Source organism: Lepidochelys kempii, chromosome 6 (assembly GCF_965140265.1).
Source record: "Lepidochelys kempii isolate rLepKem1 chromosome 6, rLepKem1.hap2, whole genome shotgun sequence".
NCBI classification, from domain to species: domain Eukaryota; kingdom Metazoa; phylum Chordata; order Testudines; family Cheloniidae; genus Lepidochelys; species Lepidochelys kempii.
This window is the reverse complement of record NC_133261.1, coordinates 14382655-14509300: the sequence shown is the minus strand read 5'-3', so window position 1 is coordinate 14509300 and position 126646 is coordinate 14382655. Positions and strand designations below refer to the sequence as shown.

The 126646-nt window shown below is 47.4% G+C and overlaps 2 protein-coding genes across 6 annotated transcripts; both read right to left on the bottom strand.

Moving 5' to 3' along the window:
* Positions 1-5249: 5249 nt before the first annotated feature.
* Positions 5250-89087, bottom strand: KDM2A (lysine demethylase 2A). 5 transcript variants are annotated; one of them, XM_073346824.1, is made up of 22 exons: positions 88952-89087; positions 88118-88145; positions 84759-84863; positions 51580-51718; positions 49647-49725; positions 48070-48116; positions 47451-47629; positions 45674-45780; positions 44388-44481; positions 40351-40504; positions 37397-37512; positions 36275-36401; positions 34686-35086; positions 16777-16860; positions 14626-14892; positions 14267-14398; positions 14071-14160; positions 11902-12611; positions 10582-10745; positions 9872-10030; positions 9301-9516; positions 5250-8136 (listed from the first exon to the last, which is right to left on the bottom strand). In XM_073346824.1, the coding sequence occupies exons 1-22, from the start codon at positions 88969-88971 to the stop codon at positions 7955-7957; spliced, it is 3600 nt and encodes a 1199-aa protein (XP_073202925.1). In that variant the 5' UTR covers positions 88972-89087; the 3' UTR covers positions 5250-7954. The 5 variants fall into 5 exon arrangements, with proteins under 5 accessions (XP_073202925.1, XP_073202926.1, XP_073202928.1 ...); XM_073346825.1 differs by lacking the exon at positions 88952-89087 and adding an exon at positions 88852-88870; XM_073346827.1 differs by lacking the exons at positions 36275-36401; positions 37397-37512 and having other exon boundaries at positions 88952-89086.
* Positions 89088-100920: 11833 nt separating this feature from the next.
* On the bottom strand, positions 100921-112086 carry RHOD (ras homolog family member D). Its single transcript, XM_073349057.1, is given in 6 exon segments — positions 100921-100995; positions 100997-101089; positions 101376-101510; positions 101977-102086; positions 108796-108883; positions 111985-112086. Coding segments are annotated over 6 exon segments (603 nt in total).
* Between the last annotated feature and the right edge of the window lie 14560 nt (positions 112087-126646).

The following is a 126646-nucleotide window of genomic DNA, read 5'->3' as shown; positions in this document are numbered from 1 at the left end:
GCTGGGCAGCACGTTGAATGACTTCATCTGCCTTTGTAGCCCTTCACTCTTTGTTCCGAAGCCAGTGCATGTTTCAGAGGGTCTCCAGGGCCCAGCTTCTTAAAAGGTATTTAGGCACTTACCGTATTCATTTCAGAGGAAGTTAGCAGCCTAAAACCCTTCAAAGATCTGGGCTTAAATGGCTCAGCTCCATTAAAGGCAAAGCAAAGCGCAAAGGAAAGAGCAGTGCATTCTGTGGATAGAAAGGCAGGTCATGATTCATCTCCTGCTGGGCCTGCCAAGACCCCATTGCTAGAATCGGGTTGATGGCCAAAGGTTTGAAGGTGACTTGGGGTGACCTATTTGAGACACTTTCAAGGGCCTGGGATTAATTTCAGATCCCTCTTCCCCCAGCTGAACACCCACAAATCAAGTTTCTTTAAAAGGGCACCCAGAAGAGTCACTTGGGGAAATCTCAGCCAGAAGGTAGGTGATAGGAGACTCCTGTGGCAGGCAGAGACCCCAGGAATGGGGGCAGGGGGAAAGGAACACCCGTCAGGAACTGGGTTGTGGGGCAAACTAGGGAAGGTAGAGGAGAAATTAAAGGCAGCCAGGGTGGGACAGCAGTGCAGGCTGCTAAGTTGACTTTGCAGGGCAGAGAAAGTGAAAGGAAAAACTTTCCCTCCCACCCTTCCCTGCTCTGCAGGTGGAGGGATCAAAAGGAGGAACCAGGGCAGAGCCTGGCAGTATGTGAAGCTGAGGAGGTTGCATGAGTGAAGGACACCAGGGGAGAAGCTCCAGCAGGGCACAGGCCACATGAAAGGGTGCAGGCAGCAAGACATGGCAGGGAGCAGGAACATGGCTTGGGTTTCTGAGCAGCGGAAAGCAGAAGCACGAGGGGCTGTGGCACAGGTGCAAGGGGATGGGGAAGAGCCCGCACTCCTCCAAAGGGACCACGTAGTAGGGGTGGGGAAATGGCATCCAAGAGAAAACTGGCATCCCCATAGGTGAGTCTCCTATGGCCTGAAATTGTGCTGCACAGTGTGCAATCAGGCCACTAGCAGAAGCCGGAAGCCCAGCAGGGGTGGCCTGTTCCTGTCTGAGCTCCTGGGTTTATCTCCTTCATTTGCTGTTAGCTAGGCAGAAAAAGTTCCCCCATTCATCAGTGAGTGGGGTTGCAACAGTTCTCAAAAGGGATCTACACACCAGCTCCTTTTCTCATTGCCAGGGTTACATTGCCATCACCTGTCCATTTTGGGAAAGACCAGCTCCCATGCAGGAAGCCCATCAGTTTCACTCTGATCAATTTCCTTATACCTATACCTTACCCATGGGGTGGAAAAAGGGTTACACCTCCATTGACAGAGTAAATGTCTCTGCAGGGAAAGGTCTGAGCAATGGCAGTTTCATGAAGTGGATCCATTTTTAGCTCAGAGGTGGCTAGTGCCCACTGAGTTGTTTACAGCTGTCTCCTCTCTTCAAATTCATGCACATCTTCCTAACTGTGTTTCTAGCAAGGTGTCCAGACAGGCAGAGAATCCTATTTCCCCACTGGTTTGCACAGGGCCAGGAAGGACAGCTCCATTTCTATCATTCAGATAGCTTCACAGGATTCCCAATAGGCCTTTTACTCCCCAGCTTCTATTCCCAGGTTGCAATCAGCAGTCGAATAGTCAACAAGAGTGTCTTTGCATTTAGCACACTTGATTCTAAGGAGGGTGATCCGGAGCCCGCGGCAGGGGAATATGAAGAGTCACCGTGACCAAGGCACAGACAACTTCCCCTGAAAAAGAATAAGGAACAAGACGCAGAGTTCAAGTTACTGAGAGAGCGAGAGTGCAGATGACCCCATGGATTGGCACTACATATTGCCCTAGCGGATGACGCTGACCAAAGGCAATGTTTTCAGAAGTGGCAAGTGACTCCGGACCCTATCTCCTTTTCCAAGGTGATTTAGGTACCTCATACTCTAAATCCCATTGACTTTCGAAAAGCATTCCTTTGTCACTTGCCATCGCTGGGCCTGCTTTCCCTCTCTCAGCTTTGCCTATTCTGACTGAGCTCTTTGGGGAGGGACTGTTGCAGTGTGTATCTGCAGCGCATCATGCAACAGGGCCCCTCCAGGCACTGCTGTCATACAGCCAGCCTGCGCTTGCCTTGGCATTCAGAACATGGAACTGGAAGCTTCCAAAGAGAAGATGCTACTGGCCAAGAGCTCCTTGGGACAGAAGCTGTCTGGAAAAGCATGTACAGCTAGATATTCACTATCTAGAACTCCAACGTTAAAACAGGTATTAAAAAGGGGGAGGGAGGAAGACTACTAAAACCATCCCCTGTACATTGGTACGAATGATGAGTTAGACTGTAGACTCTGGGGAAAGGACCATCTTTTTGTTGTGTTTGTACAGCACCTAGCGCCCTGAGTCCTGGTCCATGACTGGGGTTGTAAGACCTCAATAAATGATCATAATGTGAATGGGATGGGATGGGATGGGATGAAGTGGGTTCTAGCCCATGAAAGCTTATGCCCAAATAAATCTGTTAGTCTTTAAGGTGCCACCGGACTCCTTGTTGTTTTTGGGATGGGTTGGTGAATTCTCATTTTTCAATCCCTCATTGAAGGGGGCGGTGGAAATATAGGGAATCTAGGCCTGTAGCCATCACTAACATGTTTTGGTCCACTGTGCTGTTAGACAAGTCAGCCTTAACATACAGATGGGTGCAATGGACCGTGAGATTTCAAGCTAGTTTTCAAGTTAGCCCTGTATAAGCCCAGGCAAGAAAGATTAAGGCAAAAAAGCTTGTTTTTCAGGATGTCAGGAGCACAGGGAGACAAAGGGTTGGAAGGAAAGTTTGGACATGATCTTAGCCAGAAAGCTTGAATGAAACAGATGTTAAAGAGGATGGAAATAAATCTGTGACAAGCTCACGGAACCAAGTAGCAGCAGTCAGACACTGAATCAGAGTCACTTGTTTGCTTTTTATATGCAAACCCCAAAGTGATTGAATGAAAGGAGCAGATGGGAAAAGTTGGGTTTCAGTTGAGTGTAGGACACAGGAGTGGAAGGGCCACCCCAGGTCATCAATTCTGGTTCCCTGCAATCACAGGCAGCCCTGTTATATAATCCATAAATTGATCAAGCTCAATTTTAAAAATAAGTCAAGTTGTCCCCCCTCTTCCCAATCCCCGCTAGGAGGAGGCCATCCTGGAATCTCACTGCTCTGATGGTTACAAAGCTCCTAATTTCCAGCCTAACTTTGTTTATGGCCAGTTTATCCCTATTTGCTTTTGTGCCGTTAGCTTCAACAGCTCTTCTCCCTCACTGGTGTTTACAACCCCGATGTATTCAGAGAGAGAGCGATCAGATCCCACTCCCCCACCTTTGTTTTGTCGGGCGAAATAGCCAAGCTCTTCAGTCTCCTCTTGTAAGCCACACCCCTAATCATGCTAGCAGCACTGCTCTGCACCTGGCCCAGTTTGAATTCATTGGTCTTGAACCTGCATGACCACATCTGGGTGCAGTATTCCAGAGGCTTACCCCTGCCTCCTAAAGTGGTATTAATACTTCCCTCTTTCTACTGGAAATACCTCTCCAGATTCATCCTACAATCACATTTTCCTTTTTCACAGCCACATCATACAGTTGGCTCAGTCATTCCACGATCAGCTATACACCTAGGCCTTTCTCCTTCAGCCATTTCCAACGGAGAAGCCCTGAGTTTATAGCAATTTCATTAGTGTCTAAGTGCATGATCCTGAACTTTGTACTATTAAATTTCATCCCATTTCTATTGCTCCAGTCCTCAAGGTCATCCACTTCTTCCTGTACAACATTGCAGTCTTCTGTTGTATTGACAATGCCTCCCAACTGTGTCTCATCAGTATACCCCAACTTTTTGTTCCAAGGTCATTTGAAAGTCATTCCAAATACTTAGGTATTAACATGATTGTATGGCCACACAGTTAGGTCTGGTTTAAGTCCAGTCACAGATCTAAGGGCAGAAGGGACCACTGTTGTCATCTAGTCTGACCTCCTGTATAAGAGCCTAGAGAACTGCCCCAAAATTACTTGGTTTGAACTACAGCAGAGAAAAAACATCCAATCTTGAATTTAAAATGACCAGTCATGGAGAATCCAGCACGGCCCTTGGTAAATTGTTAATGGTTAATTATACTCACTGTTAAATTCAAGAGGCAGATGATGCTAAATTGGTGCAATACACCAGTTAGGAAAGGCAATGACAGTTGAGCAGTACATCATCAGTCAATAGCCCACCTCTCCAATGGAGATGGAGAAACGAGGGCAACAGTACCTCTGAATGATGCTCAGGGTGCAAGCCAAGAACTTAGATGGAGTTTGCAATACTTCATGGTAGCAGAGATCACTGCAGGATACGCAGAGGCACCATACCTGATTCCAGAATAACTTCTGCATGCAGAGCGATTAAGACCAGAATGTACCACCCGTATTATATAGTTTGACCTCCTGTATATCACAGGCTAAATAAATATCATCCAGCCCAACAACCAGAATTAAAGTATTACAGCCTTCAGAAAACTACACTATTATGCGCCACAGGCAGAGAACAGGATAGAAGCCCTAAATTACAAACACCTTGGGAACCCAATGCCCACAAAGAGCATGAATGGTGCAAGCAAAGTAGAGTGAAATTGAATTCTCTAGTTCCTTCCACTGAGCCTCTCAAAGCACTTCCCTGCTTCAATGGATGTTTATATATAGTGACTGCAGCTGGTCTGAAAAGCTTTTGCTTCTCTGCTAAAAACCCCATCAAGCAAGTTTCAGAAAGGCTTTTCTTCAGTAAAACCCAAAGCTACGAAGGAGCCTGGGAAAGGACACAGTGTACTGAGCCTCCCAACGGACTTACGGCATTAGAGGGGCCTACATGAGTCAAAAGATGACATCCAACAGAACATGCATAGCGGGTGCTTCATCTTTTACTTTACAAGAGCCTGAAGAGTTGCAGGATCTCTATACCATCGTTTTTTCCAACAGAAAATATTGGTCTGAAGACTGTCTAATCAGAGAACTAGCAAGAGTTTGACAAGGGAAACATCATTAACTGAAATAGGAAGAGCTAAATATGCACAATAAATTGCCTGGTAGGATTGTTATACTCTTCTGCTCACTGGAGGGGTCACACGATGATGGCAGTGAAACTAGGAAACTGAGTGGTACCATCAACTTGAGTTCACCTCCCTCTCTCGGGATGTCCAACTCCCACACAAAAAACATGCAGACCTGACAGTGTTTTCTTTAAACTTTTATTCCAAAAATCCACCCCCAAGAAACAAAATATTTCCCTTCAGAGGCTGGTATCTTCCCCTCCCTCCCCCACAAATGTCTCTCCTGTTCATGTGGTAATAGGTTATGAGCAAAGATTCTCTCTAAAACCAGTATTGGAGAATGCTTAGAAGAGAAAATAAAAACAAAAAAATTCCAACTAGCTCCCCCTCCCTTTGCCCCCAAATAATAACCCCCAACCCAAACAGCATAAGACTTGTTTTCTTTTACCCTTAATGCTTACATTTAATTTTAAAGCACGAATGTTGGAGATGGACTCTAAATTGCCAACAAAAAATATATATTTACAATATTTCTCTGGGGGAAAAAAAACAAAACACGAAAACACAACCAAAACCCTTTAAACCAATAGTGACTTTCTTCAGGGAGTTTTATTTAGGGAGCAGGGTTGTTTTTTTTTAAATCACTAAGTGATTTCATATATATATTTTTCTTTCTTCTTTCCTTTGTGGATTTTCATCCCTTGCCCTCCAAGGTGGTGGCCAGCTACAGGAACGAGTATCACACCTTTATTTTAATTTTTTAAGTCTCTGAAGCCACAGACTTAGTGGAAGGCTGTGTCTCAGAAGGCTGTGGGACAGCGAAGTTAAAAGACTGACCACTTCCTCCACCCAATCAGCTCGACTCCTCCTCCTGCCTACCATGGACACCCCGGCTCATTGGTCCGCTGTTGCTCAGCGCTGAATGCATATGTGACAGTAGCTAAGATGCTTTTGTTTTTCAAACTGAAAATGAAAAGCCGGCCCAAAAATCCTCGGGCCCAGAGCGTCCCCCAGGTCAGATGCATGTATATCTCCTGTGTATAGCTTCCCCTGCTTTTCTTAAAAAAAAAAAAAAAAAAAAAGTAGTTTGATTCTTCTGTTTTCCACAGGAGTAACCAAAAACAAAATGGCAGAAAGCTTCCACTCCTTGGTCAGTGATAAAGTGGGCTCCCCCACCCAAAACTCTTAATCCATTGTAGCAAAACTCCCATGTACCGAGGCACTGCGGAATTCATCACACTTGCCCGTTCCAGTCAGCAAGCAAGCAGGCTCACGATATGGAGGCGGAGGGGAGTGGAGGGGAGGGGAAGGGAAGGGGAAGCACAGGACCTGAGCCCTCCACTGTGGATTCAGTGGATCTAAACAAAAAAGACACCCCCCACCCCCAGCCAACACTGCAGCAGCAGAAGTCATTGGTGCCAGAGAATTTGGAGCCAGCAGGCTGTGGGGAGAGCTGGAGGGGTGACAGCTGCTTCTGCCTCCCTTATTGCTTTTGAAGCAGTGAGGGTGCATCTGGTCGATTCTCCTTTGAGGTTTCACAACCGCTCGTCCCTCCCCCTTTTCCCTGCTGCTTAGAGTTCCTTTTTCCCCTGTAAGGCTGGAGAGGGGCTGGGGGAACACGTGGCAGGCTGGTTTTGTGCTATCAGTATGCTTAGAAGGAGAGGATTTGGGAGGCAGGAAGAGAGCAGAGTGCAAACTGTGCATTAAACATCGACAAGCTCAGTCAGTCAGGGGAGCGTCCAGTCACTTTTGGGGAGGAGGGGAAATAAATGACCCAAAATAAGATTCCAACCTTTCTTTTTAAAGTGCAAAAAGCTCTCTGCTGCCCAAGAGAGAGGGTTCTTTGGACCGACCATTCATTGCAAAGGAAAAGTGGCAGCTAAAGGGGTAGGGGGACAGGGACTTTCATGCCCCCCTCCACATCTCCCAGGTCGAGAGCCGACAGCTACACGCTGGGTGACAAGATGGAGAAGGATCCTCTCCTCTTGGTCGCAGCATCCCAAGAGTGCTCAATGATACTAGCCTGTCCCAGGGGGTGGGGAGAGCATGTAGCCCACCCTGTGCAGAATCTAGAAACCCCTCTGGAAACCTTTTGAGTCCTCCCTGAGCTCTGATGGACCTGGCCTCTGCAGACACCCACCCCCAGCCCTTCCAGAAGGGCTGGACACTCATCCTCATGGGGGTGTGGATAGATGGTGCTCTGAGCAGGCTAGCGCTGCTCTGGAGTGGAAGCTTGGCTAGCCATGGGAGACACCTAGCCTTGAGAACCCATTGCCATGGGGCTCTTGCCCTCTACATACAAGCTGCAGGAGGCAAACCCCAGTCACCTTAGTGAGGCAAGGCCAAGAGGAGGAAAAGCTCAGGGGGCAGAGCTGTGGCATGTGTACCAAGTATGACAAGCCATAGGTTCAACAGCCACACGTGACGGTGCTACTGGAGAGACCAGGCACGCTCATTTCATACCATCCAGCTCCAATCTCTTTTCCAGGGGGAGGACACTCCCCTTGCCCATGCTGAGTAGGAAGTGAAATCTGTTTTGGGGTGCCAAGGCAGGGAGAAAAGAGGGGCACGTTTCCCTGCGTGGATACCTCTGCACAACCTCAGACTAACAGCAGCCAGGCTCCAGAACGAGCTCCCCTGGCCACAGCCCATTCCTCCTCAGCTATGGGTCAGCCTGGCAGGACCCCCTTCCCCTGCTGAAGTCCCAGGAAGAGGAGGAGGAGGAGACCCAGTGGAGTGGGGTTGGCCACTGCCCTGCCTGTGGAGGTGGGTGATGGAGGAGTGCATGATGTTGGCCTCACAGCAGGACAGGGCTGGGGAGGAGGAGCGCCTCTCCGAGAGGGATGGGGTGGGATCTTTCCTTCTCCTCAGTCTGCCTGGGGTTGGTCTCTAGCTGATTTTCTGGATCAGCTTCTCGTCAGACAGGCAGTAGAGGCTGCTGATGGACAGGTCTGAGATGAAATGCTCGCAGGCCTTGCGGGTAATCTGCTTGCAGCCTCGCAGGTCGATCAGGGTGAGGTTGGAGATGCGCCGCAGGTACAGCAGTGACTGGTCTGTCAGCTTATTGCAACCTGAGCAGAAGGAGGAAGGGGTTACAGCAGAGCACGCAGTACCCCACCATGCCACGCATAGCCCTGCACACCCCATAGGAAGCTGGGACAAGTTTGGCAGAAGGCTGGGGCAGCTAGCTGGGAACATGGGGTAGTTTAGAGGAATGGAAAAATACATTGAGGTTTATACTAACATCCCAGCCAGAGCAATATCTCCCAAATATCCCAGTCAGCACAGCAAGCCCCCCCCCCCCCCCCCCAAGCTAACATCTGCCCCTGCCCCATAGCCCCATGAATATCCAAAGCAGCACCCCCACGGGAATTTAATCTGATGACAAACTCCATCTAAGCATCCCCTAAATTTTAATCTTTTCCACCTGCCATGGACTGGGTCTCTATCATTCACCCTGCAACTTTCAAGAGGAAGATGGTGAGTTCTAGTAGCTAAGGGAACCCTTGGGTCTGGAATGTAGAGCTGGCTGGAAATTGTCAGACAATGTGTGTCAGAAAAGGCTGATTTCACAAAATCAAAATGTTCCATGGGGATGTGTTCACTTCATCCACTCTTACAGTGGAAGCCTGCCTGATTCCCAGCCATCTCGCCTGCTTCCCCCCCACCTGCTGGGTCAGCTGCCACAGAACTGGGAGCCTGGCACAGCCCTTGTAGCCCCAGCTCAAGCTGGGGGTCCTGGCTATATGCCAGGGAGCCTGGAAGCAGGGCTGACTGGCATCTGGGCAGCTCGGAGAGTCTCAGTTATGAAACAGTTTTGATCTCGCTCTCACGTGGAATGAAGATTTTCATCCGTCTGCGCGTTTCCCCACTCGCCATAAGGGCTATCGACTGAATGTGTTTAAAAGGAAAGTGTGTTGATTTCAGAGGACAACCCTGCAGCAGATGCTGAGGAACATCTGGGGCACTGAAGACACAAGCTCACCCCCTTCATTCGGCCTTGGGAGCAGATTCCTAGCTGCCAGGTATTGTCCAAGACCCACAGCTCACTCATCCCTCTGGAGAAGGGCTGTGCTAAAGGCCACAACTGAGCCAACATGGAAACTAACCCCCATCCCGCCACTGTACCCCAGCAGCATGGAACCCATCCAAAGCGAGGGTAAATGAAGGCAGAGCAGTGGCACTGTCTGGCACCACACAAGGTGCCAGTGGAAGGGTGCAGAGGTTGCAGGCACCTGCCATGTTGATCTCAGTGAGCGAGTTGCGTGTGGAAGACCCCACGGCCGTTAGGAGGTTGGCCGACTGGTCCGTAAGGTGGCTGCAGTGACTAAGGTCGAGTCGTGAGAGCAGGGGCATATGGCGGATGATGAGCCGGAGGGTGGCATCGGTGATGTCCAGACCAGCTAGCCGGAAGTCTGTCATGTTACGGAGTTTGCTGCGATTGTCTTGACCTGCCGAGGTGCGTGGGAAACAATCATGTCACGGCCACCCCTAGATGCATTGCCATCTGCTACATGCCAGCACCTCCCACTTCATCACCTGCACCAAGATGTGAACTTCTAATAAATAAGTGCAGCCCAATCACCCTGCAACACTACCTGGAGACCACAGCCCTCATCTCGCTCCCAGAAATACAGATCCCTGAGGAAATACCCCCATCCCATGGCAACCACAGCTCCCACCCCATTCCCTGAACACTGCCCCCTGGAGATTCTTCTTGGTAACTACAACCCCTGCCCACCTGAACACAAGCCTTCCTTGCGCAACCACATTGCCCACCCTTGTATGACCCAGGAACCAACATACTGGGTTTGTCTGTGGGAGGTGTGAGCAAGTCCCGGATCTGAGGGTCCTTGATTCCTACTGCCCACCGAAGATCGAGGGTCCTGAGAAGGGGGCAGCTGGAGGTACTGAGTGCACACACTGCAGACCAGGAACAGCCTGCTAAGATGAGGTCTTTCAGGCCTGCCGGGAAGAGGGGGAACCAGTGAGTCAAGAGAGCCCCCAACTCCAAGATACCCCTGTAGCTTCCTTTCTGATTGGAGACCAACAGGACACTTTGTCCACACCCGCGCCAACACATTCCAATGACTTCACCTCTTGCCCACCCCTGGGAGAGAGAAGGCCAGGATGGGATGTACACAGACACCGAATTCCTACTTCATTCTGGCAGAATAGGGATGGGGAGGTCTCCTCTTCAATGCCGGGGACTGGGGGACACAGGGAACTTACTGCTAGAGCCAGCTTCCCTGTGTGACTCAGGAAGATCCACAAGGACTCCTGGGAGTGGGTGGTACCATGAGATACCCTGAAGATACATGAACATGGCAACAATCCTAGATTACCTCTGACATCCACAAGGGGCACAGGGCTATGGCACCCACAGGCTGGCTGGCTATTCAGAGTGGTGGTGGGGCTACCAGACAAGGGGCAGTTCAGCGTGTGGGTTGTAATGCCAAGGGCAAAGCAAAAGAGAAAAGCCCCCTCACCCTACCCCAAGCACAAGGCCCACTGACCTGGCAGCCTGTTGACAAGCCAGGTGAGCTGTTTTTTGGAGATATTGGTCCAGCTAAGGTCGAGGCTGACCGGCTGCCTCTTGATGATGCCACTCAGGGCCTGGGGAGTGATGGACTTGCACCTGCTCAAGTCAATCTTTGTCCACAATCTCTTGTCACAGCACCTGATGCAGAGAGACATGCCGGTTGGACAGGAAGAGCCCATAGCCCCACCTGATACAGACTGCTGGATGCCAAGGGAATGAAGGAACTCCAGTGGTAACATGCTCCAAAGGACCCAGGGGCTTGCTGTGCTAATCAGACTTCTGCAGGCTCTTCAGCTCCAGTCTGTCTCTGGACACACTCCAGCTTGTGCTGGAGGAGACATTTCAGATGCCAGTCATGCAGCTCACACTCAGAACAGGGGTTAGGCTGCCCCGGGAACCAGCAGCAGGGCAGTTGGTTATCTCAGCACTGCTAGTTACAATAAGAACCGGGGAATGCCTGGAAGAGAGACCATGCTGGGCTAGCAGCTAACAGGGTCTTGCAGGCCTGTAGGATCTAGTGTGCTTGTGCCTTCATGGGCACTGAAGTCGCTGAGGGGTTAGGGAAATACGGGTCCCTGCTTCCCACCTCACTAGCTAGGAGGCTGCATGTTCTGCCTGAGTGGCCAGCTCTCCTCACACAAGCTACAGGTAACTCCATTGTCTTGATGAGAACCATCATGTAGCCTGAGGTGAGAGAAAAAGGCCCCTGGGTGGAACAGGTATCCATGATGTGCCCATCATGACTGGGGACTGGAGGGGGTAAGAAATACTCAGGACCCCATGGGAGATCACTGCAACAGTGCAGAGCTCAGAGACAGTCCCCAGCGCCTTCCACAGACAGTCAGTTTGTACAGCCTGGAGACAGTTCTGCAAAGCCACCAGGAGAGGGCTGGTGGACACAGGACACTGTCAACCACAGGAAAGGTAAGGAGAGTGCAGGACTGGTCACTGTGGGCACTAGCAAGGATGTGGGGGACTGGAACTCAGGAAATGCTCTCTGATGGAGGGACTGACCACGGCCCAATAGAGCCATTCAGAGAAGTGTATTTCTTGAAGGGAGAACAGGTATGGCACAAATAGCAGCATGGCAAACTTCCAGCACCAACATACCTCACCCAAGAGCCAGAGGGACACGGCACCTCTGCCAGGGGCCCAATACGCACCAGCTGTGATGGGGCTGCAACTAACCCTGAAACAACCCTCCCAGCTCTAGTCATCTCCTATTTGGTACTAATCAGCTGGCGGGGGTCCACTGCCTTTGATGAGGGCGGGGGTGGCACCATGCCCCACTTACCATTTGTACCAAGTCTTGCACACCCGCATACACTCGCAGAGCTCTCTGCGGCTGAGGTAGCGGAAGACGGACATCCACACCTCGCGCTGCATCCAGCTCTCCTCGCCGTCCTGCGCTCGGCCACCTCTGCCATTCAGCCGGGCCGCCCCGCCCTCCTCCATGCTTTCCTCTTCCTCCTCCTCATCTGCTGCCTCCTCCTCGTCTGCTGCCTCCTCCTCCCCAGCCCGCTGGGGCGTCCTGGCCGGGCAGTGGCGCACTACCACGCGGGGAGAGTGCCGCAGATTAGTGGAGGAGGCGGTGATGGCCTGCAGCTTGGGCACAATGGAAGTGCCGTGCAGATCTTTGGCGGGCCTCTGCAGTGTGACCGTGAGGTAGGAGCCATGCAGCTTGGCCTTCTCCACCTCTGACAGCTCCTTCTTGCCACTAGGGTTGTTCTCCTTCTCCCGCACCATAGTGCGCTCCGTGACCTGGAGCCGCAGCAGTTGCCGCCGCTTGAAGCGCTCATCCCGGCTCGCGCTGTGGTGGTCACTGGGACCAGCCCCCGGGGATGAGCGCGTCACCACACCCCGCGGTGATGCCGGGTCATGGATCAGCTGCAGCATGGAGGTGGGCGAGTGCGGTGGGGGTGTCAGGGGCTCCTCGCAGCTCCGCAGGGGTCGCAAGACTTTGGCCTGCACTGTGTCCTCGTCGCTCTCCTCCATCTTCCGCTTCTGCAAAGCGGCCAGAGAGGGGAGTTAACACCTCACCTATCAACAGTACAGGCCCAGACAGCACCCCCTGATGGCACAGCAGGCAAAACCCTACGGGAACACACCATCACTGTGCTGATACAGGGCCCCACTCACCTGGGCAAGACCACCTTTCTCTGGGCACTTTGAATAGTGGGGTCCGTGCCAGCAGTGCCCAGTATGTGGAGGAGGGACTAAGGAGAGCTTGCCCAACACTGTCCATATGGCAGGTCTGCTCTCCCAATACTGAGCTGTAGTAACCAGGGTAGGTAGTGCAGGGTGTTATAACATAAAGGGCAGAGGGGCTCAAGCCAACTGTCCAGGCTGCGGTCACCTTCTTTCCAGTAACCTCGCATCCAGGCCATGGCAAGTTCACCAGGCCTCACACACAACTGGTTTCCAGGGTGGGGCCAGTGGCCCCTTCACCATTTGCAAACCCACCTGGCACAGGGGACTCAGTCAAACTGTTGGGAGTCACACTGACAGGAGGGGCAGAGATTTGGAGGCTGTCTGGGAACAGCACCAGCTTTTAGGAGTTACATGATCAGCTCCTAAATCCACACCTGGCCATCTGAACAAGCATCCTGACTTTCAGGATGGCTAAGTACCCACTGAGATCCTTTTCCTAAGGGAGTGGTGGTGGAAGGATGAAGCCACAAGGCTTTGCAATGTCCTTGAGGCCAATGGGAAACTGCGCCCTTCCCACTGCTGAGCCCTGCACCCAGGCTGGCCACATTCATCTCCTCCCAAGTTGCAGGCCCACTCCCTGCAGGAGGGTCCCCCACCTTGCTTGCCTCTTCTGGGACACTGCTCTCTGAGGCAACAGGCACAGTCCTACGTATGAGCTGGTAACTGTAGTTCTGCTGCCTAGGCAGCGCTGCCAGCCTCCACTTGGCCAGCCGGCGCCGCACATAGTCTGCTCGCTGCTTGGTGGCAGGGTCTGGGCGCCAGTGCCCTTTGAGGAGTTGTTTCTTCTGCAGGATGCTGGAGTTTGCTTGTTGACAGGCTCTCTGTGAACGTCGTGGGGGGTGGACATGGAAGAGCTATGAAACAGCTCCACTGGAAGTTAGCAACATGCAGCTTCACCAGTGCCCACAAGCCACCTGGCCCCACCGAGGTGCCACAGCTCCACCAGTGCCCACCTGCCTGATGTGGCATTCACTGCCCTCAAGAGCATCAGTTCCTGTTGACCCAATGTGCCCATGCATATACGTGCACACATGCCTGGCTCCATGGCATGACGACCTCAACAGAACCTTCTCAATTCTTTCTGCAACTCAGCGTCCAGAGTGAGTAGCACCCCACAACCAGCTGGGCTCCCCCTTTCCCCACATACCTCCCCACCTGAGAAGAACCGAGTGAGGTGTACGTTTAGAGAGCAATCCAAGTGCTCCCATTCTCCCCACACTGGTGCTGTCCAGGCGAGTGGGTCTCCTCTTACCTGGCCCTTCTCCAACTCGTCACCCTGGTAGCACTTTGGACACTCCCAGCAATTGGGCAATTCATCATTCAGCAGCCCTTCCCCATCCATCTGTAGATGGGAGATATCAAGTGGTTAAGCACCATCCTTCAGCCACTCCCCTCCTTCCCCAAACACGAGTGTGGGCCCAGAACCCATGTCCCTGAGCCCACCTCACCTGCAGGCAGCCAGGGTGAACTATCTCGTTGCAGATGCAGCATTCCATGAGCTTTTTCTCAAAGTCCTGCGAATCCTCATTCTGATCCACCTCCCCGCAAAGCGCGCACGTAACCGAGTGAGGCAGCCTGGGCTACAAAGGAAGCCAAGAGTGAAACCAGGGAGACAGACACACCAGAGGAAGTGCCCTCAAGCTTGGGGGATGGCTAGTTAGTTCCAGGAGCTCCCTTGTGTTGACCCAAATTCTGCTCTGTCAAATTCAGATTTAGAGTGGAAGGCTCAAGCAAAATTCCCTGCCATCCTTGCCCACAAGTGGCCAGCCACGGCTCTCCCCCCAACGTAACTTGCCACAGAACTCACCGCTAAGCATTGCCGGAGGACGCAGGACTGCTTCATGCGACCAGGCCCCCCAAACTTCTTCATGTCCCTGCAGTAGTGGCACATGCCGCACTCGCCCTGCATGCAGGCCTTGCATTTACGGCACCGCACCCGCCTCCGTCGTGCTCCTGACACTATCGGAGACACTGTGGGCCTTACAGGTGCCGGGCGTGGGGCTGGCTTCATGGTGTGAGGCTTGGTGATGGGGATGGTGGGCAGGCGCACCTTCGGCCGGGCCTGGAGCTTTAGCTGGCAATAGACGCACAAAGGAGAGGTCAAAGATTGGGAGGTTCATGGCTCACAGCTTTCTGTCATATTCAAGCAGCAGGAGCATCTCAGCAAGCCCATGTCTCGCACCTTTCATTTGGATCTCAAAGGACGGCACAGACTCAGCCCAGTCAGCATTTTCCCCATTTTACAGAGCTGAGAACGAATGTATCCAAGGGAAGGCAGGATTAGATCCCTAGCCACTAGACTGCTACACCCCAGAGTCGGGTGCATACCATGAGCCAAGGAAGGGAAATGACTGTTTGCAGTGCTTATCTTCTTTCCCAACCCATGCCCCAACCTCTTCTTCCAGTCGAGTTAGAGCTGCAAATGGGCCCCTACATCTCACTATGACCTTAGACAGTGGCTCGCTTCCTTCCAGTCTTCCCCTGGTGAGACTTGCTTCCTCTGACCCAGGGCCAGTGGCTGGGAAAGTACACCAAATCTGAAACTGTTTATAACCAGCCCAGCTGCTAAGCACCTTTGCAACAGTCTTCTCACACAATTGCAGAAAATTCTCAAACTGCCAGGGCTTTATACCACTGGGAAGCTGGGATCCAAGCTCAGCCTGTTAGGGCTGGTCAGCAGTCTTTTGATTTAGCAAGACTTTTTGGTCCACGCCTGAATACTGACACGCTGCCTCTTGGAGCAGTACAATTCCCAAATTCTCCTGCTCATGGCGAGAGCAGCCAGAACAAGAGGAACAGACTGTCAACCCTCACAGAGCTATAGGGCATAAATTAATCCTCAGTTTTGGGGTAAGCTGCAGACCCACCTGGCCAAAAGGCCTCGGTGGGGGGCTTATTGTATCTCCCTTTCTCCAAGTCGAGAGGTAGGAAGGCAGAAAAACTACTTGGCCAACTGCCACCACAGTAATTTCTATCAGAGGGAGCCCATTATCCAGCATGCTCACTCCCTTTTGGGGAACAAATTCTGACTTATGGATGCACAGGCAATTTTTTTTTTTTTAAAGTATTTAGGTACCTAACTCCCATGTACCTTTTAAAATCTAGGCCTTACTGCTTATTCCTATATATTTGCCGAATAGGTTAGGCAGACATTTCAGCCTATGGGACCTTTCACTAAGTTTTTCCTGTGACTATTCACCACTAGTGGCAAGTGTTTGGACAAATAAATCACATGGCATCACTTCGGCTCCACGACTGGATGGCAAACTATGGATGGAACTGGTGGAGAGTGGTGACTCCCGTTTGCATGTGAATGACTGGTATTCAGACCAACACACTTAGATTCATGGATAGGATGTGAGGGCAGAGTCTGAGGCAGTCACTCTGGATCGCTAGCCAGTTGCCACCTCTGGGAAGCATTCCTTTGCAGGAAGGCAGGAGCATAGCAGGGACTGATCTCCATGAGAGCGGGGAAGCTGCCTGCTTCGCCCTGCTGTGGGCTTGTTAAGAGAGCAGACATTAGATAAAGGCCGTATCTGTGGGAGGACCACACTCTGCTCCAAGATAGCCACTTATGAAAAGTTCACTGGCTTAGAGGTGCTTGTCGGTGGGTGCCAACTCTTGTGCACAGAAGTGCACTTGGGCTTGTGTTTATCTTTCACTTCTGCACTTTGCATTTCACCTGAAGTGGGGAACATAACAGCACCACTTTCTTGAATCCTGCATCTCGCTGCCTTCTCCCATCCACATTCCTGCATTTAAGCAGCTCTGGGAAGGGCTGCTGGGAACATGACTCCCCTCCCCTATGGAGGGTCACTAGGCAGTTAGGTTCCAGGGCTCTGCTCTCCACTTCCACCACTGGAATCTCTCCTCAGAAGAAGCAATAGGGAGGTGAGAAGCCAGATGAAACCAAAACCGCCAGCAGTTGGCTGGGCCATGGTACAGCCCCGTCTCTTACCTTGTCTCTCTTGGGCCACTGGATGATAGGGACTCCTGTAAGTGCCAGTTTTGGGTCGCTGTTCGCGTGCTCTTCCAGCAGCAGCTATTGGAGAGTCAGGAAGAGAAAAGGAAGGAGACAAACAGCAGCACAGATACATAAGCAAGGGAACAAGAAACTGCTGCCAGCCTGGATCTGTCCAGATGCCAGGGAGAGAGCATTCCTTTCACATACTGCTGCAGTGGCTGGGGAAGAGTTGTCCTCCACTCCACCCCCAGCAGAGACACCTGTTCATCATTAGCAGAGCTGAGCTGAGCTACACAAGTGATAGTTATCTAGCCGTTTCAGCCCAGCAGTCCCTGGCAGACCATGCTGAGAGGAGTGTGCACTTGTGTGGGGACTAGTTCTTTTGTAGAGGAGCAGAAGCCCAGCCCCTTTTCCAGAGGAGCCGAGTTGCTTCCCTGTAATTTGAACGCTCTAAGCAGCAAACAGAGTGCAGGACAGCCAGCCCCTGCTCTGGTGTAGGAGGCAGTCATTCTCACAAGGAAACCACACAGCCCTGTGCTGGGTGCCAGGTAGCTAGAAGCGTCTTCTCATTCTGCCTTCCAGTTTGGATTTCACAGTAATGAACAGTTCCAAAAGGCGGCACGGCTTCGAGGCTTCTGGGAACGTTCCCAGGGCTGGCCCTCCTGCCTTTAACTCAAGGACATCCTACAGCCAGGTGTTAGCGACAAGCACCTGCATCCCCTGGAAGGCTCTTGGGCTACCAGTGCCAAGCCTGGCCTCTGCTCTCTACCCCACCCACCCACATTGCCGTTGCAGATGTGCTTTATTTACTTGGCTGTTGCTATGGCTACGTTTTCAGGAGCCTCCTGCTGGCACTCCCATGTGCCAGGCAAGTGCAGTGCTTCCTGCTGCCAGGAGGAAACAGGGCATGGGCTGGGCTCACATCCACCCCAGGGGATGCACGTCCCCCAAAGGGAGCCTCTGCTGGGGAAGGCTGCTTTCCAGTTACTCCCCGCCCTTCTAAGGCGGCTGTGGGCGCGGGCGGAAGTGGCTGCCTCCACTCCCAGAGCAGCATAGCATACTGTCCACAACCAGACTTTCCTCCCTCAGCCAGCCTTTACATGAGCACACACTGAAAGGAAAGGTCAGGGGCACTTAGACACACACACCTCAATGCCTATCAGAGCAGGGAGGGGAAAATGCACACCCCCCCTGCCCCAGGTACTCCAGGAGGTGGGTGGGCTGGCTGGCTGTTCAGGCAAGAACACCCTGCTCTGAGTGGGAGGGGGCACACCGTGATCCAACATCTAACCAAACAAGGCAGTATGGGGCAGGGAACCCTAAACGTGTCCCCTCTGTGCTCATCTCAGGACGGAGAACGCCAACTTCCAGCCTTGAAACACCCCGCCTCGAGGATCGCTAGCACAAGCGGAAAATACTCCCAGAGAGGGAACGGGCGACGGGATTTCCACCCCAGGACGCCCTCCCCCCAAAAAGGTGCAGGGACCCCACGTAAACAAGCCAACCCCAGTCAGAGAAGAGGGGAAAGCCCAAGCCCCAGCGGGGAGCTGTTTCGAGAGGGCAGATCTCATAGAAGGACGCCAATAGCATTGTTCTGCGGAAACGTGGACGGCAACCAAGTGCCCCCCCCCCCGGAGGTTCCCATCTAATCCCCCCAAGAAAGCTCTCCTCGCTGCCTGACCTTGCGTGCCACGTCCCTCTGGAGCTGCCGAGGCTGTGCGGAATGAAGTTTCCGAGCCCCTTTGTTTCGTTCCGTGCACTACGAGCTGCGGGGCTCTCCCTGGCTCCACTCCTTCCGATTTACAGTGTGTAAATCAGCAAACCCCCCGCTCTTCGGGAGACATGTTCCCAAGAGCCGCCCCCCGAACCCAGGCAGCTGCCCCAGCAGAAACTCGCTCCTTTCCAGACCCCGTCCGCAGCTTCCTGTGCCTGCAGACAATGCTGCTGCGTCACCCACATGCGGCTCCCAGCAATGCTTTGCAGCGGAAGATGGCAGAAGAGAAAGAGCCAGCGAGCGAGACAGCGCGCAGAGGACAGCTCCGTTCTGCTGCAGAGTCAGAGGAGGCTGGGACAAGCGGCTGGCGGCTCGCTGATTGGCAGACAGGGCTGCCCGAAGAGCCCCCCTCCCCTGTCCCCTCCCCTCACCACTGCAATCGGAGAACCCAGGGCCAGACCCCCGAGGGCTTCGGCAGTGTGGCTGACTTTAAAGAGCAACAGAAAAGCGTTAACCCCTTGTGTGCGCTGCGGCTGGCTTGCATTTGTCCTTGTCTTACACGCCCTGGCTAGCCCCTTCCCATTTTCTTAATCAGGCTGTTTTACGGGCTTCCTCTGAACGGACACCCAGGCCCTACACAGCATCTCATTGAGGGGCATGGGGGGACGATTATATTCCTATGAGAAAGGAGGTGGTCAGAGTCCATTGCAGACTACTGAACACAAACTGAGTCTGCAGGCATTGAACCTGGGAACCTGGGGATCTAAAACCATGAACCTCCACTACTTCAGCTAAGAGACCTCATCCGCTAACTTTTAGAGGCAGTTGCAGCCTCGAACCAATTTATATGTCCCCCTCTAGTGGCTACCTCAAAAAGCCATACTGGGTTTACCTGAGTTACACAAGGGGCTTGGCTACACGTACATTTTATAGCGCTCTAAGTTGCTGGCTCAGGGGTGTGAAAAATCCCCCCCCCGAGCGCAGCAAGTCTGAGTGTTTTAAAGCACAAGTGTAGACAGGCTCTGAGCTCATCCCCTCCTGGAGGTGGATTACCAGGAGCACTGGGAGAGCTCTCTCCCAGCGCTCGTGTGTGGTCACACTCGCACTTCGAAGTGCTGCTGTGGGAGCACTCCCGCGACAGCGCTTCGAAGTTTCCAGTGTAGCCATGCCCAAGATATCCCAGTGCACCCATCCCGTTCCCATCACTGGTGAATCTCAACATAATATATTGTGGGACAGCTTCAGTTAAAAATGGAGGATGTTATTAAAGTATGAAATATACAAGGAAAATGGTACTAATTAAGGTCTATTAAATTGTGTTATGCTGCCCCCAGTTTCATATATTATATACCACAGAACCTTCACTCTTGTAGAAGCTAGCAGGGAAAGCTTAAAGTCTGGCAGGTGAGCAGGGGACAGCTGAATTTTTTTTTGCACCCAAGAGGCATGAGGAGCAGTTTGAGAAGGATGTGGTAGGGATGCACAGATTAGCTGGATGTTTCTGCTAAAATAATCCAGTAGCTAACAAGGCTGTGGTTTGAACTGCCATCCATATGGGGCATCAGCATTAACACCATGGTGAACTGACCCTCTCAGGTCTACTGTTGCAGGCTGTCCACAGACTCAGGAAGACATCTCTGCACGGATAAAGGTTAGAAGCTTCGTATAATAAAAAGCTGAGATGCTAGATCACAATTCTCCAGAAGGCTGCAAATCATGGAGTACATTGGGTGTTTCACCAACCAATCACATGCACCTCCTGTGAAACATGCCCTGCATTCCTGTCCCTCAATGGGAAAGGTTACCTAATGAGACTGTATGAAGAAACGATTCTGACATATTCAATACATATGCCTTCTTACTCATCTTGTGCTGCAGGAAGCTACCGCCTCTCATCACACCCTGATATATCAAGGTTGAGAGTTTGGGTGGTTGTCTACTGCACTTTACAGGTGAATAGGGAAGGTTTAACCCTCCCTTTCACAGCAGGAGAGATGAGGAGTGGCTGCTTTTTCAGACCAAACACCTCTTTCAAGCTACAACCTTTGCAGATTTCATTGTAGGTTTCACTCTGCTCTGTGGCATGGGAACAACTTTCCATGTAGCCAGTGACCTCCCCTCTGCTGCAGAGGGTGCCTATTTTATGCTTCTGGGCAGTCTCCAGGACCGAGCAATGGCCAGCTCCCTCCAGCCATGGATCCTCTATGTCCTAAATTTTTCTCCAACCATGGCTATCCTTGCTCCAGTATGAAAAAGGGAGGATGTAATGACCAGAAGTCTAGTTTAGCAATTTTGAAAGATGTGGGCTTCAGCAACTGAAGTCCTCGCCACTTCTTGAACAGAGACAGGAGAGAGCAGCTCTAGACACTCAGAACCTAGAGGGAGAATAGTGAGGCAGGAACCTAAATGATCCTGATTTATTGCAGGGGGGAGAAGACTGGGGTACAGGAGAACTATCCTGCTTTGAATGAATGGTGACCACCCTTGCATGGCTGACAGATGGCTGACAGATGGAGTGGACTACAGGCCCCGCAGGCAAGGGGAGGCAGTAGCAGCCCATCATGCAATGAAGGAGGATTTAATTAGTGACTGCAGAGGTAACAGAAAATAGATTGGTGAAGAGACAGAGCAGTTCTGGGCAGCAGTCAGACTCTGCAATGAACGATTAGCTCAGCTACACACTAGCGGCAGCCAGACCAGAGAGGAGATCCTGGATATGGGAACTTCAGATTGTTCACCCTTCAGGGTAGGGAGTCTCTCTGTGTTTGTACTGCACCGAGCTTAATGGGGTTCCAATCCCAGTTGGGCCTCCGGGCACTACCAAAATATAAACATTTACTACTGCAATTACTAAGAGGTCCAGACTTGGGCTTATGAACCATCTAAGTCCAATGAGCAGGTAGTAGATCTAACAATTTCTCTGATGGCCCACTGAACAGCTACGCTACTAAGAAACCAGGTCCCCACTAAGACTTTGGGGAGCATTATATGTGGGAAGACGGAGGGACAAGGGTGATTGGAAAAAATGGGTGTGTGTGAAGTAGGTTTTAAGATCATAAAGCAGGTGGAGGGAGGGGAGGGAACCTCATTTATTATTGAGACCAGATGAGGCATAAACTAATGGCTGCCCTGTTAAAATCTCTCAATTGCCAGCTTAGGTTATGTACCTCAAGAGGAACCAGATATTAGCTATGCACCAGTAAGATGCCCAAGGCTTTGCATGATGGTCAGGAGGTAAGAGAGCTGCTGGATAAAGGGAGTTCTGAGAAGTTTGTTCTTTGCAAGAGATCTGGACCAAGCTACCATGCTCAGGTTGTATGTATGAGGACTGAGGGATCTATGCAGCTCCTGAAGTACACATCACTGTTTTATGATGCAAGTTAAAGTAGGAACACTCCCTTCCAATAGGGTATGAGGACAAGGTTTTCCAGTTCTCATAGGCCTTCTTAGTGAAACCATTACAGCTTGCATAGTGATTCAATCACAGGACAAGAAAGGAAAGACCTGGAATCACACCAGGAAAGACCTGGAATCACACCAAGAGGTTTGCTGAGGAGCCAGGAAAAGCTAATAAACAAAGCCTTGGAGAAAAGGGTAGAGCACAATGAGGCGAGGTTAAGAGAAAGATGAAGCTGGATGTGGTACAACCCTCTCAGTATTGATGTTCTACAGTCAGACCTCACTCTTCAGCCTCTATACTCCCAAGTGGTGCAGAAGTCAGGGGGATATCAGTGAAGGTATAAACTATGTCTCAGGATGGGACCACAGACAAGTATGTATCAGAGTGGCCCATAAAAGGAAGATGCCAGTAATCCCTAAAGCTTGTAGAGGAACGGTCCTAATGGTTTGACACAATTCCATAGGCAGGACCCCCTGCACCAACAAAAAGAAACCTAGGACAGGACAGCACTGAGATTTTATTGGCCTGATTTGTATCAACAAGTAGAGGAATGGATTCAAACCTGGCCTGAAATTCCAGAAAGTTGCCTTCACTAAGAAAAAAAGGTGATTACACATCTTGTGACATTTCCACTTGTAGGAGGTGCCACTTTCCTCACAAAATGAGGGAGGAAGCATGAGAGCGCAAGAGGAGAGGGTTCCTGCCTCATAGTTTGTACCTCATCCTGAGAAAGCAGGATGATCAGCAAGTGCCTATACACAAATGCAAGAAGCCTGGGAAACAAGCAGGGAGAACTGGAAGTCCTGGCACAGTCAAGGAATTATGATGTGGTTGGAATAACAGAGACTTGGTGGGATAACTCACATGATTGGAGTACTGTCATGGATGGATATAAATTGTTCAGGAAGAACAGGCAGGGCAGAAAAGGTGGGGGAGTTCCACCGTAAGTAAGAGTGCAGTATGACTGCTCAGAGCTCCGGTATGAAACTGCAGAAAAACCTGAGAGTCTCTGGATTAAAGTTTAGAAGTGTGAGCAACAAGGGTGATGACTGACTGGCTAAGCAGCAGGTCTTCAGAAAAGGACCTGGAGATTACAGTGGACTAGAATCTGGATATGAGTCAGCAGTGTGCCCTTGTTGTCAAGAAGCCATATGGCATATTGTGCTGTATAAGTAGGAGCATTGCCAACAGATCGAGGGAAGTGATTATTCCCATCTATTTGGCATTGGTGAGGCCACACCTGGAGTAGTGTGTCCAGTTTTGGTCCCCTCACTACAGAAGGGATGTGGGAAAAATTGGAGAGTCCAGCAGAAGGCAACAAAAATTATTAGGGGACTGGAACACATGACTTATGAGGAGAGGCTGAGGAAACTGGGATTGTTTAGTCTGCAGAAGAGAAGAATGAGGGGGGATTTGATAGCTGCTTTCAACTACCTGTGTCAAATATAAAGGGAAGGGTAAACACCTTTAAAATCCCTCCTGGCCAGAGGAAAAACCCTTTCACCCGTAAAAGGTTAAGAAGCTAGGATAACCTCACTGGCAGCTGACCAAAATGACCAATGAGGACACAAGGTACTTTCAAAGCTGGACGGGGGGGAGAAACAAAGGTTCTCCCTGTCTGTGTGATGTTTTTGCCAGGGACAGAACAGGAATGGAGTCTTAGAACTTAGTAAGTAATCTAGCTAGATATGTGTTAGATTCGGTTTTGTTTAAATGGCTGATAAGCTGTGCTGAATGGAATGTATATTCCTGTTTGTGTGTCTTTTTGTAACTTAAGGTTTTGCATAGAGGGATTTCTCTGTGTTTTGAATCTGATTATTCTGTAAGGTATTTACCATCCTGATTTTACAGAGGTGATTGTTTTACTTTTTCTTCAATTAAAATTCTTCTTCTAAGAACCTGATTGTTTTTTCATTGTTCTTAAGATCCAAGGATTTGGGTCTGTGTTCATCTATGCAAATTGGTGAGGATTTTTATCAAGCCTTCCCTAGGAAAGGGGGTGTAGGGTTTGGGGAGGATTTTTGGGGGAAAGAAGTTTCCAAGTGGGCTCTTTCCCTGTTATATATTTGTTAGACGCTAGGTGGTGGCAGCAATAAAGTCCAAGGGCAAAAGGTAAAATAGTTTGTACCTCGGGGAAGTTTTAACCTAAGCTGGTAAAAATAAGCTTGGGGGTTTTTCATGCAGGTCCCCACATCTGTACCCTAGAGTTCAGAGTGGGGAAGGAACCTTGGCAACCTGAAAGGGGGTTCCAAAGAGGATGGATCTAGACTGTTCTCAGTGGTACCAGATGACAGAACAAGGAGTAATTGTCTCAAGTTGCAGTGGGGGAGGTTTAGGTTGGATATTAGGAAAAAAAACTTTCACAAGGAGGGTGGTGAAGCACTGGAATGAGTTCCCTAGGGAGGTGATGGAATCTCCATCCTTAGAGGTTTTTAAGGCCCAGCTTGACAAAGCCTTGGCTGGGATGATTTAGTTGGTGCTGGTCCTGCTTTGAGCAGCGGGTTGGACTAGATGACCTCCTGAGGTCCCTTCCAACCCTGATATTCTATGATTCTATGAAATGCGTTCATTGGTTGACAGCCCTAGAGAAAGGTTTAAAAAGATGCAGTGGGAACCTGTAAATGCTACATAGGCAGTTTGGGATAGGTGACTGCTCATGTGCAAATACCTCAGGTATCTACAGCTTTTACTTTGTTCTATTCTGTCTGACAGATGTGAGGACTGCTACACATTCTTAAAGAAACCTGGGAACTGTAGCTAAGCCTGGAAAGTAAAGCAAGTCAAGACCTTCAGGTGAGAGACGGACTCTTCCAAATGAGCAAGCTGGCACAAGAACATTTTAAGGAAGCCCCCACTTCCAGCGTAATGAGGAAGCAAAACCTACTAATACCAGGACAAAAGGTTTTATTTATTAGTGTTGCAACCAGGGCTGGCCTTACCATGAAGCGAACTCAGGTGGCTGCCTCAGGTGCCAGACTGGGCGGGGGTAGGGGACGGGGGGCGGCTCCACTAGGACCCAGAGCGTAGAAAATTGTGTCTGCTGCTGGTGCATGTGTATTCTTTCTGCTCTAGATGCACAGAGATGGAGCACTGCTGTGCTGGAGGAAGGAGGGCACAAGAGACATAACAGGCAGGCAGGCGAAAAGGTGAGAGGGAACAGAAAGTAGCAGGAGCTGCAGGGAGAGAGAGGAGGAGGAGGAGCCTCTTATGTACCTCTCTAGCACCCCAAGGAGCCTGGACTGATTAACACCACCTTCTCAAGGACCTTCCGGTTTCACGCTGCTTCCCTGAACCCACTTAAGGAGAACAGGCAGTCAACTGAAGTAGTACGAGCCGGGTAGGCCCTTAAAACACTGATATCTTTCCTCACTCAGGCCCTGCTACCAGCTTGCTTTATTTGTTCCCTTCAATTGAGTGTTGAGAGCCACTATAGCTGGCACAGAACAGCAGTCATGAGTGAAAGAAGAAAACATCCCTCTGGGACAGCATTCGAAAAAAAAGCAAAAGGAAGCTTTTCTATCTAAGCAGGAAGGAGCTCTCCTGAGATACATAAACACAAATGTTCACGGTGAGCCTTCCGGCCCCAGTGAGGATGTGAGTAGTGAGGAGATGCCTGATCTTCCAGATAGAGTGCAGGTGACCTGGCAGCTATTGCAGCATCCATATCTCCATCTCAAGTGGATGCAACCATTCACATTCCTGAAGAAAAGCACATATCAGAGAAGAGTGTGGTGGAGGCGCAAGAAACAGCTGCTGCTGAGTTTAGCTCCTTAAGCCTAGATGATCCAGGACCGTGGACCCACTTGAGCAGTAGCCTGAGGGACTTCCTTGTACTGCATGGGCCACAGCAAGTGAGAAACTTCATGTTCCCCAAAGACAATGAAAATAGAAGTTTTTATCCCAACATATTACTGGCATGAAATCCCCAATGGTGACAAAGTGGAGGGGCCATGGCTTATGTACTCAAAACCCCAGAATGCTGCATACTGTTATTGTTACAAACTCTTCCAGTCTAATGTTCCAGCCACATTGGGTTCTACAGGAACACAGGATTGGAAAAATCTGGCTAGAAATCTGGCATGCCATGAGAAGGCAGCAAATCACCAGAGAGCATTCCATAGGTGGAAAGAGCTTGAGATGAGACTAAGGTTAAAGGCCACCACAGATGATCAGCATCAAGAGAAGATTGCATCAGCGTCTCTTTACTGGCAAAATGCTCTGAAAAGGCTCATTGCCATTGTGAGAATGCTTGCTATCAAAAACCTAACACTGTGTGGCACTTCAGTTCAGCTGTATGTGTCAAACAATGGAAACTTCCTTAAAATTGTGGAGCTGATGGCCGAGTTTGATGCTGTACTCCCGGAGCATCTAAGAAGAGTCACCACCCAAGAAATGTACACACACCACTACCTTGGAAAAACAATTCAAAATGAGACCATACAGTTACTGGCAACAAAAATCAAACAGAAGATTGTGGCAGATCTGAAGATGGCAAAATATTACTGTTATTCTGGACTGCATACCTGACATCAGCCATACGGAACAAATTACTTTAATGGTGCGTTTTGTAACAGAACCCAGTGAAAATGTCCCTGCAGTGGTGACTGTCAGAGAGCATTCTCTAGAATTTATAGACATTGATACTACAGGAGCTGGTATGACAAATGTGCTTCTTAAAAAGCTGGAAGATACGGGAATTGCGATAGCTGACATGAGAAGTCATGGCTACGATAATGGTGCCAACATGAGAGGAAAGAACATAGGAGTGCAGACGCAGATCCAAGAGTTAAACCCTTGAGCATTTTTTGTCCCATGCAGTTCTCATTCATTGAACTTGGTGGTCAGTGGGGCTTCTATTGAGGCTGCTGAATTTTTTAAATGTAATTCAAAGCATATATGTATTTTCCTCTGAATCAACTCATCGATGGCAAATTTTGAAGCAACATCTGGGAACATCCTCTCTGATACTGAAACCACTGAGTGCCACATGATGGGAAATGTTAGGATATAGATATTCAGGCCTGTCTGTAAAGGCCTATACTCTAAGAATTTAGGTGTATTCTTATCACTTAGATAGTTATAGAGGTACGAGAGAATCAAAATCACTGACTGTATAAGGCCTTTTCTCACTGTGACAGTCTGAGGCCCTTTTCTTAGGCTAAGGCCTTTGGCTAAGCAGCAGAGGCAGCCATAAGCTGGGAAGCAAGCGGTCACATCCTTACTTTCCCAACTAGTCACACTGAAATAAGGCAATCTGGAGCTGTTAGAAAGGTGATCTGATCTATCAACTCCAGAGAAAGGGAAGCGCCTAGAAAATGTAAAAGGAAACTTCATTTGATAGCATCCTGTCTCACAAGAACTCACTAATCAATAGCTGGGATGTGAAATCCTCACTTCTGTATTGTTTTGTCATTATAGTTCCCACTTTCCTATTGCTTATTTGCATGGTCTCTGTCTGGTTCTGTGATTGTTTCTATCTGCTGTATAATTAATTTTGCTGGGTGTAAACTAATTAAGGTGATGGGGATATAATTGGCTAAATAATCATGTTACAATATGTGAGGATTGATTAGTTAAATTTCAGTAAAATGATTGGTTAAGGTATAGCTAAGCAGAACTCAAGTTTTACTATACAGTCTGCAGTCAATCAGGAAGAGTGTGTGTGGGGGGGAATGGGAACAGGGAATGGGGTTAGGGAAATTGGAATCATGTTTTGCTAAGGGGGGGGGAAATGGGAACAGGGACACAGCTAAGGCTCTGTGGTGTCAGAGCTAGGAAGGTGGACACTAAGGAAGGAAACTAGAATCATGCTTGCTGGAAGTTCACCCCAAAGAACATCCAATTGTTTGCACCTTTGGACTTTGGGTATTGTTGCTCTCTCTTCATGTGAGAAGGACCAGGGAAGTAAGTGGGTGAAGGAATAAGCCCCTAACAGGAAAGTCGAGTGGAGGCAATAAAGCCTATCAAACACCAAATTGGGAAGGTAGATGATGCCATAGTTGCCATTATGGAGGCTAATGCTATGACAGGAACTGTTTGTGGGAGAACAGTGGCAGAGGGAAATGGAATCACCAGAAACATACATAACTTCAAATTTCTGTGTGGCTTCGTGTTGTGGCACGACATACTGTTTGAAATAAATGTCATAAGCAAGAGACTCCAAGGTGTTGACCTTGATATATCTGGAGCAATGGAACAACTGGACAAAGCAAAGTCATATCTACAGTCTTACCGGTCAGATGAGGGATTTCAAAACATTCTGAAGAGTGCACAGAAGTTGGCAGAGGAACTTCACACTGAAGCTATTTTCCCCACCCATTCAAGAATACAGGAGTCACCGAAGAAGACTACATTTTGATTATGAGGTATGGGATAATCCTATAAGAGACCCCAAACAACAATTCAAAGTTGAATTCTTTAACCAGGTGCTAGATTGTGCAATACAGTCAGTTGAAGAACGTTTCATGTAGCTCAAGGAACACAGCAGTATATTTGGGATGTTGTATGATATTTCAAAACTCCTCACTATACCTGAAGACGACCTACACCAGCAATGCAGGGCACTAGAGACCGTGTTGACACATGAGGACATGTGCGATATTGATGCGAGTGATTTGGGTGATGAACTGAAAGCCCTTTCAAGATACATTTCAGCAGGATCAACTCCAAAGAATATTCTGAAATATATGTGCACAAATAAGATGAACACCCTCTTTCTAAATGCTTTTGTTGCTCTGCGCATACTTCTAACACTTCCTGTAACAATTGCCAGTGGAGAACACAGCTTCTCCAAGCTGAAGTTAATAAAAACACATCTACGCTCCACAATGACACAGGAGAGGCTGGTCGGCCTTGCAACCATCTCAATAGAGCATGAGCTGGCCCAGACTATGGACCTTCAGGAAGCAGTTCAATCTTTACAACCAAGGCGGAACGGAAAGCACCACTTTGATTATTCAAACAGATAAAAATGCCAGTGTTTACTATGCAGACAAGAAAAGTTAACTTTCAAACGCCTGAAAGCAAATGTAAGCATTACTTAAAATTTTTGAACAAGGCATTTTAAGTTATTAGTTCTCCTTTATTGGGGTAGGTAGCAGAGCAGTACCATGAGAGGAGTAGAACAGGAAGAAGGCAGAATTGAGACCTTTCAAAGTTTTGGCCCAAGCGATGGGACATGGGGGCATCATTTGAGCTCCCCGCCTCAGGTGCCAAAATGTTGTGGGCTGCCCCTAGTTGCAACAGAGTAAGTTACTTGCAGGGTGGGAAGAACAATATGCAAGTTTGAAGAAAGCAAGGCTGTTATCAGGCAGCTATCCCAGGCAAATGCCAAGTGTGGTGAGAACAGATCTTAACTTTTTGTGAGCAGAGCAATGAGCCAGACAAGGGTGGAGGATGGAGAAGATGTAAGATCTAGACAGGCTAGGGTTACACCAGGAAGAACCTCATTTGAAACACATCTCATAGAACAAAGAACTGCAAGGGAAGACTAAGCACTACTAGCAGAAAGACCAGTCAGAACAACATATCACCACTGTAAGACTCCACTCAGATAAAGCAATAGTATCACTGTATTTCTGAAAAGATGGCTGCAGTTCTGCAGGAAGAAATACAAACCATGCTGAATATGGGAGTTACTGAACCAACCAATAGCGAACAGGTAAGACTCACAGTACTGGTACCAGAGAAATGGGAAGGTATTCAGGGGTATTCAGGCCCCTTAATGAATGAGGGAGGCAACCTAGTGACAGAGGATGTGGAAAAAGCTAATGTACACAATGCTTTTTTTGCCTCTGTCTTCACTAACAAGGTCAGCTCCCAGACTGCTGCGCTGGGCATCACAACATGGGGAATAGATGGTCAGCCCTCTGTGGAGAAAGAGGTGGTTAGGGACTATTTAGAAAAGCTGGACGTGCACAAGTCCATGGGGCCGGACGAGTTGCATCTGAGAGTGCTAAAGGAAATGGCGGCTGTGATTGCAGAGCTATTGGCCATTATCTTTGAAAACTCGTGGCGAACGGGGGAAGTCCCGGACGACTGGAAAAAGGCTAATGTAGTGCCAATCTTTAAAAAAGGGAAGGAGGATCCTGGGAACTACAAGCCAGTCAGCCTCACCTCAGTCCCCGGAAAAATCATGGAGCAGGTCCTCAAAGAATCAATCCTGAAGCACTTACATGAGAGGAAAGTGATCAGGAACAGTCAGCATGGATTCACCAAGGGAAGGTCATGCCTGACTAATCTAATCGCCTTCTATGATGAGATTACTGGTTCTGTGGATGAAGGGAAAGCAGTGGATGTATTGTATCTTGACTTTAGCAAAGCTTTTGACACGGTCTCCCACAGTATTCTTGTCAGCAAGTTAAAGTAGTATGGGCTGGATGAATGCACTATAAGGTGGGTAGAAAGTTGGCTAGATTGTCAGGCTCAATGGGTAGTGATCAATGGCTCCATGTCTAGTTGGCAGCCGGTGTCAAGTGGAGTTCCCCAGGGGTCCGTCCTGGGGCCGGTTTTGTTCAATATCTTCATAAATGATCTGGAGGATGGTGTGGATTGCACTCTCAGCAAATTTGCGGATGATACTAAACTGGGAGGAATGGTAGATACGCTGGAGGGCAGGGATAGGATACAGAGGGACCTAGACAAATTGGAGGATTTTTTAAAGTTTTTAAGGTCAGGCTTGACAAAGCCCTGGCTGGGATGATTTAATTGGGGATGGGTCCTGCTTTTGAGCAAGGGGTTGGACTAGATGACCTCCTGAGGTCCCTTCCAACCCTGATATTCTATGATTCTATCATGGAGGAAAAAACAGCTCAGATGAATATTGTTAAATCAAAATAACAAACTAATAAACTTTAAAGTCAGCTTTCCCTTAGATGCACTTAAAATCTACAAGGTAAATCATCTTTTAATCTTAAACGAGTAAATTTTTACCAAAAGCTTGAGACGTGAATAAAGTTAAAGGGACCATTTTTAACAAATTATAATTAAATCTTTTGATCAATTTGGTAGAATCCTCAACATTAAATCTTCACTCTCAGATTATGTGCTGAGAACTTGGACGAGATACGCTCCATTCTTTATGGAAAACAAAGCGGTTTTACCTTATGTAGCAAAATTGAACCAAACCTTAACTTTGGAGCTGCTGTCAATGCCTCCATAATTCAATACATGGCATAAAGGATGAATGAGACTTGGATAACTGTGTTTAATATGCAAATATTGGAATCATAGAATCATAGAATATCAGGGTTGGAAGGGACCTCAGGAGGTCATCTAGTCCAACCCCCTGCTCAAAAGCAGGGCCCATCCCCAATTAAATCATCCCAGCCAGGGCTTTGTCAAGCCTGACCTTAAAAACTTCTAGGGAAGGAGATTCCACCACCTCCCTAGGCAACGCATTCCAGTGTTTCACCACCCTCCTAGTGAAAAAGTTTTTCCTAATATCCAACCTAAACCTCCCCCACTGCAACTTGAGACCATTACTCCTTGTCCTGTCCTCTTCTGCCACTGAGAATAGTCTAGAACCATCCTCTCTGGAACCACCTCTCAGGTAGTTGAAAGCAGCTATCAAATCCCCCCTCATTCTTCTCTTCCGCAGATTAAACAATCCCAGTTCCCTCAGCCTCTCCTCATAAGTCATGTGTTCCAGTCCCCTAATCATTTTTGTTGCCCTCCGCTGGACTCTTTCCAATTTATCCACATCCTTCTTGTAGTGTGGGGCCCAAAACTGGACACAGTACTCCAGATGAGGCCTCACCAATGTTGAACAGAGGGGGACGATCACGTCCCTCGATCTGCTCGCTATGCCCCTACTTATACATCCCAAAATGCCATTGGCCTTCTTGGCAACAAGGGCACACTGCTGACTCATATCCAGCTTCTCGTCCACTATCACCCCTAGGTCCTTTTCCGCAGAACTGCTGCCTAGCCATTCGGTCCCTAGTCTGTAGCTGTGCATTGGGTTCTTCCATCCTAAGTGGAGGACCCTGCACTTATCCTTATTGAACCTCATCAGATTTCTTTTGGCCCAATCCTCCAATTTGTCTAGGTCCCTCTGTATCCTATCCCTGCCCTCCAGAGTATCTACCACTCCTCCCAGTTTAGTATCATCCGCAAATTTGCTGAGGGTGCAATCCACACCATCCTCCAGATCATTTATGAAGATATTGAACAAAACCGGCCCCAGGACCGACCCCTGGGGCACTCCACTTGACACCGGCTGCCAACTAGACATGGAGCCATTGATCACTACCCGTTGAGCCCGACAATCTAGCCAACTTTCTACCCACCTTATAGTGCATTCATCCAGCCCATACTACTTTAACTTGCTGACAAGAATACTGTGGGAGACCGTGTCAAAAGCTTTGCTAAAGTCAAGATACAATACATCCACTGCTTTCCCTTCATCCACAGAACCAGTAATCTCATCATAGAAGGCGATTAGATTAGTCAGGCATGACCTTCCCTTGGTGAATCCATGCTGACTGTTCCTGATCACTTTCCTCTCATGTAAGTGCTTCAGGATTGATTCTTTGAGGACCTGCTCCATGATTTTTCCGGGGACTGAGGTGAGGCTGACTGGCCTGTAGTTCCCAGGATCCTCCTTCTTCCCTTTTTTAAAAATTGGCACTACATTAGCCTTTTTCCAGTCATCCGGGACTTCCCCCGTTCGCCACAAGTTTTCAAAGATAATGGCCAATGGCTCTGCAATCACAGCCGCCAATTCCTTTAGCACTCTCGGATGCAACTCGTCCGGCCCCATGGACTTGTGCACGTCCAGCTTTTCTAAATAGTCCCTAACCACCTCTTTCTCCACAGAGGGCTGGCCATCTATTCCCCGTGTTGTGATGCCCAGCACAGCAGTCTGGGAGCTGACCTTGTTAGTAAAGACAGAGGCAAAAAAAGCATGATGTTTGTTGATTAATATTTTTGATGACAAGTAGTTGCTCCAGAATCAAAGCTTTCATTTGAACAAGTTTCTAACCCTCGTGGCTGTGGAGAAAAAGTCTTGAAATGATGGAGTGAGTTTATATGCGCATTTCAAAGAGGTTCTTTCACAAGAGGTAGGAACTCTGTGGAACTTCACAATTGGTTCAGGAGTTCTATTGAATGTTCTGGCCAGTCAATACTCCTTTTCACCTGCAGTCCTTTCTGTTGATCTGCAAGGCATGATTGACCAGGTTGTTTTGTGGATTTAAAAACCTAGAAAAGTGGCCAAGAAGTTCCTATATTCCTTCTGGAGCGTCCATTAACTGACATTTAGAATGTGCCTGGTATGCCATGTAATTCACAAGATGCAACATCAACTGGTGCAATCTGTGATAGGATCTAAAGGCAGCACTCCTGATATTCAGATGGTAAGGATACACAGCAAATCCCTTATTCAGGTCAAGAGTGCAGACACACTGCTTTCACAATTCTTATATCACACAACACTATACTATGTATCGGTTAAGGTTGCTACAACATAAATGACAAAGCCACAAAAGCAAAATAAAGTTAAACCATCCAACGGTACACTCTTCTATGCAGACACCTCTCCACTAGCTAACTACCATAAACCACAGCCTTGGCTCACCTCCCCAAACTGGAAGGACCATGTTTTTTCTAAATTTAGTACAGAAGGAATGGGTGGGAATCATACTTGTGCTGATGGTGGGAGTATGGGCAAAGCTTGGCTAGAAGGCTGACAGTGCTACCTGTGGAGAGGTAAGGCTAAGTTTGTGTCTCTATCTGCTTCAGAAGGGACAGAGAGCATAACATAGGAGTGGACAATGAGGAAGGGTGGGACAGAAACCCAGCCTTCTAACCTTCGTTTTAGGATTCAAAGCTGATATTTTCAGAAAAGGGTGGGCTGGAATTCCCTTCTTCTTTCAGTAATGCAAGGGTAAGAGACCTGGCTCATGGTGACCATCTTCATAGGCCTACCTATTGCACAGCATGGTGGGATACAGGGTGAAAAGGAGAAACATGCATATAATAACCCACCTAGCGAAACCTGCAAGAGATCATATATCCTGGGCAAACAACCAAACAAAAATACAACCAAGTCCATCTGTAATGGGCAGTGAGGAACGGAGGAGATTGTTCTGATGACCACTAAGGAGGATTAAGGCTAGTATGGAGAATACATTGTGCCATGAACAATCTTGCAGTGTCACCTGAAAATGAACCAAATGGGTCCTAAGATGATTTTCAGAACTCGTGTCCATGACGGCACCAGAAAATACTGCCTTGGTATTAGTTAGTTAGTCTATGCTAACTATGTTAGTTAGTCATAGTTAGTCACACTGGCATCTCTACACCCCTAAAGGAATCAAAATTAGGTTGGGTTCAGTTTTCCCCTTTGGGCCTAGATCCCCTCTAAACATCATTTGGTAGATTGAATACCTGCATTTTATCTTTGAAATATGAGTAAAAACCATCAGTCCCCATTGGAAAAGGGGGGCACCAAGTTAGAGGTAGCACATTTAGAACTAAATGAGCCTTTGGGGGATATAGCACACTTTTGGGGCACCTCTCCCAGAAAGTCACCAAGACGGAGTGGACTCAGTAATGGAAGATGTAGTTTTATAACCATTGATAAGTATGTGCCAGCTTAGATCACGTAGCCAGACCTCATGGTTTCAGGCACAAGCTCATCAGCTGCAGGAGGAATTCCTCCCTGAGCCTCTCTTGCACTGCCCCCAGCAAGCCAGGAGCATCCTGGCATTCCTTGCTTTTGTATACGGACAATGGCAGGCAGGGATATGGGACTCTGTGAAGCAGAGGTTCTCAGCTTCTACATACCTTAACGTCAGCAATGAGGGCGTCCTCATCCTCTATGCCCGTGGGGACACATTTCTTGTGCAGAGGCAGCGACTCCAGCTTGTCCACCAGGCAGCGTAGACCTTCCAGTTCAAACTGGGTCAGATGCACCTTCCTGTACTTGAAAGGACTGCTGCCATGGGGATCCCAGGCCTGACCATTGTGGGAGCCCCGGCTGGAGTCAGAGGAGTCCATAGACAGAGTTCTCTTGAGGCCTGGCAGGCTCCTGCAGCCTCTGCTTAGATCATCATAGTCTAGGTTGGCACCGTTAGCTACAGGGCTTGTGAGAATTGATCGTCTGGTGACTGGGCGCCTGGGGTCCCTCCCTGCTGCATCGTCCTCTTCATCCATGTTCCCCGGCTCCAAGCAGCTCAACTCCATATCTGCCATGAGGGTGAGGGGAAAGATTAGAGAGAGAGAGAGAGAGAATGAGAGGAGCAGAATAGCAGGCCTGCCAAGCGGACTGCTTACAGGAGATTGAGGGTTTTCAGGCTAATCATCTGAAGGAGACAGGAAGGCATCTCCCTCAACCACCAGAGAGAACGGCATGTAAAGCCAGGAAAACAAGCAGCTGGACAGAGCAAGACACTGAATGGATACACCAGTGGGGCTGATCTAGAGTGACCACTGTGCAGGAGTGACAGAAGAGTAGCCTGATTTCCAATGAGTGCCAAATGTAAAGCACCCCTCCCCACCAAGGCTGAGAGAGGAGAAGGGCTGTGGATGCTGCTGCTCCTATAGCTGTCCCATTAACACCACCTCTGTTCATTATTTCACCACACTCCACTGCTGGGGGAAGCTGATCAAATGGATATGGAGCCACACTGTAGAAGAACAGGAGTTTGAGAGCAGCAGGCTGCCCTGAACTGACCATCTTAAGCTACTAAAGAAAATGTTCTGAAATTTGCAGGGGAAAGAGGAGTCACAGGGCTTTGCCTTTGCTGGAGCCCTTTGGGTAGAAGTTCTAGCCCTGGAAATGCTACAGGTGTGATGAGAGGGCATCCTGCAAATGATTTTCGGATCCCTTTTGAGAGCAAGGTCTCATACATCACCCTCTATTGGATTCCTGGCTCCTGCTATGTTGCAAGAGGCCCCTGCAACCCTCAATATAAAAACCCACAGACACAGCAACTTAATCTAGCACACGAGGTTCTAGGCCACAGGAAACATTTTCCCCATCATCAGCTGGAGCCGGCCCATGAACATAGCAGCAGGGACTGCATCGCCCCTTCGCCATTCACTAGAGGCTGCACATCACTAACTGGGCATGTACAGGGGGACAACTTGGGCTAGATTATCTGCAGCCCTTTCGAGCAGAGATGGCTAGCCTAGCACTTCATGGGGGTAAAGGAAAGCTCCAGGACAAACTGCAGCTTTTGACTCATTGATCCTGTTTGCCCTCTCCCTGCGGATTCCCTTAAACATGACTAACAGGAAAGACAGGAAGTGTGAAATTTAAGGAAGTGAACCTCCTGAATGCCCCCCTGCCCTGCTGTATTGGCAGTGAGGGAACTGGAAGAAACTCCTTCAGTATGACAAGGAGGAGATGGGGGCCAAGCAGTTGCTCTTACCCATGCTGAGCGATTCCTTCTGGAAGTCCTTGGTCAGGTGGGAGTGACTGGTGATGCAGTAAACATAGCGTTCCAGCACATACCAACACATCTCATAGTAGAAGGGGTAGCGAAACTTATTTGGGACCTGTCATGGGGTGAAAGAGGCAAGACAGAGCCAAGGGAAGAGATCAGCTACACTCAAAAGGAAAGCACAGTGACAACACTCCAAGCATAGCTATCTTGGTCCCAGAGTGAGCCTCTTGTGAGGGTTGGGAATTGCAGGTACATGGAACAGCATATACAGGGAGTGCTTTCAGCATCCTGACATTTTATCTCACTGCAGGAAACTGCCCACAGGCAGTGCAGGCATACCTCACTCCCAGGCCATTAACATTTTATTCTTGTTTAGGGTCACAGATCTGTGCTACATTTAACATCAAACAAATCCTCCCCCATTGTTGCAGAGATAGTAGCAAGACAAGCACGCTACACAACACCTTAGCTGCGAGTACCACACTTTGACCTCAAGCTAAAATCTAACGTGTTCTGAAGGATGCTTAAGAGAAGGGAAGGCTATTGCCAATAAGAGTCTGCGTAGTGCTTTTGCAGCTTCATGTTAGGAGCTGTGTGCTACACTTGGCAAGTCCTGAACTCAGTTCACAGCAGTTAACTGGTGGGGATGCATCAGCCTGCAGATCCAAGCACTCTCACTCAAGGTCACAAGAGGCCTTTGGCCACAATAACCCTCTCTGCTGGTCAAAACTTAGCATAAGACTCCAAAGCAGCAGAGGAAGGAAAATGAAAATGCAGAAGCACCACATTTGGGCGACTCCAGTGACAAGTAATCTTCCTTTTCCTACAAAGGAGGGCTTGGAGAGCCCCACTCAGATTCACTGTACCCAATTCCCTTCTCCCCCTGGTTCTCCCCAACCTGGAGCTGGATTAGAACCAGTGCCCTAGAAGTTAATACCCCATATCCCATCCTCCCCCAGCCCCAAACCAGCCAGTCTTCCCATTTTCTTAGACACAGTAAGCTGGAGACAGATCCTTTTGGAAGCTCGGTAGCCTGTATTTGTTCCCTTGTGCTGAGGGAGGGTCTCTGATTCAGAGGTCGCCTTCAGGCCCTCCTATGTTCCTTACCCTTGTGCGGTCTTCAATGTTGTAGATCCGTAGCTGCATGGGGATGTTGAAGCTGTGCAGGAAATTGCCCCCGAAAACCAAAGTGTCAGTGGGAGTATACACAGCATGGATCCAACCTGTCAGAGTAAGACAGTAAGCGATGATCCCAAGTTGCAGTGGGGGAGGTCTAACTTGGATATTAGGAAAAACTATTTCACTAGGAGGGTGGTGAAGCACTGGAATGGATTACCAAGGGGAGTGGTGAAGTTTTTAAGGCCCATCTTGACAAAGCCCTGGCTGGGATGATTTAGTTGGGGTTGTTCCTGCTTTGAGCAGGGGGTTGGATTAGATGACCTCCCATGGTCTCTTCCAATCCTAATCTTCTATGATTCTATGAACTGGAGAGTTCATAGACTAGCTCTGTCTAACAAATGCATGGTTGAAGCATCCTCACAGACCACATTAATTTAAAATACCCCTCCAACTCTGAATCCAGCTGGCTGATCCCAGCCCCTGGAAGGATGTGGACAGTGTGTGCCTTGCAGTGCTAATCCCAATCTTAGCTGCTCCAGCCACTCCCACTCATGTATGTCTGAAAATTCTCATCTGTCACTCACTCCCTTACCTCCAGCAGCACCTTCTCTCCCTTTTCTACTTCTTCCTTTGTATGTTAGTCACATTAAACTCTTTGGGGCAGAGCCTGTCTGTATCTGCGTGGAACCTAGCACACTTGTGGTCTCAAAGAAATAGCAGGCAGTCTACCTCACCCATCCAGAAATTGAAGTGTTTCTGATCACACTAGATTCTCCAGTAGGATGTGATCTTGGTCATGGGTTCCCTCGGCTTGGATAGCTCAATAGCTGCCTTTAACCAATTTGTTCCAGTGAAAGTTTGCAATTCTCTGTTTTGTATGCAAGCCAGCTATAATAGACCCTAAGTCAAACAGGTCAGTGCCCTGAGAAAAAGAAGAGATGGAGTATGCACTGTTTACTAAACCAGAAGGTCTAGAATGCACAGATATGCTCGGTAGCGACACCTTCCAAACAGTGGTCTAATTCCTGATCCTCCCATTCTTTCCAAAGGTGCATGTAATTCTCTCTCTTTCATACCATTAGTACTCTTCACTCTCACAGCTCTCTCTCCTTGCTGAAGCCTTCCCACAACCAGCAGGGAGGAATTTACTTCCTTCAAAGCTACAGCAGCCATGGTTCAGGGAAGTATCTACCTCCAGCCCCACTGATACCATCTCCTTCTTTCCCCCTACCTTCCTATCATCCAATCTCTTAGAAAAGCCACCTCTGCAACATTTGTCCCTAACACCCCATACTCCTACCACACTTTTATTCAGCTCTTTTATTCAGGTATCTTTCCGATCTGTTCTCTGCTTTAAAAACCTCTCTCACTTGCTACTTATTTGTAATCTTTGCTTTCACTGAAGAGATGTTAGCTTTCCTCATCTCTCCAACCACCTCTTACAAACCATGCCTGTGGCAAATTTCAGCAACAAATTTCACTGCAACAAGAGCCCTCTGAGGCAACTTAGATGCTAGGCATTATGAGCACAGTTGAAAAATCCTGACATGGTATTCTCCATTCCTTGCCCAAGGAAGAAGCTGCATATGGTAATTTATATGCTTTTATTAGTGAAGGCAGGCTAGTGTGTGCGTAGCATTTGGGACAGAATAGTGGCCTGCAGATCCTGTAGCAGTTCCATAGCCTTGGACCAGCTCGAGAAAGCTCTCTTGCTCAAACAAGCTTTGATTTCCAGTAGACCATTCCATTTGCCAGCACAGCCCAGTTGACTGTTAATTTTCAAGACATACCCGACTCAAATCATTAAGAGTCTTAAAGAGAAGTGTTCAGATCTATAGATTTCCACAAGGATCAACTCATCTTTCTGCTTTGTCTACCTTTTCTCTCTGAGTTCTCATCTTCACCTTCTCTAACACTTACTTGGATCGTACTCAGCAGTATGTTTAAGAACTCTTGACACCTTTCTATTTACCCTCTGCATGCCTTGGCAAAGTCAGCCTGAAGCTTTGATTCAGCTCCCTTTAGCTGAAGGTCCCAACGTCTCAAAGGACAGAAGGGTTTCTCTTGGACAGATGGACCAACCTCAAAAGCCACTTCTCATTTACCTTCTCATCTGTTTGGAGCTCCCAAATGCTTCCACAGTTCCTTGCCCTTGAACCATCCTTGGCTATGAACTCCCTTTTGCCACATGTTTGTTCTACAAGTCACTATACAGTTAGCCCTCAAAGTCTCAAGATTCTCTGACCTTCACTCCTGCAACTCCCATCTTGATGCTTCCAGCTCTCCAGATTCCAGCATCTGCCAGATGCTGCTGCCACCTTCTCACACACAAAGCAGTGCAGTCACATTACTCATTTCCTAAATACATGCACTCTCCTCCCCCCACCTTTTGTTACAGGACACAGGTCAAAACTGTCCTTATTTTAGGAATGTCCACGGAGTTATTATAACCAACCACACACCCTCTCCTCTACTACCCTACCTTGCTTCCTCGATCAGGACAAGCTTCCATTTTGCACCTCCAATAGTTCCCACCAAGCACCTTCTCTTCAACTTCTGCCGTCTGAAAGAGCCTCTTTGTCCAGCTCATTTCAAATATTCAGCTGAACACATCTTTCTCCTCTGCCTCTTAATTACTGACCCCTGCTTTGTTATTTAGATTTAGTATCTATTTAACTTGGTGATCCATTATGGGAGTTTGTATGAAAGATGCTAGAGAGAACAGAAGCGTATCATATTTTCCTCTCTCACAGAGGCTTGCTATCCAGGAAATTCAGGGAGAAATCATCCTGCTCTGAACTGCCCGAATTTTATGGGCGTGTCCCCCAGAGATTCTTTCCCCCACTGCCTCAGACTTCCTGACTCCTAGCACAGAACATATTCCTTTCAAAGACAAGGACAAACGCACACTTCCAGGGTTCTCCCCCCCCAGCCCCTTATACCTGAGGGGATGACGAACGTGTAGCCCTGCTTGAGCTCAATTCGTTGACAGTCTGACACTTTGTCACCAAGAAAGATGTCCCCCTGTTTCCCTGACAGCAGCCAATTCTCGTAGAGCTCCAGGTTCTGGGGCGTTGGTGGGATCAGCCAGAAGATCTGCAAGGTTCATTGGGTAGAGATCCTTCAACAGTTGTCGACAAAACCCTCTTCACTCCTTTTCTATTATTCCTTTCAAGCATCATACATCCAGCTCTTTCCACCCACAATAGGATCCATAAAGGATGGCTCTAACAGAACCATCAATAGATATTCTGTTAGAAATACCAGCAACTAACAAGAGAGACTTAATGTCAGAATGACATACTGAGTACTGCAATCATCCAGGGTATGTGGAAATTTATCACCTTACAGGCAAACCAAAGAGACAAGAAATACAAAACCCACTGGAAATTCTAGATCCTTAAACACACACGATATATAGCAACGTTTTCAGACGTGCAGTTCTACTATTGAAAATGTCTAAGATTATTCTCTTATTAGCCTCTGTGTACCCTACAGTATGGAAATACAGTAACTCCTCACTTAACATTGTAGTTATATTCCTGAAAAATGCTACTTTATGCGAAACTATGTTAAGCGAATCCAATTTCCCCCTAAGAATTAATGTAAATGGGGGGGAGTCGTTAGGTTCCAGGGAAATTTTTCCAAAATGGCTCCGATTTTTGTGCACCTCTAACACAGAGCAAGCTGAAAGTTGTGTACCTTTCAGTGGCAGACGGATGCCTTAGCTGCCTTGGGTGTTAGAAGATCTTCCCCTTCCTGTACATGTCAAACTCCATAAAGTGTTGTGCATAATTAAAATAGTGTTTACAAAAAGCTATCACAAATCTTTGGCATCCATGACACCGAGGCCTAGCCTACACTAGAAAGGATTAAAAATTCCCAGAAGAGACCGCTTATACCAGCAAAAAAAAGGTGAGCAAACTACAGCCCACGGCCTGGAGCGGTTTTAAGCTGGCCCGCAAGCCGCACCACATGGCTTAGCCCTACTCCGGTGCTCCGGCTGGGGTGCAGAGTCGGGGGCTGCACCATGAGGCTCCTGGAAGCCACAGAATGGTCCCACTCTGGCTCCTAAGTGCTCCAATGGCCCCCTCCAGTGCTCCAATGGGAGCTGCAGGGGCGGTGCTGCAGATGGAGCAGCATGCCTTTGCATAGGAGCTGTAGAAGGGACATGCCACTGCTTCTGAGAGCCGCTTGAGGTAAGCGCTGCTCTGAGCCTGCACCCCTGAGACTCTCCCCACGCCACAACCCCCGCCCCAGCCCTGACCCCCCTCTCATACTCCAAACCCCTCAATCCCACTCCAGAGCACCCTCCTGCACCCAAAACCTCTCATCCCCAGCCCCACCCCAGAGCCCACACCACCAGCCGGAACCTGTACCCCTTCCTGCACCCCTGCCCCAGCCCTGATCCCCCTCCCGCCATCCGAACCCCTCAATCCCAGCCCAGAGCACCCTCCTACACCCCAAACTCATCCCCAGCCCCACCCCAGAGCCCTCACCCCCTCCTGCACCCCAACCCCAATTTTGTGAACATTCATGGCCCGCCATACAATTTCTATTCCCTGATGTGGCCCTCAGGCCAAGAAGTTCGCCCACCCTTGGCCTATGCCAAATTCCCTGAATGTAGTAAGCTATACTGGCAAAAGAACATCATTCTTGCGGGACTGTTGTAAGCAAGACACAAGGAACAATTCTTCTACTCTACTCTGCACTGGTAAGGCCTCAACTGGAACAGAACGTCCAGTTCTGGGTGCCACATTTCAGGAAAGATGGATAAATTAGAGTAATTCCCAAAGAGAGCAACAAAAACTATTAAAGATCTAGTAATCATGAGGAAAGATTGAAAAACCTGGGTTTAGTCAGTCTGGTGAAGAGAAGATGAAGGAGGGACCATCATAACAGTTTTCAAGTATATAAAACTTTGTTACAAGGAGGAGGGTGAAAAATTGTTCTCATTAACCTCAGAGAATGGGCTTAAATTGCAGCAAGGGAGGTTTAGGTTTCACATTAGGAAATACTTCCTGTCAGGATAGTTAAGCACTGGACAAAATTGCCTAGGAATCTTCTGGAAGCTCCGTCACTGGAGGTTTTTAAGAACAGGTTTGACAAACAGCTGTCTAGTTATTATTTAGTCCTGCCTTGAGTGCAGAATCATTGACTAGATGACCTATCAAGGTCCCTTCCAGTCCTTACACTTTTGTTATTTCATGTTTTAAGTCCTAGTGTAGACAGGACAACATGGTATTTAACGTATCAGGCAGGGTACTGGGCCAGATGGATCCTGGGTCTGCCCCAGTGTGACAATTCCTACATGAACCCACAAGGATTCAGCACAAGAAGCTAACACATGTTAAGGGTTAAGGCCAGGCCTGAATCAAGCCAAAGTACAGTTTCAGGACAAAAAAAAAAACAAAAACAAAAAAACCCCCACACATTTAAAAACACTTTTTTATGCAAGATGAGTAGGCAAGGAGATCTATCATGCTAGGAAGATGTAGCAAATCTGTGGCTGCTTACAACACATTATGCAAGAGACTCCAGGAGCTGGGGGGATCCAGCTCTCTTTCAGGTGTATCTGATTTCATCAGAAGATATCTTAAGTTTCGGGTTTCAGACCTACAATTCCTCTAGAGACTGGTGTTTATGTGGTCAGAGCTCTGTACATTTTACCAAAGACCCCTGGTCTATACTCCATCACAGAGGATCGGATGAGACACAATGATGTTTGTACATGGAAGAATCCCCTGAATAATCCAGGTGGTTTTATATGCAGGAGTCCATGTGATGCCTATATGGTCTTTCAGATATCAATAGCCCAGGAAGGCTTTTCAACATTGAGTTTATGCATATAAAATGTTATGCACTGAAGTTTGTTTATGCTTTACACTATACCTTGAAGATTATGCTTGGGTAGTTTCATTATTATTGTGTTGCCTTGTACCTTTAAGTGTTACAAAAAGGTAACATTCTCGTTAATAAAGACAGTACAATAGAACCTCAGAGTTACGAACGCCATAGTTACGAACTGACGAGTCAGCCATACATCTCATTTGGAATCGAAAGTATGCAATCAGGCAGCAGCAGAGACAAGAAAAAGCAAATATAGCATTGTGTTAAATGTAAACTACTAAAAAAATAAAGGGAAAGTAAAACATTTTTTTGACAAGGTAAGGAAACTGTGCTTGTTTTATTTAAATTAAGATGGTTAAAAGCAACATTCTTCTTTTGCATAGTAAAGTTTCAAAGCTGTATTAAGTCAATGTTCAGTTGTAAACTTTTGAAGAAACGATCATAACGTTTTGTACAGAGTTGCAAACATTTCAGAGTTACGATAACCTTCATTCCCAAGGTGTTTGTAACTTCTGAGGTTCTACTGTAATACAGAATCAACAAATATGAACTACACAGAAGTCTAAACCAGTGGAAAGTCACATTAGGCTTTCAAAGACATCCCACAACCTTAACTGTAAATCATGAGAAGTCTATTATACGAAGTTGAGCGACTTAATGCTAACCAATCAGAGATGAGCCACAGAAATTTGCATCCAAATCCATCCAAGGCTTGATGAAGTTTGACAGAGTTGGGTTCAGTTATAAGAAATGAACTAAAGCTGAGAAGCTCAGAGTTGGATACTAGTTCAAGGGTTTCATATTCAAACCCATCACCACCCATCCTGAGCTCTGATCCTTACACTTTTAACCCATGTGTTACTTTAAGGGTACCTGTTTGCAATTTAAGATCTTTAGTCAGCTGCAGGTTTGAAAGCACTCCAGCTAGTCTTTAGGAACCCCAGATAGTCTCTTCTGCTGGTCCCCGAACGTCGATCGTTATGTCACACCCAGCCTGGAACAGCATCCCAGTTTAGAGATCAGATCTCCCCTGAAGCACATGGCTTTGTAAGTTTAGCTCTACCCTGGTTGCTTTTTAAAGACCAACATAAAACATCTTTAGCAGTCCCCACAGGGGCTGCTCTCATACCTTTCCCCCTCGGTGGATGTGGTACCAAACAGAGGTGCCGCCAAAGTCCACGTGGAAATCTGTGTAGCAGCCCTTAACACTCATCAGACAGTACCTAGCCGGAGACAGGAAGAAGAGATGAGCAGGATGGAAGTGAGTAGCACATACCTCTGTTTTAAAGCGGCCACTTGTGAAACCCCAACAGCTGTAGCATACTCAAGGGACAAGATACGGGTGGGTGGACACAGGGACAAATAGTAGCGTTAGGCTCCAGGGAAATGCAGACAGAGCAGCAGTTGAGGCTAAATCAGGGGTCGGCAAACTTTTTGGCTGAAGGGTCACATCGGGGTTGCGAAACTGTATGGGGGGCTGGGTAGGGAAGGCTGGGCCCCCCAAACAGCCTGCCCCCTACCTGCCCCCTCCCCAGAACCCCTAATCCATCCACCCGCCCCCACAGCTCCTTGTCCCCTGACTACCCCCTCCCGGGACCCCTGCCCCTAACTGCCCCCTGGGACCCCACCCCCTGTCCAACCCACCCTGCTCCCCGTCCTTTGACCACCCCACCTCATCCAACCACTCCTTGTCCCCCGACTGCCGCCTGGAACCCCCTGCCCCTTATCCAACCCCCCCTTACCATGCCGCTCAGAGCGGCAGGAACAGTGCTCAGCAGGAGCGGTGGGCCAGAATGCTGGCAGCACAGCGAGCTGAGGCTGCGGTGGGGGGACACAGCAGGGGAGGGGCCAGGGTCTAGCCTCCACAACTGGGAGCTCAAGGGCCAGGCAGGACGGGCCCATGGGCCGGAGTTTGCCCACCTCTGGGATAAATCCTACAGTGATTCCTACCATTGCCAGCAATCTGTTGACTTAATTTACATCAAGAAATGAAATACACAGGAGGAGCTTTAGCCCAGGCAGGAGAAGGAAGAGCTTCCCTCCTCATCTTCCTAAAAGCTCTGGGATTCTAAAAGATCACTGAAGTCTGTCATTGCCTAGTCTTGCTTGCTATGGCAGGACAGTAAATACTTGGCAACTTGTCCAATTCAACATGCTGTATTAGAATGACAAGCCATGCAAGTTTTACCAAATGCAACAAAAAGAGGAACTTGTGCAACTGCCCAAAGGCTGGAGGAGTTAACAGCTCTGCTATTCTAATGGTATATGCAAACAGTACCTGGGGACACAGACTCCCGCATCTCTCCTCAATACCAGGCTGCCTGCCACATTCAGTTTTCCTTGAATGATTGCCTCACCCCCTAGATTCACCAGAAGGAGAAGGAGCTAGGTACATGTGCTTCTGAGGTCTCTTACTTTTGCACCTTGGGATACTGCATCTCCAGAATGGCATTTGTAGACTCTGTTTGACTCTCCTTCAGGTGTCTTGGCCACATGTTGTCGACCCAGTCGATCAAATCCACCTGCAACCAGAGAGGAATTAGGCCCAAGCCTCGGTAAGATGGTCCCTGGCTATCTTCACATGCTTGAGTATTTCTAGGAGGTCCTGTGGCCAATCTGACATCTGCAATGGCCAGGTAACAAACACAGGGCTACTGAAGTAGAAATACTATCTATGGCTGTAGCGAGACTGCCTCCCAGGTATGATCACAGTCACAAGGATGAACAGGTGTCACAGTTCCTAGCCACTTTGCTGCACTGCTACTTCAGGCTTGGGACTGGAATCCAGGATTTCATGCATTTCACAACTCTGCAGAATCCAGTGTGTAGATCACCCTTGCCACAGAACTGTGCTCTGAAATCTAACTTATTTAAACAAACTGCAGTAATTCTTATGGTTGCGTAGGAAACCTTCCAAATGTGAATGAAGGGTACATAATACAGCAGTGTCCGAGTCTGCAGAGAACCTGACAATAGCTGAGGTATGAACCACTCCGCATTTATCTCAATGGGACCTTGTTCTTAGGTTTAAGAGTTAATTTAGTTGTCAAAATTCACTACTCCATCATATTAATAACATCCTGCTTGTGTGCTTCTCTCACATTCCCAACTGTTTTTCCACACCTTCTCAAGACACCCCCACCCCCAACACCTTTACCCAAGCTGCAGAAATCTCCAGCTCCCCTGCTCCCCACTGCAACCTCTACATAGCAATGTGCATTTGTAACACAAGATTCTGAAGCACATGGAAGGTTTAAGAACAGCATAAATAATCTGAACACGGGGGATGCTGCCCTGTCTGGGTTATTTTCATATGTCATGCAACAAAAGTATTACTTTGCAGCTTTGCTGGTATTCCCACCTTCCATTTGGCTGCTTGTGCTTTCACTAACAATGGGATTGAGGCTTCCCCCAAGATGCAGGAAGGGGTTCTACCAAACTTCATAGCAATTCAGTGCACACAACTGAACGCGGAAGCAGGCACTGGTTGGAAAACAGCCACAGTCTTGTCAGGCAGTGGAACCAGCTTAACAGGATGAGGTTGGGAGTCAGTGACCCAGTCCATGGACTAAAACTTGGACTAGCCCAAATTTACCCTTTATTCAGACTTGGATGTGTTCTATCGTGTATCTGTACTTGAACCCCTTCCAGCAGAGCAGGTTACTCCGCTGTCTAGTTAACTGTCCTCATTCATCAGAATGCAGCCGATGAAGAGAACTATAGCTCACAAAAGGTTTTGTTCAAATAAATTTGTTAGTCTCTAAGGGGCCACAAGTACTCCTTTTCTTTTTGTCCTCATTAGGAACAGCTTACATTTCTCTCACCTGCAGGCCATCACTCCTCACTGTGGCTTTGTCCCCGACCTGCCTCATTAAATAATTCTGCCTCCACAATGACTGTCTTGAGGATTTAAATAGGATTACTGTGGCCTCCTCTGACAGACCAGCCTACCCATTCCTTTCTGCACTTCTCACCAGTTTAGCAAGGTCTGCAATGGCGCAGGCACTCAAAACTTATATATTGCTCCAGCTGCTCTCTGGGGTTGGAGAAGCAGCAGCAACCCTGTCTGACCCCATAAGTATTATAGGGAGGCCTCTGGCTGCTCTCTTCTTCAGTACGGAGGGGCCAGGCTCAGTGCTCTACCTTTACCAAGATGAAAGAAAAAGGGGGAGAAGACGATAACTTTACTGACCGTAGCAGGTCTCTGCACCAGGTTCTCCAGCCTTGTGTGACTGAACTCCAAGCTGATGACATTATACAATTTCTCCCGCTCCTCCTCTGGGGTCTCATAGTAGCGTGCCCACTGTGCCATGGACATCTCAATGTCCCTTTGCGTGTTCACATCCATGACATCCACCATCCGCCGGCTCCCTGCCAGAGCAAAACAGACATCACTGCTGTGCACAAGGTCCCACTAAGGACAGACAAGCCAGGGCACAAGAGGACAACCCCTTTCTGAGGGATGAACTTGTTAGCCCCACCCATCTATGTGTAAGGCCAATCCCTCTCCTGCAGGAGTGTACCTAGGCCCTTGTCCTCATCCACGCCAGGACAACCAGAAGCTGTTTAGAGTTTTCTGAACAAAGCCCATGGCTCAGCTACTCTGGTCACAGACTAGATTCCTTCTCAGGCAGTAAAAATCCTTGATTATTTGGACTGGAGGGGCTGTTAGAGCTCAGCTACCAATGTGCTAAGGGAGCCATAAAGTTGTAGCTCATGGATTCAACAGCCTGAACTACTCCCCCCACCCCTTCTGAAAGTCACCACGGACAGTTACGACCATGACACAAGGCAGCAGGAGAGACACTTACCTACATACAGTCGCACGTCATTCACACTGAAGTCAGGATCTGGCATCCTGCAAGACAGACACTTAACTAAAACAAACTAGGGTCTCTGCCACAGGCCCCTCCCCCTCCTGTAGCCCTTGGCTTCATATAGGCATCTCAAAGGCTCCATCCCTCCACAACTGCCCTCCGCTCCCCGAAAGAACGCTACATGCTTCCCCCTCCCTCTTTGAGGGCAGCCAAGAGAGACATGATAGCAGCACACAAACCAATGTGTGCAAACAGACTCTTCTGCAAACAAATCCACTCAGGTGCCTCAACAGGCAAATGCTGGGCACAACTGTCACAAGGGGAGTAGTGGTAGCTTAGGAATAGGAGAAATTGTCACCAGCAAGTACATGCTTTGTATAGCGGCTCTAGGAAACGGTCAGCCTATCCTTGAGAATCACTGGGCATGTTTACACTATGGACACTATAGCCGCACAGCTCCACCTATGCCACCATCACATAGATGCTTCCTATAGCAACCCAAGGGGTTTTCCAGGCAATGTACGTAATCTGTCTCCCAGAGAGGCAGCAGCTAGATTGACAGAAGAATTTTGCCATTAACCTAGGGGTTAGGTTGGCTTAACTACAGTGCTTAGAGGTGTGATTTTTTTCACACCCCTGAGCAACGTAACTAGGTCAAACTGCAGCAGCCGGAACCCTGGGCCCTTTAAAGCATCGCCAGAGCCCTGCCGCCACTACCCCAGGGGCTCCGGCAGAGGGACTTGGGCAGCGCTTTAAAGGGCCCAGGGCAGAGCCCCTGGGGTAGCGGCAGCAGGGCTCCAGCAGTGATTTAAAGGGCCAGGAGCTCCAGCCGCTGCAGGGAGCCCCAGGCCTTTTAAAGCGCCAGCCTGGGGAAGCCAGTCTGGTATGGCGTACCGGCTTACTTTCACCTCTGGGTAATTCCCTCCACCCAAGTCAGGAAAGAGCCATGCCCAAGGAACCTACCAGACCTCGGAGCAGGGCATTTGACCCCCACTAAGGGAGAGCGAAACCCAAGACCTATAGTGTGCTTGTTATCATATCCTGAATGGTCCTAAGCTATTGACTGGCCTCTCCCTTTAGCAAGCCAGGCAGGCAAGAGCATCTTCACTCCACTGATTAAGCCATTCTTGTAACTCTCGCCCAACTCATACTCTCTCAGACAGGGCTCATAAGCCAAGCAACTGTCTTCATTCTGTGCTGATACAGTGCCTCGCACAACGTAGTCTGGCCCACGACTGGGGATCCTAGACGCTGCATGATACAAATAAAACCACCACCCCAGATGGGCACCCAGTTAAAATGGGCACATATGTCAAAAGCACGGTAAAAACAAGTTGGACACCGCACTGGGGCAGCTACCAGAATCTGCTTTCCCACAGTTGGACATGTGGGGGACAGTGGGACTAGATTCTGAACTGGGCACTTTTAGGAGAGCATCCACAGACACAACTTAGGATAGAAAGACCACCCTCAGATGGAAAGGCCCTGTCAGACTGCTAGGTTATTTCTCTAGTACGGTCAGTAGCCAGCTAGGCTAGAGTCACCCATCCTTCCCTATCCTCAACACTTACTTTATTCCAAGCCCATCGGAGTTCTTGAAAATCAGAGGGTCTCTCAGGCCACCCCGCTGGATGTACTCAACATTGAAGTCTGTCATGAGGTGAGAGAGAAGAGGGGATGTATTAAGGGGAGGTTGCCAGCCACAGAGATACTGGGGATATTAACCACAGAAGGGGCAGGTAGCATGAGGAGTGGAAAGAAGAACTGGGTTTAGCCACCCTCTCCTACAGAATTTAATCTCCAGGCACTATCCTAATCAGCTGTAGGCAGCCTGCCATAAGCACAAGCCAGACAGGCACAAGCAGGGCAGGGCATGTGGGGTCCTATAGCTGAGTCAGACAAACAGGAAAATAGAGTTTATCGTTTTCCAAACAAACTCAGTCAAGCAAAAGAGGCCTTAAAGAAACCAGTTAGACTTCTTCCCCCTGAGGGCTCTGCATCTAGAGCCTAGCTCACATGAGCTGAGTGAGCATCAGGGATCCTAGTTTTCCATGATTAACAACCCACCAAAACTCTGATAAAAAACACACAAAAGTCCACGTTCTTCCATGATTAAAATGAAATGCTGAACTTAGTTTCCTTAACCACAATATATTTAGGTATCAGTTGAACACAAGCTTTTAGTGATATATTTAAAATTTTTAAGCTGACAGCCCAAGTCCCGCCCATTCTCCTGATTATCTGAATTTGATTATCCGATCTGGCCCCGGTCCCAGTTAGACCGGATAATTGGAGTTCCACTATATATGTTTTTATTTTTTCACAAAATGTAAAAACTAAAGATTCTCTGTAAAAATGCAAATCCAACATTTTCCCACGGCAAACCGATTTCTAGGATCCCCGGTGATCCTAAGGCTAAGATTTTGTCTCGGTGATTTTTAGTAAAACTCACGGACAGGTCAGGGGCAATAAACAAAAATTTGTGGAAGCCATGACCTGTCTGTGACTTTTGCTGCTGCAGCTCCATGGTTTCCCCTGCCACTGGGTGGCTGGGAGCTGTGGGGTTCTCTCCCTACCTCCCCGCAAGACTGTCCCCAGTCACTGGAATCCTGAGGAGGCTGTCACCCGTCACTGGAACCCTGCAGGGGGACCCTGAAGAGGCTGTTGCCAGATCCCTACCAGGGCCCCACTGGCTGCCAGCTCCCAGGGCTGAAGCAGAAAATGTCACAGAGGTCTCTGGAAGTCATGGTTTGCAACTTCGTGACCTCTGTGACAATAACGTAGCCTTAATTATTGGTGTCACTTGCAAGCTTATATTTGCCCCTCTAACTCTCCCTTTACCCCACCCCACCCGGGTATGCAAAATTAGGGACCTGGCTCTACTCTTACTCAGTATGTTTCAGGTGGAGGTTTGCTAGGGAGCAGCTTCAAAAAGCCATTCTTAGGACTGGACTCCCATCTGCTGGCTCATTAGCCAGAGAGCTGTGTGGGGTAGAGCTGAGACTTCACTTAGCATGTTCCACTCCATGCCACTTAACAGTAGCTACAGGAGGACTTTTTTGTGGAGGTAGGGCCAAAAAGCCATATTTACTCTGATGCATGTGCTAGGAAAGCAGAGCAGCTCAGAGAGGAGAAAGAATCAAAACAGCAAGGGGAAAAGGGGTGAAGGGAGCAACTGGAAAATAAAAATAGAGGCAAATCTCTGGATTTAAATACCAGTAGTTGGGTCACCACTGATCCAACTGGCAGCTAAAGAACTCAGCAGTGAGTTTTGTCCTCTAAGGCCTTGAGCACACCGGGGGGAAGGGGGTGGGAGGGAGGAAGAGCTCCTCTCCTTCCAGAGATTATATATATGCCCTACTAGAGAAGAGGTTCTCCCTCGCACAGGAGTGAGGACTGTGGAGGACACACAATGACAGTTTGTTCACAGGGACACTTTTCCCCAGTGTTTCTCTCTAGGAACTTTGCAGTAGTATGGGTGTGGGCAGCAGAGGGGGCACAGACCTTTGCCTTCCATAAAGAGGACGAAGTTGGCATTGAATTTGTTGGTGGAGAGTTTCTCCTCCAGGTCAAATGTCCTCTTTCCTTCAATTTCATCATCCGAGATGCCATCATCTTCATAGCGCCGCCTCATTGTGCCACGCTGTGGAGAGAACGAATAGGAGGATGAGAATAGCTGTAGACAGTGCCAAGCACCCAGCTGACTTCCGTTTCCAACTGTCACAATACCCCCAAATTAGACACCTTGAAGATACTTTCCAGATTCATAAAAAAAAAAATCTAGCCTGTGTTTTCAGAGGGCCTCACGTCACCAGACTGGTATTACACTGGAAATGAGCACCCCACCCTCCCAGAAAGGGGCAACAGCTATGTTAGCATGTCAACATGTCATTCCGGTATTATTCTGGGATATCTACCACTGGCTAACTGGTGCACACATTTATTACCCAGTTCCTTTTGCTCAGGGAAAATAATCAGCTATTGTGGTCAGTTCCCTGGATGCAGGCCATGCAACAGCAAGAACAGCTAAGCAACCTCTGCCCCTACTACCAGAAAGCATGCAGCTGTAACTCCATATTTGTTCCCCCCGCTGCCTATAAACTCCCGCACTTTAGGCAAGATGGGGGACAGATGGGATTAGAATCTTCACTGGCCTCAAGTGTTGACCACACCTCAACTCACAAGGAAGGGATGGGACAGTGGTTCATGTGCAGTGAGGCTAGTGCCCCCCAATTTTCACCAAGAACATTAGCTGGGCTTTACAACTCATCAATATTTTGTCTTGAGATGGGAAACAGAATTTTGTCTTTTGTACATTTAGATTCCAGCACGCCTACCACGTTATTGATTAAAACGTGCCTGCATTCTGTATGCCTAGTGTAATCTTCGGCCTTGTTGGCACAAAAAAGTAGTAACAGACAGGGAATAGGGGAGACCAGTATAAAGATGCTTCTGAGACCACAGTGCTCTGCAAGCAGGTTTACAGCACTTGGAGCAAAGGAAGTGGGATAGGTGGCAGGTGTTGAGGCTCATCCACGGGCCCTCTCTACAGGTTCAGATCTGACTCTCCACCCCAGCCAAGTGAGCTGGGAAATGAGGGAGTAAAAGCAGTAACTTGCATGGGAAGAGCAAATCCCAGAGACACAAATACCCCAGCAGGAGGCACTACCACCTCTGGACATAGAGATGATAATCAGAATAACTAGCTTAGATCCTGGACTCAATTTGCCATTTGATTTGACCTCTTTCCCCATCCTTCACACTCTCTCTGCTGCCAGCTTCACTCTCCCCAGATCCCATGATGCATTATAAAGCCAGATCATAAACACAAAACCAGAACATTTAAAGAAGCTACAACTAACTTGCCAACCATCACCCTGATCACTGTAGGTTGTATCTTTCATCCTTGTCGCCCTTCAGTCTTGTCTATTTAGACAATGCTCTTTGGTACAAGGGGAATCTTAAGGCTATATCCACAGGAGAAAGTTGCACTGGTTTAGCTTAAGGTGCACTTCTTAAACCAATTTAGCTAAAATGATGCAAAAGGATGTGGTTTAAGAGTGGATTACAGTAAAAGCTTTGTTATCCAGCATGTTGGGGGAATGGGTGGTGCAGTAACTCAAAAATTCCAGTTAACTAAAAGGGAGTGAGTTTGGGTGCGGGAGGAGACTCAGGGCTGGGGCGCAGGAGGGGGTGTGGGACACGGGCTCTGGGAGGGAGTTTGGGTGCGGGAGGGGTTTCAGGGTGCCAGATCCAAGTGGCACTCCCCTCAGGCAGCTCCCTGAAAGCAGTGACTTATCTCTGCTGCTCCTAAGGGGAGGCGCAGCCAGGCAGCTCTGCACACTGCCTCCACCCACAAGCGTCACCCCCACAACTCCCATTGGTCGCGGTTCCCTGCCAATGGGAGCTGTGGAGCCAGTGCTCAGGGCAGGGCAGGAGCAGCACAAAGAGTCCCTGTGGCCGCTCCTCTGCCTAGGAGCGGCAGGGACATGTCACTTCCACACAGCCATGCAGATTTTTAATGGCCCGGTCGGCGGTGCTGACCAAAGCTGCCAGGGTCCCTTTTCGACCAGTCATTCTGGTCACAAACTGGACACCTGGCAACCCTACTGAAGATCAGAAATGAACTGCCAGATAACACTTTTACTGTATTTTGACTACCTCAACTTGCAAGTAATTTACAAGTTTGATCTAACAACATCTTCAAAAATCACTGGATTAATGTATAAAGTATTTTCTACCATCCGGCCAGAGAAATTTACCCACTGATAACACCTCATTAACTGAGCTTCGCTTTCATGAAAGCCAACACATTAGTTTGAACAATAAGGTTGTAGCCACCTTATCAGCAAGACATGCAACAACATGCAAATTATGAATGATGGTTTTAAAAATTACCTAGCTAAATATTCTACAACAACTTTTTTTTGTTCTCAAACTTGTTTACATAGTTTGTAGATGGTTAAGCGTTCAACTCCAGTGAAAGGTAACATCAGTCTTAGAAGCCACATTTCAAGAACAGATTGCAAATATGAATAGTATTCTTAATTCAACAAGTTGTTTGTTTTTTTTAATAAAATACAGTAAGATAAAGCCAGTTTACATTTAAGGCCATCTTAGGACAAATTAAGACTTTAGGAAGTCTATTTTTATTATATAGTTAGCGGTGTACAAACATGGCCAAATTAGGGTCTCAATACTAACAGTTATAAATGAAGATTTCATATTGAATAATCTTAATGTGGCAGTTTCAGAGCCATATTTTGCACACTAGCCACTGGGAATAGCACTTATTATTAGCCCCAGTAAGAATACTCTCAGTAGTTCTGCTATTGTTTTTAATAATAATACACCTAGATGTATTTGTAGGACAAGACCAATAGGCTAAATTCCCAAACTCATTGTTGGATTCTTGATCACCTGAAATCTTTAAAAGGCCGGGTATCTTTCTAAGAGATATGCTATACTTCAAACAGAAGCTATGAGCTTAATGCAGATGTTACTGGGTGAGCATCTAAGGCCTATGTTATACAGATCAGACTAGACGATCATAATTGCCCCTTCCGGCCTTAAAGGTTTTTTTTTTGGTCATCCACACATGCCTAACAGTTAAACACAGCAATTAAGAGTCCTATTCTATGCAACTTTGGTCCAGGATTTTGAGCTGTAGTGGTATGACATCTGTGGTCTTAAGTTCAAGGCTTGGTAACCAGTAGCATTTCAGGAGGCAAGAAACATTAGTGCCCGTATGCTGATTCAGGAAAGGTTTGCTTCAAGCCTAAATCTTTTGACCACACTAGCAGCTAATGTACTTTAGGAAGTTGTGCACCAGTGCAGCTGTACCACAGCTGAAAAAACAGGTACAAAGCTCCTTAGTGAAGATAAGGCCAGAGCTACACTACTGCACAGCAAAGTGCTGTGCTTTTTGCGTAAGTCTTAAAATGTTTAGAAATGCAACTCCCCTGTAAGTGAGAAGCCCTGTGATCCCACCTCCCAGCTGCAGTAAGCCTCCCATCAGGAGGGAATGCTAGGATTTGACAGTAGTCAGAAGAAGCAATAGTGACTGGCTTACCACATTGTGTTCATTGCAAGATGCACACTTGCAGCGTGCCACCTCCTGCAAGATGGGAGTGAAAGAGACCAGCTCCTTTTAACCCCTTGGGATCTGGCTCTTGTCCCCTGGGAGGGTCAAAAAGAGGAAAGCCCCAGATCAAGAAGTGAAGCATTATCCTAGTCTGTAACCGTATCACTGGAAACAAGTTCTGAGACCATACACCCTCCCCACCTCCAATGCACATATGATACATCTCTACAATGGAAGTCTGGATCCTGCCACTGAATCAGGACTGGCACAGCATCTCATTTTCCCTGCTCCCCAAGGATTTCTTTTACAGTTCTGCCCCTACCCCCGGCCTTTGCATAAGCTAAGGGAGAGAATGATTTGCCAGGATTCTTACAAAATTGGGACTTTCCTGAAAAACCAGAATGTTAGTCACTCTACATAGCAGGGGTGAAGCAGGCCAAGGGAAGTATCTATAGTCTGGCAGCCCCACAGAACCAAAACTCAGTCCAGACACTGGAAGTTTCATTTCTGCTCACTTTCTAGGAAAGCTGCATAGCTGTAGATTTTAAGGATACTGACTGGGGCACACCCAGCCCAAAACAAAGTGAAAAAATTGAGACAGCTTTATTTGTCGGGCGACCACACTGGAGATCTGTAGTGCTATTTTAAAATAATCCCTAGGTTGAAGAGAAAGTGTGAGGGTGTTAAGGAAGCCTTTCAGTTATGTTTAAAGGTTCTTTGTGCCAACAAGCAAGTCAGTTAGGCTTGATGTTTTCCCCTTCTTTATGATATTAAAGAAAACCCAAAGGTTCTCTTCTGGTTGTTACATTAGAAATTGAGATCCTATCTATAGTAGGGAATTCTAGAAATAGCTCCCTGTGGCAGTCACAACAGTTCAGCTGCACTAGTGGAAACGGAGCAAACAATGCTTCAGCGGCTTCTGGTGATTTTACCACTGTGTTGGAATGAACCTGCGTGTGAGAAGGTTTAACTAAGGGTATTTTTGTGTTTGTGGTTTCTCCCTTAATAGACTACAGGGAAGCGGACTACACAAAAAGTACTGTCAAATGTCCTTTCAGAAAACAGCCTTCCCCCCAGCATTACTTTTTACCTACATGTAACACATACTGTCCACTATTTTTATAGTAACCTTATCTCTTTAAATACAAAGACTGAAGAGACTACCAGTCCCAGCGTGCAATCCTCTATCTGAACAGAAGATGAGCATGTCGAAGCATAACAGCATGCTAGGCTCGATAGTTTATGGGCAACAGCCACATATAGAACAGGAGGGTGGAGGCAAACTGCAGTGTCAGACTGTGGGCTGCATTGGGCTTGCACTCTGCCCAACTCCAGATACATCACTAGTCCCAGATTACTGAAATGCTCACTTCAAATGCTTTGGAAAGAGATCCCACTTTTCCGATGCAGTTTCTGGTACAAACTGACAAACATTAAAAAGGCACAGGGGCATCTGTGTTGGGAGAAACAGGATTCCTGCAAACTAGTCCCAACAGAAGGAAAATCTGGTTGCCATGCCAGAAACAAGAAGGGCGTTTCAGGGCTTCCAAGATGAAGCTATACAAAAGGTAGGTAATAAAATGGACTTGACCTGAGGCATATCAAGTCAGATCATGAGTATTTTGCCTCAAGAGGCAGAGACTGAAATTCAACTTTGGTTGCAAGTGACATGATTGGCTACATAAGTTTAGTTTCTGAAGCAGTCTGCAGCAACAAGCACAGCTATTCAAGATAACTAGCAACCTCTGCTCAAGGACGGCAAAGGATTGGAATAGCAGGGAGCGTTGCAGTACAACAGAAGAGCTGCATGTGAGTAAATAAATGGAAGTTACTTGTAACCAAGTTCTTTGAGATTTGTGGCCCCATCTGTACTCTATACGTGGGTATGCATGCGCATCACGTACCTGAGACCGAAAAAAACTAGCAAATAGCGTCTGTTGGTTCACACCTGTGCCCTGGATCTCCTCGTGCTCAGCACTGAGAGCACAATGGAAGGTGCAGACTGACCACCTCTCCAGGTCCTTCTCTATGGTGAATCCAGTGATGATCTGAAGCAGAGGGGAAGGAGGATGGGTAGCAGAATACACCACACCTCAAAGAACTTCCAGTTACAGGCACATAACCTCCATTTCTTCTTTGAGTGCTGGTCCCTCTAGTTATTCCATGTGTGGGTGGCTGGCAAGCAGTACTCAAAATAGGAGGAGGGGAGTGCAAGGATGCCAGCCATATAGATGTTTGTAACACTGCCATTCCAAAGGCTGCGTCAGGAGAAGAGGCTTGAACCAAAGTGCAATGCTTAGTGAAAGCATGGATGAAATTCAAGGTTGCTGCTGTACAAATGTCCAGCATAGACACTTCCTGAAGAGTTGCTACTGAGGTCGCCTGTGCTCTAGTGGGATTCTGCAGACTACGTCTAAGATTTCCGAAGTGGTCCACACCTCCATTCAAAATTTTTTTTAGGGGTCACAAATGAAAAGAGGTTGAAAACTACTGCTCTAGTGGAAAGGTCCATCACTTGGTCCAAGGGAGGGAGATGACCCAACTGATAGCAAAGGAACAGTCAGAAACCAACTTAGTCTCTGAGCAGATATCACTTGTCCCACTGCTCGCTCTCCCATAGCAACAAAAAAGCCAGATGATTTTCTAAACAGTTTTGTTCTCTGCAGGTAGAATGCGAATGCTCACCTGACGCCGAGAGAATGAAATCTCTTCTCCTTACTTGAGGCATGAGGCTTCAGGGAAGATACCAGTGAGTTGACTGGTTTATGTGGAACTCGGAAGTTACCTTCAAGATGAATTTCAGTTGGAGGCAAATGGATTCCTTCTCTTTATGTAATGCAGTGTATGTCGGGTCAGCCACGAGGGGATCCAGCTCACCCACCCTCCTGGCTGATGTAAATGGTGACCAAGAAGTGGACCTTCAGAGACAGGTGGGACATGGAGCACATGGGCAATGGTTTGAAAGTACGAGATCGAGGTTCCACTATAGCAGTGGTTTCACTACTTGTGGAAGGCAGTTACACTCTTCAGGAAGGGTCGGTCCTGGGGCCAGTTTTGTTCAATATCTTCATAAATGATCTGGAGGATGGTGTGGATTGCACTCTCAGCAAATTTGCGGATGATACTAAACTGGGAGGAGTGGTAGATACGCTGGAGGGGAGGGATAGGATACAGAAAGACAGACAAATTGGAGGATTGGGCCAAAAGAAATCTGATGAGGTTCAATAAGGATAAGTGCAGGGTCCTGCACTTGGGACGGAAGAACCCAATGCACAGCTACAGACTAGGGACCGAATGGCTAGGCAGCAGTTCTGCGGAAAAGGACCTAGGGGTGACAGTGGACAAGAAGCTGGATATGAGTCAGCAGTGTGCCCTTGTTGCCAAGAAGGCCAATGGCATTTTGGGATGTATAAGTAGGGGCATAGCGAGCAGATCGAGGGACGTGATCGTTCCCCTCTATTCGACATTGGTGAGGCCTCATCTGGAGTACTGTGTCCAGTTTTGGGCCCCACACTTCAAGAAGGATGTGGATAAATTGGAGAGAGTCCAGCGAAGGGCAACAAAAATGATTAGGGGACTGGAACACATGAGTTATGAGGAGAGGCTGAGGGAGCTGGGATTGTTTAGCCTGCAGAAGAGAAGAATGAGGGGGGATTTGATAGCTGCTTTCAACTACCTGAAAGGGGGTTCCAAAGAGGATGGCTCTAGACTGTTCTCAATGGTAGCAGATGACAGAACGAGGAGTAATGGTCTCAAGTTGCAGTGGGGGAGGTTTAGATTGGATATTAGGAAAAACTTTTTCACTAAGAGGGTGGTGAAACACTGGAATGCGTTACCTAGGGAGGTGGCAGAATCTCCTTCCTTAGAGGTTTTTAAGGTCAGGCTTGACAAAGCCCTGGCTGGGATGATTTAACTGGGAATTGGTCCTGCTTTGAGCAGGGGGTTGGACTAGATGACCTTCTGGGGTCCCTTCCAACCCTGATATTCTATGATTCTATGAATCTGGTTATTACTGGATGAGTAAAAGTAGAATAACCATCTACTGAAGGAGGGAATACACTAATTGTTGCTAGGTGAAGCTGCAGTGACCTAATAAAAAGACGCAACATCTTGAGAGCGAGGAGGTAGTCTAAAATAGCAGGAATACCTGCTGCCCTTGATAACTGGTTCTGTTGCAACAGGTAAAGAAACACCTCAATTTGACTAAATTGATTTCTCTTCTGGCAGAGAGAAAAGGTAGGTGAAGTAATATCTTCTATTGGACCTATTTCTGTTGGTGAAAGAGGAAGGTTTTTGAACTACATAGAGCTCTTCTTCAGATCTGGGAAACCTGAGTACATTTCTCAGACCTAAAGAATAGCTCCGTGTAGCTCAAAAGCTTTCAGAAAGCTTCAAAAGCAACAGAAGTCGGTCCAACAGAAGATATTATCTCACCCACCTTGTCTCCCTAACACCCTAGGACCAACACAGCTACAACATTGCAAACAAAATTTTCTGGTAGTTTTCCCTGCTGTAATTAAGAAGAGTCTGAATGGCCATTGAACACAAAACACTCTTGATATTAGGATGGGAGTCAGACCTAGCTGTGAGCGAAGAGAGTTTGGGTTGGGATGTCTGATTCCACAGCTCTTGAGTTAGCAGGTCTGATAAGGACAGAATGTGGGTGGGTTGACAGGTTGACATTTGTAGAAGGTCTGGAAATCAGCATGGTCTGTGCCAACAGGGTGCACGGAGAATGACTCATTCTTCATGGTGACGAATCATCCATAGAACCTGGGGTTGTAGTGGGATGGAAGGAAAAGCATACTTCAAGTGGCTAGTCTAGTACAGTAGAAGAGCATTGCCCCTGGAGTCCTGACCCCATGCTGCTCTGAAATAATACAAAGTGAACTTCTTGTTCATGAACAGGTCCAAGATGGCGTACTACACTGAGTGAATATATTGTTCAATAATGAATTCTGCAACTCCCACTCATGATCCATGGCAAAATGCCTGATGAGGTTGTCTGCCAACAAGTTCTGAGTGCCTGGGAGGTATGTCAAAGAAATTGAGGTGGCTCTGGATACACCAGTGCCATCAATTGCTGATCTCTATGTACAGTGGGAGGGATTTTCCCCCTTTGTTTACACAGAAGATGACTGTCACGTAGCCGGATATTATCCGGACATGACAGGATCATGTGAATGGGAGGAATGCATTGTAGGCCTGTCTGACTGCTCTTAGTTTCAGGAGATTGATGTACATCATGGCCTCCAAAGGTATCCAAGTACTTTGTGCTGTGTGACTGCCCATGCAGGTTCCCCAGTCTGTGAAGGATGCATCCGTGATTATTGTCATATTAGGTGTGGGAACTAGGACAGGGACTCCAATGCCCAAGTGTTCTGGGTTGTCCACCTGGTGAGTGAAGCCTTGACACTGGACAAGGATTGTTACGATGAACGGTTTCAGAGTAACAGCTGTGTTAGTCTGTATTCACAAAAAGAAAAGGAGTACTTGTGGCACCTTAGAGACTAACCAATTTATTTGAGCATTAGTTTCGTGAGCTACAGCTCACTTCATCGGATGCTTCACGAAAGCTAATGCTCAAATAAATTGGTTAGTCTCTAAGGTGCCACAAGTACTCCTTTTCTTGTCACAATGAAGTTCATGTTGTGTCTGGCATATACACCGACAGGAGACAAGGCTCCAGACAAAGGAGATGTAGCCGGGTGAATGGCTTTATGTAGGTTCAGGTGGCCATGTGGCATAGCCAAGGAAGACAGACCCAGACTGTTATCCAGGGTTGTGAGTGACTTTAGTTTATCAGGTTTCAGAGTAGCAGCTGAGATAGTCTGTATCCGCAAAAAGAACAGGAGTACTTGTGGCACCTTAGAGACTAAAAAATTTATCTGAGCATAAGCTTTTGTGGGCTACAGCCCACTTCATCGGATGCATAGAATGGAACATCTATGTAAGAAGATTGTGTACGTATATATATATATACATACACACACAGAGAACATGAAAAGGTGGAAGCAGCCATACCAACTGTAAGAGGCTAATTAATTAAAATGAGCTATTATCAGCAGGAGAAACTTTTGTAGTGATAATCAAGATGGCCCATTTAGACAGTTGATAAGAAGGTGTGAGAATACTTAACATGGGGAAACAGATTCAATATGTGTAATGACCCAGCCACTCCCAGTCTCTATTCAAACCCAGGTTATCTCGTTTGCATATTAATTCAAGCTCAGCAGTTTCTCAGTGGAGTCCGTTTTTTGAAGCTTTTCTGTTGCAAAATTGCCACCTTTAAGTCTGTTACTGAGTGGCCAGAGAGGTTGAAGTGTTCTCCTACTGGTTTCTGAATGTTATGATTCCTGATGTCAGATTTGTGTCCATTTATTCTTTTGCGTAGAGACTGTCCGGTTTGGCCAATGTACATGACAGAGGGGCATTGCTGGCACATGATGGCATATATCACATTGGTAGATGTAAAGGTGAAGGAGCCCCTGATGGCGTGGCTAATGTGATTAGGTCCTAAGGTGTCACTTGAATAAATACGTGGACAGAGTTGGCATCGGGCTTTGTTGCAAGGACAGATTCCTGAGTTAGTGTTTCTGCATATTGGCTGACCCAACGTGATTTAGATAGTGTGAACTAAAGTCTAGTCCAGACTAGGATTTAAAAGGTGTGATGTTAGATCGAGTTACCTACTTTGATCTAAAACTATAGTCAAATAATAAAATTTTACAGGTTGTCAACACACTCAAGTTATACACTTTATACTGGTGTAGTTCAACTGATATAATCCCTAGTGCAGATGCAGTTGTACAACTACAAAGGTGCTTATGTTGGTACAGCTTATTCCCATGAAGAAAGTGGAATAAGTTATATTGACAGGAAGGTACCTTAGACTAATGTAACTGCATCCACACCAGGGTGCTGGACCTGTATAACTGTTTTGATAAAAAAGTCACACTCAACTAAAGTAGTCATGCTGCTACAAGAACTGTATTTAGACCATGCTACATACTATGCTAAAGATATTAAAAAGCCTAAACTCAACCAGTTTTGTATATTCTAGAATACAATTGCTTTGTGTTGACTAGAGTTTTAGGTGTTAATTACACTGAGTTGAGTAACTCCACCACACCTTTAAATCTTAATCTAGACAAGGTCTAAGTGTTTATACCTTATCAAACAGGGTCAACTACAAAGGGCTCAGACTCCATTTACCAGGATAACGAAGCAGAACAAAGTATTTTTCTTCAAGTAGGCAATTTCCCCCACTCCTGTTTTCACACCAATATAGACTCTTCAGGAGCTCCTCACCACTGGCACAGCCACTTCCCAGGTAGATCACAGAAAAGCCCTCCTGTTTTTACTTAACTAGTAAGGGATCTAGTTGTTTCAAAATGGTTTGAGGGAAATAATTGTTTTTCTTTGACAGACTGGAATTGTACATAGTCCAATTCTACTATTTTGTTAACATAAATTATCTTACAAACCCTGAGATTTACTTTGCCTGTAAATTCTTTGAGGCAGGAACAGTGTTTGTTACGGGTTTGTACAACATCTAGCACAATGGGGTCCTCACCCATGACTGAAACTCCTAATCACTACCACAATACAAACAGCTATTCACTGTCAAGTTACAAGAAGCCTCTCATGCACACAGTAGGACAACACCACAGCACTTTCACTTCATTGTCATCTCATGAGTAAGGAAGAGGAAGACACTTAGGTGCATTTGTGGAGGGGGAGCAAGGAAAGAATCCGACTGCTAAGACAACTATGGTCATTAATTGCAGCGATAATCAGAACTACCTCAAATACAACCTGAATCTTAGTTATTTTTAGGCATCTATCACAGTAATATTTACTGGATGCACTGAATTATTTACAGCAGACTTCTCTCCTAGAGTTTGCAGTATTCCTCCGTGCAACTAAACAGTTTGTTATTGTCTTCTCTTCTCCCTCTGGGATTTTTTTCAGCTGATGACAATCTGGGATATTTATTGATCCCCCTCCCCTGGATCAGGTCTGCAGAATGGAATTGTTGCTTAGTCAGCTTCCAACTTGTTCCTGGTAAGCTTGGAAGACTCTGTGCAGTGACCTTTATGCAAAAACTATTTTCACCCTGATACTATTCTGATCCTCGCCTGCCTAACCAGATAATTACTATACACTTACATAACTGGACAACAGTTAATAATTGCAAGGCAATTTTAAAAGTGGGAGGGGCAAGAAAAGGCAGGTACACAAGATACTGACAGACCAACACCATAGTTAAACCTCTGCTCTAGCATGTACTTAGTATTAGTTGAACAGACCCTTTTTCAAGGGGAAGGAGGCTGCCCAGATGTTGTTTATTTGCAGGACCAGCCTGCACTGTACACCCTGCACCCCAAACCAAGATATGGCAGGCAGTGAATAAGGAGACATCAGGCTGTGACCTGATCTGTTTTTGAATATACCTCAGCAGATTTCTCCATTTTAAACTGAAGTTCTTGGCCCAGCTGCCTTTGCTGTGGGCATCTGTGTATTGCTTGCCAGCCCCAGGGTGGATAAAAATCAATGATTTTTTAAAAACCAAAAAAAAAAAAAAAAGGATTTAAATTGGATTTTTTTTTGATAAAATGCTTTTTGAGAAAAAAAGATAAAGATCATTATAGCTCAAAGATATCTCATCATGGAATAGGGATTATAAATTCTAATTCTATAGTATGAGACAATATATTCATTTAATGTTTAAAAAAGTTTTGTAAATGTGTTCCAGTAGTTCATGGATTAGGGACCCAATCTTCTGAGGTTCCAGGGGTTTCTGTATAGATTATTTAGGCTAATCTGTCTATCTACCCAATGGGACTCAATGGTCAGTCTAGAAGATACCATCAGAGATGCTTAGTTTTGCAGTTCTCAAACTGTGGATTTGGATCTCCGGAGATAACACGCTTGTTAACAGCAAAAGTGTTTTAAAATAAATATAGAGAGAGGTGAGAAACAACAGACCTAAGCCCTATTGTCCCTCTGCAAATTTGTGCACACAGAGTCAATCCCTTACCTCTCTCTGAAAGTGCAAAGTTTCAAAAAGTTCAATGAATAGAAGATTGTTGGGGGCAGAATAGATCTGGACAAGGAGAAGAAGAAGTCTGCAGATAAATGTGAGAAGGGAGGGACAGACAGTAGAAACAAAAGTGAAACTGTTTGTGCAGCATATTTCAGAAGCCTTGAGGTCTTTTGAGTGTAGCCTTCACTGATTTGAGATCTACCATACTATCTCTCACCAGAAGGGAAAACCTATAATGGCAGCAGGCGGTAAAAGAGACCCAGTTTGGGAATATTTTAATGAAGTTCCTCAACCTGTGCAAAATGCATGCGTGCAAAATACAAACAGTGCAACAAAGAAATGCAAGGCCTGGTTGCCTGAATGAAACATCTTGAGAAGTGTTCCTTCTCAGGAGGAAGCTGCATTGAAGATGATGAAAGGAACATGTCAGAACATGCAAGATCTTCAGGTTGGTAAACTTTTTTATTTCATACTTCTTTCTTAAGGACTGTCTTCCTTCCTTCTGGACTATTCTTGAATTCTCATGTTTGAGCAAAAAATATAGTTGTTACTCTATGGTACTACCATTTTAGATGCAGTTGTGATAAAAAATAAATAGCTGAAATAGGCAGATCTTCCTTTTATAATTTCACCTTTAAAGTAGTACTTAGTGTCAGTGAATGCAATGAGTAATACTAAATGAGCAATATGGTGGTAATAGTTAAATAACTGCATTGACTTATTTTGTTTAGGAGACTCCATCCTCAACATACAGGATTCTGAAGACTATCCACCTTCAAGATCACCATCGTTTTCTATAGTTTCAGAGTTACCTGCCAATGATAGTATTTCAATCACATCATGTATGTCACATAGCCACAGTTTATAACCTGGAGCAAAAAGAAAAAAAAATCTGTCATCCAGAAAAAAAAAAAAGATGGGAGTTTGTGATAAAAACCAGCAGATTACAAAAAGAGGTAATTGATGAAAAAATTGCCCAGTTTGTTTATGCAACAAACTCTCCTTTCCGTATGATTGAGAACCCACACTTCATTAACATGGTACAGTCATTAAGACCAGGATACAGTCCACCCAATAGAACAGATGTCACAGACAAATTGCTGGATAAAGTGTACGAAAGAGAAATTGAGCAGTGTGCAAAAGGTCTAGAGGGTGAAATTGTTAACCTGAGTCTTGATGGGTGGAGCAATGTCCACAATGATCCTGTTGTATGTGCTTGTGTGACAACAGAAGAAGGGAATCTCTTCCTTACAGAAACAATTGATACATCAGGAAACGCACACAGCAGAATACTTACAAGAAGTAGCAGTAAAAGCTATAACAAACTAAAAACAATTTCAAAATGTCTAGTATGCAGCTTGGTCAGACACAATGCTGCATATGTATCCAAAATGAGAAGAAATTTAGAAGAGTGTGACGAGAGTCCCAAGCTAATAACGTACGGTTGCAGTGCTCATTTGATGCACCCCCAAGTCAAAGACTTCAGTGTTCCAGAAATAAAGGCTAATGTTGAAATTGCAAAATACTTCCATAACAACCACTTTGCAGCAGCTGCTCTGAAAAAAGTCTGAGGAACCCATAATACATGCGATGGAACTAAGTAGTGAAATGTTCTGAGCACTATATCAAGAACTGGCCTAATCTGATGACAGTTTGTGAACAAAATCATGAAAAAAATAGAGGGCACTGTCACAACCGAAGTTCTCACCATTGGGCTTAAGAGAAATGTTGAACACATGCTGAGTACCTTGAAGCCTATTTCTGTAGCCTTGAACAAAATGCAGGGAAACAGCGGTTTTATTGCTGACACTCTTGAAATTTGGAAGGAACTGAGATCATAAAAAGAGAAATATGCAATGACAGAGTTAAATTACAAGCATTAAAAAATGAATAGGACAAGCACTATCTCCAGATCATTTTCTTGCAGATATTCTCAATACTCAGTACCAGAGTCAAACTTAACTGCTGAAGGGAGGTGGTAGAATCTCCTTCCTTAGAAGTTTTTAAGGTCTTGGCTGGGATGATTTAATTGGGGATTGGTCCTGCTTTGAGCAGGGGGTTGGACTAGATGACCTCCTGAGGTCCCTTCCAACCCTGATATTCTATGATTCTATGATTCTAAGAAGAGGAGTTGGCTATAACATGGACATCCAGCAATCATCCCTCCATAATGCTAACTATAATAAACTTCAGAGCAAAGGGTGAACCATTCAAGAAATGGATGTTTACTGATGCTTTAAAGAAAGTCACACCAGTGAACTGGTCGAAGTCACTTAAGCACTTGGATTCAGAGACTGTTGACGTGATAATCTCACTTTTAACAGCAATAGCTTCTTCTGCCGGTGTAGAAAGAGTATTTTCTTCTTTTGGACTAATTCATTCCAAATTGAGAAACTGTTTGGGACCTGAAAAAGCAGGAAAGCTTGTTTTTCCTTTTCCAGATTATGAACAAACAGGAAAATAAAGGTGAAGACGACTGAGTTAGCTGCAGAAGCCAATATTTTAAGTTTCTCATGTTGATTTTTTAAAAAAATATTTAACTATTTTAGTTAATTTAAAAAAAAACGTGATTTTAAAAACACTTGGTTTAAATTCAAAAATTCATATGCTTATTTTGTTAAAATATTATATGTTTGCTGTTGAAGAAAAAAAAATCCAGAATACATAATGTTGTTTTAGTTAACTAAAACAAATTAAATGTCTGTCTGGTGATGTTCTCCTCCTAAAACAGCATGGCAAGAAAATCCTCCAAATATTAATGATTAACCTGTTGAATTGGAGATAGTTCACCTCCCAGTGACTTCATAAATATCCGCTTCAATTACCTTTCATAAATGAAATAACCAATTACTCTTTTTCTGATATAGCTGTAAAATTAATCTGAAAAGTTTTCAAAATAAATCACTTTAAAAATGTAGTGTGTACGTTCTAAAAATGAAACCTACATCTCTGAGTTGTGAAGAATATGTATTAAGGTTAGAATAACCAACAAGAATGCACTTTTATGTAGAAATCCATGATTAAATTGAGTCTTCCTGACTAGTGATTTAAATCAAATCCACCCTGGCCAGCCCACTTCTTTGCTTGAGCACAACAGAGCACAGCAGAGACTGAATGCTCCAAATCTTGAATCAGATAAAACTTTCCTACGCATTCGGTGCTCTGCTGTTTGGAGTATTTGACTCCATTGGCGGTCAGAATCCTCACAATTTACTAGGGAGGCCAATTTTTTAATGGGACAAAGATGCATGTTTATGGTACAATGGCGGACAGGCACGCTAGAAGCCATTGCATAAGAAGGGCAAAGCTAGGGAATTCAGGAACCCCTCATGACATACCCCCTCAATCCAATCTTCTAATCACCTTTTTACACTGAGCAACCCAGCTAAATCCACCCAGCCAATAAAATTATGTCCTATTGTCACTTCCCCTCCATGTCTACTGAACTCTCTCCAGCCCCCTGCCTTACATAGATGACTCACTTCACACCACACACCTCTCCAGCAATGGCAAGATTCCTGCTCTCATCACCCACCAAGTTGTCAGTTATTCCACTTCCCATCCCACAATATTACTCACAACAGGCAGCTTAGGATCCCATGTGCATATTTTTGCATAAGGTGCCCCCAAATCTAAGACATTCTACACGTATAGATTGTAGAAACCACACACCAAAGAGCTCTCAATGACTAGGGAGCAAGAGAACTTCACTGGTTAGGCATGTTGCCTATGGCTGCCACATTACCTTGACATTTAACAGATCTCAGCACCAAGTGAGGATAGCTGTAAAAGTATTTCAGTAATGTTAGCACAATAGTATCTGAGTGTTCTTCATACTAATGAGCACTCATGTAATGAGGGGCTGGACTGAAGCCCAACAAAGCAGCTCTCACTGCAGAAGAGCCCAAGCCTGAACCAGTTAGAGGAGGATAAATAATGGCAATTACACATTATTTTCCATTCATCCCAACACTCAGAAGCCAGTGATCACCTCTTAGATACCTTCTACATGTCCCTTCCCCATTTATTCCTAGAGGTAACATACTCTAAAGAAATGAAAAGCATGGATCGTACTTCTACACAGATAATACAACTCTGCAGCTCTCCCTACTCACGCTGATCCTTCCACCTCCCATCTAATCTCCTTAAGGATGGCATGGCTGAGGCTTATACCTGTCTGCACAATGGAATTCTCCAGACTCTACTTCCTTTGATACCCACATCACTCCTCTGCAGGCTACTTCTGCCTTCCAAGAGTCAGACCCATCTCTAATATGGAAGAGAATTGAAAATCTAGATTTTGAAACAAATTATGAATTGTGTTCTTTTAAATACAAGGTCACATTTAAAAACAGATCAAGCTTGCCCAACCCACCTCATGTTTTAGGAATGAAGCCAGTGAACACGACAATGCTTTAGTTGCTTCCTGCCTTATTTGTTGCAATTTCCTCCATGACCTTCCTAAATCTCTGCTTTTGAAACTTCAGGGGGCCCAGAATGCTGCCCCCAAGTTCTCTCCATCATAGGAAGCAGCAGCACAACATGCATCTCTCTCCCCCACTTCCCTAGCTTATCTTCTGCTTTCAGTTGAGAACTGCTCTCCTGGTTTGAAACTCTACACAAACTTGTTCCATGAACTTCCCTACTCTCTCCCTTCCCCATACACCCTCACAATCTGCATTTCTCTAATCTTCATATCTCCTTTCCACAAAAGGAATTTTTCATTCATGTGTGCATACTTTTCTGAACTCTCTCCTTCAAAACTAAACTACACACACACACACACACACATATATATATATATTTATTTTACACATACACACACACACCCCACCACACCTCTACATCACACCTCTACCTTCACATGATATTTACAGGTAAACATGCATGAAAACTAGTAGCTGTTTCTTTGTTCAAAAACATCCTCATTAGCCATGCACACCCCTGTTCACCTCTTTTCATTTTCACCTCTCTAACTAAATTTGGATCTTTCTAATGTACTTTGGCATCCATACATCCCCTAAATATTTGTAGATTTAAACTCAAGCCCTCTGATGAGGCAAAGTAGTATTATCTATAAAAATAGGAAACTGAGGCAGAGATTAAGCAACTTGCTCAAGATTGAAATGCCACAGAATTTTTGTGCAAAAATTAAACCCAGATCTCCCAAGTCTTAGTTAACCTTAACCACAAGACCATTTTTACTCCATCTCTAACCCTTCCCTCAGCTCCTCCACAATTTACCTCCACCCACTATTCCTTGATCACAATCACCTGCATGCTAGAGCCTAACCAACACTACATCGTGTTGCCAGCTTTGGTGGAGGACAGTATAGTGGTCCAAACACTCTTTATTCTTTCCAGCATTAGTGCTTTCATAATTTCAGCTCTGCTTTTCCTAAACTCCATTTCTGTTCATCTTCTCCTTCCTTAGCTGTAGGAATAGTTGCACCCAATTCTGCAAGACATGTGCTACTACGTCTCTTGCTGCAAAAGGGTGTGTGAAGGACCTTACACAGCTGAATTGTGCGTTGTAAGGTTAATAATATCCTGATTCCCCGTGGCAATTTGGCTCAACCAAAACTGCTGGAACCTTGAGGGAATTTATTAATACAGCAGTGTTGTGTTACCTACTGTCCAACTTGAAGGTTTCAAACCTTAGCATAAAAAATCATGCAACCCTCCATACAAGTGACCCTAGATACACTCTGCCAACTACTGCATAGATCTGAATGCTGACCTTAATCTGGAGTGCAGCCTGAAACTGGGAGAGAGAGGTGGCTAATTTTAGTAGCACAACCCATCCTCCAAAGAAGGGTTTCTGGAGAGAAAGCCATATTAAACTAACCCTGACACTGGTGGGTTTCACATGAAGAATCCTTGAACTAATCCAGCAGATTTTTTCCCCAAGGTCTAATATTACTACTTATTGCTTTATGCTTTCAAAGCCCCTATACAAGCTAACTAGCATTTCATATATTAGGTGTTTATCCAGAATAGGATAGCCTCAAGTACCAGGCTCATGATTTAGCAGGAATCTAGTCAGAACCTGGAGACCTTCCAGGGTTTAAAGTTTCAGGAGGGATTCCTATCACAAGCAGGGCTGGCACAGGTTCAGAGTAAGTGGGGAGGAGAGCGTGTGGTTTGTATGTTTTCTGGGGGATTTATAGTTGATAGTGCCAAGGAGTAGCTAGACAATTCAGTGAGAGGGGCATACAGTCAGGCTCTTCAACACCCACAGGCTGAAGAAGACTTCAGCAGCTGTTTACACAATGTGTACTGATGGGCAACACTGTTTAACTCTAGGACCCATGATGAGTTTGGCCAAGTCAAAGACAGGTTCTTGGCAGCTGCCCCGGACACAGGAATGCTGTTCCCAACAAGGAACGTGGCAGTGCCATCCTCTGCACAAGCTGCTGGTTACATTGTACTTTACACCCTCTTCCATAATGTCGCCCAGTTCCTGATTGGCTTATCACTTCAGAAACAATATTCTGCCTAAGAAAATAAGGTCACTCACTCACTAGAACCTGCTCCCTTTACTGTGAGGTTTTTTTGCTTTTGCTTACATTTGACAGCTTAAGTTTAAGTGAACCATGAAAGACTGCCCTGGAGATGATGTCCTCTAGTAGCAGGACAGGTAACACAAGCTTATTCCATAATAGCCCACCAATATGCCTCAGCCTACCACAGTAGTTAAATATTAATTGGCAGTGCTACCAAACAAGGGCTGAGAAACCAGACTGCCAAAAAACGAGTGACAGCATACTGGAGTTGAGACAGAAATTCAGCATGGATGCTATCAGAGCTAGACGAGGACTCACTGAGGCTTTGTCTACAATGGAAGCTGAACAACAATACAGACTAACATGGCCGCTACTCTGAAACAAAAGTTTTGGCATTCAGAGGTGTGAAAAAAAACACACACACACCCCCAAGCAACAAAAGTTTTGCCAACAAAAAGTGCCAATGTGAACAGTGCTTTGTTGGCAGGCGTGCTCACCTACTGACAAAGCTACCGCCGCTGTAGTGGTACAGTCGTGCCGCTACAAGGTGCGTAGTGTAGACAAAGCCTAAGAATCATAGAATACCAGGGTTGGAAGGGACCTCAGAAAGTCCTCTAGTCCAACCCCCTGCTCAAAGCAGATCCCCAGATCCCTAAATGGCCCCCTCAAGACTGAACTCATAACCCTGGGTTTAGCAGGCCAATACTCAAACCACTGAGCTATCCCTCCCCTACGTCTATACTACAGAAAAACAACACCCCCTGACTGACAAAAGTTTTGCCGACAACAATGCTAGTGTAGATAAAGCCTCAGTCTCTGTGGTGTAAGTTTTGGATATAGTATCCTTCTGACTGCTCAGTGTATGTTAAAGGCATCGCTTTGATTCAATCTTCTTCATTCTTCTGTAGTAGATGGAACACAATCCATTTCACTCCATCACACCCCAACCAGAAAGAGTCCAAGTAAGCTATAGCATCAGTACTCTTCCCCTCTCCCAGAGTATCCCCAGTATACACACTACCCACTAGACCCAACCAATAGCATGTTGGCTCTTATTCTATACTGGTGACAAAGCACCTTAAGAGTGGACAGACAGACCTCTCCAAATAAACCAGAAGGGAAGTAAAAATATGTAAGCTTAAATTACTCTGCCTGTCCTCTCTCACGACACCTTGATAATTTTAAGTTGCAATGCTCTCAAATCTCACAAGCTAGACAAGGCTGGACCAGGACAGTATTTGCTGAAAGATGTCAACAGCATGGGAAAATTTAGGTTGCCGTTCCCTCCAAATCAATGCCATCTATTAGACAAGACATCCCAAGGCCCTTACCACTTCTGCTTCAAGGGCCCATCCATGGTGCTTTTTAACTTAAGTAGGGGAACTAACCTCAGTGTCCTTTTCAAATTCAAATTACATGAATATGGCCAGTTGGAGCCCTTCAGATTCCCCCCACGTGGAATGAGAATCTCACTCTCATTGCCTTATGCATTGTGTTACCGTGTAGCTGTCATGTTCTATCCCAGAAGTAGCTGCATTTTATCTTTAGGTGAAGCATTCACTATACATCCCTTTGTTACTTCACAAGGTATTAAGCAGATTAGTGAGCATTTATAAAGCACTTGGAAACACTCAGGTGAAACATGCTAGAGAAGTTATGGTAGTTAAATACTCAAGCTACACACTTCTCAGCCCTCTCCTCTCCACTTATAGCTGCTAAAACCTTCCAGTGCTAGCTCCTGTACCTGACACCCAGAAGCACATCCATCAGAAGCTAGCTGCAGGGAGGTAGGATTGCATGAGAATAGAGGAAGGTGGGGCATATTGTGATTTATTCTAATCAACAGTTAAATTCAGCAGCTTCCTGATCTGATGCCTAGGACCTTGTACCTTGCCTCCTCTTCTCCCAAACCCTCAGGAGACTGGCTGTTGAGTAAAAACAGTACAATTTCTCCAGTCTGTACCCAATCTTTAGGATCAGCAGCAGTAAAAACCACAGGCACTTATTACACTGTGCATGTCTACACAGCAATTAAACACCTATGACTGGCCCATGTCGGCTGACTCAGGCTCATGGAACTTGGGCTATGGGGCTGTAAAACTGCCGTGTAGATGCTTAGGCTTGAGCCCAAGCCCTGGGATCCCCCTCCCCTCTCCCAGGGCCCCAGAGCCAGGGCTCAAGCCCAAGCCTAGACATCTACACTGAAATTTTACAGCCTCAAGAGCCCAAGTCAGCTGATCTGGGCCAGCTGCAGGTGTTTAATTGCAGTGTAGACATACCCCTTTTGGCTGTCTCTTTACCACCAAAAAAGGGCGTAAGCTACCCTGCTGCAAAATCCTAGTGGGGATAAGACACAGATAGTTTTTATTGTGATACAGCTGGGTGAAGTGTTAGTACTGACCTTGCTTAACTATGTCACAGTAAAAACTGCCTGCATCTCGTCTCCATTAGTATTTTATAGTGGGATAGCTAACACACGTTTGTTTTTTAACAGCTTGATAACTACCTATTTTGGCAGTGAAGAGACAGCCTGAATTCTGCATCCTCCCCGGTGCACAACTTGTGCAGATGTGTAACAAAGAAAGACACCTCTCCGTAAAACTTCTATTCAGTTTAAAGAACCTGTGTCTGACAGAACTGAGTGAAGGAGGATCAACACCAGTTATTTACTACCATACTGTAACCTGTAGCACATTTCACAACTCCATACTTCAATCCAGTTTGTTTTAGTTAAGCTCCTGGTGTCTCCACCAAGATTCAGAGTCCCCACACAGAGAGCTCACGCTGTTTACTGCAAGTACTGTTTCTACAGCAACAGAGATAAGCAGAGCATAAAGGTACCAACACTGCGCTTATTCAGTTCTCTTTTAGGGAACACCTGCACAAAATTTGAACAGGTATAGTCCTCTCTAAGAGAGGCCTTCAGAGCTGAAGGTGAGAGAAATCCAATCAAGTGTACTCAGAATCTTTTCCTGCTGCCTATACACATTACTCCCTCTCTCCTTGATGATCAAGTCACATGCTAGGTTTCATCCAAGTTTCTCAGAGCCAACTGAAGTATTGACAAAAGTGCTATGAGCAATGTGTGCTGGTAGCCTGTGGGCTGCTATGGAACCTCTCCCTTTTCCACCACTGTTTTCAAAGGTCTCCTTGTTCACAGTTGCAGGGGTAGAGCTAAAAGGTAGATCTGGAGTAGACACCAACCTAAAGGAATTTCTATGAGCCTACCTTTATGCTTTCTGTATGCCCTGGATTAAGCCACACCAGAGTAAACCCTCATTTGATTACAGTATGTGAATTGCCTTAATGTAGACATGGCTTAAGTGTTTCCCCCATTGGCTTCCACAAGAGGTGTCAGCCTGAGCAGAGAGTTTAGGTTTCTCACCACAGCAAGGTAGGAGACTAGGAACCTCCATCAACAGAGCAGATACAAACTTGGAAGCATCAAAGCATGCTTATGAGTGAACACATGCCACCCTGCAACTACACCTCTACCATGAATCAGACAGAGCATGTCTAGGGTGAAGGGAGCTCTCAGTTCCTAAGGACAATCTAGATCTTGGCATCTCTGCTGAGATGGAACCCCACTGTGGTGGTAGTTTTAGGTTTCATTTATAGACACACTCATTGTGCGAGTACCTCATATAGAGGTGTTTAGGACAAATCCATTAGTATTCCCATTTTCCAGATGGTAAGATTGAGGTACAAAGAAATTCAGTAACTTGCCTATAGTCAAATAAGAGGTCGCTGGCAGAAGTTATCAACAGAACTAGATCTCCGGTGTTGCAGACCAGTACCTTAACCAGCCATCTTTCCTCTCAATATAACTACTGCTTCACAAGGAACTGGACTAAGACTGACTCATGTCTCAGACCATTGAACAGTTGTGGGAGGTAACCACTTTCAGACACTACCAAGTTGGAACTGAAAGACATGAGAAAAAAGTTCCATATCCCATTTCCAAATACTTGTGCCATTCTCTGAATGCTCCCCCCAAAGGCCGACAAAAGTCCACATTTGTTCATTATGTGCATCACCTTTTGACTCCAGCTGATTCTCTTGATCCATTCAAACTCATTCTCCCTCAAACCTATTTAGCATTAGGGTGCCTGTTTCCTATTCCCATCTTCCTTCTCTAAAGTATTGAGAATGGGCAAATATCAGAGGCTGGAGAGACTCCAGCCAGCAGGGGCAGAAGCAGCCAAAGCAGTGACCTTTGGACTTTCAGAGAACTGTCTACAGTTTTGACTGGACTTTCTCTGTCCTGTGCTGATTGGCTGTTTGCTCCAACGTTTCCACTCCTGCTCCCTCACAGTCTCTTCCCCTCAGCTTCACCTCCACAGTGTCCTCTTATCCTCTTCTCTCCTGCCCTGTCCCCTTCTGCCTTTTGTTTTCTTTAGCCCCAGAGTTAGTTTTTTGGGATATCTTTAACCGAGCCTCATATCAACAGAAATGATCCCCCTTCTAGTTAAACCCACCCCCAAAATAATCATGGAAAAAACCTGCCATTTGCTGACATTACATTGCACGCTCTGCTTGCGCGTTATACCCCTTCTCCCATCATCATTTAGATTGTAAGCTCTTCAGTGCAGGGGCCATCTGCTACTTTCTATGCACAATACCTAGCACAATGGGTCCCTACACTGAGTTGCCCATAGGCACTTCCATAATAAACATATTAAATACATTAGCTAGACCAAAGATCTGACCTACTATGGAATTTCTTATACTGCTAGAAGGGAGAACTGGTTAATAGTGCTGTATTAATATACTAGAGACCACAAATAAGAGCAGAGCTCAGTATTGCGCATATACAACACTGATTATGGCAGGTCTCTCAGATCCTTAACTTCCTTCTCTTTCACAGTGATGAATATCTCTGGGCATTTTCATATGATCATTGGATTTGTAGTTAAATCCTAACAAAACAATGACTGTATAATTCTGAAAGCCACTGAACTGAAAGGTCAACAATGGCCACTGAATTAACTTTCAGAGTTCATACTAGCCATTTAGAGCCCTCCACTAAGCTCATCCTTGTCCTCTCCTTCCCTGGAATCAGCAAATCTGGTCTGTGCATCAGGAGTGTTAACAGCTTTCCCCAATGGTAGGGAGCAATTGCCCCCAAATGTTTGCACAGACAATGACCTAATTCAAACTGAGGTAAGAGCTTTTGTTTTTCCTCTAAACACAGTGCCACTGCCCCATCACATGAAGTGTCTGTCCCAAAGGACCACCTGCTTAACTGCATACCCAGAGTTGGGACTAACAAATAAGGATTAGTGAACAATAAAAAGCCAGTGGGGAGGAACAGGTATCCTAAGGAGTTAGTACCACCTCCAGCAGGGATAACCCCATAAAACCTGTTCATGCTCATTAAAAGGAAACACTGATGCTACTTGCAAACTTTGTTTAGTATCTGACAGGCAACTGAAAGTGCTCATCTACGTCTCTTCAGCTCAGTCAGCACTGCAGCTTACAAATCATGTTAAAGGGACAGTCAGTTTTTAAAAACAGCTCTGTTAAATAGTAAAGAGCAAATCAGCCTTTTAAATGTTTGTTTAAAGCATTATTTTCTGCACGTCTTAGCTGAGAGAAAATGAACACAACTGAGTCACATTTTAGTCTTTTTTTTTTCTTCAGATTCTGTCATGGGCTAGCACAAGGCTGCAATGTTTAGGATGCAAATACTGCAGGGAAATGCTTTAACATACTGTAACTGTTCCACTGACATTTCAGGGCATTCCAAGTAATCATTTCTACTGAAATTAGGTTCCATTAAAAATACGTCCAAAAACTAAGTTTGGGGCTAAATATGAGCAGAGTCTTTACAAGACAAGATAGTTTGCTGCCCACACATTGTTAGTGAAGTGAGCCTGAAACCCATTTTTTGAGGCCAAGGGGAGGAGTGAGTTGGTTGAAGTGATTAGTCTCACAAGTCCTGTCTAGACTAGGAAAGTAAGGTGTGTTTAGCAGCTATGATCACGTTACAGCTGAAGAGCATTCAGTCACACGAGGTTCACGTAGTGTGCTGGAGAACCACTTTAGTTGGTCCTCTTAGGTGATTTAACAAAGTATAGCCTGTCAAAGTAGGTGCTCACAGAGCATCTGTTCCCAAACTGGGAGGCAGTCCTAGAATACAAATATGGGGTGAATGTAACCCATCCAGATTCACATGCAAGTATATTTGGCACCTCTCACCTGCCCAAGCATCCACAGCTGCATGCATTTGGCAATCCAAGCCACTTCCCACCCCCACCCTGCCACCTCACACAGCCATAGTTGCAAGCACTTGAATAACTGGGATCAGGACTAGATTCATAGATATTTAGGTCAGAAGGGACCATTATGATCATCTAGTCTGACCTCCTGCACAGCGCAGACCACAGAATTTCACCCACCACTCCTGCAAAAAACCTCCCACCTATGTCTGAGCTATTGAAGTCCTCAAATCATGGTTTAAAGACTTCAAGGAGCAGAGAATGTGCTACCACACATGACACTGATCTCTTTTGTAAAGCACTTTGAGATCTAAAGTCAATTGTTAGCTATTACTACTTGGTACAGGCCAATACAAGAGATCCTAAGGCCAACAGAAGCCAGAGAAATCATTCTGATGACCACCCCAACATCCCCACTGCTAGGAAGCCAAGGGCTACTTGGCTTCCTTCCACTGGGGCTTATATTTTGATGCTAGCCTAGGTATGATCAATTTAGAAGCTGCAGATGGCTTAGAGTGGAAGACCCTGCCCACTCTTAATTCCCTATATCTATGATTGCTGTAGAACAGTGGTTCTCAACAAGGGGTCTGGGACCTATTGGGGGGGCAACAAGCAGGTTTCAGGGGCCTCCGCCAAGCAGGACCAGTGTAAGATTTTCTGGGCCCAGGGCAGAAAGGGACTGAAGCCTGGGGCCCTGATCCCCGCCATCTGAAGCGGAAGCCTGAGCAGCTTAGCTTTGCAGTGCCCCCTGTGGCATGTGGCCCTGGGCAGTTGCCCTGCTTGCTAACCCCTAACGCCAGCTCTGGCTTTTATATGCAGAAAACCAGTTATTGTGGCACAGGTGGGCTGTGGAGTTTTTGTTTGAGAGGCCTCAGAAAGAAAAAGATTGAGAACCCCTGCTGTAGAGGATGGGGATGTGTCCACTCTTCCATTTCTGTTGCTCCCCCCCCATCCCCACCCCCGCTGCAGTGCTTTGGGGTGCACTGATTTTGCCCTTTCCCCTGCTCCTAACTCCCAGCATAGCATTCTGAGTTACAATGGTCTGGCCAGTTTCACTGCTACTAAAAAACAGGAAGTATAAAACATACTATACTTGTATGTTTTACTCTACTGCAAAGGACATTTTCCTAGAGAAAAGTCCGTCTCTCATCCCTGCCTTGAGTGCTTCCCCAAAACACAGACTATGATCCCTCCTACAGCATAATGGAGGTCAGTGGCAGAAACTGTGGTTGAGCACCTTCCCTTATTCTATGACTCCACACACTGTAAAGCATATCTGAACTAGTGCCTGGGGGGGGATACTGATTTCAGAGTAGCAGCCGTGTTAGTCTGTATTCGCAAAAAGAAAAGGAGTACTTGTGGCACCTTAGAGACTAACCAATTTATTTGAGCATAAGCTTTCATACTGCGGACATCAAACATGTCTAAGCAGGTTCACATTTCGTATGGAAGAGCTCTCACTTTGTGCTGGTGGGGACAGAGTTTCTCTCATACAAAGCATCTGCAGATTTCATATGTGGATCTAGTCAGAGGTCAGGCCAAGCCAGTACTTAAATGGGAGATCTCCAAGAACACCTAGGGTCAGTGGGAGGAGAGTTGGTGGAAAGCAGTATCGGCCATTCTATAGGAGGCATTTTCTTCTATGACAAAACAGCCATCATGGGAGATGCAGCCTTTCAGATTATAAGTATTGCAGTAGGGTCCAGAGGCCCCAATCAGCAATCAAGGCACCCATCGTGTTTGATTATGTACAAACACAAAGAGATAGTCTGAGACAAAGACCCTTTGCCCTGATGACTTGACAACATAAAAGACACAGTGGCGGGCAGAATTTCCAGCTAAGGTAATGACACTTTATTGCTCTACATTCTAGTCAAACTGCTTTGACTAGATACAATGTTATTGCTCTTTATTTCCTAATTTAAACTTCATTACTGAACAGTTGTGGAACAATTTCAGTGGTGAGTGAAACAATCCCTAATTTCTCTCCCAAGGGTCTTGCAAGTCTTAATTCGTGTGTATATGGATAAGGCTTTAAGTTCCATTGAGTAACGAGAGGCTGAGATTTCTTATTCCTGTGATTCAAATATTCACCACCACCACTCACCCCCATGGTGTCCCTGAAGGATTGCTGAAGGGATTAAAATATGGAGTCTTTCACACATTGGTTCTAATCCACCCCTCTAGTGCCAACTGCATATAGCTCCCACCAATGACTATTTGGCAACTGACAGTATATGAAAGGCAATGTTTATGTTTCCAGTGGAACATTTTTACGCTATTAAAACTACCCACAATTACCATTCCATGCTCTTACTAACATCAGAGAAGACAAGGTTTGAGTAGGCCTTGAAGACTGAATTCCCCTTTCACTGCCATAAATCATTAGCCAGAACAGAAATTCTTTTTTATACCAATACTATTTAAAAGTCTGGTTGAATCCACCCAAACAGATCTGGGAAGCTGGGATTATTTTGCTCTTGTGCACTGAAACCAATGATGCTCCACTGACAGGAAAAGAATCTCCAGAACTAACAATACCTTGGCTCCATAACACAAGAGTAAGGGGCAGTAACTTTTCAAACTACAGAGCCATTTCTCTCCAGGATAGACTGTAGAACTCACTATCAGAAGGGACCACAGAGACAAATACAACACTGGGTGGGCACAACATGATAACTAAACACCTTTGTGGTTCTGTGAACTCAGATAGTGATACAAGGATGATAAAGTATCATGTTTCAGCCAGTAAAATGGTCAGAGGAATCTTCCTCTTGTACAGCACTCTACAAGTGGCCAAGTGCAATATGGAAAGGGTTTTAATTTCCGTCTGAAGCATCAGATACTGGTTGCTGCTGAAGACATGATCCTCGACTAGTTGGACCAGTATTCTGATGCAGTATGACAAATCAGACTCTTCAAAATGGCCAGATGACTAACCGGAAAGCCTTAACTCTTGTATTCACTACAATGTCCATCTGTACATGTCTGCATGAAAACAGAATTAAGTGGTGTCTTTGAGTGTGAAAAGTATTGGATTGACAGCCCCAGGAGAATGAATTTCTCAGTTCATTCTGCATAGGTAGAGCCTAAACATCTGCAGTTCATGCTTCCTACTCACACTACCATTCCTGCCAGCATAGCCTTGCAGGCGCTAAGCGGGAAGTTCAGTCTCCACGGTGGTCAAATGCCTGACCCATAGACTTGACATCCAATTGGTGTCATGCTGCTCACTCAAATACATTCAGGCCTGGTCTACACCTAAAAACTAGAGGGACTTACCTACACCGCTCAGGGTTGTGAAAAATTGTGCGTCCTGTGCGCTGTAGTTATCTTGACCTACCCCCACCACGCAGGGCTGTGAAAAATTGTTTGCCCTGTGATGTAGTTAGGTCAACCTACTCACACTATAGACACAGCTAGATTAAAGAAGCGTTCTTCCATCGACCTAGGTACTGAATCCCGGAGATGTGGATTAACTACAGCAACGGAAAAACCCCTTTCATCAATGTAGGAAGCATTTACACTATGGTGCTCCAGCACTGTAACTGTGTCCCTGTAGCAGACACGCTCTTGGACTCCTCAGAATCAAAGCTTGCATTTAGAAGAGTTTCTAGCCTTCTTTGCAGCCATGATAACTTTACAGAAAAAAACAGAATGTAAACTGATGAAGTGCAGCCTTCTTGACTCTGCTACAGCCCAATGCATTACCTAGTACATGGGCTCTCAAACTTTTTTTTTTGCTCGGACCCCCTTTGAAAATATATCAGGCAGTGATGACTGGCCCAAAAAAGTGACTCCCCCTCCCCTCCATACCACGCTACCTTTACTGCTGGGCAGTGCTGCCCTTAGAGCTGGGTGCATGGTCAGCAGCTGCTGCTCTCCGGCCACCCAGCTCTGAAGGGCTCGGACTGTCAGCTCCACACATGGCTCACAGCCAAAGCCCTGGCATGCAGGGGGCTGACACCTCATGAGCCCCTGAAGGGTCGCAACCCCCAGTTTGAGAACCCCTGGGCTAGGAGAATTACTTTTCCAGCCCATTCATCTCAACGAGATGTTAAATAGTTAATGCTGGTACTTCAGAGTTAACCCCAACAGATCTTCAACCACTGATCACTTTTAGCAGAGGAGATTAGGAAGGGGGTGGCAGTGAAGTCCAAATAAAGTGGTTGCATGGTAAATTCGAAGTCACTACAGAAAAGAAAGCAGCAGACATTTACAAAACGTTAATAAATTAAACGTCATAACCCCCATGTGACAGATCTCCCTATGAGACAAAGGGTTTGCCAGTGCAGATATACCAGTAGAGCTATACAAGCCACCCCCTCCAGTGGAGAAAGCTCATGCTGGCAAAATAACTCTTTGTTTACATCAGTTAACACTATCAGAATAAGCCATTTTGATGGTATAGCTGCATCTACTCTAGGGTTTTTACTCACCTAGCTATGTTGGTTGTGGGTGTGATTTTTCTGGCAAAACTTTCACTGAGGTTTCTGCCACACTTACTTACCCAAGGCCACAGGAAGACCTACAAAACCAGATAGAGAACCAAGCTATGACTCTGTCCTCTGCTCTAATCCCCAGCCATGCTCCTTCTCCTGTGGTCTGAACTTACTTCAACACTGCTGTTTATTCAGCTCATATCGGCGCTAAACCATCAACACTACAACTATAGGTAAAAGAACCCCAAGTTCTTGGTAATTTTAAGTTTGATGACTACAGCCATTTTTAACAGGCATGGCTGGCAAACAATGACTTAACTATAAAACCTGTAGGAGTTACTTCAGAGTTTCCCACAGAAGCCATAAGGGGCTGGAAGTATGAAGAATTTGTCTTTCACTAAGATGTTTTCTGCACCAGATGTTTAGCCTGAAGATTATATCCACAAAAATTTAAGATGCAACCAACACTATCCCCTGTGGGATAGTGGGAGTGAAACCAATTACCCTACAGATTACAATTACTACCTCACCCTTACAAGGTGAGCACTAGTTACAACTCTCCAGCTTGCTCTCCGCAGGCTCTTAAGGCACAGAAGTAGCAACTGACTAGATGACAAGGAAAGTGACCTCTCTGGGAAACCTAATCCTAGAGATCAGTGCACCACTTCACTAGACTTCATGCCAACTGATTTTATTTTGAAGAGTTAAAGGATAAAGATTTAATTGCAGCAGTCAAAAGCCTGAGGGTTAGGGCAAAGAGACCAAGCTGACCATGCAGCTTAGCACAACTTCTCCAAGAAATGGGAATGAAAGAACACCAGCTTTTCTTCTTTTCTCTTAATGGGAACTCTGTTCCAGACACAGACACCATTAATAAAATCTCAGACTCTCTAAGGGAAGGTCTAAACTTAAAATGCTGCAGTAGTGCAGACGCATTGCTGCAGCTGTGCTGCCGTGGCACTACAGAGAAGATGCTACCGACACCAAAGGAAGGGATTCTCCTGTCAGTGTAGGTACTCCACCCGTACAGGAGGTGGGAGCTATGCTGATGGGAGAATTCTCCCATGAATTTAGCATTCTCTATCTTGGGAGTTAGGTCAATTTATCTGTCGCTCAGGGGTGAAGGGTTTTCACACCTCTGAGCTATGTAGTTATAGTGACCTACTTTCCTAGTGTAGATCTGGCCTCTGGAGTGCAAATACTAAAATAAGACAGACACACACAACCAGTTCAAACTAACTTCAGCGAAAAGCCGATTTCCTTCGGGCTGGTCTACACTGAAAAAGTACATCGGCATAGCTATGTCTTCAGGGCTGTAGCTATGCCAACCTAAGCCCAGTGTAGACAGTGCTAAATTGACAGAAGAATTCTTCTGTCGACTCACGGAGGTGGATAACTACGTGACAGGAGAAGCACCTCCTGTTGTTGTACAGTGTCTACAATGAAGCTCTATAGTGGTGCTACTGTAGTGTTTTAAATGTTGACAGTCTCAGGTTAAAAAGTATACTCAAGTCAGATCTGGGCCAATGTAATGCCAACAGAAAGCCACCCCAGTTTAAGCTACACAGTATCCCAACTCCTCCTCTCCCCATCTGCCCCAAATACTAAGAGATGCCTGTTTTGTCACAAGTAACAACTATACCAGTTTCTTATGTCTGAAAGCATATTCTTTGACCTGTGACTTTTCCATTTTTGAAGCTTAAATAGTCATAGAATCATAGAATATTAGGGTTGGAACCTCAGGAGGTCATCTAGTCCAACCCGCTGCTCAAAGCAGGACCAGCACCATCCCAGCCAGGGCTTTGTCAAGCCAGGCCTTAAAAACCTCTAAGGATGGAGATTCCACCACCTCCCTAGGGAACCCATTCCAGTGCTTCACTATGCTCCTAGTGAAATAGTGATTGGAAATATCCAACCTAGACCTAATATCTGCAACCTGAGACCATTGCTCCTTGTTCTGTCATCTGCTACCACTGAGAACAGCCGAGCTCCATCCTCTTTGAAACCCCCCCTTCAGGTAGTTGAAGGCCGCTATCAAATCCTCATTCACTCTTTTCTTCTGCAGACTAAATAACCCCAGTTCCCTCAGCCTCTCTGCAGAAGTCATGTGCCCCAGCCCCCTAATCATTTTCGTTGCCCTCCACTGGACTCTCTCCAATTTGTCCACATCCCTTCTGTAGTGAAGAGACCAAAACTGGACACAGTACTCCAGGTGCGGCCTCACGAGTGCTGAATAGAGGGGAATGATCACTTGCCTCGATCTGCTGGCAATGCTCCTACTTATACAGCCCAATATGCTGTTGGCCTTCTTGGCAACATGGGCACACTGCTGACTCATATCCAGCTTCTCGTCCACTGTTATCCCCAGGTCCTTTTCTGAAGAACTGCTGCTTAGCCAGTCAGTCCCCAGCCTGTAGCGGTGCATGGGATTCTTCCTTCCTAAGTGCAGAACTCTGCACTTGTCCTTATTGAACTTCATCAGATCTCCTGTGGCCCAATCCTCCAATTTGTCTAGGTCACTCTGGACCCTATCCCTACCCTCCAGCATATCTACCTCTCCCGCAGCTTAGTGTCATCTGCGAACTTGCTGAGGGTACAATTCATCCCATCATCCAGATCATTAATAAAGATGCTGAACAAAACCAGCCCCAGGACTGACCCCTGGGGAACTGATACTGGCTGCCAACTAGACAGCCATTGATCACTACCCGTTGAGCCCGACAATCTAGCCAGCTTTCTAACCACCTTACAGTCCATTCATCCAATCCATATTTTTTTAACTTGCTGGCAAGAATACTGTGGGAGACCGTATCAAAAGCTTTGCTAAAGTCAGGATATATCCACCACTTTCCCCATATCCACAGAGCCAGTTATCTCATCATAGAAGGCAATGAGGTTGGTCAGGCATGACTTGCCCTTGGTGAATCCATGTTGACTGTTCCTGATCACATTCCTCTTCTCCCAGTGCTTCAAAATGGATTCCTTGAGGACCTGCTCCATGATTTTGCTGGGGACTGAAGTGAGGCTAACTGGGCTGTTGTTCCCCGGGTTCTCTTTCTTCCCTTTTTAAAATATGGGCACTATATTTGCCTTTTTCCAATCGTCCGGGCCATGTATTAGGCTGGTAACAACCATGGTTATAACGTTCCCCCACAATAAGACACACTTGTATGATGTGAATTGGAGGCATTAAATGATCTGATTGACTGCCCACCTAAGTGGTTATATGTTTCAGTGGATAAGCTGGAGATGCTAGTCTCATTGCTACATGGGGTGGTAATGAGCCTGCTCCCACTATAAAGCCAGGGTGTTTTTTGTGGGTTGAAAGGCAAATAAAGAGACTAACAGTGAGAGTTTGATGGGTAAAAAGTGAATACTGACCAATCTTTGGCTGTAACGGATCCTCTCTTCCTCAGGCTCCATCTCTGACTCTTCTGAAGAGAGTGAGAAGGACACTCCGGGGCTACTGTCTTCCTCCTCTTCCTCCTTAGTAACCAAAATGAAATAGTGAAAGATTGCACACAGTTATTAGAAACTCTCCTTTAAGCCTTCATTTCTTCATTCGTGACTGTAACATTGCGCAATACAATGTACAGAGGCCACAGAACAGCAATGGGCTAGCTCCTGAAAAGAGTTACAAAGGGATCTCACTGAACTGGGTGACTGGGCAACAAAATGGGAAGTGAAATTCAATGCTGATAAGTGCAAACTAATGAACGTTGGAAAACAATCCCAACTATACATACAAAATGACGGGGTATAAATTAGCTGTTACTACTTTAGAAAGATCTTGGAGTCATCATGGATAGTTCTCTGAAAACACTCACTCAATATGCAGCAGCAATAAAAAAAGTTAATATATTAGGAACTATTACGAAAGGGATATATAATAAAACAGATGATATCATGCCACTATATAATTCCATGGTATGCCCACACTTTAAATACTGCACGCAGTTCTGGTCACTGCATCTCAAAAAACTGTATTAGAACTGGAAAAAAAGTACAAAGAAGGGCAACAACAATTATTAGGTGCATGGAACAGCTTCCATAAAAGGAGACATTAAAAGACTAGCACAGCTCATCTTAGAAAAGAGACGACAAAGTGGGGATATATTCATGGTCTATAAAATCATGGTGTGGAGAAAGCTAATATTTACTCCTTCATAAAACAAAAACTAGGGGTCACCTGATGAAATAGGCAGCAGGTTCAAAACAAAAGGAAGTATTTCTTCTCACAACACACGGTCAACCTGTGGAACTCATTGCAAGGGGATGTTGTGAAGGAAAGTAGTATAACTGGGCTCAGAAAAGAATTAGAAAAGTTCATGGAGGCTAGGTCCATCGATGGCTATTAGTCAAGATGGCCAGGGACGCAACCCCATACTCCGAGTATCCGTAAACCTCCAGCTTCCAGAAGCTGGAACTGGATGACAGAGAATGGATCACTTGAAATTTGCTCTGCTCTGTTCATTCCTTCTGAAGCAGCTGGCACTGGCCACTGTCATTTAGAAGGATAAATGGACCATTGGTCTGACCCAGCGTGGCCATTCTTATGTACTCCTTTCTCCATTAATTCCTTGGGGTTCTAGCTTGGCTCCAGGTGACTAGTAATCTGGAGTCATTACCATTTTCTGGTCTACGTGAAGTGAGTTTGTATTCTCAGTTCAGGGAGATGCCTCCACATTAGAGTCATCAGTAAGCCATTCCACTTTGGGATCAGAACCATGCTGGCTTCAAATGTATACTTAAACATACAGTGGCAGCAGGGTTGTAGCACGGTTTTCTTAGAGACTCAGATGTCTCTCTCCGAGAAGCATGTCTCCTAAATCATGCTGTAGACTCCTCCTCTTGATAGTTTGTAATGTGGTTCTCTGCAGCTCCCCCACTACCCTTCAACAACAACAAATCCACATGGATGTTTGTCAGGGAAAATCCGCAGAAACTCTTCTAACAGTAGTTCAACATACTTGCAGGTAGCATGACTAGAGTGACCAGATGTCCTGATTTTATAGGGAGAGTCCCAATTTTGGAGGCTCTCTCTTATATAGGCACCTATTACCCCCTACCCACTGTCCTGATTTTTTACACTTGCTATCTAGTCACCCTAAGTGTGACCAGTGTGGACACATTCGACAGCTCAGAATTTGCCCCACTGTAGCGCTATTATCACATGGAGGTGCTCTGATATAATATTGTTTGATCTTTTCTATGGGGACAAGATAATGCTGTATTATAACTAAATTAAAGAGCCCAAACTTTATGGCCTTGTCTTTCCTAGGCTGTTTGGGGAAATCTCCCATGGTTGGTAGCAATAGGAGTGATAGCATAAAAAGAACTCAAGCAGCAACTCGTGTTTTCACCATCAAGTCATATCTACCCATTATGAGCAAGATCAGACAACACGATGGTTAAAGTGCCAGTGCCCTGTTTATATTAACACTTCCGCCACTGCTACCACCAGTGACTTAAAGTTTATTATAGACCAGGAGTTCTCACACTTCCTTGCACCACGACCCCCTTCTGACAAAGATTACTGCATGACACCAGAAGAGAGGACCGAAGCCTAAGCCCGCCCAAGCCCCACCACCCAGGATGGGCCAAAGCCCGAGCTCTACCAGCCCGGGCAGGGGGGCCAAAGCTGAAGCCCAGGGGGCCTGTAACCTGAGCCCTGCTACCCAGGGCAGAAGCCCTCGGACCTTCACTTCAGCCCTGGGCAACGGGGCTCAAACTCTGGCTTCGGCCCAACAAGTCTAAGGCAGCATTGGCGACCCCATTAAAATGGGGTTGCAACCCACTTTGGGGTCCCAACCCACAGTTTGAGAACCGCTGTTATGGACAGTTTACATGGCTTGAGCAACAGTCAAACAGTTTTTTCTTATGTGCACAGACAAGCTATGGTATAATAACGAGGGCATTAGTAAATCATAACAGTGCCACAACACATGGTAAATTACATAGCGTAGTTGTGGTATAACAGGCCCCCAACCCTAGCAGTCTCATCAGAGAAGGCCGATTCAGATATTGGCCTACAGAATTAACTCTCCACCCCTCATCCTTAGAAGTGATCTTAGGCCTGGGCAGAGAGGCAGCTGGTTGGGACAGTGCAAGGAGATAGCATGGCTACTGCCTTGGTTTGGCTGTGCTGGGAACACATTCAGGATGTCAATCTCTGTGGAACTGTCAATCCAGCATCCTTCAGTAACACAGAACTCACTTTAAATTGCACATCTTATTAAAACAAAAGTTTCACAGATACCAGATAACTTGTCAATAACAAGAAGTCTTAACCTACTCTCCCTCTTCAGGAGTCAGGGAAAAACTCCTTACAAAGTTTTGTATTTAAGAGTAGTAAAAGACAAGACGGAAAGAAATCCCATCAACTCTTTCTCCCTGCCTCAGGGATAAAACCAACCTCTTCCCCACCCCCACCCAGTGCCCTGCTCTCTTTCTTCAAAAATGTTTTTTAAAACCATGAAACAAATATGAACAGTGCAATATAATAAAGAGATTAAACAATCCCCACATACAAATCCCAGCTCATCTCTGAGGAGAAAGGCAAAGAAGAGATAATGCCAGTGACTGGCTGCTCCTAAGAAGCCAGAATAAAATGCGTGGTTCACTGAGTTACATAAAGTTAGAGGGGTCGAGGAGGAGGGAGACCCTGGGCACTGGAGAGGTCACTAGACTCATCACTGTTGGCAAAAACAGGGGGATATGAAGAAAATCAAGTCTCTCACCAGGTCTCTTCTTCTCCTTTGTCCTTTTCTAGTGATGAAAAAAGATTCAGAAAAATAAAGAGAGGAGAAATTAAATCCCACGCATGGCTGTCTTCATCTTGGGTGCTCAGAGGCTCCTAGTATCCAGAAGGGATGGCAAGTCCCAGGAAAACAGCTCTGCTCGTAGAAGGGGGTCAGGACGGTCTCAGGGTGCCTGCAACACTCACCCTTCTCAGCATGGCTGGGAGCAGCCACACAGACATCCCCCCGTAAATAAACCCTCACACACCCAGTGAACAGACTCTCTGCCAGTTACAGGCAATGCCCCTAAGGGGAAAGTCACCCCACCCCCAAATCAACTCACCCCAGCCCCCCCACCTCCAAAATCACCCCACCGCAAATCTCCACCCACCCCCTAACTCACCCCAGCCCACGACCCCAAACCCCCTGCCCCACCCCCAGTCACCCCACCTCCAATCTCCACCCACGCCACCCTCTAACTCACCCCACACCCATCTCAAATCTCCTGCCCCACCCCCTCAATCACTCCACCTCAAATCTCCCCCTCTAAACTCACCCCAAGGGAGTTCGCACTTGGGGTGCCCTAGGGCTATGAGGGAGTCACTCCGGGGGGTGTCCCTCCCCTAACTCGCCCCCAATCCCATCTCCTTACCCCTAACTCGCCCCCCAGCCGCCGCCTCCCCCCCCCCGACCCGGCACCCCAAGGCCAAGAGTCTCCAGCCCCCCGCTCTCACCCCAGCGCCCCACTGCCCTGCCCGGCTCTGTCTCAGCGCCAGCGGGCTCGCAACCCGCTGCCATCCCCACCCCCCGCCCGGACTCGCTTCCCCTCCTCACACAGGAGCAGCCGCCGCCATTTTGAACCCGTCAGACTCTCACATACACACACACACAGGATCGGCCCGGCCGCCACACTGCGCCTGCGCGGCCGCGACCTCCTCCCAAGCGGCTTCCTCCCTCCCGTTCCAAGCAGGCTCCACTGGCCGCGCACGCGCAGCGACCTCCCTACCCCGCCACCCAGAGAGCGACGGGCATTCCCATGTGGCGCACGCGCACGAACCTCACGTCCTCTTGTCGAGAACGCCGGCGCAGGCGCTTTGGCTCAACCTCCCAACCATCCTTTGGCGCATGCGCAAAAGCCGCGCCACGAGTCCAACTGCGGTCTGCTCAAATAAATTGGTTAGTCGCTAAGGTGCTGCAAGTCCTCCTTTTCTTTTCGCGAATACAGACTGAGACGGCTGGTACTCTGAAACCGGTCTTCGGCCTATCAGCTTAATCCACCCTGGAACCCGTTCGCATGCGTAGTAGCAAACTCCAAAAGGCTCAGAAAATGCACAGCGGGTGACATCGGATGAAGCGAGCTGTAGCTCAGGAAAGCTCATGCTCAGATAAATTGGTTAGTCTCTGAGGTGCCACAAGTCCTCCTGTTCTTTTAGCAGAGGGAGTGTGGACTAGAGCTAGGGGCTCCCCCAGTGTGCTCCCCACTCCTCTGCACACAGACCAGGGGCACCTCCAGTGTGACGCCCTACGCAGCCATGGGGCTTCCCTAGTGTTACTCTCCACGCCTTCCCACAGTTCTGGGGCACCCCAGACTGACCCCCCACAGTCATGGGGCTTCCCCAGTGTAACCCCACCCCTCCCCACATAGCTATGGGACTCCCCCAGTGTGGCTCCATTGCTCCCCACATAGCCATGTGACCCCCGAAACACCTCCCCACACAACTTGGGTGCTCCCCAGTGTGACCTACACAGCCCTGGGGACATCAGATGAAATGAGCTGTAGCTCACGAAAGCTTATGCTCAAATAAATTTGTGTCTCTAAGGTGCCACAAGTACTCCTTTTTGCGAGTACAGACTAACATGGCTGCTACTCTATAACCCTTCAGTCACCTATTTGTACAGATCTCTGAGGGTAAATGGGGTATACCCATCCCAAAGACCCATTCCCACAGAACCGTAAGTGGCTCTGAGACCCCTCCCTACAAAGGCCTGGGGACATACAGCATATCACCTCCAAGACCCCTCCCCACACAGACCTGGGGTGCTCACAGTACAATCTGTGCAGATACCAGCTCCCTGTACAGTTGTGGAGGCACACACAGTAGAACGCCTCTGAGACCTTTCTCCCTAGAGCTCTGGGGATAAACACAGTATCTCTCCACCAGATGCTGGCATGGAGGTCATGCTGTATCATCCCCTCTGCCCTCTCAGGTGTCTCCAACCCCACACCCTGAAGGCACCAATGTAGGAATAGTTTCTCCATCCCACTCCTTGCCTAGGGCTGGTTGGAGCTGGGACAGGAAACCAGTACGTCTCCCAGTCTGCTTTCTTGTTCATCAGAATCTCACCTCTCATGAAAAAATAACAGAACTAGAGTTTCTAGCTGTTGCAAATAAACCTTGAAAACATGATCATGTGTAACTGGTGCAGAGAGGCCATGAGCAGAGCATTGATCTGGGGCTTGAGTTTTATTCCCAGCTCTGTCACTGGCCTGCTGGATGACCTTGGGCAAATTGTGCTGTTTCTCTGGGCCTCAGTTTCCCCATCTGTGAAAGGGGGATGATGCTGACCTCCTTTGTAAAGTGCTTTGAGATCTATGGATGAAAAGTGCTATAAAAGAGCAGGTATCCTGAAGATGTCTTTAAGATAACAGAGCAACTGCTCTGCTTTAGCTAAACTCGCTGTTTAACATATGATTTTTCGAAGTGTCCTAAAATCCACATGCTTGCTCAGATTGTCTTGAAAATGCCCGAGCCTCATAGGGCTCCAGGGTAGGCTAAGTGAGCCAAATTTGGGGTTGTTATACAAAGATACAGTGCCCCTGAAATTCAAAGCCCCTAAATTTTGTGCCATTGATATTTTCCAGCCCTTGTAACATTTTGTTTGCACCTAGGTCAAGCTGTATCAGGGAACTGACTTGGAAGGAAGAAGCAGGTGGTTGAGTCCCCAAGCCCCCTGGATTCCCTGATGGCTATGCAGACCCCAAGCCAAGGAGTCTGCTAGGGATGTGGAACCAAATGTCAGAGCCCCCTTCTGTGTGGAAGGGTGTAAATCTGCATCAAGAGGTGGACAGATCCTGGGGCGCTCCACAGGCTTCAGTGTTGGAGATTAGAAGGCGAGAATGTGTATTTCTTATTGCCAGTGTGGCTCCCGGCCTGGCATGGTGGCTTTTGTAGATTGTTTTCTAAGGCACTTTTTTCTCCCCATTCATCGTACGGAGAGCCTAGGCACCCCACTTGGGCTTTGTGGATCACAGCGTTGTTCCTGTGATTTTCTAAGTGTCTGTCCACACTTAAAAGTTAGGTTGACATAACTACAGTGCTCAGGGGTGTGAAAAATCTGCACCCCTAAGTACTGTCGCTATGCCAACCTCATCCCCAATGTATACACAACTACTGGACAGAAGAATGTTTCCAGCCTCCTAGCTCCTGTCTCCTAGGGAGGTGGAATTCCTACAGGGTTGGAAAAACCCCTTCTGTCGATGTAGAAAGTGTCTACACTGTGGCGCTACAGCACCCATAGTGTAGACATGACCTGAGTCCCTTTGTGAATCTGGGCCTATGCTCCCAACTTACATTAATTTCAACAGAAGGTAGGACCCTAAATGCCTTTGATGATCTGGGCCTGACCATTTTTAGCCTGGAACAAAAGGGTGGAGAGTGTTCACACTAGCAGCTACAAATGGGCTCAGTACCTTTAGTTAATTGGCAATTAAGGTACAAAAATCCAGTGAAAACAAACCCATATGAAAAGTAATAGGAGTGGTTCTTCCTATCTATGGATTGTGGGAACTGCATTGCTGGATATTTCTGCTCTACTTCTCCCCTGGCCTGCAAGGATAGTGAATCCCCCTCTGCTGCCTTTATGAATGGCAAGAATGGGGGTACCTGGGGTCTGGCAGCAATGACAACTTCCTGTCCGAACACACTGATAACAGTGAAATATTTCCCACTTCCAAACTGCAAACTTGTTCTGAGCTCCATCCTGCCAAACCATAGCATTGTATCTACCTGCATTCATACAGTCATGGAGTTTAGTGCCAGAAGGGACCATTAGGTTATCGGCAAAACACAAGTCCCTAAATCTTCCTTCCAGTCTGCAGCTGTTGCCCTTTCACTGTATCTTGTAGCTCCTCCTGATAGTGAGTTTTCTCCTCTTTAGATGCAGTTTTCTCTATCAGTCTGTTTGGGAACAACTGGTTTCCATTCTGATTGGGGAGGACAGGGCTATCCACTATGATGCACCAAGTTATTATTAATTAATGAGCAATGTCTGTTTAATCTTCAAACTGTGCGACTGGAAGTCAGGACTCCTGGGTTTGTTGTTTTATTTTTACAAGCTCTGGGTGGGGCGTAAGATCTAGTTGGGTTAGAGCACGAGGGGCTGGAGACTGGTCTTCTGGGTTCTAGCCCTGGCTCTGGGAGGGAAGGGGAGTTTAGTGGTCAGAGCAGTGGGGCCTAGATGTCAGTCAGGGCTCTGTGCAGTGCCTGGCACAAGGGGCCCAGATCTTGGTCAGGAGCCTTTAGGCACTACTGTAGTTACATATAATAACACTGCTCTAGAAGAAGGAAGCAAGTACAGTCACAGCGTGTAGGTAGCAATGATCCCTTGTTCCTCCCTCAACCTGTTCCCTATGGGTATTGGAGTCAGGGCTAGTTACAGCCAGGTTTGACTGCTTTCCTGCTGCTGTCCCTGCAGAGCCAGCACAGCGACAGGAGAGAGAGCTGGATTGCTGTCTGCCTTGAGCACTGCTAGCAGAACCATGAACCTGCTTGCTGCCCACTGCAAACTCTTCATTCTGGCTGCTGCTTGAGAGGGAAGGAGCCTCCTGGACCTCAGGTAGTGACTGTAGGGCTGGTAGGTGGTTAGGGAAAGCAGCTTCATTTTGCTTCTAAATTTGGCATGTAGTTTGTCTCTGAGCTAGTGAGCTGCGATAAATGAAGCCCACGAAGCCACGATGTCCCCAATTCTCCTCTGAGCACTAAAATGGGAGGGAAGGGGCAGTTCGGGCCATGGGAAGCAGAGAATAGCTGGAATATAGGAGCTCCCCCTGGGCTGAGATGCTAGAGGTGAACAGGGGGATCAGTATCAAGACCTTGTGCTGGCTCTGTGCTGCTCAGGGAGGCCCTCTGCCAGTGGGTTATTCCCTGGGGGCTGTCTCCACCCACTTTCACCACGTCCCTGGCCGTACAGGGGCTGGATCACAACAGAGAATAGGGCTATAGAGCAGAACAGCACTTTAAGGCTAGATCTCGGGGGCGGGAGGGTGGGTGGCAAGAGCCCTGAGAGCCAACTCCCAGCCACATGAAGCTCTTCCTGCCAGCTGCCCCGGAATGTTCTCTGGGGCCGTTGTTCCATTGCCCAGGGTGATTGACTCCCCACAGCATCCTGCTGCCCATGGGAGCAGCAGCTGTGAGGGGTAGAACATCCATCACCCTGCTGAACGTGCAGCGTATCTCCTGCTCCTACTCTGTGGGGAGAATCTCTATGGCCAGTGGTTGGATCATCTGCTAAGCGCAAGATTGATCCAGCCACCATGAGCTCTGTGAGGCATCAGGAAAGAGCTCCCTGCGAGCCACAGAGGAGTTCTGAGGGGGGCCAGACCCAGGGCACATCCTGCACATCCAGGATGCCCAGGACCCAGGCTCTGTGTGGGAATGGCAGAGGGTGAGGCAGCCTATGCATCAGGGATATGGGCAGCACAAAGTCACCTCATCCCAGCCCCTGAGCTCTAGTGCTATCGTCACTGGGGGCAGGGATCACACAGGGTGTGGGGGAGGCAGAGCTAGGTGGTGGGACTCCCCTTGGGGCACGGGGCCCTCAATGCTGAGCTAGTGAGTGAGTGAGCTTGGATTGCCACAGGGAGCATAAAATGGCTCCTGAGTACGGGACCTCCTAGCTTTGTGGGGAGGGTGGTTGTGGGGCTAGGTTTTCCTGTAACTCCTCCCACTGGTCCTGCTCTATGACTGGCAGCAACAATGGCAGCCCCCAATGTGGACAGGTCCTCAGGTGGTCACTGATGGAATAATGACCTCTCACAGGGTGATTGGCCCATTAAGGGGAGCTGGGCCCAGCCTCACCTGTTACCCATCAGCTATCTCCCAGGTGAGAGTGATGAAGTGATTCTAAAAGCCAGTGTCATTATTATACTCAGTCTAGACGGGGGAAGGGGATGTGCAGTGGGGTCAGGGTTGGATGGGAACTGTAGTTTGCTGCTTAGCAGGTTCATCATACAACATTGGGAAGGGGCACTATGGGAAACCAATGGCTTTCTGGAACTGGGGCTGGAGAAGAGACACAAGCAAAAGGTCTCTGAGTTCCTGCAACCTGCTCTGAGCAGGGAATAGCTTTGTTTTGCATCTGAGTAATAAAGGAAGCCCTAAGAAAGCAAATCTGATCCAGATTCGGACATGGTATCAATCCTGCTCAGGCTGGGGAGACAAATCAGCAGCATTTATTATCATCTATCCTGGCTCAGAGTATGGGTATGTCTGTACTGCTAAAAAAGGTTTGATCTTAACCTGGGTGAAAATAGCAGTGAAGATGCGGCAACTTGGCTTTTAACTTGGCTTAGCCTCAGGCTCCCCTGCAGGCTTTAACTTGCACCATTAACCCAAGTTAAAAGCTCAGTTCATAGATTCCAAGGCCAGAAGGGCCCTTTGTGATCATGCAGGCCGATCCCCTGTGTAACACAGGTCATAGGACTTCCTAGTAATCATTCCTGTCTGCACTAGAATCGATCTTTCAGGAAAAGATCCATTCTTGATTTAACAATTGCCAGTGACGGAGAATCCACTGTACCCCTTGGTTCCAATGACTGCCACGTCTTCAGTGCTATTGTAACCTGGGTTAGCTAACTGAATTAGCAATACACCTCTTTATGCAGTGTAGACACACTCTATGAGGTACAGATCTTAAAAGTGCCAGCAGAGGCCAGTTCTTGCACCACACCAGAGCTCCCACTTTTGCCACTATTGGTGGAGCTGAACCAGAGGGAGCAACAGGGGGAGACCCAGGGAAAGCTCCTCAGGGAGCTTCCTGTCTCATCACCAGTGAAGAGGAGGGTGAAGCCTCGGTCCCCTACTACAAGGGAAAAAGCATTCCCACATGTCTGGCTTCTCCATGTAGTGGCAGCTGATGGCTCATGGGACACACCATGCAGCGGTGCCACAATGTGCCCGGACATACAGTGAGACTCCACTCCCTGTGGGCTGTTGGGGGTGGGCAGTGATGGTGAAATGCCGCCCCTTTGGGATTTGAGGGGTGGGGCAGTGAAGGTCAGATGCTGCCTCTGTGACTGTTCTTGGGGTACCCAGGACTGTGAGTCATCTGGTTACTTCCTGCCTCTGCAAGAGGAAGCTCTGCCCATGGTGGCTGGGTGTTAGCTGCCTACCACCACTGGCCTGTTAGCCAATCAAGCACTCTCCTCTGGGCTATGCCAACGCTGTCTTTGCCCTGCAGGTTAGTAATAGGTGCACCTCAATCACTGAAGCCCTTTGAAGCATTCCCCTGCAATATCCATCCCCTGACACTGGCTACTCGCAGAAATCCCAGATCCTCTGCCCCCAAAGTAGCAGGGTACCCCCAGTGTAACCTTAAATCACCCCTGGTGTATAACAGACAGTACTTGTAAGCACTTACAATAAAACCAAAGAAAGTTTATTTCAGAACTAATAAAGATTCAACTAGAAACAAGAGAGAGTGTTGGAAACAACTCGTTACAAGGCCAAACAAAAATCAAAAAAGCAAACTAGGGATACAATTAATAGTTCCCTTTCCTAGCTAATAAAGTAGGTTTCTGCCCCAAAGTTTAGTCTGTTGCAGAGCTGGCTGGCTTCACAGGAACCAGGATCCCAACATTCATGAACAGAGTCTGCTCCACCACATGTATTCTCAAGGAAGGGATCCAAGGGGCCTCTCCCCACTCTGTGTTATACTGTGTCATGGAGCCACAGGATCGGTGCTACAACCTCAGCTTTGGGGTAGTCTCCTGGAGGAAGCCCTTTGATATGCCAAGGGGTCTCACTCTTCCTTCAGGGCAGGCCATACAGCCTCACGACCTCCTGAGACTGAATCTCTGAGGCTTCAGCTCTCCTGCTTCACACTGTGAGCTCTGTCCAGTGGGTCCAACTGAGACAGACTCCTGGTAGGACTTGGCCACTCTTCAGGCATTAATGCACCTTTGCAAGTATTTGCAGTGACATTCACATAGCATTGTGAAAACAGTTGGATTTATTAGTCAGCTGCAATACAGCATAGGAAGTCTTAGGTGAGCACAGAGAAAGAAAGGTTAAATCCCAACCCAAGTCCATTCTGGCTAACCCATGGCCCCAGCCAAGCTATAGTGAATCTCTGTGACAGACTGTACTCTTATGTCCACCACTTTTACAAAACTATGATAAATCTTGTACAAAGTATGCCTTGTGAGGTATCGCTTGAAAACTCATAATCCGCTGAACATTATTGTCATGGTAAAACATGTAACGTTGTTAAAGTAAGTTATAAAATTCTTCTGTATAAGATATGTTCCAAGGCTGGGGAAGCAGCTCAAACCAGTTCCTCATAGACAAAAGGCAAACTGATGCCTCAGCCAGGTATCACCAAATCAAATGGACTACCACCGAGTTAAACGGCCATTCTTTGGCAGGAAGAAGAGTGTGAATGAGAAATTTACATCTTGGCAGTGGAACAGCCTGGCTGTCTCCTAGTTAACAGACTGGCTGTCTCCTGAACCCCAGCTGGAGAGGAGTCTCAGAGAGGAGGAAAAGATATAAAAATGAGGAACAGAGGCCGCAAATCACCTCTCCCCTCATCTGTACTCATGGCATCAACAATGTTTGAAAGACAAAAGAAGCATCATTGAACTAGGGGAAGGGTCCTGGCTGAAAAATCCACCCAGACTGCTGTAAGCATATGGTGAGAGAAACCTTTTTGCTTTAAATTCACTTAGCTTATTAAGTTAAGTATTAGTTTGCATTTTACCTTTTATTTCTTTGTAACCAGTTCTGACTTTTATGCCTCATCACTTGTAATCACTTAAAATCTATCTTTCTGTAGTTAATAAATTTATTTTCACTGAACCAGTGTGTGTTTGGATTGAAGTGTTTGGGAACCTCCACTTGAGATAATGGAGTTTGTGCATATCATTTTCCATTAATGAAATGACAAACTTTCTATGAGCTTGTATTGTCCAGGAGGGTGTTGGGCAGTACAAGATGCACATTTGTGGGAACAAGTCTGGGACTAAGAATTTTCTGGTGTCACTCTGCAATATAATTCAGGAGCAGCTGGCTTACAGCACTCATATAACTCAACTGGGAGTAATTTACATCCTGGAGTTGTGAGTGAGCAGTCTGGGAGTGGCTGCTCTCACAGCAAAGCAGTGTAAAAGGCACCCCAGGTTGGAGAATTGGGGGGATACAGCTGTTCAACAGGCCAGATTGTACCCTGGGGAACATCACAACCCCATTGTTTAGTTTTTGTCTCTGTCCATCTGACCTCTTGGTCAATTCCCAGGTGACAGCCCCTGACTTTCTCCAGAAGCCAACCTTTAACACCCCACCTCCTCAGTTCTTAGTCTTTTGTTCTTCAGCCTGTGTTTTTGCTTAGCTTCCCTGCTGAGAGGTGGGGAAACCCTTCTCTCTCTGGGTCCTTGGTTGCTAGGTATCAGTGTGCTGGTGACTGGGTTTACCATTGTCTTTTTGGACTTTCCATTTATATGGGGCTGGTCTCGGCCACTCTTTTTTAAAAGGACCCTGTAATGGAGTATATGTACCCCACTCTAGCCCAGCAACTAAACGGTTAACACAGGCACTGCCTGCCCTCGTTGATTGGCTGCCTCAGCGCAGCTGGGAGGATAAAAGGACTGGGAGGGGGTGGTGTGGTTCCTAGAGGAGTAAGCAGGCCTGGAGGAGGGAACTCTTCCCAGCAAGCTGCTGAAGAACTGCTCAGGGACACCACCTTAGAAGGAGACAGCCTGCAGAACCTGGGGGAGGTAAGCAGGAGTGGAGGATACAGCTGGAGATGATGAATCCTGATCCAGCTTACTTAGCTTGAGGGGCCTGAGTTGGAACCTACTTGAGTGGCTAACCCCCTAATCATAGGGGTGTGGGGTGCTGCAGCACCCCTAGGTTTTATGCAGGGCTACTGGCCCTGCACCCAGGCCTCCACTCTCCAGCTTGGCTCCTGGCTGCTGGCCTGTGCCTAGGGCTACCACCCCGAGGCCCCACTCATGGCCCTCTGCCTGGGACTCCACTCTCTGGCTCTGTGCCTGGGGCTTGTGTCCCAGCTGTTGGCCCCATGTCTGGGGCCCTGCATGTGGTCCCCTGCTCCCAGGGCTCTGCTCTTTGGGTTCCAACTGCTGGCCCCATGGCTGGGTCTCTGCTACTGGCACTATGCCCACCCCAGCCTTTGCCCCCTTATCCCTGTGTGGGTCCCTCCGTCCCAGAGACATGGCACTGCTCCTGGTCCCAGCTGGGGGAGAGGTGTGGACAGGGATAAGGGGGCTGGCTTTCAGCCCCCCTGCACTGTTAAAAGGGTTCCAGTGCCATTGCCTGCGAGGCTGAGTTCAGCTGTTATGCCCTAATCTGCCCAGAGGGGGCACCATTGCACTGACACCAACTCACAAACCCATCCAGCCTCAGACAGTTGGGTGACATTCATACTTGTGTGTTGTGGCCTGCCCTGCGAGCAAACAGTCCTTCCCACCCCTCCAATGGCTAACAATGCAACACAGGGGAAACTGAGGCTCATAGAGGGGCTCATAAAATATTACAGAAAATTCCCACTTTGTCACATATCAAAACAATCGTTTGTCCCTTCATAGCTAGGGGACTCCTTGTCCGTTGTACTGTCTCTTTTATCTCTGTGTTTTCAGATATTTGCAGTGGTCTCTGATAGTTTTCTATTGATAATCTGGGGCTGGAGCAAGGCTAGACAATTGAGCCTTGCATTACATCACCAGCTAATGAGGGAGGCATGACAGCTCCTGGTGATAACCCATTCAAGCAGACATACTATCCCTGGGAGACTATCTTCTACTCTGAGTCCATAAAGCATACTTTCAACATAGTTATGTTTCTTAAATTATTACATGTAACAACTACTTGCAATGATTAGGCGTCTTGATAAATCATGAGCTTTCTGTAGCTACCTTCCATGTTACGGTTTATGGATAAATGCCTGGCAAGATATGTTTGATGTAGTGAGTTTACCACGTCTGAGGCAAGAGTTACTTGCAAAGAACAGGGGACCTTTTGCTAAGGGACCTTTGTGTCACTCTTGTGGTTAACTCAGTTAATCCCCAATGGGATGGTTCATCCCTTTCCCTACAACTAGTATGTATGCCAGCCTCCCCCTGCCCCATGGGGCTGATCAGCATCACTCCATTGGAATCAAGGAGGCCAGGTAACCAGTGGGTGTAAACTGGTTGTAGCTCTGTTGGAGTCAGTAGAACCAGATCCTCAAATGGTGTAAATCAACCCAACTCCATTGGAATCAATGGGCCAGATCCCTAGCTGGTCCAAATCAGCTGGAGCTGCTAAATTCCTAGCTGGTGTAAATTTGGCATTACTCCATTGGAGTCCATAGATCCCCAGCTGGTGTAAATGGGTGCAGCACTACTGGAGTCAATGGAGTGATGCCAATTTACTCCAGTTGGGGTTCTGTCCCGTTGTGCTGAGCTCTGGGTACCACATCACCAAAGTGAGATCAGCACACTGGGAGCTGCTCAGACAAAAGCTCAGGTGTCTGATTTAGGAGGATCTAGCTAACTTAGGGATGGAGCAATGAAGGGTAGTGGTGACACAGGATCTCTGATGGGTTAACCCACCCACCCCCCAAGGAGGAAGGAGCTTAGTCTCTCAAACAGGAGAATAACTGGAGTCCTAGGATGGAACCTGAGTGAGGGACAAGGGGAGCGAGGAGATAGTCCAGGAGGTGGGATGACTTAGGCCATGGGATTGGCCACCGGGGGAGGTGATGGGAGCCCCAATGGCATTGAACGTGACTGGCCAAGACAATGGGAAATGGTCCTGTAGGGAACAATGCTGCCCTGGCTTTGTGGTAATATGCTGGGTGGTCTAGTTGGTTCTTCCCAAGGGGTTCTCACACCAAGGGGTCTTTGATGGGTGTTCCCTTACTCAGATCTTCCAGACAGGAGAGGGAGCCTCACCCTCAGCCCTTTGCTCAGCCTCATCTGTTACACATAATAAATACTAACTAGGAGTATTATCGCAGCATCCAGGAGCCCCAGCCATGGTCCAGGACCTTACTTTGTGAGGTGCTGTACAAACACAGAACAAAGACAACACCACAGTCCCTCCTCGGGCTTATGCCCTGCAGAGACTTGTGGCTGTGGAGTCTTGTGGATGGGTTCAGGGAATTGGTCAGTGGACATGGATGGGGCCACCGTGGGTCACAGTGGTGGGAGTCGTGCAGGAGCCGGGCTATGCTATTAGGAGCTGTGTGGGCTGGTAGTTGCTAGATGGTGCCAGGCAAATCTGGGAGGAATTAGGGCTATTGAACATGAACTTGTGATCTGTTACAGAGCTGAGGGAGTGAATCATGTGAGCTGGAATATGGCTCCTTCTCCACTCTGGTCTCATTCTGTGCCAGATTATGGGGGAGGTATTTGCCCTTCCTGTGGCATCATTCATCCCCGGTGATGCATGCTGCGAGGAGGGCAAGATCTGCCCTGTCAGTCCCTGCTGCGTGGGACCCGATGCCCATGGAGATGCTGGAGGGCAGAGATGGCTCTGGGATGGGTGCAGGACACTGGGGTGTCCCCAGGAGAAGTATGGAGGTGGCTAGGAGAGCAGGCAGCTTCTCTTGGATTTTCGTTTGCGCTGGCCCTTCCGCATGGTGCTCAAGGCAGCGCTGGAAGGCCTCCATGAAGTTGTCGGTGATGTTCTCTTGGTACTTGGCCGAGCACTCAAGGTAGGTGACAGCGTGCACCTCCCAGGCCATGGCCTCTGCCTGCAACAGGGGAGTGGTGTGAGACCCACAGAAGGCATAGGGCTGGGCAGGGCCTGGGGTCCCTGCTGAAGGCATGTTGTGCCCATTGTACAGCCTGGGGCCTCCAGGATCCATTCCCATTGGGCATCACCTCCCCAGCTACCATTCCTGGGCTTCCTCGAGTCTCTGGCAGGGCCCAGGACATGCCCTGCTTCGGCTGACTGAATCGCTGCCTTGCCACAACCTCATCCCAGCATGATGATTCAGGATGGCGTGTGTTGGCCAAGCGGGGGAGAGGCTTTGTCACCTTATGGTAGGTGATGGGCTCCAGCTGGTCCTCGTGGAGCTGCCTCAGAAGGACCTTGTCCTTCCTCAGGTCAGTCTTGCAGCCCACCAGCACGATGGGGATGCCCTTGCAGAAGTGATTCACCTCCGGGTACCACTATGCAGGGAGAGAGATGGAGACAGGGGCTGAGCACTGGGGTGGGAGACCCCACATGCCCTCAGAGGCTTTGGGGGAGGGTCTGAGCCCCATGTTCATCCCCATTAAATCAGAGAATGGGACATACCCCTAAGGAACACAATAGAGGCCAGCAGAACAGAGCTAGAGCAGTGGTGGGCAAACTTTTTGGCCTGAGGGCCACATCTGGGTATGGAAATTGTATGGCAGGCCATGAATGCTCATGAAATTGGGGTTGGCTGTGCAGGAGCTCCCGACTACTCCAGTCCCAGGCTGGCACTGCAGGGAGCGGGGTGGGAGCAGTGGCTGTGTGGGGGGAGCTCCCGGCTGCCCCAGCCTCTCCAGAAGGGGGTGCTGCAGGGAGCAGGGAAGCAGCACTGGCTGTGGCAGGAGCTTCCAGCTACTCCAGTCCCAGCCTCTTCCATTTGATCTATAGAAGTTTTGTTACCTTTGTGAGAATGTTGTTGAAGCTGTTGGGACTGGTGACGTCGAAGCACATGAGAATCACATGGGCTCCTGTGTAGGAGAGGGGGCAGAGCCTGTTGTAATCTTCCTGCCCTGTGAGGAGGAGATGGAGGTCACTAAGTACCCCTCCCCTTCAAGTGCAGGGTCCCCAACCCCTCCCCACCCTCTGTATGTGAGAGGGGATCCAGCCCCCAAGGACAGCCAACCATGTGTGTGTATTCAGCCACCCACTGGTGCACTCACACATACATATTGACACACTAACGTGTGCTGATACATATGTGCATGCACACTCACACTCACATATGTGAAGGAGACTCCGCTGGTTGGAAGGCATGAGATGCACTGTCCTGAGATGGGGGGTTCCACGACCACCACTCCCAAGAGAAGGAGGGGGGTGGTGGTGGTCGGGGACTCTCTACTTCAGGGGACTGAGTCATCTATCTGCCGCCCTGACCGGGAAAACCGAGAAGTCTGCTGCTTGCCGGGGGCTAAGATTCGCGATGTGACGGAGAGACTGCCGAGACTCATCAAGCCCTCGGATCGCTACCCCTTCCTGCTTCTCCACGTGGGCACCAATGATACTGCCAAGAATGACCTTGAGCGGATCACTGCGGACTACGTGGCTCTGGGAAGAAGGATAAAGGAGTTTGAGGCACAAGTGGTGTTCTCATCCATCCTCCCCGTGGAAGGAAAAGGCCTGGGTAGGGACCATTGAATCGTGGAAGTCAACGAATGGCTACGCAGGTGGTGTCGGAGAGAAGGCTTTGGATTCTTTGACCATGGGATGGTCTTCCAAGAAGGAGGAGTGCTGGGCAGAGACGGGCTCCATCTTACGAAGAGAGGGAAGAGCATCTTTGCGAGCAGGCTGGCTAACCTGGTGAGGAGGGCTTTAAACTAGGCTCACCGGGGGAAGGAGACCAAAGCCCTGAGGTAAGTGGGAAAGCGGGATACCGGGAGGAAGCACAGGCAGGAATGTCTGTGAGGGGAGGGCTCCTGCCTCATACTGAGAATGAGGGGCAATCAGCAGGTTATCTCAAGTGCTTATATACGAATGCACAAAGCCTTGGAAACAAGCAGGGAGAACTGGAGGTCCTGGTGATGTCAAGGAATTATGATGTGATTGGAATAACAGAGACTTGGTGGGATAACTCACATGACTGGAGTACTGTCGTGGGTGGATATAAACTGTTCAGGAAGGACAGGCAGCGCAGAAAAGGTGGGGGAGTAGCACTGTATGTAAGGGAGCAGTATGACTGCTCAGAGCTCCGGTATGAAACTGCAGAAAAACCTGAGTGTCTCTGGATTAAGTTTAGAAGTGTGAGCAACAAGAGTGATGTAGTGGTGGGAGTCTGCTATAGACCACCGGACCAGGGGGATGAGGTGGATGAGGCTTTCTTCTGGCAACTCGCAGAAGCTACTAGATCGCACGCCCTGGTTCTTATGGGTGACTTTAATTTTCCTGATATCTGCTGGGAGAGCAATACAGCGGTGCATAGACAATCCAGGAAGTTTTTGGAAAGCGTAGGGGACAATTTCCTGGTGCAAGTGCTAGAGGAGCCAACTGGTGGGGGAGCTTTTCTTGACCTGCTGCTCACAAACCGGGAAGAATTAGTGGGGGAAGCAAAAGTGGATGGGAATCTGGGAGGCAGTGACCATGAGTTGGTTGAGTTCAGGATCCTGACACAGGGAAGAAAGGTAAGCAGCAGGATACGGACCCTGGACTTCCGGAAAGCAAACTTCGACTCCCTCAGGGAACAGATGGGTAGGATCCCCTGGGGGACTAACATGAAGGGGAAAGGAGTCCAGGAGAGCTGGCTGTATTTCAAGGAATCCCTGTTGAGGTTACAGGGACAAACCATCCCGATGTGTCGAAAGAATAGTAAATATGGCAGGCGACCAGCTTGGCTTAACGGTGAAATCCTAGCGGATCTTAAACATAAAAAAGCTTACAAGAAGTGGAAGGTTGGACATATGACCAGGGAAGAGTATAAAAATATTGCTCGGGCATGTAGGAATGAAATCAGGAGGGCCAAATAGCACCTGGAGCTGCAGCTAGCCAGAGATGTCAAGAGTAACAAGAAGGGTTTCTTCAGGTATGTTGGCAACAAGAAGAAAGCCAAGGAAAGTGTGGGCCCCTTACTGAATGAGGGAGGCAACCTAGTGACAAAGGATGTGGAAAAAGCTAATGTACTCAATGCTTTTTTTGCCTCTGTCTTCACTAACAAGGTCAGCTCCCAGACTGCTGCACTGGGCATCACAAAATGGGGAAGAGATGGCCAGCCCTCTGTGGAGAAAGAGGTGGTTAGGGACTATTTAGAAAAGCTGGACGTGCACAAGTCCATGGGGCCGGACGAGTTGCATCCGAGAGTGCTAAAGGAAATGGCGGCTGTGATTGCAGAGCCATTGGCCATTATCTTGGGGAGGTTTAGATTGGATATTAGGAAAAACTTTTTCACTAAGAGGGTGGTGAAACACTGGAATGCGTTACCTAGGGAGGTGGTAGAATCTCCTTCCTTAGAGGTTTTTAAGGTCAGGCTTGACAAAGCCCTGGCTGGGATGATTTAACTGGGAATTGGTCCTGCTTCGAGCAGGGGGTTGGACTAGATGACCTTCAGGGGTCCCTTCCAACCCTGATATTCTATGATTCTATGATTCTATGATCTTTGAAAACTCGTGGCGAACGGGGGAAGTCCCGGATGACTGGAAAAAGGCTAATGTAGTGCCAATCTTTAAAAAAGGGAAGAAGGAGGATCCTGGGAACTACAGGCCAGTCAGCCTCACTTCAGTCCCCAGAAAAATCATGGAGCAGGTCCTCAAAGAATCAATCCTGAAGCACTTACATGAGAGGAAAGTGATCAGGAACAGTCAGCGTGGATTCAGCAAGGGAAGATCATGCCTGACTAATCTAATCACCTTCTATGATGAGATTACTGGTTCTGTGGATGAAGGGAAAGCAGTGGATGTATTGTTTCTTGACTTTAGCAAACCTTTTGACACTGTCTCCCACAGTATTCTTGTCAGCAAGTTAAAGAAGTACGGGCTGGATGAATGCACTATAAGGTGGGTAGAAAGTTGGCTAGATTGTCGGGCTCAACGGGTAGTGATCAATGGCTCCATGTCTAGTTGGCAGCCGGTGTCAAGTGGAGTGCCACAGGGGTCAGTCTTGGGGCCGGTTTTGTTCAATATCTTCATAAATGATCTGGAGGATGGTGTGGATTGCACTCTCCGCAAATTTGCGGATGATACTAAACTGGGAGGAGTGGTAGATACGCTGGAGGGCAGGGATAGGATACAGAGGGACCTAGACAAATTGGAGGATTGGGCCAAAAGAAATCTGATGAGGTTCAATAAGGATAAGTGCAGGGTCCTCCACTTAGGATGGAAGAACCCAATGCACAGCTACAGACTAGGGACTGAAAGGCTAGGCAGCAGTTCTGCAGAAAAGGACCTAGGGGTGACAGTGGATGAGAAGCTGGATATGAGTCAGCAGTGTGCCCTTGTTGCCAAGAAGGCCAATGGCATTTTGGGATGTATAAGTAGGGGCATAGCGAGCAGATCGAGGGACGTGATCGTCCCCCTCTATTCGACATTGGTGAGGCCTCATCTGGAGTACTGTGTCCAGCTTTGGGCCTCACACTACAAGAAGGATGTGGATAAATTGGAAAGAGTCCAGCGAAGGGCAACAAAAATGATTAGGGGTCTGGAACACATGACTTATGAGGAGAGGCTGAGGGAACTGGGATTGTTTAGTCTGCGGAAGAGAAGAATGAGGGGGGATTTGATAGCTGCTTTCAACTACCTGAGAGGTGGTTCCAGAGAGGATGGTTCTAGACTATTCTCGGTGGCAGAAGAGGACAGGACAAGGAGTAATGGTCTCAAGTTGCAGTGGGGGAGGTTTAGGTTGGATATTAGGAAAAACTTTTTCTCTAGGAGGGTGGTGAAACACTGGAATGCGTTGCCTAGGGAGGTGGTGGAATCTCCTTCCTTAGAAGTTTTTAAGGTCAGGCTTGACAAAGCCCTGATGGGATGATTTAATTGGGGATGGGCCCTGCTTTTGAGCAGGGGGTTGGACTAGATGACCTCCTGAGGTCCCTTCCAACCCTGATATTCTATGATTCTATGAATTTGAGGCCTGGCTCCTGTTGTTGGAAGGGATGGGGGGCCAGCAGTCCTGGGCTGTGTCACTTTAAGTTCAAGGTAGGGGATAGAGCTCAGGATGCCAACAGCAGAACCCAGAAAGAACTTTGATCCCAGGGTGCTGATGTGGGCCTGTGGGAAAGGGGCCCTTCTGTTTCCAGGGAAATGTTTTAAGAAAAGGAAGGCTACAAATATATTTTTTTTCCTGAACATGAGGAAAATCTGCTTTTTAAAAAAAAAAAACTTGTAAGGAACGTCACTTTCTTTCAAAAACCATTGTGGTAAAAATTGGCTTGTTTGAAAGTGTCTCTTTTTCTACCCCAAATTTGCATGCTAATAAAAGCCACCCACTGATTTGCATAATATGCCACACCCCAACACACATGTATAGTGTACACAATCAAGCTCCAACTACGATTTGCATAGCAAGCCATGCCCCAAGCCTTATCCCTGTGACCTTTCCTGACTACTGTACCCCTTTTAGGAGTCTGATTTGTCTTGCATATCCCAAGTTTTACCTCACTTAAAATTACTTGCTTACAAAATCCGACATAAACCTACAAGTGTCACAACACACTGTTAGTGGAAAATTGCTTACTTTCTCATTTTTACCATAAGATTATAAAATAAATAGTACTATATTTGTATTCTGAACATGTTAGTGTATAGTATACAGAGCAGTATAAACAAGTCATGGTCTGTATGAAATTTTAGTTTGTACCGACTTTGCTAGTGAACATAATGGCCATAGTGGGTCAGATCAAAGGTCCATCTAGCCCAGTATCCTGTCTTCCAACAGTGGCCAGTACCAGGTTCCCAAGAGGGAATGAACAGAACAGGTAATCATCAATTGAGCCATTCCCTGTCGCTCATTCCTAGCTTCTGGCAAACAGAGGCTAGAGACCCCATCCCTGCCCATCCTGGCTAATAGCCATTGATGGACCTATCCTCCTTGAATTTATTTAGTTCTTCTTTGAATGCTGTTATAGTCTTGGCCTTCACAACATCTTCTGGCAAAGAGTTCCACAGGTTGACTCTGTGTTGTATGAAGAAATAGCTCCTTTTGTTTTAAACCTGCTGCTTATTAATTTCCGTTCACTGCAAGGTCAGGATCCTGACACAAGGAAGAAAGGAGAGCAGCAGAATACAGACCCTGGACTTCAAAAGAGCAGACTTTGACTCCCTCAAGGAACTGATGGGCAGGATCCCCTGAGAGAATAATTGGAAAGGAGTCCAGGAGAGCTGGCTGTATTTTAAAGAATCCTTATTGAGGTTACAGGAACAAACCATCCCGATGTGTAGAAAGAATAGTAAATATGGCAGGCGACCAGCTTGGCTTAACAGTGAAATCCTTGCTGATCTTAAATACAAAAAAGAAGCTTACAAGAAGTGGAAGATTGGACAAATGACCAGGGAGGAGTATATAAAAATAGTGCTCAGGCATGCAGGAGTGAAATCAGGAAGGCCAAATAACACTTGGAGTTGCAGCTGGCAAGGGATGTTAAGAGTAACAAGAAGGGTTTCTACAGGTATGTTAGCAAAAAGAAGAAAGTCAAGGAAAGTGTAGGCCCCTTACTGAATGAGGGAGGCAACCTAGTGGCAGAGGATGTGGAAAAAGCTAATGTACTCAATGCTTTTTTTGCCTCTGTCTTCGCAAACAATGTCAGCTCCCAGACTACTGCACTGGGCAGCACAGCATGGGGAAGAGGTGACCAGCCCTCTGTGGAGAAAGAAGAGGTTCGGGACTATTTAGGAAAGCTGGACAACCACAAGTCCATGGGGCCGGATTGTACTGCATCAGAGAGTGCTAAAGGAGTTGGCAGATGTGATTGCAGAGCCATTGGCCATTATCTTTGAAAACTCATGGCAATTGGGGGAAGTCCTGGACGACTGGAAAAAGGCTAATGTAGTGCCCATCTTTAAAAAAGGGAAGAAGGAGGATCCTGGGAACTACAGGCCAGTCAGCCTCACCTCAGTCCCTGGAAAAATCATGGAGCAGGTCCTCAAGGAATCCATTCTGAACCTCTTAGAGGAAAGGAAAGTGATCAGGAACAGTCAGCATGGATTCACCTCCTGAGGTCCCTTCCCACCGTGATATTCTATGATTTGGTGACCCCTAGTTCTTATGCTATGAGAAGGAGTGAATAACACTTCCTTATTTACTTTCTCCACACCAGTCATGCTATTATAGACCTCTATCATGTGTCTCTCCCTCCCCCCTTATTTGTCTCTTTTCCAAGCTGAAAAGTCCCAGTCTTATTAACCTCTCCTCACACAGCAGCTGTTCCATACCCATAATCATTGTTTCCCTTTTCTGAACCTTTTCCAAGTCCAATATATCTTTTTTTTTTGAGATGGGGTGACCACATCTGCATGAATATATGCAGATGTGGGCATACCATGGATTTGTATAAAAGCAATAGGATATCTTCTCTTATCTATCCCTTTCTTAATGATTCCCAACATTGTTTGCACTTTTGACTGCCACTGCACATTGAGTGGTTGTTTTCAGACAACTATCCACAATGACTCCAAGATCTTTCTTGAGAGAGTGCTTTTTATGTAGCCTGTTGTAAAATGAGACAAATATCTAGATGAGTTGATGTACCCCCCCGGAAGACCTGTGTACCCCTGGTACACCCCATCCTCTACCTATACATACCCACTGTGTCCCACACATTGATTTGCACCAGCTTGCCGCCAATCTGGAAAGAGGCAGAGTACTTCTCAAACACTGTGGGGACATAGACCTAGGAGGAGAAAGGAGGGGAGAGTCACTGTGCTGGAAAGAAAGACAGCCATCACTACTGCTCAGCAGGCTGGCCCATGGGGAGCTAGCGTTCATTCCTCTTTAAACGCTTCTCTATCAGTCTATCTAAAGTACTCACATGACCTCCAACACCGTAATAACTGAGTGTCTCACAATCTGTAATGTGTTTATCCTCACAACACCCCTGTGAGGTAAGGAAGTAGTACCTCCGTTGTAGAGATGGGGAAATTGAGGCACTGAGCAGAGCAAGGTCACACAGGAAGCTCTTTGGAAGAGCAGGGACTTGAATGGAGGTCTCCCAAGGATGGCCCTTAACCACGGACTGTACCATCCATTCACTGCAACAGTGTGTTTTCTTCTCCCCTCCCCACCCATGTGATTTTCTAGGGTGCTTGTGCTGTGTGTCTCCCTGTGGTTTATTGTTTTATTTACATGTGGAGCTGAACCAATATTGTTCAGTTCAGGGCTGAACTGAAAGGAAAAAAAATCAGTTTGAACCAAAATGGATTTTTTGGGGGGGTTTTCTCGCTGAAACACAAACCAAAAACAAACAAAACCACCCCCAACCCTGACCCCCTCCCACCCCAGAAAAAAAATTCATTTTGGATCAAATGAATGTTTCATTTGAGCAGAGACATTTCCCTCCTAGTGTATTGTTTCATGTTGGATTGTTTTTGGGTGTGTTTCACCCTTTTTCATTTTTAAAAAACCTGACTACACTTCTAAATGAAACACTGATTTGAAATGAAATGTTTCATTTCGAAACAGTGAAATGCGACATTTTCTTTTATTAAAAACCTTTTTGCCCCCAATTTTTTGGAGGGGGTCAAACTAGTCACTGAATTTGACCCAAGTTTGTGAATATTTTTGGTGCTCTAAAAAATACATTTTGTGGGCAAATTTAGTATTCACTGAAAAAATGGTTTCCCAGACCTATTTGCTTACCAGAGACGCCACCCCATTGTGCTTGGCCCTGTATGTGTAGAAGAAGGCAGTGGTTCCAGCCCCAGAGGGTTTACATGCCAAGCATGAAGTCAAAGAGGACAGGTGGCTGCCACAAACACAGTAAGATGGCCATGGTGAGTGGAACCCACAGTGACCAGAGCTCCCCAGTTGCTTGGAGGTTGGCATCATTTGCAGGCCATGCAGCAGAGGTGGGTTTGAAGGAGATAGTGTTGGCTTTTTGTGCTTCTTCCAAGCTGCCCCTCCACCATGCGAGAAGTGCAACCTGAGAGCAAGCACCAAGGTGCTAGTGGGGAGATGTGAGCAGCGGGCAGTTGTTCAGGTGGAAGTTCAGCCAATATAGAGTGCCCCAATGCATTCTCCAAAGAAGAGCTCTGTGTGAGCTTGGAAGATTTTCTCTTTAAAAGAGATTCCCTCACCCGCCTTGTGTGTCTAATACCCTGGGACCAATACAGCTACAACAACCTTTCATATCGTCTTTTTGAACCACCTTATAGCATTGAATAGGGCATGATACCCCTGCTAGAGAATTATATAAAACAGGTCACAAAAGCCTTTAGAAAATGTTTCATTCACCATTGCTTTCTATAGTAAGTTTGTAGAGGAATTCCTACAGAGCCCCCTTGTTTCCTGCCCCACTAAATTCCATAGGATTTGCCCTGAAAGATTAAGACCACCTTTGATTTTTCACCCAAGAAACCTGAAGTAGCTCTGTGTCCTTCTGACTGGGCTCCATTTACGAAACCACTGTGATCGATCCGATGGCCGTACTGGTGTATGCATGCTTCAGCAAACTGCCTGGGCTAGTTAAGGTCTAGACTAGACCAACTTTCTGTTTCAAGCTCAACTCTTCTCGAAATGCTAGAAAAGCCTCCCCATTACTTGAGTTCCTTTGACATTTTGTGTGGCGCATGGAGGTGTGGGTACAGTTAATGTGCAAAATTTGGGGTCATTTCCCCAAGGGGTTACTGAGTTTATACTAGTGCAGCAGTTCTCAAACTGTGGGTCAGGACCCTGTTTTAATGGGGTCGCCAGGGCTGGTGTTAGGCTTGCTGTGCCAGGTGGTGGGGCTTGGGTGGGCTCAGGCTTCTGTCCCCCCTCCTGGGGTCATGTTGTAGTAATTTTTGTTGTCGGGGGGGGGGGGGGGTTTGCAGTGCAATGAAGTTTGAGAATCGGTGTACTAGTAAAAAGAACGAGGAGCACCTTAGACTAGTACAGCATGCCGAAATAAATTTGTTAGTGTAACTCTGTCACCACTAGGGGGTTATACAGCATGGTCTGTATGTGTACAGCCAGAATGGCACAGCTACAACTTGTGTGCGCAGCCAGTGCCTTACAGCACCTCAGCATGTAGCTGGGAAGTCTGGAAATGCCCCAGTTCATTGCTGGAGGTGACCCAGAGCTGGGTCTCTCTAGCCACTGCTGGCTGCCAGGACGATCCTGTCTGGGTGAGCTCCTGCCGGCTCCTTGGGGAGGGTGTTTGCTGGTGGCCTTAGCAGAGCAGGTTCCCTGGGCAGGGAGAATGTGATGAGGCCAGGACTCTCCCCAGAGCAATCGCTTTCACTTCTCTTGGCCAGCTGGGCTCCCATAGTTCGCTGATGGGGGGAGTTTCCTTCCACTCCCAGAGGTTCCTGCCTGGCTTTGGTCCACAGAGGGCTTACTCAGAGCACCTGGCAGGGGGGTGTGGGGCAGAGAGCTTGTGTCAAGGAGGGGCTGCTCTATGGACCAGGGGTTTGACCCAGTGAGGGCAGAGGTTACCTTGGAAATGAACAGGTGGGCCAAGCATGGCTGGTTCAGGGTTCCATGTGGGGAGCAGTGTGAGGGGGGTTCTCTCTGGGTTGGGGTCCCCCAGGGGAAGCTGTGTGTATCTGGACTGGGACACTGTCTGTGTCCCATGCAGGGGGAGGAACCATGTGAGGGGAGGGGGGGGTCTAGGGCAGCGTCCCATGGAGAAGCAGTGTGAGGGGAGGAGGGGGATGTCTCTGGGGTTGAGGCAGGGACAGGGTCCCATAAGGAAGCAGTGAGAGGGGTTTCTCTGGGGCAGGGTCCCCTAGGTGGAGCAGTGTGAGGGCAGGGGTATTGCTCCCCAGGTCATTCTGGCTGAGGGGGGGTTCTTACCCTGGGGAAATCCCCCTTGGCGAAGACCATGAGCAGGGAAGTCTTTCCGCAGCCACTGTCCCCCACAATCACAGCTTTGATCTCAGTGAGCTCAGTCTCCATGCCCCCTGGTGTCCGGCACTGTGTCCTATCTCCTCGCTGCATCTCCAGCGCCCTGTGCCTAACAGCCCATCCAGGGGGGCTCTGCCAGTCTCCATTACTCAGCTGCCCTGAACTGCCACCTGCCAGCAGGCACCATCCCAGAGCCTGAGACCTGGATAGGGCAGGATTCCTTTCCCCCTCAGATCACGCCTGAGCCTGCCTTCTGTATGGTGATTCGATGACCTCCGCTCTCCAGGCCTCCTCCTCCCCAAGAGTAACTCCTCTGAGTTACTCTTGGCTCTGAGACTGCAGGTGACGCTGGCTTCTGCCCTACACCCAGCTCTGGCAGGAGGGTGCAGCCAGGAGCCAGAGGGGTCCACACCCTGCACATGGCCTCCCGTAGGGTGCGGAGAGTGGGGGCAGGTGTGGCCAGGAATGTGACTAAAGCCAAGGGAACAGGTTGGCACAAGAGAGAGTAAATAGTGACACACACAGGCACACATGCTCACTCTATCTGGACTCAGATGTAGCAGATTTCAATCTTTGGATTTTTATAATTTCAGTGGATAATATTGATGTTGATATTTTAGCATTTTGCCCCCTGATTTGTATAGGTTTAAACTTTCACAGTTGCAGGAAATCCTCAGATTTATGTGTCACATAGTGGGGGAGAGGGCCAGGCAATCACTTAATGGCAGTAGATGCTGAGATTCAAAACCATAAAGCTTTGTAACGGTTGACAATTTGTGATTTAACAATGTATCAGAATATACCAACTCAAATCAGTTCGCAAGCAGCCTTTTTTTACCTTGCCTTGCTGTACATTTAGCTGGTTAGTGAAGGAAACCGTTCTTCTTTGGGGTGAGTGGGTGGGTGTGTATGGTGAAATTGACATGTACCAATATTCACCAATAAAAATAGAATCCTATCTACACTGCAGGTGTGATTCCCAGTCCATGTTGACCTGGTTAACCTGTGGAACACATTGCCAAGGAGGGGTTGTGAAGGCTAAAAGTCTTCAAAAAGAATTGGATAAGTTCATAGAGGCCAGGCAATGGCTGTTACCTAAGATGTTTGGTACACAACCCACGCTCTGGGTGTCCCTAAGCCTCTGACTGCCAGATGCTGGGACTGGATGACAGGGGATCAATTTCTTGATAATTGCCCTGTTCTGTTCATTCCCTCTGAAGCCTTTGGCATTGAGCGCTGTTGGAAGACTGGATACAGGGCTGGATGGACCACTGATGTGGCCATTCTTATGTTCTTAGGCAGACTCATACTAGCTCAGCTCAAGCTAGTGCCATAAAAGTAGCAGTGTGGATGGAGTGGCCCAGATGGTGGCTTGGCTTAGCCAAGCCAATGGAGCTGAGACCCAGAGGGTGTGGTGGGCTCCACACTATTTTTGCTGCACCAGCTTGAGCAGAGCTAGTGTGAGTCTGTATATTCGCCCTGGGTATCACAGCTCCTGCTGCAGTGCAGCCGTACCCTGATGTGTGCTCCTAGTCCACACATGCGTGCTCCTAGTCCACACGTGCGTGCACCAAGTCATCAACTCTGAAAGTTACACAACCATGAGTCAGGCCCCCAAGAATCAGGAGAGCCACTTAGAAAACTGGAAACTGGCCCCAAACCAGGATTTTTTTTTTAAATAAGATTAAATTGTGTCTTTCATCTTGTGGGGTTTTTGTTTTGGTTTTTTTTTTTTAAACGCCTTCTGCCCCAGTGTGTGTGTGAGAGAGAGGGAGAGACAGACAATCACAGCATGCTGAGAAAGGGGATTCTGGCCCAGCTGCAGGAGCTCTCAGGGCACAGCTTCTCCCTGAGCCCCAAAAGTCTAATAGATTAATTCTGACACCCACCTGCTAGCCACACACCTGCCCCTCCCTCCAACTCCATGTCCACTTCCCCTGCAGCTCCCAGGCCTTGGTTCTTCACCCCCTTCTCTTGGATCTGATGTTGCAAGGATGCAGAGGGGTGTGGGGAATGAATGGGGCCAGATCCCCAGCTGCTGTGAATTGGCCATAGCTCCTCTGGAGTCAATGGGACTGGTGGAATCTAAAGGCTGTGAGGCCCAGGGAAGGAAGGGGAATCCAGAGAGGGTGTAACAAGTCAGGAAGCTATAAGCCCTGTGCCCTGAAGTTCTACACTAGGAAGCATCCGATGAAGTAAGCTGTAGCTCACAAAAGCTTATGCTCAAATAAATTGGTTAGTCTCTAAGGTGCCACAAGTACTCCTTTTCTTTTTGCAAATACAGACTAACACGGCTGTTACTCTGAAACTAGGAAGCTCGTTACTGTCACCTACTGGTGAGTTGCAGGGAGCCTTCCAGAGCAGCTTCATGACCCCAGATGGGCAGATGCTCCCCACAGGGAGGAGCTTTCCACTGCCTTCTATTGGTGGGTCATTTTGGTAAAAAAATTTAGTGAAGGTTTGTCTTGAGGGGTAACAAGACATTATTATCTCTTTGCAGTTCTCTTGCCCTTTGCTCACCCAACAGAGTGTACCCTAGGAAAGAGGTCACCCCAACCAAAAGCTCAGCCTGGTATGGCTGCGTAGTGGCATAGGGTACAGGCAATATAGAGAGGCACCTGATGTTTAGTGGGAATCTAATGTGGAAAAGGCTGTATTTAGAATCTTTTATGCCATTGATCTCTTTCTATAGAAGGCTTTGAGAAGAAGTGTTGCTCTAGGAGCTTTGTGACCAGGGTTGGGTCAGAGGTGGCTATCAGCAGAAGTTGCAGAGTGGACTGGAGACACTATGGGGAACATTGACAAAACAATCCATATCTGGTGAGTTAAAGTGGTGGAACCTCAAGACTCCACCACATAGCCCTTTCCTTAGGGGCTGGAGACAGATCTGTCTGAACGCTAGACTGTGTGACCTATAAACAGCAAATTGAGTGGCGTGCTTAGTGGGGAAGGGGGAAATGAGTGCTAAGGGTGGGGAGCTGAGATAAAGGACTTTGACCAAAGATGACATGGAGTGGGTGCCTGACTTAGTAGTCATATATAGTTGATTGTTACTGTACTTCCCAGAGTGGATTCTGTGTCCCTTCCCCATCATACAGTTCTTTGTTTCATACCTGCTCACTGCATGTGGGTGGGATATGGATGTCTGTTAAGGTCACCTGGGGAAGGTATTTAGGTTGTTTTTTTTTCTTTTCTTCATGTTTCTGAGTGGGGGCTCAAAGTGTGGTGGGTTTTTTTTGCTTTTGTTTTTTGTTTTTTTAAAGGAACCCTAGATATTTGAATCCAGCACTCTTAGCTGACCACCACGCCTGGCAGAAGACTTGGTTAGATCTCAGGACCTGGGGTGGGAGGTGGAGTTGTGTCCCCAAGGGAAAGTGTGGGAGCTGGGTAGACTGGGCCACGTACTAAGTAAATGATCAAGAAGTTGTCTGAGATGTGTAAATTCATATTAACTCTGCATGGGGCGCTGCTTCTCTCTGGTGGCTGGATTGTATATAGCGGTTAGTAAGCCTGATCCAGCCTCATTGCTCATACAGCTGCTTCTTTAGCTTAAGTAGCAGAGGCTCCTCCTTTTTAGATCCAGAGGTTGTGGGTTTGATCTAGAGGACTGTCATACCGATATTGGTTTCATTATCTCGGACTTTCTTGCATTCACCAGGGAACAGCAGGGGCATCCAAAGTTCAGGGTGCAGAGAGGGTGCCTGAGTCAGAGCCTTTAGCCGGGTTTATCAGTACTGGCACTGGTTTCATGGGAGGGCAGGTCCCACAGAGTCTCACCTTGGGGCTGAATGCCACCAAGCCCCTAAATACCCCCCCAGGGTAAACCCAGGCCTTTCTGAGCTAGTCGGTCTCTGGGGCAATGCCGTACCCTGGCAACATATCACAGTGACTGTGGGTGGCTCTGGGCTTGTTCAGCTGCTAGGTTAGTCTAGGCTGGGGGTGGGCGAGTGAAGTGGAGTGCCTGATAGGGCATGGCCTAAGCACCATCCATTTGCAGCATCCACCCTATCACCAGCCCTGCTCCCCAGAGGAATCCTGTGGCCATCCATCACCAGTCCTAGCCCCAGGGCTTCTACTTTATGGGGTCGGGGGTGGGGGGAGAATTCCATTTCCTGCACTGCTTGGCAGCACTGGGGTGTGCTGGGGGACAAGTCATAGGAGCCCTGTGGATACAGCCTCCCATACTCCCCCAACTCCTCCCCTTCGAAGGGGATTCAGATCCTACCAGAGCCAGCCAATCTTGCACCCCTGGAATAAACAATGTTCCCCTCTACAGCGGGTAGCATGTGCCAAGTGAGCTGGCCTTGCTAGAGCCCTTGGTCTGCCAGGCAGCTCCTACCCCTTTTCCTGGGGTTACATCACAGCTAGGGTTGCCACCCCTCCAGGATTGTCTTGGAGTCTGCAGGAATTAAAGATTAATCTGTAAAGATTATGTCATGATGAAACCTCCAGGAATACATCCAACCAAAATTGGCAACCTTAATTCACAAAGAGCTGATGGGCTGACAGAAGGTGCCATGGGCCTGAGGTGCACTCCTTCCACCTCCCACAATCATGGTTGTGCTGGCAGCAGAGACCGTCCAGCAGCCATGTGCCATGCAGCAGAGCCCCTGAGGATCCTGGCTTTTTTCTCTGTGTGGCTGCCCTAGTGTTTCTCTCAGGCCTGCACCTACAGTAAAGCCCTCCCCCACCCCCCGCACACACACACAGGCTGTGCCCCTTGCACCTGGCATGCAGATGGGGCTGTTCTCATTAGAAGGAGCAGTTGATACACTGGAGGGTATGGATAGGATACAGAGGGACCTAGGCAAATTAGAGGATTGGGCCAAAAGAAATCTGATGAGGTTCAACAAGGACAAGTGCAGAGCCCTGCACTTAGGACGGAAGAATCCCATGCACCGCTACAGACTAGGGACCGAATGGCTAGGCAGCGGTTCTGCAGAAAAGGACCTAGGGGTTACAGTGGACGAGAAGCTGGATATGAGTCAACAGTGTGCCCTTCTTGCCAAGAAGACCAATGGTATTTTGGGCTATATAAGTAGGGGCATTGCCAGCAGATCGAGGGACGTACTCTATTCGTCATTGGTGAGGCCTCATCTGGAATATTGTGTCCAGTTTTGGGCCCTACACTACAAGAAGGATGTGGAAAAATTGGAAAACCCCCAGCGGAGGGCAACAAAAATGATTAGGGGACTGGAACACATGACTTATGAGGAGAGGCTGAGGGAACTGGGATTGTTTAGTCTGCAGAAGAGAAGAATAAGGGGGGATTTGATAGCTGCTTTCAACTACCTGAAAGGGGGTTCCAAAGAGGATGGAGCTTGGCTGTTCTCAGTGGTACCAGATGACAGAACGAGGAGTAATGGTCTCAAGTTGCAGTGGGGGAGGTTTAGGTTGGATATTAGGAAACACTATTTCACTAGGAGGGTGGTGAAACACTGGAATGCGTTACCTAGGGATGTGGTGGAATCTCCTTCCTTAGAAGTTTTTAAGGTCAGGCTTGAGCAAGCCCTGGCTGTGATGATTTAGTTGGGGTTGGTCCTGCTTTGAGCAGGGGGTTGGACTAGATGACCTTCTGAGGTCCCTTCCAACCCTGATATTCTATGATTAAGCCTTTTTTGGGCTGCTATGACTGCATCTGCACTAGGAGGATTTGCCCTTGTAGCTATACTAGCAAACCCTTTGTACTATAGACTAGGCTGCAGAGGAAGGGAGAAAAATCCTGACCCTAGGATTTTTTTATACTGGAGCTTTTGCTGGTATAAATGTCACAGAAATCCTATCCCCTGGAGCAGGAAAAGTTTCTAGTTTTAAAAATATCCTTCCAAAGGGACATAAACCAAACCGAGAAAAAGCCACATGGGGAGTTATATTGGTGTAGTAATGCTGGTAAGTGTCCTGGGTAAACAATCCCATAGGTGCTGGCTGCTGCTAGAGAAAAGAGACAGACAGATGCTCTGAACCAGGGCCTTTGGGCTATGTGCACCTTTGGAGCAGGTGGTTCCTGAAGATGTGCTGCCACCCTCTGGCCACTTCTTGTCATGCAGTTCCTCATTTCTGCTCTGTTAGTGTGTCATACTTGTTTGGAAAGCTAGTGCAGAACTCCAGGCACCCAATGGGCTAGCGAAGGAGGGTGCCGGCGCATGAAGCTACCCCATGCGCATACTCCCCCTGGGTGCTGGGGATTTAATTCTTCCCAGCAAACTCTGATGTGTTTGTCCGTTCTCTGCAAAGGAGTAAGAGCAAATCACAGAGGAATCTGGGGACCCTGAAAATTCCTGGCCCAAACTCTTGGGAACGGGGAGTGCCCAAGCCCTGTTGTTCCTGTGCTCTGGTGGTAGAGGGAGACTTTAAAATATCAGCTCACAGAATCCCATTTACTGGCCCCCAGCAGCAGGAGCTGCTCAGAGCAGCAAACAATGCAGTGTTTGTAATTGGGAAACAGGACCCCTGTGCCAGCCATGCTAACAAACATGGGTTCAAAGTGCAAATAAGCACATGCTTGGTGTGTGGCTGCGTGAGGAGGGGCCTACCCCATGGAAGGGCCAATTAACTCTGACAGGCTGTACCCGAAGGAGAGTCAGGCCCAAGAAGTGTCACTGATAATGAAGTCCAGCTGGGCAAGGGGCAGGCTGAGCTGTTTTAGAACCAGGAAGTAGGAGGCTGCAGTACGAAGGTCCGCAGTTTATGCTCTGGGCTTAGAGAGGGAAAGGAGGAAACTCTGGTGGGGAGAAGAGAACTGAAGCCCTGGGATCCTGGCCCTGAGGAGGGTGGAGAAGGGGCCTGATAGAAATGAAGCAGAAAGCAGCCCAGGGAAAGAGCAACAAGCTTTGGGACCTTGGCCACTCAGCTGTAGGGTCCCTGGGTTAGAATCGGGAGCAGTGGGTGGGCCCAGATTCCCCTACCAGCCACTGGGGAAGTGGCACAGTCTGGGCAGTGGAAAAGAAGACTGCCTGGGACAGTTTGTCCAGTAGGACTTTGATACCTGAAAAGGGGAGGACTGTAGTGACCTGGCTGAAGGGCCAAGCCATGAAGAGGGACCACCCTGAGTAATGCATTGGGAGGCACCTGACCTCAGAGAGAGAGAGAGAGAGTCAGCATGGGGTGAGAAACCAAAGAAGGGGGCATCAGACTGATTGTGAGCTAATCCCTAGTTGAGCCACAAAGAGAAGCCCTGGGATTGACTAGCAAAAGTCGTGACAGGATGATGGGGAGGTGTCACAGGGTACCTGGCTCTTTAAGGGGGAGATGAGTTCAGGCCAACCTGGGAGAAACTTAGCTTGCCTCCCCAGGAAGGTCACATGACTAAATCAACCAAGCACCACCAGGTTAGCTACTGCCTCAGTTTCCTCCTCTTGGGCTTTCCTCTATTGAGTAACATCTGAAAGTAAATCACAGAGGAATCTGGGGAGCCTGAAAGCTCAACAGACCATGGAGAGCCTCCAAGGAGCAGGAGGGCTGCATGAGCTGCTCTATGCAGAGAGGCTCTCCCTAGCACCAAGGCAGATAACTTTTAAAGTTGTCCCTTTAAGAGTAAGGGGTTTCCTGGTCCTGCTTGCAGGCTAGGGGACCATGAGGGAAACTGTATGGTCTGGCTCCTTTCTGGGCCATCTACGAAGAGCCAACCTAAAGCAAGGTGGATTGAGTTGGGCCTCTCTCTGTTTTTGGTTCTTGTGTGTTAGGGTTCTGGATTCCAAGAATAAATTAGTGTTCCACTGCCACCTTTCAGCAGCAGTATTTTGGGTTTTTTTCCCCCAACTTTGTGTGTGTGTGTGCGCTAGTGTGTGTTGAGGGTGGCATATGGGTGCACATACAGGTTCTTCCTGCTCTTTGCCCTTCTCCCCCTCCCTCCCCGCCTACCTTCTCAGCCCTGGTCTACACTAGGAGTTGAGGTCCAATTTAGCAGCATTAAATCGATTTAACCCTGCACCCGTCCACACGACGAAGCCCTTTTTTCAACTTAAAGGACTCTTAAAATTGATTATTATTTTTTTTTTTTTTACTCCACCTGCGACAAGGGGATTAACACTGAAATCAGCCTTGCCGGGTTGAATATGGGGTACTGTGGATGCAATTAGACGGTACTGGCCTCTGGGAGCTATCCCAGAATGCTCCATTGTGACCGCTCTGGACAGCACTCTCAACTGAGATGCACTGGACAGGTAGACAGAAAAAGGCCCAAGAACTTTTGAATCTTTTTACCTGTTTGGCAAGCTGCAGGTGACCATGCAGAACTCATCAGCAGAGGTGACAATAATGGAGTCCCAGAATCGCAAAAGAGCTCCAGCATGGACCGAACAGGAGGTATGGGATCTGATCGCTGTATGGGGAGAGGAATCCGTGCTATCAGAACTCCGTTCCAGTTTTCGAAATGCCAAAACGTTTGTCAATCTCCTAGGGCATTAAGGACAGAGGCCATAACAGGGACCTGAAGCAGTGCCACGTGAAACTTAAGGAGCTGAGGCAAGCCTACCAGAAAACCAGAGGATTTCCACGTTTATGGATCTTGGGTAGTAGATAGAATACCCCAGGTCGAGGTTCCAGGGGTGTGTCTGTGCGGATTTGATCTTATGCTTTTTCAGGGAGTTTCTTGAGCAAATGCTGTAGTTTCTTTTGGTAACTCTCAGTGGGATCAGAGCCTTGTAGAAAGTGGTGTTGGAGAGCTGCCGAGCAGCCAGCTTTCACGCTGACCACACCACACGATCCATTGTCTACAGCCGAGCTCTGCGATACAACCGCATTTGCTCCGACCCCTCAGACAGAGCCCAACACCTACAAGATCTCTATCAAGCATTCTTACAACTAAAATACCCACCTGCGGAAGTGAAAAAACAGATTGACAGAGCCAGAAGAGTTCCCAGAAGTCTCCTACTACAGGACAGGCCTAACAAAGAAAATAACAGAACGCCACTAGCCATCACCTTCAGCCCCCAACTAAAACCCCTCCAACGCATTATGAAGGATCTACAACCTATCCTGAAGGATGACCCAACACTCTCACAAGTCTTGGGAGACAGGCCATGCCATAGAATCATAGAATATCAGGGTTGGAAGGGACCCCAGAAGGTCATCTAGTCCAACCCCCTGCTCGAAGCAGGACCAATTCCCAGTTAAATCATCCCAGCCAGGGCTTTGTCAAGCCTGACCTTAAAAACCTCTAAGGAAGGAGATTCTACCACCTCCCTAGGTAACGCATTCCAGTGTTTCACCACCCTCTTAGTGAAAAAGGGTTTCCTAATATCCAATCTAAACCTCCCCCACTGCAACTTGAGACCATTACTCCTCGTTCTGTCATCTGCTACCATTGAGAACAGTCTAGAGCCATCCTCTTTGGAACCCCCTTTCAGGTAGTTGAAAGCAGCTATCAAATCCCCCCTCATTCTTCTCTTCTGCAGGCTAAACAATCCCAGCTCCCTCAGCCTCTCCTCATAAGTCATGTGTTCCAGTCCCCTAATCATTTTTGTTGCCCTTTGCTGGACTCTCTCCAATTTATCCACATCCTTCTTGAAGTGTGGGGCCCAAAACTGGACACAGTACTCCAGATGAGGCCTCACCAATGTCGAATAGAGGGGAACGATCACGTCCCTCAATCTGCTCGCTATGCCCCTACTTATACATCCCAAAATGCCATTGGCCTTCTTGGCAACAAGGGCACACTGCTGACTCATATCCAGCTTCTCGTCCACTGTCACCCCTAGGTCCTTTTCCGCAGAACTGCTGCCTAGCCATTCGGTCCCTAGTCTGTAGCTGTGCATTGGGTTCTTCCGTCCTAAGTGCAGGACCCTGCACTTATCCTTATTGAACCTCATCAGATTTCTTTTGGCCCAATCCTCCAATTTGTCTAGGTCCTTCTGTATCCTATCCCTGCCCTCCAGCGTATCTACCACTCCTCCCAGTTTAGTATCATCCGCAAATTTGCTGAGAGTGCAATCCACAGCATCCTCCAGATAATTTATGAAGATATTGAACAAAACCGGCCCCAGGACCGACCCTTGGGGCACTCCACTTGATACCGGCTGCCAACTAGACATGGAGCCATTGATCACTACCCGTTGAGCCCGACAATCTAGCCAGCTTTCTACCCACCTTATAGTGCATTCATCCAGCCCATACTTCCTTAACTTGCTGACAAGAATACTGTGGGAGACCGTGTCAAAAGCTTTGCTAAAGTCTAGAAACAATACATCCACTGCTTTCCCTTCATCCACAGAACCAGTAATCTCATCATAAAAGGCGATTAGATTAGTCAGGCATGACCTTCCCTTGGTGAATCCATGCTGGCTGTTCCTGATCACTTTCCTCTCATGCAAGTGCTTCAGGATTGATTCTTTGAGGACCTGCTCCATGATTTTTCCAGGGACTGAGGTGAGGCTGACTGGCCTGTAGTTCCCAGGATCATCATCCTTCCCTTTTTTAAAGATTGGCACTACATTAGCCTTTTTCCAGTCATCCGGGACTTCCCCGGTTCACCACGAGTTTTCAAAGATAATGGCCAATGGCTCTGCAATCACAGCCGCCAATTCCTTCAGCACTCTCGGATGCAACTCGTCCGGCCCCATAGACTTGTGCATGTCCAGCTTTTCTAAATAGTCCCTAACCACCTCTATCTCCACAGAGGGCTGGCCATCTCTTCCCCATTTTGTGATGCCCAGCGCAGCAGTCTGGGAGCTGACCTTGTTAGTGAAAACAGAGGCAAAAAAAGCATTGAGTACATTAGCTTTTTCCACATCCTCTGTCACTAGGTTGCCTCCCTCATTCAGTAAGGGGCCCACACATTCCTTGGCTTTCTTCTTGTTGCCAACATACCTGAAGAAACCCTTCTTGTTACTCTTGACATCTCTGGCTAGCTGCAGCTCCAGGTGCGATTTGGCCCTCCTGATATCATTCCTACATGCACGAGCAATGTTTTTATACTCTTCCCTGGTCATATGTCCAACCTTCCACTTCTTGTAAGCTTCTTTTTTATGTTTAAGATCCGCTAGGATTTCACCTGTTAGGATATAGATATTCAGGCCTGTCTGTAAAGGCCTATACTCTAAGAATTTAGGTGTATTCTTATCACTTGGCTAGTGATAGAGGTATAAAAGAAAGAATCAAAATCACTGTCTGCTGGTGTAAGGGCCTTCTCTTACTGTGACAGTCTGAGGCCCTGTTCTTAGGCTAAGGCCTTTGGCTAAGCAGCAGAGGCAGCCATAAGCTGGGAAGCGAACGGTCACATCCTCACATTCCAAACTAGTCACATTGAAATAAGGTGCTATTGGGCTGTTAGGCACTATCAGGACAGGATTGTATTCCTATCACCTCCAGAGAAAGGGAAGTGCCTAGAAAATGTAAAAGGAAACTTAGTTTGATAGCATCCTGTCTGGCAAGAACTCACTTATCAATAGCTGGGATGTGAAATCCTCACTTCTGTATTGTTTTGTCATTATAGTTCCCACTTTGCTGTTGTTTGTCTGTATAATCTCTGTCTGGTTCTGTGATTGTTCCTGTCTGCTGTATAATTAATTTTGCTGGGTGTAAACTAATTGAGGTGGTGGGATATAATTGGTTACATAATCATGTTACAATATGTTAGGATTGGTTAGTTAAATTTCAGGAAAATGATTGGTTAAGGTATAGCTAAGCAGAACTCAAGTTTTACTATATAATCTGTAGTCAATGAGGAAGTGATGGGGTGTGGGTGGGGGTGGGCATGTGGGTGTGTGAGATGGGAACAGGGAATGGGGGTAAGAAAATTGGAATCATGTTTTGCTAAAGGGGGAAATGGGAACAGGGAATGGGAGTAAGGAAGTTGGAATCATGTTTGGCTAAGGGCAGGAATGGGAACAGGGACACAGGTGTAAGGCTTTGTGGTGTCAGAGCTGGGAAGGAGGATACTAAGGAAGGAAACTGGAATCATGCTTGCTGGAAGTTCACCCCAATAAACATCGAATTGTTTGCACCTTTGGACTTCGGGTATTGTTGCTCTCTGTTCATGCGAGAAGGACCAGGGAAGTAAGTGGGTGAAGGAATAAGCCCCCTAACATCTTGGTGCCGTGACTCGGATGCATCGCATTGGATAGGTGAGTGGCAGCCTGTAAGTCCCCCTCCCCAACAGTCCGCGCAGCTGCTTGGAGGGGGCATCGCGAACTCTCGTGATGGTAGTTGCGGGTTCTGGCAAGCCAGTGTTGCCGGCACCCAGTGCCGAGAGGCTGAACAACAGCTTGAGTGGTTCGTTACCCGGTGTGCTGCACCCAATAATCACAACGGGGTGGAGAAGCAGAAAAGTTTATTTGCAGCTGCAAAAAGGTACACGGAGAATAAAATCTCAAATCCTGCACAACAGAGCAGGAAGTTACACAGGCTTTTATACATCCTTTTTCCCAGCATACTTATCCAATAGCAAGCTGCTCCAAGTATCCATATAGCCAGCCAATCCAGTTCCCAGCTAGTTCCCTGATTCTCTGTATCATTTGTTAAACTATACATAAAGCTGCTTTATTCAGCATTGTTTTTCCATATCTCCCCTGTTTGGCCTTGCTTAGTTTCAGGCAGTCTGACTCTGCAACATACTGTTGCAGATTCTCAGCATAACTGCTGTGTGTGCCTCCAGGCAGGGGGGCCAAGGACACTTGGGCCTAGCACGCAGAGCTGCTGCGAGTGCCTCCAGGCAGGAGGGGGGGGGGCCAAGGACACCGGGGCCTAGTGCGAGGGGGCTTCATCGACACTTGTGGTCTTCCATCCCCTCGAGTTACCTAGTGGCCATGCCCCAGTGTTCCCAACAACTCCCCCCTTTGAGAACACTCAACAGCCTTGGCTCTGAGTTTTCTCACTTGGGCTACTTATTTCTTTACAATATGACTTTGCATAAGCACTTTGTGATAGCCCTGAAGAGAATGACTTATTAACTTTTGCAAAAGGGCCCTGACACATGATACCGCACAGCATAATACCAGTAATACAAGCAGTACAGGAAAGAGAAATTTCAATAGCAGGCTAAATAAACCACCAAGCCAAGACAACAAACCCCAGCCTGAAAACAAGGTTTGCAACCAATCGTTCTCTGGGGCAGTATAGGCAACCTGTGCTCCGGCTCGGGCATGGGCTTCAGCCTGTACCTCCTTTTTCATAGATCTCATAACTGCTATCATTTACATATACACAACATCGGGGCCCGATGAGGGCACAAACCCCTCCTTGGGATGCCAAGAGATAGTCCAAAGCCAGCCTGTTTTGGAGGGAAAACGTCCTGAGCTGCTGTACCTCTTTATTTAATGTTTTTACTGCTGACCCTAAATTACTAACCGAGTCCTCTAACTCTAAGGCCACCTTCTCAAATTCCATCTGCAGCCTTACAGTATAGTGGCCTATGCACTTTATCCAATACCCATCAGCCCACTGTGTAATAACACAGGAGCTCTTTCCCACAGGATGCCCATAGGGATCAGATTGGTTTCGGGTAAAACATAACACTCCCTCAGTGAGTACTGCAACTGAATACTCCTGGTCCTGATAGGTGGCTTGCTGTAAAGAGGTCTTGTTCCAGAATGGTGAGTCCATTCTTTCCTGCTCTTTGGTGGTGGCTAATTCTGCTAGGGTCAAGGGCAGCATGTCAAGGGGCATTCCCGTTTTGGGGGATAGTGGAGTTGGAGCACACACCCAGCAATCAGTCTGGTTTGTTAAAGTAGCAACATGGTGCGCAAGCAAAACAAAGGAGTTATGCTCCCGATATGCACAGTTTGGAAATACCAATACAAAGAATAACAATGTTACCCAATTAATTATTACCAGAGTCTTCCCAACCCAGGGTCTCCAGTACCTGGGTGGGCCCATTTTAGCATTAAGGTGCCCGCTATTTGTGTCTTTTAAACAGTAGCTTTAGCCCGAGATCGTCACTAGATGAGGAGTCAGCAGGTTGGACGGTCCACTGTTCTGCTGACGAGGGGGCAGGTACTGCCTTCAGCCGAGAGTGATGGATCCAGTTCTTGTGTCCCTCGATCTTTGCCGCTGTATGGGAGATTAGCAGGACGGTATAGGGTCCTTTCCACTTTTTCTGGAGAGGCTCGTCTTTCCAGGTGCGAACAAGCACAGAGTCACCGGGCTGTAAGGAGTGAACGGGAGAGTCCAAGGGGAGAGGCTGGGAATCCTTGGTATACCTGTGAAGAGACAAGAGAACAGCAGACAGGGAACACATATACTGTGACAAAAAAACATTACCCAACTCCCATTCCCCTGACAGAACCGGGGTGCCATTCATGGGCCATGCCCTTTCAAACATAATTTCAAAGGGACTGAGCCCTAATCTACCCTTTGGGAGAACGCGGATACGGAGTAGGACGAGGGGCAAAGCGTCAGGCCATTGCAGTGAGGCTTCTTGGCACACTTTTGAGAGATGCCGTTTAAGGGTCTGATTGGTACGCTCCACTACCCCACTGGCTTGCGGTCTCCAGGGCGTATGGAGTTTCCAGGGGATCTGTAAGGCATGTGAGATGCTTTGAATGATTTTTGATGTGAAGTGTGTCCCATTGTCAGATTTCATCCACAGGGGGAGTTCAAAGCGAGGAATGATCTCCTTAACAAACTTGAGGGCCACTGTTCTGGCAGTGCAGTTACAGCATGGGAAGGCTTCTGG

Bases quoted from the DNA above. Each gene is read 5' to 3' on its own strand.
- KDM2A (XM_073346824.1), bottom strand. From the start codon at position 88,971: ATGGCGGCGGCTGCTCCTGT. The intron at 44,482-45,673 runs GTAAGAGACCTC...GTCTCCGGCTAG, and splicing joins CAGTATCCCAAGGTGCAAAA to GTACTGTCTGATGAGTGTTA. The intron at 14,161-14,266 runs GTGAGGTGGGCT...TCCCATCTACAG, and splicing joins TTCACCCTGGCTGCCTGCAG to ATGGATGGGGAAGGGCTGCT.